The sequence below is a fragment of the Saccopteryx bilineata genome, chromosome 3, assembly GCF_036850765.1.
Source record: "Saccopteryx bilineata isolate mSacBil1 chromosome 3, mSacBil1_pri_phased_curated, whole genome shotgun sequence".
NCBI classification, from domain to species: Eukaryota; Metazoa; Chordata; class Mammalia; order Chiroptera; family Emballonuridae; genus Saccopteryx; species Saccopteryx bilineata.
Window position 1 is genome coordinate 230976519 of NC_089492.1, and position 123607 is coordinate 231100125.

Genomic DNA, 123607 nt, shown 5'->3' on the forward strand with positions numbered 1-123607 from the left:
GCTCGTATCTCAAGGTACCACTATAATGGTTATTAGGATGCTCAAGGATCTTACAGCAACAATGGACGATCCCAGTGAGGACTTAAACTAAGAGATAGTATGCATCAAAAATTATGACATTAAAATCATAAAAAAAGAACTAGTCAGAAGTGACAAATACAATATCACAAATGAAGACTGTGCTAGAAAGAATCAACAACAGGCTGGATGAAGCGGAGGATCAAATTAGCAATTTAGAGGACAAGATAAATATAAACACAGAATCAGAGCACCAAAAAGAAAAGGGGCTCAGAAAGACTAAGGAAACTAACTGTAAGAGATTTCTGAGACGAAATGAAGAGAAACAATATCTGTATCATAAGAGTTCCTGAAGAAGAGAATGAACAAGGGATAGAAAACCTGTTTGAAGAAATCATAGCTGAAAACTTTCCTAAATTGATGAAGGAAAAAGTCACACAAGTTCAAGAAGCACAGAGTCCCATTAAAGATGGACTCAAGGAGTTCTACACCAAGACATATCATAATTAAAATGCCAAAGTTAAGAGGCAAAGAAAGAATACTAAAAGCTGTAAGAGAAAGTAGTTAATCAGCCTTGGCCAGTTGGCTCAGTGGTAGACTGTCTGCCTGGCGTATGGAAGTGCCAGGTTTGATTCCTGGTCAGGGCACACAGGAGAAGTGATCATCTGCTTCTCCACCCCTCCCTTCTCTCTATTCTCTCTCTCTCTTCCTCTCCTGCACCCATGGCTCATTTGATCAAGTAGGCTCCAACGTCATTTAAAAAACTAAAATATTTTCATTGGTAGATCTCATTCATTAGTAATAGTTCTAATTCCTACTTTTTAAAAATGAATTATCAGTATATAGATACTGCAGTGAGAATCCTGCCCAAAATGTAAAATAAGGGAAATAAGCAGTTATTTGAAAGTTAAAATTAGAAATAGTTATATAGTGAATTTAAGTAGAGATGGGCAAAGTCATCAAGAAACATAATGGCTTCTTGGATTAGACTTGAAAATAATATAGATTGTTTTAATATATCTAAAAAAAAAGTAACAAGTAGATGCATATAAAATTGGGGACATAGGGGTGTTAACCATTTAGGAATGCAAAGAAAAGGAAGTCAGAGTGGCACAAGTTGGCACTGGCCATCCAAGCATGGCATGTTGGTGAAGGGTGGGAGCTGAAGCTCCTCAAGCCTTGTGAGTCTCCATCTGCCTCACAGACAGAAATTTTACTCCTGTGGAACAGGGCACACCAGGCTCTCAAAACACGATGCCATTAAACATTAGAATTAAAAAACTAACTGCCCTCATTCTGATTCAATGCTCACCAAGCAGCCTTCTGCTTATTTGGCTTTTATGCAGCTTGCCTGCAGGAAGGTGTGTGCTAATGACTAATTATAGTCCACTTGATCATTCATTTTTAGATTGCAATTCTGATATATTAGTCTTTTATCCTTGGCTATCTTAAATTCATTGTTGCCTGGAATATGGACTCACTCTCAAAGAGCTGACAGAATTAGATTTCTTTACTTGTCAGATTGAGGAAAAGCTTACAGTATATTCATTATAGTCAGCAACAGTATAGAAGGCTTTTGACTGTCTGCCAACATTCTCCAAACAGTAGCTGTTTTGCAGTTCCTGAGCCAAATGTTCATAACACTCAAGGAACAATGGTTTAGATTTCAGCAATAGGGGGTCTTCAATAATCATATGATCACTTGACTTATTTTTCTAATCTTGATATTGCCTCAAATTGACCCAGTTAGTACTGTATTGGAAACTACAAAAGTAGAATGTGGAGATAAGAATTGAGCTGGAATTAGAAAATTTGAGAACTCAAAATAAAGAGGGAACAGTTGCAGTAAAAATGGCATCCTCATGATAATCTGTTTCACATACTGCCTTTCTCTGTGCCAACTGCTCCAAACTCAACTGTTCCCCAATACCTTCTTTTTCTTCTATCAATGAGAATGAGGAAATGCTGAAAAGCAAAGATTCTACAAAGCATCTTAAAATCAGAAGTGAAGGAAGAGTACTGGTGGAATTAATAATGATATCCAGAAAACATAAACGGAAGAGAGAAAACCTAAAGAGTCAAAGCCATAAAGAAAGGTTGCACTGGTTTTACATATGGGATTAGAAACACTTAGTAAATCATCATCTTTAGTTGGCAGCACATGAACTTTAAGAGAAATGAAGGAAAAGAGCTGACTGAGAAAAAATATATATATAAGTAACAACACAATTTTTTATTAAATTCTATAAATATAAGTGGCATCAACATATAATACCTACCATTTAATAGACTAATGCCTACTATATTCACTAAATTTGAATTTACATTCATACACAGCATTTTTTGTTTTTTTATAAAAACATTATCACATTTCTGCTATCTTTAATTTATTTTAAATTTTTATTTTATTGATTTTAGAAAGAGGAAAGGAGAGAAAGACAGAGACAGGACATTGCTCTGTTCCTGTATGTTCCCTTACCGAGGATCTAACTGGCAATCTCTGCACTTCGGGACAAGTTTTTTTGTTTGTTTGTTTGTTTTTTAGTGAGGTGGGTGATGGACAGCGACAGACAGACAGGAAGGGAGAGAGATGAGAAGCATCAATTCTTCCTTGTGGTATCTCAATTGTTCACTGACTGCTCCCTCACACATGCCTTGACCAGGAGGCTCCAGCTGAGCCAGTGATCTCTTGATCAAGCACTGACCTTTTGGGCTCAAGCCTCTATGATCCCATGCACAAGCCAGGTAGCCCACACTCAAGCTGGCGACCTCAGGGTCTTGAACTTGGTTACTCAGCATCCCAGGCCAATGCTCCATCCACTGCACCACCACCTGATCAGGCTACACAGCAATTTTTATAAGCTTAACACATACGCCTAAGTGTGATTTGTATGATACAAGCTGAGAAGCACTTACAATGTGCTAATACTAACCAACAAAAGCAAGTCCTATTTAGGTGAATGATGATATTAAAACCAAACTTTACAACATGAATGACAGAAGAAAACTTTATTTTAGGTAATAATTTCTAATCTATACATTTGAGGAAGTAATATTTATGATTCCATCTAAATAATCATTATAAAACAAGGTTTACATTAAAGGTAGAATTATAGTCCCGGCTGGATAGCTTGGTTGGGTAGAGAATTATCCTAAAGTGCAGACTTTGCCAGTTAAATCCCTGATCTCTCTTTCTCTCCCCCTTCCTCTCTCTCTAAAATTAATTTAAATAATTTTTTTTCTTTTTAATTTTTTTTTTTTTTTTTACAAAGACAGAGAGAGAGTCAGAGAGAGGGATAAACAGGGACAGACAGACAGGAACAAAGAGAGATGAGAAGCATCAATCATTAGTTTTTCGTTGCACGTTGCGACACCTTAGTTGTTCATTGATTGCTTTCTCATATGTGCCTTGACCGTGGGCCTTCAGCAGACCGAGTAACCCCTTGCTCCAGCCAGCAACCTTGGGTCCAAGCTGGTGAGCTTTGCTCAAACCAGATGAGCCCACGCTCAACCTGGTGACCTCGTGGTCTTGAACCTGGGTCTTCCGCATCCCAGTCCAACGCTCTATCCACTGCGCCACCGCCTGGTCAGGCTAAATAATTTTTTAAAGTAGAATTATAGCATCCCTCAAGAATGTTAAATAAACCAGCCCAATATTAATTAATTTATTAATTCCTAGAATGAATATTTACTGAGGGTCCATTAGTTTCAGGCACCAGGCAGGGGCTATGGATATTAGGGTGAATATGTTATAATCTTTATACTTTTAGAGTTGATACTCTCATGGGAAAGATAGAGAAGTAATTCAGAAATAATACTAGTGTGCAAATAAATGGTAAGTAATGGTGAAGGAATTGAATGCTCTGGTTGTACATAGAAGTACCCTACCCAGACATAGATAAGATGTCAGAGAAGTTTTCCTGAGTATACCGACAAGTAATTTGAGACTCGATGACCAAAGGAAGGAGGGTAGAGGGGAGTTCTTGATAGAGGGAATAGTATGGACTAAGACAGGGGTCAGAAACCTATGGCTCGCGAGCCAGATGTGGCTCTTTTGATGGCTGCATCTGGCTCACAGACAAATCTTTAATAAAAAAATAATGACATTAAAAATATAAAGCATTCTCATGTGTTACAATGCATTCATTTCCTACCACTCATGTTCATGGTTGTAGGTGGCTGGTGCCAATCACAGCTGTCCTCTGGGACACCACCAAATTTTTATTGGATAATGCATAATGTACACGGGTCGTTGTATGGCTCTCACGGAATTACATTTTAAAATATGTGACGTTCATGGCTCTCTCAACGACAAAGGTTCCCGACCCCTGGACTAAGGCTTAGAGATCTTTTAGGGAAAATTGTTCAGCCTGATCAGACTGCTATGTACAAACTGGAATTGGTAAGAGAAGTCAACAGGATCAGTGAAACCATAAAAGGGTTTGTAATCCATGTTTGGTTCTTTGACCTTTATCTAGAACATGGGTCCCCAGACTTTTTACACAGGGGGCCAGTTCACTGTCCCTCAGACCGTTGGAGGGCCGGACTATAAAAAAAATCTATGAACAAATCCCTATGCACACTGCACATATCTTATTTTAAAGTAAAAAACAAAATGGGAACAAATACAATATTTAAAATAAAGAACAAGTAAATTTAAATCAACAAACTGACCAGTATTTCAATGGGAACTATGCTCCTCTCACTGACCAGCAATGAAAGAGGTGCCCCTTCCAGAAGTGCTGTGGGGCCGGATAAATGGCCTCAGGGGGCCGCATGTGGCCCGCGGGCTGTAGTTTGGGGACCCCTGATCTAGAAAGCTATAAAGATTTTTAAAATATTTATTATAAATATTTGACATACACAAGCACAGTATTGCTAGCAATCTGTATATGCCCCACTAAGCTTAAGAAATAAAACAGAAATATCCTTTAAAAAAAGGAAAAATCCAGCCCTGTCCGGTTGGCTCAGTGGTAGAGCATCGGTCTGGTGTGCAGGAGTCCTGGGTTCGATTCCCGGCCAGGGCACACAGGAGAAGCACCCATCTGCTTCTCCACCCCTCCCCCTTCTTCTTCTCTGTCTCTCTCTTCCCCTCCCGCAGCCAAGACTCCATTGGAACAAGGTTAACCCGGGCGCTGAGGATGGCTCTGTGGCCTCTGCCTCAGGCGCCAGAATGGCTCTGGTTGCAACAGAGCAATGCCCCAGATGGGCGGAGCATTGCCCCCTGGTGGTTATGCTGGGTGGATCCCAGTTGGACGCATGTGGGAGTCTGTCTGACTGCCTCCCTGTTTCCAGCTTCAGAAAATTTAAAAAAAAATTTAAAAAAAAGGAAAAATCCAAAAAGTAAAAATTAAGAATACATATTAAATGCAAATGCACATATGATAGAATTCTTTATGTATTCCTGTGTGTGTTATGTGCCATTGAGTTGGCTCTTAGTCTTAGGTACCCTGTGAATGAGTGATGTCCACAACTTCCAGTCCTGAAACAGCCCTACCCAGATACTGCAGACTCCTGCTTAGGGCTACTTTATAGAGTCAATCCATCTTATATTTCATCTTCCTCTTCTCTTGTTGCCTGCTATTTTTTTTCCAGCATTATTATATTTTTCAAAAAATTCTGTCATAGAATGGTGTGCTCTAAAGTAGAACAACTTCAGTTTCATCATTTTTATTTCCAGCTTTGCTTCAGGCTTAATTTGCTCTAGAACCCTCTTGTTCATCCTTCTTGTGGTCCAAGATAATCATCGCATTCTCCTCCAATATCTCTTTTCTTTTCTATTTAAAATTCAATTATATTTTGTATTGGTTTCAAGTGTAATGATTAGACAATCATGTACTTTACACAGTGTTCCCCTTAATATTGCCAGTACCCCCATTGGCACTACACATAAATAACACAATATTATTGACTGTTTCGTATGCTTTCTTACATCCTTGTGACTATTTTATAACTACCAATTTATACTTTTTAATCCCTTCACCTGCTTTACCCAGTCCCCCACTTCCTCACCTCTGGCAGCCACAAGTTCCCTCTCTGTGTCTATCTAGATCATAACATTTTTAGACCAAAAGCACGCATTGGATATCTAATCCTGTGCTTTAAAAAAAAGATGAGTGAATTTGGCTCAGAAGGGATAAAAAGTTTTCCCAGAGTCATATAGTTAGTCAGATTTAGAGCTATAACCCAGATGTACTTTATTATTATTTTTTAAATTTATTTATTGATTTTAGAGAGAGTAAAGGGGGAAGAGAGAGAGAGAGAGACAGACAGACAGAAACACCCATCTATTCCTGCATGTGCCCTGACCCAGGATAGAACTGGCAACCTCAGAATACTCTGAGGATGCTCTAATCAATTAAGCTATCTGGTCAGTGCCCCAGATATACTTAAAAAGGTTCAGTGATTTGTCTAGTAAATTAAAATATGTTTATTGTATTGAGTTAGGTTTTTATCAAGAGACCAAAGATTAAACAGACAAATGATTGTCTGAAACATTGTTTTAAAATGCTACTAAAGGAGTGACATCATGGAAATGGCGCCGTGAGCAGCGCATCCGACAGCTCTCCCCTAAATCACAACAAATTTATCAACTAGAAACAGAAAAATTTATCCTCGGAGCATTCCGGAGTTCCACACAAACTGATAGCGAAAGGACTGTTATCACTTGAATCTGATAGACGAGGGTGTGGAGGAATCTACCACAGGGACGTTCTTTCAAACCGCAAGGAAGTGCGCCTGTGGTGAGTCAGCCCATATACTTGGGAACCGCGAGCAGCCGCGAGCGGCCGACGCGAGCCGCCACCGCGAGCCGCCGCGAGCAGCCGCGAGCCGCCACGAGCAGCCGCGCGCGCCCGGTCCAGTTGAGCACCGCTGACGTTCCCAGCGGCCACCGATGCCCGGAGCGCCCCATTTGCGCGTGTGCCTTGGGCATTCCACGCGCCCAGGGCGCCCTGCTGGCCCGCACACCCAGGGGGCTCCATTATCCTGCGCCTGGTGCAGTCCAGCCGGCAGTGGCGGGGCGAGCGGGAGAGGCTTGGGAGATTCTCTCCGTGGGCGGGGCACCTCACCCAGCCATTTAAACTAACAATCAAGCGTTGGGGGAGGGGCACGCAGGCAGCCTAAAATACCTTCGGAAGCACAGCTGCGACCCAATCACTGAAATTAGCTTAACCCATGAAATCTGCGCACCCTCGGTTCTAATTGATAAGATCTCTCTCAGTTCAGCGATCCAAGACAAGAGGCGTGATATTTTTTAGTGCCTCTCGCTAAAGGGGCGGGGGCAACTTCTGATTGATAGAGCCTCCATATTCAGGGATAAACGCTAACAAGAAGGACTTGGCAGATAATAAGGTCTATACTACACTAGTCGTAAGCAGAGACTAGTGCCTCTTCTTCCCTGCAAAAACAGGCTACAAAGTGTGGAAAGCCTGGGTTGAGAGGTCCAACTAAATGATAGGCGCTGAACAGTCACCTTGACAACAATTGACTCCCACCCCCGCCTGATTACACTGGAGGCCCTGACTGTCAGAGCCTTTCCCAAAGCCCTGCACTGAGTGGGGATAGAGTGGGGATTTCCCAGCTCTTTGAGCCTCTTACTCCCCAGGCAGAAGCAGTTGCAGCCTTATAGCTGGATCACCAGGCTGCTAATTCAGAAAGGGGGGACTAGGAGAGAGAATCCAGGAAAGCAAACTCTCTCATCGTTGGACCCTGCAAACGCCAACAAGCCTTTACTTCCAGCAAGACTAAAGCCAATTATATGACATTGCCATAGAATCCCATCAATTGCAAATCCCTACCTAAGAGTGACACAGGGGCAGAGCCTGGGGTACAGAGTCACCGACCAGGAAGAGGGAGAGAAAAAAAAAAGGAAGAAGTTAACCTCTCAAAATCAAAAAAAACCCACAGACTTTACAACTTGATCCACTATTTTGTTGTTGTTGTTGTTGTTGTTGTTGTTTGTTTCTTCTATCTTTTTGCCTTTATTTCCTCCACCTCGGTCCTTCTATTCTCTGCCCATCTTATGCTTCCCCTTTCTTGAACTACACTACCCATGAGTGTTGCATTTTATTTTTCTTCTTCATCCTCACCCTCCTTTAAGGTTATACTCCAAAACACTTAACTCTCACTCTCTCCTCTTTTTTTTTTTTTTTTGTCTTGCTTTATTTTGTTTTTTTCTCTTCCTATTTTATTTCTTCCTTCGTTTTTCTCTTTTTCTTATTTTTTCCTTTCTATTCGTTTTTTCTTTTCTCATTTTACTTTCCTCCCATATAATCCTCAATCACGAGCAAATTAGTTAATTTGGGACTCAAGGCTTTTTTTTGGCTTTATTTCTCTTTTTTGCTTTTGTTTTTATTTTTTTTTTCTTGTTTGTTTATTTTTGTGGCATTTTGGGTCCTCCCAACCCAAGGTCTCCATTGTATTTAGTCTTCGCTCCACTTAATACAACAGATTTTTACTTATTATTTTTATTTTTTCTTCTTTATTATTCTTTTTTCTGGTTCCCTCTTATCCCTCTCATTATATCTCTTAGTTGACCATCACATACAAGCAAATCATCTTATGCTTGTCTAAGATTTTCTTCCTTTTTTTTTTTGCATTTAGTAGGTCCCTACTCCCTTTTTTTGCCCCTTGAACTCTTCACCCCAAATCAGGCCCTCCATTATAGGCACGATATTTCCCTGAGGAGGGGAGAGGAGGGAAAGAGAAGAGAGAAAAAAAGGGGGAAATAATAAATTATTACTGTTTTTTTTTGTGGGGTGTTTTACCTTTTTTTTTTTTTTTTTTTTTTTTTACTTTTTACTCTTTATTAATTCTAATTAGTGCTATCAATAAGACCACCCTCAGATGCCGATAAGAAAGAGGAAATCGAATATTATGGATACAAAAGAAAGAGAGGTAACACAAATAGATGTGGAAAAATCTATGGAGAAAAGACTTAACATATTGGAAGCCTTGGAGCTAAATGACAGAGAATTTAAAATAGAAATCTTAAAAATACTCAGAGATATACAAGAAAACACAGAAAGGCAATATAGGGAGATCAGAAAACAACTCAATGAACACAAAGAATATATTACCAAGGAAATTGAAACTATAAAAACAAATCAAACAGAAATGAAAAACTCAATTCACGAGCTGAAAAACGAGGTAACAAGCTTAGCTAACAGAACAGCCCAGATTGAAGATAGGATTAGTGAAATAGAAGACAAACAACTTGAGGCACAACAGAGAGAAGAAGAAAGAGACTCAAAAATAATAAAATACGAGAAAGCCCTACAGGAATTGTCTGACTCCATCAGAAAGAATAACATAAGAATAATAGGTATATCAGAGGGAGAAGAGAAAGAAAATGGAATGGAGAATATACTCAAACAAATAATAGACGAGAACTTCCCAAGCCTGTGGAAGGAACTAAAGCCTCAAATTCAAGAAGCAAACAGAACACCAAGTTTTCTTAACCCCAACAAACCCACTCCAAGGCACATCATAATAAAGATGACACAAACCAATGACAAAGAAAAAATTCTCAAGGCAGCCAGGGAAAAGAAGAGTACAACATATAAAGGAAGGCCTATTAGATTATCATCAGATTTCTCAGCAGAAACTCTACAAGCTAGAAGAGAGTGGACCCCAATATTTAAAGCCCTGAAAGAGAGGAACTTTCAGCCAAGAATACTATACCCATCAAAGCTATCCTTCAAGTGTGAAGGAGATATAAAAACATTCACAAATACAGAAAAGATGAGAGAATTTATCAACAGAAAGCCCCCACTCCAGGAAATACTAAAGGGGGTTTTCCAACCAGATTCAAAGAACAAAAGAAAACAACACCACAAGTAACAGCTCCACCAAGAACACAATAAAACCAAACTTAAACTGTGACAACAAAGGAAAAAAAGGGGGGAGAGGATGGAGATTAACAGTAGCAAAGGATGATGAAGTGCAGAAATACTTATAAGATAGGGTACTACAATGAATATGGTAGGTACCCTTTTCATTACTTAATGGTAACCACCCTTAAAAAAACCACCACAAAAACACTTGACTTAAAAAAGGTAGCAACAGAGGAAAGAAGTATGGAACACAAACAAACAAAAACATATGATAGAAAAACAAAAGAGAAGAATCAAACTAGATACAAAACTAACAGAAAGCAATTTATAAAATGGCAGTAGGGAACCCACAAGTGTCAATAATTACACTAAATGTAAATGGATTAAACTTACCAATAAAAAGACACAGAGTAGCAGAATGGATTAAAAAAGAAAATCCAACTATATGCTGCCTACAAGAAACACATCTAAGCAACAAGGATAAAAACAAATTCAAAGTGAAAGGCTGGAAAACAATACTCCAAGCAAACAACACCCAAAAAAAAGCAGGCGTAGCAATACTCATATCTAATAATGCTGACTACAAGACAGAAAAAGTACTCAGAGACAAAAATGGTCATTTCATAATGATTAAGGGGAAGTTGAATCAAGAAGACATAACAATCCTTAATATATATGCACCAAACCAAGGAGCACCAAAATATATAAGACAGCTACTTATTGACCTTAAAACAAAAACTAACAAAAATACAATCATACTTGGAGACCTCAATACACCGCTGATGGCTCTAGATCAGTCATCCAAACAGAGAATCAATAAAGATATAGTGGCCTTAAACGAAATACTAGAACACCTGGATATGATAGACATCTACAGGACACTTCATCCCAAAGCAACAGAGTATACATTTTTCTCTAATGTACATGGAACATTCTCAAGAATTGACCATATGTTGGGCCACAAAGACAATATCAGCAAATTTAGAAAAATTGAAATTGTACCAAGCATATTTTCTGATCATAAAGCCTTGAAACTAGAATTCAACTGCAAAAAAGAGGGGGAAAAACCCACAAAAATGTGGAAACTAAACAACATACTTCTAAAAAATGAATGGGTCAAAGAAGAAATAAGCGCAGAAATCAAAAGATATATACAGACAAATGAAAATGAAAATACGACATATCAGAATCTCTGGGATGCAGCAAAAGCAGTAATAAGAGGAAAGTTCATATCACTTCAGGCCTATATGAACAAACAAGAGAGAGCCGAAGTAAACCACTTAACTTCACACCTTAAGGAACTAGAAAAAGAAGAACAAAGACAACCCAAAACCAGCCGAAGAAAGGAGATAATAAAAATCAGAGCAGAAATAAATGAAATAGAGAACAGAAAAACTATAGAAAAAATCAATAAAACAAGGAGCTGGTTCTTTGAAAAGATCAACAAAATTGACAAACCCTTGGCAAGACTCACCAAGGAAAAAAGACACAGGATTCAAATAAATAAAATCCAAAATGAAAGAGGAGAGATCACCACAGACATCATAGATATACAAAGAATTATTGTAGAATACTATGAAAAATTATATGCCACCAAATACAACAATCTAGAAGAAATGGATAAATTCCTAGAACAATACAACCTTCCTAGACTGAGTCATGAAGAAGCAGAAAGCCTAAACAGACCAATCAGCAGGGAGGAAATAGAAAAAACTATTAAAAATCTCCCCAAAAATAAAAGTCCAGGCCCAGATGGTTATACTAGTGAATTCTATCAAACATTCAAAGAAGACTTGGTTCCTATTCTACTCAAAGTCTTCCAAAAAATTGAAGAAGAAGCAATACTTCCAAACACATTTTATGAGGCCAACATAACCCTCATACCAAAACCTGGCAAGGATGGCACAAAGAAAGAAAACTACAGACCAATATCTCTAATGAATACAGATGCTAAAATACTAAACAAAATACTGGCAAACCGAATACAACAACATATTAAAAAAATAATACATCATGATCAAGTGGGATTCATCCCAGAATCTCAAGGATGGTTCAACATACGCAAAACGGTTAACGTAATACACCATATCAACAAAACAAAGAACAAAAACCACATGATCTTATCAATAGATGCAGAAAAGGCTTTTGATAAAATACAACACAATTTTATGTTTAAGACTCTCAACAAAATGGGTATAAAAGGAAAATATCTCAACATGATAAAGGCCATATATGATAAACCATCAGCCAACATCTTATTAAACGGCATAAAACTGAGGACTTTCTACCTTAAATCAGGAACAAGACAGGGTTGTCCACTCTCTCCACTCTTATTCAACGTGGTGTTAGAAGTTCTGGCCAGAGCAATCAGACAAGACAAAGAAATAAAAGGCATCCATATCGGAAAAGAAGAAGTAAAGCTATCACTTTTTGCTGATGATATGATCCTATACATCGAAAACCCGAAGGACTCCACAAAAAGATTATTAGAAACAATAAACCAATACAGTAAGGTTGCAGGATACAAAATTAACATACAAAAGTCCATAGCCTTTCTATATGCCAACAATGAAATATTAGAAAACGAACTCAAAAAAATAATCCCCTTCACGATTGCAACAAAAAAAATAAAATACCTAGGAATAAACATAACAAAGAACATAAAGGACCTATATAATGAAAATTACAAAGCATTGTTAAGGGAAATCGAAAAAGATACAATGAGATGGAAAAATATTCCTTGTTCTTGGATAGGAAGAATAAATATAATCAAAATGGCCATATTACCCAAAGCAATATACAAATTTAATGCAATTCCCATCAAAATCCCTATGAGATTTTTTAAAGAAATGGAACAAAAAATCATCAGATTTATATGGAACTATAAAAAACCCCGAAGAGCCAAAACAATCCTAAGGAAAAAGAATGAAGCTGGGGGCATTACAATACCTGACTTTAAACTATATTATAGGGCCACGATAATCAAAACAGCATGGTATTGGCAAAAAAATAGACACTCAGACCAATGGAACAGAATAGAAAGCCCAGAAATAAAACCACATATATATGGTCAAATAATCTTTGATAAAGGGGCCAACAACACACAATGGAGAAAAGAAAGCCTCTTCAACAAATGGTGTTGGGAAAACTGGAAAGCCACATGCAAAAGAATGAAACTCGACTACAGCCTGTCCCCGTGTACTAAAATTAATTCAAAATGGATCAAAGACCTAAATATAAGACCTGAAACAATAAAGTACATAGAAGAAGACATAGGTACTAAAATCATGGACCTGGGTTTTAAAGAACATTTTATGAACTTGACTCCAATGGCAAGAGAAGTGAAGGCAAAGATAAATGAATGGGACTACATCAGAATTAAAAGTTTTTGCTCAGCAAGAGAAACTGATATCAAAATAAATAGACAGCCAACTATATGGGAACTGATATTTTCAAACGACAGCTCAGATAAGGGCCTAATATCCAAAATTTACAAAGAACTCATAAAACTCAACAACAAACAAACAAGCAATCCAATAAAAAAATGGGAAGAGGACATGAACAGACACTTCTCCCAGGAAGAGATACAAATGGCCAACAGATATATGAAAAGATGCTCAGCTTCATTAGTTATTAGAGAAATGCAAATCAAAACTACAATGAGATACCACCTCACTCCTGTTAGATTAGCTATTATCAACAAGACGGGTAATAGCAAATGTTGGAGAGGCTGTGGAGAAAAAGGAACCCTCATTCACTGTTGGTGGGACTGTAAAGTAGTACAACCATTATGGAGGAAAGTATGGTGGTTCCTCAAAAAACTGCAAATAGAACTACCTTATGACCCAGCAATCCCTCTACTGGGTATATACCCCAAAACCTCAGAAACATTGATACGTGAAGACACATGTAGCCCCATGTTCATTGCAGCACTGTTCACAGTGGCCAAGACATGGAAACAACCAAAAAGCCCTTCAATAGAAGACTGGATAAAGAAGATGTGGCACATATACACTATGGAATACTACTCAGCCATAAGAAATGATGACATCAGATCATTTACAGCAAAATGGTGGGATCTTGATAACATTATAAGGAGTGAAATAAGTAAATCAGAAAAAAACAAGAACTATATGATTCCATACATTGGTGGAACATAAAAATGAGACTAAGAGACATGGACAAGAGTGTGGTGGTTACCAAGGGTGGGGGGGGAGGGAGGACATGGGAGGGAGGGAGGGAGGGAGAGAGTTAGGGGGAGGGGGAGGGGCACAGAGAACTAGATAGAGGGTGACGGAGGACAATCTGACTTTGGACGAGGGGTTTGCAACATAATTTGATGACAAAATAACCTAGACATGTTTTCTTTGAATATATGTACCCTGATTTATTAATGTCATCCCATTACCATTAATAAAAATTTATTAAAAAAAATAAAATAAAATGCTACTAAATTAAAAAAAATGTTACTGAGAAAGTTTAATTTAAAAAATAATAAAAATTATTAAAATAATAAGCTCCTATTGATTTACCTTGAACAAGACAAAATATAATTTACTGAAAACCTTGTAATTTTTCTTCTTTATTTTTATGAATTTATTGGGAGGCATTATTAATAAGGTTATATAGGTTTCAGGTGTACAATTCTATATAATATGTCATTTGTATATTGTATTATGTGTTCACCAGCACACAACTCTATAATACATTATCTATAATTGAATTGCAGTATCAGTGGCAATAGTCAAGTTTTGGAAGCAGCTCAAGTGATCAATAGATGAGTGAATAAAAAAGCTTTGATACATTTACACAATGATATGCTACTTGGCCATAAAAAGAAAGCAATCTTAACCTTTTGTAACAACATGGATGCTAAGTGAAATAATCTAGAGAAAGATTAAATACCTTATGATTTCACTTATATGTGGAATCTAATAAATGAAATTCAACAAAGTTAAAACAGACTCATAGATACAGAAAACAGACTGCCATCTGTCAGAGGGTAGGGGGTTAGAGGGCTGGGTAAAAAAAGATAAAGGGATTAAGCAGAAAAACAAAACTTATAACCCTGACCAGTTAGCTTAGTTGGTTAGAGCTTCCTCCTAAAACACCAAGGTTGTGGGTTCAATACCTGGTCAGGGCAGATATACAAAGCAACCAATGAATGCATAAAAAAGTGGAAAAAACAAATGAATGTTTCCCTCTCTTTCTGTCATTCTCCCTTTCTCTCTCTCTCTAAAATCAATCAATAAAAAAATAAAAAATAAAACGAAACTCATAGCCAACAGTACGGTGGTTACCAGCTGGAAAGGGGCTAGAAGAGAGTAAAGGGAGAATAAGCAGTAACAGGAGGAGACTTGACTTGGGGATGTAAACACACCACCATCTTATAAATGAATTAATTTTTTTCGTTTAGCCTGTTTCACTGTTCAACTTTTCACATCTGTACGTAGTAAATAGGAGTGTGTGGTGTGCATAATTTTAGCCCTGCTCTCTAATGGCACATATTTGGTCTTTTTGACCTTTCCTAATTCTTTCATTGCTGCCTTTCTGAACCTCAGCTTTCTCTTGATTTTTTGGCTGCAGTCTCATTTGAAATGATGATTGAACCAAGGTAAGAAAAATCTTTAACAATTTTATTGTCATCATTATCTGTGTTAAACTTGTGAATTTCTGCTGTAGTCATGATTTTTGTCTTTTTGGTGTTCTTTGATCTTCTTGATGTATTCCTAACTGATGATGTTTCTCTCCTTTGTGTTGCATAGAAACACTATTCTAAATTTGGTGTTACTCTAAATAATACCACTATCCTGAATTTGGTGTTACTCTAAATAACCACTATCCTAAACTTAGTGTTAACTTTAAATAACTCAAACAAATGTGTTTTTTTATTATTAATTTTACTAGGGTGACATCAATAAATCAGGCTACATATGTTCAAAGAAAACATGTCCAGGTTATCTTGTCAATCAATTATGTTGCTTACCCATCACCCAAAGTCAGGTTATCCTCTGTCACCTTCTATCTAGTTTTCTTTGTGCCCCTCCCTTCCCCCTTCCCCTCTCCCTCTCCCCCCCCCCCCCGTAACCACCACACTCTTATCAATGTCTCTTAGTCTCGCTTTTATATCCCACTTACGTATGGAATAATGCAGTTCCTGGTTTTTTCTGATTTACTTATTTCACTTCGTATAATGTTATCAAGATCCCACCATTGGCCCTGGCCGGTTGGCTCAGCAGTAGAGCGTCAGCCTGGCGTGCGGGGGACCCGGGTTTGATTCCCGGCCAGGGCACATAGGAGAAGCGCCCATTTGCTTCTCCACCCCCACCCCCTCCTTCCTCTCTGTCTCTCTCTTCCCCTCCCGCAGCCAAGGCTCCATTGGAGCGGGGATGGCCCGGGCGCTGGGGATGGTTCCTTGGCCTCTGCCCCAGGCGCTAGAGTGGCTCTGGTCCGGCAGAGCGACGCCCCGGAGGGGCAGAGCATCGCCCCCTGGTGGGCAGAGCATCGCCCCTGGTGGGTGTGCCAGGTGGATCCCGGTCGGGCGCATGCGGGAGTCTGTCTGACTGTCTCTCCCCGTTTCCAGCTTCAGAAAAATACAAAAAAAAAAAAAAAAAAAAAAGATCCCACCATTTTGCTGTAAATGATCCAATCTCATCATTTCTTATGGCTGAGTAGTATTCCATAGTGTATATGTGCCACATCTCCTTTTTCCAGTCATCTATTGAAGGGCTTTTTGGTTGTCAAACAAATGGTTTGAAGGTGAATAAGGCTGCTAGATAAAACACAAGATGACCAATTAAATTTGAATTTCAGATAAAAAAATGCATTTTTTAAAATATATAGTATGTATGTCCCAAATATTGAATGAATATTTGGAATACGCACAATATTGTCTCATATAATATTTGAGACATACTTAAATTAAAAAGTGTTTAATCTGCTGAGGGTTGCCAGATGGGATGGCAGTTGGGGGCTAGATGAAAAAGGTGAAAGAATTAATTAAGAAGTACAAAATAGTTGTGGGGATGTAAAGTATAGCTTAAGGAATATAGTCAGTCAATAATATTGCAATAACAATGAATGGTGCCAGTAAGGTAGAAAAATTATTGGGGGATAACTTTGTAAGTTATATAGATGTCTAACTGCCATGCTGTACATCTGAAACTAATATAAAATAATATTGAATGTCAATTGTAATTGAAAAATAAAATTTAAAAATTGTTTAATCTAAAATTCAAATTTAACTGTCTTATACTTTTATTTGATAAGTCTGGCATTTCAAGGGGTGAGTGGATGGAACATGGATGGAACATGGAATACAGAGACACAGCAGTTTGAAGGCAGTTTCACGCGATAGTAGCCTGAGCTCAAGTATGGCCAGTGCAAAATCAAGAAATCAATTTTATAGCTATTTCAAAGTTATACAGGTCAAGATTTGGTGACTGGTTGAATGTGAGGCTAAAGGAGAGGGAAAAGTTAAGAATAATGAAAGTGTCCCGGGGAGTGAACACACAATACAACATACAGAAGAGGTGCTGCAGAATAATGCACCTGAAACTTGTATAATTATGTTAACCAGTGTCACCCCAATAAGTTCAATTTTTAAAAAAGAATAATGAAAATTATATATACAGGTTTGGTATATGCACGTTGTGCATATTGAGTACTGACCTTCATTCACCTATTCCATTTAATTTCTTACTTATCTACCTATTGTATTTTAACCTCTCTTTTCACTCAAAAACTCACTCATATCTGTGTTCTACCTTTGTTCCAAGCCTGTGCTGGTGACCTAAAAATAATTTCATTTGTAAGTGTTGCATTTTCCCTTTCACCTTATATTGTCTTGTACTCTCATTTCGTTCCTGGCATCCTTCCTCTTTCCTTCTCCCCCACCACAAGTCTGTGTGTTTTCTCTGTCTCTTAGGAACTTGCACAACTATTGGTTCTGGGTTTCCTAGGCAACCGCTGTCTCTCTGATTTTCTCTGCTTACTTACTAGAAATCTGACTAAATCACAAATAATCAGCGATCATAAATAGTAGAAGGAAAGAAAGTGACCTGCATTTTCTCTGAGAAAGGAAGTGCGCAGATTTAGAGAAAACAGAAAAACACTGAGACCTACGGAGATAGATGTGAAATGTGTGAAGAAGGTATTGATTTACACGGTTTGTCATTTTTACTTGTCAGTGCCCTGGTGCTGTCAGGAGATGTTCAAGATGATAATTTCACTAGTCAAGTGGCTGTATTATCTATTCAAGTACAATTCTCCTAGGCCTAGCTCAACCAAAATGGAGTGTAAGAAGAAATCATATTCTAGGCTATTGTGAAAATATTAAATACAAACCTTCAGAGATAGAATAAACTGATGGAAACTAAACTTGCTCTTAATATTTACATTAGAAATATATTAGTACACAACATAAGGAGGATAGAGTGTTTGTAACTACCAACATTACTTTTAGGTTCACTGACACATTTATAAAATATTACCAGCGAGATCTGATTACTTCGTACAGTACACTCTGTATTTCATAATGTGATACTATTACTTTTATTAAATGAAGACACCAGTATGAGGACTAGGTGCTTTGTCTAAAGCTAATACAGACACATACATTTTTGCTAAAATTCAGAAATATTCATTCTTAGAACCAGGATTAATTCTCTAGTTGTAGGGTGGTAGTGAATAGTAAAGTATTTAATAAAATTCACATTAGAAAGAGTTAAAGACACTTATTAAAAGGTACTTCTTTCAGCCATTCAAAGAAAATATATTATTATATTATTTGGATTCTTAGTCATACTAGGAGGGAAATTAGTAAGTGCAGTCTAGCCTGACCTGTGGTGGCGCAGTGGATAAAGCATCGACCTAGAATGTTGAGGTCACTGGTTTGAAACCCTGGCTTCTCTGGTCAAGGCACATATGGGAGTTGATGTTTCCTGCTCCTCTCCTTTCTCTCTTTCTCTTTCTAAAATGAATAAATAAAATCTTAAAAAAAAAAATAAGTGCAGTCTACAGGACCAGAAAGTTATCTAGTAAATTCAATAACTGAGTTACATAGTTGAGTTGTTAGATTGAATTCTAATTCATAACAATTGAATAAAAAGTAAATTTGTACTTTAACAGTGAAGTTATTTCCCCATTATATTAATATAATTGAAAATCATAACATATTTAATAATGTTAAGTCCCAGGCACTGTGAAAACATTTCTTTTTCCCCAAGTAAAATTTTATGTTAAGTCTCTTGGCTGCAGTACTTTTCCTGACCTCTCTCTCTCTCTCTCTCTTTTTTTTTTTTAAGATTTTTTTTTTTTTTTTTTTACAGGGACAGAGAGAGAGAGAGAGTCAAAGAGAGGGATAGCTAGGGAAAGACAGACAGGAACAGAGAGAGATGAGAAGCATCAATTATCAGTTTTTCGTGGTGACACCTTAGTTGTTCATTGATTGCTTTCTCATATGTGCCATGACTGCGGGCCTTCAGCAGACCGAGTAACCCCTTGCTCGAGCCAGCGACCTTGGGTCCAAGCTGGTGAGCTTTTTGCTTAAGCCAGATGAGCATGCACTCAAGCTGGCAACCTCGGGGTCTCGAACCTGGGTCCTTCCACATCCCAGTCCAATGCTCTATCCACTGCGCCACTGCCTGGTCAGGCTCTCTCTCTCTCTTTAAAAAAATTTATTTATTTATTTTACAGGGAGGTGAGAGAGGGTAGAGGGAGCCAGAGGTATAGTTACTTCACTTTAGTTGTCCATTATGGCAATATGTGCTTTGACGAGGAAAGCCCAGGGTTTTGAACTGGAGACCTCAGTGATTCAGGTCAAGGCTTTATCCACAGCACCACCAAAGGCCAGGCTTCTAATCTCCCTTGTGTTTGTTTCCCAGCATTCTTCTTACCTCATTCTCATTAGAAAATCATTTTGCTTGGCCTTGGCTGGTTTACTCATTGGTAGAGTGTCGGACAAGAATGTGAATGTCCTGGGGTTGATTCCCGGTCAGGGCACACAGAAGAAGTGCTCACCTGCTTTTCCACTCCTCCCCCTCTCTGTTTTCTCTCTCTCTCCCCCCTTCTGCCCACCTGCAGCCATAGCTCAATTAGAGCAAGTTGTCCCCAGGCGCTGAAGATGGCTCCATGGCCTCCACCTCAGGCACTAAAAATTGGTTCTGGTTGCAACAGAGCACAGCCCAGATGGACAGAGCATCGCCCCCTAGTGGGTTTTCTGGGTGGATCTAGGTTGGGCACATGCGAGAGTCTGTCTCTGCCTCCCTTCCCCTCACTAAATAAAAAAATAATAAATCAAAATTTTATATATATATAATATATAAATATATATATTTATAATATCTATAAAAGAAAATCATTTTGCCATTTGGAGGGTTTAGCCCTACACCCTAGGATCAGAGATGAGTGCTCACTGGGCAAAGCTGTTCAGGATAAACTGTGTTGGGGGTTTGTTTAGGCAACCTAAGCCGAAGCCAGTCAGCACTCTGCTGGACACAAGGTTTTGATAAGGACCTCTTAAAGATGTCAAGCACCAGACTTTTGTGGTCCCGCGTGCTCCTTCTGGAGCTGAAGTAGGATGTGCGTAGTCCTGGTTACTGCTGGCAGCCATCTGTCTCCTTGAGGGAAGCTGGCCCTCAGAAGATGCTCCAAACAGAGAGAGAGGCTCATTCACAGTCACTGGGAAACTGACATGTGGTTTGGAGGCAATCACTCTTGGAAGCATCTCTTCACCTTTCTGTTATGTAAGTCAATAAGTTCCCTTAATTTAGACCAGATTCAATAGAATTTACTGTTATTTGTAAACAAATGAAAAATCCAAAATGATATATGTCCTCTTGGGCTTCATATAAGCATCCAAGAGAGTAGTAGTCAACTTCAATGTAGTTGGATTGGGATTATTTAAATTTATTTAGTGTCTTGTCACTTAGTTTAGAGTTGTCTTGGTACAGTGTAGTTCAGGGGTCCCCAAACTTTTTATACAGGGGTCCAGTTCACTGTCCCTCAGACCGTTGGAGGGCCGGACTATAAAAAAAAACACTATGAACAAATCCCTATGCACACTGCACATATCTTATTTTAAAGTAGAAAAACAAAATGGGAACAAATATAATATTTAAAATAAAGAACAAGTAAATTTAAATCAACAAACTGACCAGTACTTCAATGGGAACTATGCTCCTCTCACTGACCACCAATGAAAGAGGTGCCCCTTCCAGAAGTGCTGTGGGGGCCGGATAAATGGCCTCAGGGGGCCGCATGTGGCCCCAAGGCCATAGTCTGGGGGCCCCTGGTGTAGATACTTTTGGTATTTATATGATAATATTTTATTGATTCTATAACTGTTCATTATTAATTTAAAGCACTCACTATTTCCTTTTGTTTAGCAAAGAGCTCCAAGGACTAATTAAAGAGGCAGACAAGAATATCAAAGAGGGATGCAAAGGTCAAAATTGGAAATCAGAAAGAAGGCAAAGGAGTGACACCTTACTTGGAATGATGGGCTGTGATAGGAGAAAAAGGGAGGGAAGGGCAGGTATCATTAAAGGCTCCTAAAAATGAGTTAGTAACTTTTGTTTGGACCTCTTTTGCAGTATGGTGAAGCCTAGGGACCCATTTTTAGAACAATGTTTTTAAATGCATACAACACTTTAAATTACAAAGGAAATATAGTGTATTAAAAAGCTACAATATAAGAAACATAGTATATTAAAAAGCTATTGAAATATTTTAAAAACAAATTTGTAATACAATATATGTACTTCTTTATTAATTCATTAAAGAACAAGATCCAGTGGAGAGCATAATAATTAACATAATTTGGAAGTAGTAATGAATGCAAACGATATTTTGAGTTATCTGCAGCAACTGTAATATGATGCAAAAATATCTGTGGTTTCTTTTGGTTGCAAAAGCATAGGTAGTGCTAATACACTATATGTGGTTTGTGACTTACATTCATAACAGGATGTGATGACTTTAATTTAGAGGTTTAGTTTTATGTGATTTCCTGGATCCCCAAATTCTATACCAAGTTAGAAAGAAACAAACAGGCCCTGGCCGGTTGGCTCAGCGGTAGAGCGTCGACCTGGCATGCGGGGTACCTGGGTTCGATTCCCGGCCAGGGCACATAGGAGAAGCGCCCATTTGCTTTTCCATTCCCCCCCCCCCCTTCCTCTCTGTCTCTCTCTTCCCCTCCTGCAGCCAAGACTCCATTGGAGCAAAGATGGCCTGGGCGCTGGGGATGGCTCCTTGGCCTCTGCCCCAGGCGCTAGAGTGGCTCTGGTCACGGCAGAGCAACGCCCCGGAGGGGCAGAGCATCGCCCCCTGGTGGGCGGAGCGTCGCGCTCATGCAGGAGTCTGTCTGACTGTCTCTCCCCATTTCCAGCTTCAGAAAAATACAAAAAAAAAAAAAAAAAAAAAAAAAAGAAGAAACAAACAAACCTGGTACTAAAAGGAGATAAAATTTGAACAAATTTTAGCCTGACTGGGCGGTGGCGCAGTGGATAGAGTGTTGGACTGGGATGCGGAGGACCCAGGTTTGAGACCCCGAGGTTGCCAACATGAGCACGGGGTCATCTGGTTTGAGCAAAAAGCTCACCAGCTTGGACCCAAGGTCGCTGGCTTGCAAGGGGTTACTCGGTCTGCTGAAGGCTCACGGTCAAGGCACATATGAGAAAGCAATCAATGAACAACTAAGGCATCGCAACGAAAAACTGATGATTGATGCTTCTCATCTCTCTCCGTTCCTGTCTGTCTGTTCCTATGTATCCCTCTCTCTGACTCTCTGTAAAAATAAATAAAATAAAAAATAAAATAAAATTATTAAAAAATTTGAACAAATTTTAGACAGACTGAAGGAGGTATCTAGGTGAATAAAATAGAAATAAGTTTGGGACATATGGAACAGTTTGTGCAAAGGCATGGAGGAGGCATGAGAGGAAATAAGGACTGTTAACAGATTGCTTTGGTTAAAATGAAGAATGAATTAGACATTGAGGTAGGAGATGAAACTGAAAAGACTGGCAAAATCTTATATCTTTAGAATATGGGTTGATGGTCCATTATGTGTTTAAAGGCAATCCTGTCTTTACTATGTTTAAAATCACTTGCAAACTCTCCCTCTGTTACCTAGTTTGGGTATCCAGAACGAGTCACCTCAAGATGTGTCACTATGGTATGCAGATTGTTGATTGTTTTGAGCTAAAGGCAACTTGAACCCCAGGTTAAAGGGAAACTTCTGTCCAATCCTCTTAACTATCTAGAGTGGTCTGGCAAACTAGGGCTAGCGAGCCACATGCAGCTCTTTGACCCCTAGGGTGTGGCTCTTCCACAAAATACCCCGTGCGAAGAATCTGAGTTAGAGGCCTTGCCCATAAGAGATTATTAGGGATAACTTCTTTTTACCTATCTACAGTATAGAGCAGGGATCGGGAACCTATGACTCGTGATCCAGATGTGGCTCTTTTGATGCCTGCATCTGGCTTGCGGACAAATCTTTCATAAAAAAAAAAAAAGTTAAAAATATAAAACATTCTCATGTATTACAATCCATTCATTTCCTACCGCTCATGTTCATGGTTGCAGGTTGCTGGAGCCAATCACAGCTGTCCTCTGTAACGTACACAGGTCATTGTATGGCTCTCACGGAATTACATTTTAAAATATGTGGCGTTCATGGCTCTTTCAGCCAAAAAGGTTCCCAATCCCTGTTATCAAGCAAGGCAAATTTCTATTTACTAAAGGTCTGTTCTTCTTATCATCCTGCATACCTTTGAAGCCCCCAATGCATCTTACCTCATCCTAGCTCAGGATGCCTTATTTACCTTAACTATCCTATTGCTGAATCTCTCATGCTTGCAGGGTCTCTAATTCGGGCATGCAAGGTTCCCAGATATAGGTATTAAATATGGTCATTTTTCTCTTGCTAGTGTCTCATGCTATTTGATTATTAGACCAGCCGGAAGAACCTTGAGAGGAGAAGAAAGTTTGTTCCTCCTGCACACAATATATACATTCATGTATATGAACTAGCATAATAGTTTGAGTTTCATACAGTTGTTCTCTGTAATCTAGCTCAGCATTTTTTTCTTTCTAGTTTCTTTTACCATTGTTTTTCCTGTCACCTACTATGCTCCAATGATTCTCAATTTCATGGTATATTAATACGTACTATTCTTTTTACCTCTACTCATCAGCTGAATGATCACTTCCGGGCCTCAGCTGCCTCAGCTGTAAAATGGGGACAGTAAGTGCCTCTTAGACTTGCGGGCATTAAATCAAATAGTTATTGAAACGCACTTGGCACAATGCCTGACATATGGTAAGCTCTCAATAAATGATAGATATTATTACCTATAATATCTTTGTTCCTTGCCCAATTGGCCAATTCCTACACATTATTGAAAACCTAGCACAGACATTACCTTCTCCAGAAAGATATCCTGATTACCTGACTTTCATTTTCTCCAGACATAGTTAATAATATATTCTTTTATATATCAGGATCTCATATAATTTTAATTCTTGTATATTTTCACAATGTATTTTAATCTTATATTTCTATATCATTTTCCTTATTATATTATGGAGCTCTTAAAAGAGCTGAGTATTATTTTTGATGTCTAAATATTTGAATTTGCCTGACCTGTGGTGGCGCAGTGGATAAAGCGTCAACCTGGAAATGCTGAGGTCGCCGGTTCAAAACCCTGGGCTCACCTGGTCAAGGCACATATGGGAGTTGATGCTTCCAGCTCCTCCCCCCCTTCTCTCTCTCTGTCTCTCCTCTCTCTCTGTCTCTCCCTCTCCTCTCTAAAATGAATAAATAAAAAAATAAAATAAAAAAAGAAATTAGAACCATGTTTAAAAAAAATAAAAAAAATAAATATTTGAATTTAATGGGAGGAAACTCACAAGTTTCCACATTTCTCCATGAGTGGCAGCCACTAATAAGCTACTTTTAAATTCCGGATCCAATGACACTTTACAGCTATAATGGTAGACTAACTTGGTTCATGCTTTCATAATCTCATTATATGAATCACTGCATACTTCTTTACAAATTAATTTATTACTTTTATGATTAATAAAATAGAATACTTTCTCTTTGTAGAAATACAAGCAATGCACGGAATATGCGATTTAACAATTCCATCTTCCACAGACGTTTACATTCAAATATTAACACATTATTTGATTTATGCATTTTTCTCTTAGTTTCCCTCTCTAGAGTAGCCCCCTTGTAATCTATCCCCATACATACTTTTCTTAAGTATGAGTGACTTTTTAAAAGGCAAATCTCATTATGCTATTCTATTGTTTAATATTCCTAAAAGGTTATCCATTTCTTTTTAGATAAATATAAACTTTTAAGATTACATACAACCCCCTACATGATATGACCCCTTTTTATTTCTCTAGCCCTGGAATGATACTTGACTATGTTGCATTCTAGTTTTGAGACATTGGACAAGTTTTTTCAACTGTCAAATGAAGATTAAAAATAATAATCATTACAAGGAAATAATATATAAATTACCAAGCATACTGCCTGGTGTAGAATTAACAATAAATGCTGGCTATTGCAGAAGAACAAAATGTTCTTGTATATGTAGATATGTGTGTGTGTTCAGTGTCTCTAGCTTTCAGAGTAGGATCCTTTGAGGTGCTGATGGGTAATGCTTGAACTACCTGGAACAACCCCCACTCCCACCAAAAAAGAAAGAAGGGAAGAAAGAGACTGGTTTGAAAGAAGATAGGCAGTGAATACGGGAGAGGCAGGGGAGGACTTACAGAGGTTAGTTCCAATAGAATCTTTTTTTGGGGGGGGGGATGGAGGTGGTAATAAAATTTAAAATAGACGAGACTTGAGAGAAGCAGCTGTCAGAGTAAATGGGCCTTTGGAGAGAGAAATGGATAGATAGAGCTTTTGGATATTTTGCTAACTTCTCTCCACTCCAGGTCTCCACAGCTTTACTTTGTCAAGGCTTTATGGATGTCAGATTCACCTTTTTAGAATTTTACACTGAGTCGAGATTAGCCATGTACTAGCCCAGTGATACCCCAGTTACACGATTATATTTGCCATCCTTCAGCGTCCACTACCCATACTCTAACTTTGACGCCTGCCCCAAATTGATTCATATATATATATATATATATATATATATATATATATTTGAGTGAAATCCTCTCTCCCCTTCTGCTGAATACCCTGCTTCCAAGGTCAGCCTCTAAACTCTTCTATGGTGACTTTCTCACACTCCAACTCTAAAATTTGCCTCTCCTTTTCTTGGTGCATCCTTGCTTCCTGCCATCTATTTCATTCCTCGTGCAGTAGAATTGAACCCAACTGTTTGACGATGTCTTCCTTTCCTGATCTCCTTCTAGACAGGAGTGGTGCTTTATAAATGTACTAGCTCAGTGTACGGCATGAAGGAGATGCTGAGGAAATGTTTACTGAATGAATGTCCTGCGCATCTCAGTGACATCACATCCCGCGTGCCCGGCGTCAGTCTACACCGCTCTGCGGGAGGCCTAGAGGCCGGAGTGTTTAAGTCCTTGTTTATAAGATGCATCGAATATCTCAACGCAGGGTAAGGTTTCAGAACGTCCACAGGCGCGAGAGAGACGCGTCTCGGTCTTCCAGCTTAGAAACTCCAGCTGCCTAAGGAAACGCGGTGCCTGGAAGACGCCCGCGCTCAGCCCCTCTCTGGGAATCGAGGGGCGGAGGCGGGAGCGCGCTGCTCACCTATCGCGGTGTTTCCTTTCTTCTCCCTCCCTGGGGAGCTCTCGCGAGAGAAGCCGGAGGAAGATGGCAGTGCCCTGTTTTTCAGGGTGAGGTGGTGGTGGCGATTGCGGCGGCGGGGACCGGGGTCGTGGTGTCGCTGGTAACTGAGCACTAGCTCCCTCCAGCGAGCGCGCTTCCTTTCGTACCGAGGCGAGAGCAGGCTCTTCTTCCTGCGGGAGATGCGTGTGTCCCGGGCTCGGGGACTCTCTGGGAGTTCATGCTGCGCCCGACGCGCCTGGCCACCGCTCTAATCGCCTTGTGCCGCCGCAGCGCCTACTCTGTCGCGGGCGGTGAGTCCCCGGGAGCCCCTTTCTGCTCCTGACGGCGATGACCGGAGAGAAGATCCGCTCACTGCGGCGGGACCACAAGCCCAGCAAAGAAGAGGGGGACCTGCTGGAGCCCGGGGATGAGGAAGCGGCGGCTGCCCTCGGCGGCACCTTTACTGGAGGCAGGATCGGCGCGGGCGGCGGCGGCAAGGGCGGCAGAGCCTGCCATAAGATCTTCAGTAACCATCACCACCGGCTCCAGCTGAAGACGGCGCCGGCCTCCTCCAATCCCCCGGGCGCGCCGGCCCTGCCGCTGCATAATTCCTCCGGAACCACCACCTCCCAGTCCCAGACTCTTCTAGGGGGTGCCAACCCCATTTCTGTCGCCGCAGATGGAGGCATTTGCCCCGCACACTACCCAGTGCACGAGTGCGTCTTCAAGGGGGATGTCAGGAGACTGTCCTCTCTCATCCGCACGCACAATATCGGGCAGAAAGATAATCACGGTGAGGAGTGCTCGCCCCTCTCCACTTCCCCTTTCCCGAGGCTAGGGTGCCCCTCCCCAGGCTTCTGGAATCCTAGGCTCATCTCCATTAGACCCTTTCCTTTGCTCATCATCCGGGTCAAATGCCGGTAAATCGTGACGGGCTCAATAATAGTATGCCAGTGGTCAGGGGTTTGGTTCTTGTGGGTGCAAAGGAATGTTGTTTTCTCCGTAGACACTAAAGTTTCCTATGAGAAGCTGTTTGGTTTTGTCTTTGAGACAGGCCTTCAGTTGTTGATTCTTGACTATAAGAAATTTTAGGTTGCTTCTCTTCCATCCTGGCTTCCTTCTTTCGTTTGTGGAACTATTTCTTTTCTTTCGCTCCCCATCTTCCACCTTGGGATCTTGAATTTGGACTTATATATATGCCCACCTACCTTCATCACCCAGGTACAGATCCTAACTTGGCTGCAACTATGTAACTGGTTGTGATTCTTAGCTGCCAGGTTGTCTCTTTTTTTGATTCCTGCTTTTAGAAAACTTAGTTTGATACAAAGTGTCTACACTCTGCATTTAGGATGAAATATAGAATGCTTTGATTTCTGAAAACCGTACAGTTAAATTTGTTGGCATGTGATACCTTAGAGCAAGTAAAGTGACTTCTGAGTAGGCAAAATCTTGGAGTAGTTTTGAGGTTTTTTTTCTTGTTTTACATAGGAAGTTGCTAATAGTAATACTTCATCTTTATGACTGTCTAAAATAGTACTGTGGTTTTCCATAGTAACTTCATGATTTATATGACAAAATACAGTATCATTTGTTACTTGAGGACTATATTTTCTACTTTCTGCTCTACCTTAACACATCAGCTGATTTTTTTTCTCTAGTTCTAAAAACAATGTGATTGAGTTGATTTTTAAGCAACAGTAAATTTATTAATGAAAACAAATGTAAACACGGATAATTTCAACATTCCATAGATAGGCCTTTAAATTGGGAAGTTGGCAAATGTTGATGGCTCTGTTTTTAACTGAACATGACTATTGCATGCATTCAGTTAGAACACACTGAACTCTGTGCTCAAAATAACACATTAATGAAAAACTTGCCTGTGGAATAAGCTGCCTTAATTCCACTGGACTCTAGGCTTCTTATCTAAAATTAGGACAAAAATTGAGGTAAAGTAAGATTTCTGTCGGTTGTATAATTTTGTAACAACTGAGCTTTTATTCTGAATTTAGTGATATTGAAATAATATCACTACCTGTCATTTATCATAAATCAAATCCTGGAAAAAGTTCCTGACAGCTGCGCCCAGTTTTTTATTTTTACATTTAACTTATTTAATTACTGTACTATTTTTGCAACAGGCATAATATTGTTTGTTGATGGTGATTACATTTTAACTCTTTGGCAAAGAGTTTTTAGTGGAAGATATGTTGTAGCTTCAGGTTATTAATCAGTTACTAAGTTTTTCAAATTCGGCCGTCATAGTAGCTATGTTTTATTTTATGGCCATTGCCTTTGAAAGAAATATCCCTGAAAACAGATAAAAGATTCCTTTTGAGAGTTAATTCCTTTTCAAATGAGATATGAATATGGCTAAGTATAGAACTATAGTATGTTAGAACTAATTGTCTTGATTAATCCAAATGGTATGGAATTGCAAGATTATTGGGATTCTATATCCTGTAGTGCAATATTTAGGAGTTGGCTTGTTAAAATACAGATTCTCTTTTTTTAAAGCGAAGAGTGTGGGAGAGGGAGGGACAGATATGGATGGACAGGAAGGAAGAGAGATGAGAAGCATCAACTCTTTGTGGCACTTTAGTTTATTGATTGCTTTCTCATATGTGCCTTGATGGGGAGGTTTCAGGGGGGGAACTCCAGCTGAACCAGTGACCCCTTACTCAAGCCAATGACCTTTGGGTTCAAGCCAGTAACCTTAGGCTTCAAAGCAGTGTCCATTGGCCTCAAGCCAGCAACCTCAGGGTTTGAATTTGTGTGCTGTGCTTCCCAAGTCGATGCTCCATCCACTGCACCACCGCCTGGTCAGACTGTTAAAATACAAATTCTGTTCAAAGTAATTGGAATCTTAAATACCCCTAAACTCTTGCCCTTAGCCCAGGGAAATTCACTTTTTAAATTGCCTTGATAGAGCAAATGTTGGCATTGTACTTGGTTACCTTTATATTGTTGGTATTTCTGATGAATGTAACTTATGGTTCACATACCTGTGGAAAGTGTAATTGTTTTTTTCCCCTACAATATACATTCCCATGTCTTAAAGTCTCCTAGGAAGAGTAGCTTATATTTCATGTGCTACTTCTAATCCCTTTTCCCCTGTAGCTGCATATTTTCACCATTATATTGCATTACTTTTACTCTTGATTTTTAGTAACTGGATACTTTTTTTAGGTTTTTAGAATATTTTTTCTTTCAAGTTAGAAAAGATAAATGCTTTATTAAGTCACCTCAACAGAAACAGGCGACATACTATATTTGGATTGTTATAACATGAAAAGTGCATAGTAGAATCATGCACTCATACTGGTGCATAGCAGAGCCGTATGATCATACCACATAGTTTTTTGTTCACTGTAAAGATTTCTTCCACAACATTATGATGATGATCATCATAGATACAATTTATTGAGTGTGTCTCAGTAGGCTAGGGACAAGAGTTTAGGGTTATTTAAGATTCCAGTTACTTTGAACAGAATTTGTGTTTTAACAAACCAATTCCTAAGTGTTGCAGTATAGAATATGGAAGCCGAATAATCCTGCAATTCAGTACCATTTGTGATCAAGCAAGAAAATCAGTCTAAGTGTTCACATATATTATCACACTCACCGTATTTCCTCATGTATAAGATGCACCTTAATTTTGGGGCCCGAAATTGGAAAAAAATGTATTACATAAAGTTACTGAACTCAAGTTTTATTCATCATAAAATTCATACAGCTCCTCATCACTGTCAAAACTCCCATCCATTAGCTTGTCTTCATCTGTGTCTGATGATAAATCACTGTCTAAACAATGAGTGCAAAAATAAGCGCGAAAAAATGGGAAATGCAAGTAAAATATCCACAACTACTGTATAAGACGCACCCAGTTTTTAGATCCCAAATTTTTTGGAAAAGATGCGTCTTATACATGGGAAATATGGTAATTCTCACAACCCTCAAACTAGATAGTTTAATTCTTATTTTAAAGGGAACTTTTCTAAAGTTATATACTTAGGATAAGTTAAAAGGTGGGAAGTGAACTAAGAACTTTAAAAGCCCATGATTGACCTCTCTGTAAATATTTCTGTTGATCAGGACCCACCACTATATTGCATTGCAAAGAGGTCAATTCAAGTGTGCATGTGGCAGTTGACAGTGAAGTTTTTTAATACATATTTTCCCATTTCAGCGTTGTAGTAGCCTTGTAGAGAGATTCTGCCATTGGAGAGCTCTCAGGAGTTTTTTTGCAGAGCCCAAATCTCTCACTCTTGTTCTGTGTCTTTTTTATTTAATGGGACAGATATGTGGGCTACCTTGTTCACGGGATAGCTCTTTAGGTATGCAATGAGCTATCGTGTTCTCCTTATCTTCAGGTAAATATTCCTAACTTCTGTATCCATTCTTCATATAACTTGATATATAAAGTGCTTAGAATGATCCCTGAAACATAGTACATACTATGTATGTGTTAATAAGTAAATGAAAATCTTAATCAGCTTCTTTTAGTGAAACTCTAAATTTTTAAATCTTTATTACTATTAAATTGAATAGGAGCAGGGATAGAGCTTTTTTCTTTTGTGGTAAAATGTTTGTTGAGTATGAATTGCTTTTTCTGAGCCATCAATTATTTTGAGATGTATTATATACATATTTGGATCCAGACATATCTCTTGGAATATGTTAAATACAGTAACAGTCATAACATCATATATATACTCTGTTCAATGCCAAGTAATTATCCGTCATTGCATATTTAGTAACAGCTTTTATTTGGTGGGTAAAAAGATCCATTACATTAAATATGCATCAATTTATTAAACTTGTTATCTTTGGTATGTCTTTAGTTATTTACCACTTTTCTTGTTAGCGTAGAATAACAGTTTAAGTCTAAGCCTTTTTTTCACTGAATCACTTTTAGCCATTGGTAGGTGAACAGTATCTTGATTTTTACTTCCTCACTTTTAAAATTGAGAATGTTTGTGAAGCATATGAAAGACTTACTTGATTTTCACTGCCATTTCTATTTGGTGAACATGTAATTTTGTTTTTTTTCTCTTGACTTAAATATCCTTAGACGGTAAGCACCTTTTCCCGGCCATTAGTCAGAAGCTTTTAAGTGCCAGAGTGATGAAAGTCATTGATAATATAAATTGCTTAAACCAGCCTTTTCTAGACGGCGAACCATTTCTGACCTGTTCTGAGAGATTTGGCAGTTTCTATTGCCTTTAATTACATTGTTTGGCATGTTACAAGCCATCTTCTCAAAACACAGTTAATTTTTATTTTTATTGAATTGTAGTGATCTCCATGAAACTATTTCACACAGTGATTATGGGTTTCAAATTTAAGTCAAAATTCAATTTTAGGAAAAAAATTCAATTTTAGAGTACTCCTGCTAATGCAGGTGGTTTACTGAAGTGATAAAGAAATGATTAACATGTAAATATCTCTGTCAGATAATACAAATTTCTTCAGACAGGGATTTTAAAACATTTCAATTTTTAAAGATTAAAAATCTGTGTTTGAGAATTGAGGCAATAGGATAATCTGGTGTTCACGTGGATTATTTATTCTGATTTATTTCCTATAAATCTTTAAATTCCCTTTTGCTGCCTGACCAGGCGGTGGCGCAGTGGATAGAGCATCAGACTGGGATGCGGAAGACCCAGGTTCGAGACCCTGAGGTTGCCAGTTTGAGCGCAGGCTCATCTGGCTTGAGCAAAAAGCTTGCCAGCTTGGATCCAAGGTCGCTGGCTCGAGCAAGGGGTTATTCGGTCTGCTGAAGGCCCACGGTCAAGGCACATATGAGAAAGCAATCAATGAGCAACTAAGGTGTCGCAATGCACAACGAAAAACTAATGACTGATGCTTCTCATCTCTCCGTTCCTGTCTGTCTGACCCTGTCTATCCCTCACTCTGACTCTTTCTCTGTCTCTGTAAAAAAATAAAAAAAAAAAAAAAAATTCCCTTTTGCTATTATTTTCTCTGTTTTTGTCACTAAAATCTTAATGACAGGTGATGCAAGAGAGTAATGCATAATATATCTGGTTAAGTGACTAAAAAGCTAAACTTTGCTTGCAAACGAAGTCTCGAACTAAGCCTCAAGTGAACCATTTTAGCCAGGAGGGTTATATAATTGTGGCACACCTTTAAAGGAACACTAGTAGTTGTACATGTGTTTTCCTCGTGTTTTGTAGTTTTTTCTGAATTTTGTTTTTGAAAGACCTGATTTTCCTCTAGAAAAAATGTGGTTTTTAGAGGCTCAAGATAATCCGTTAAAGTATTATACATCTTCACTGGGTACAAGGGTAATAATGGTGGTGAATCCTGTCACTCCTCTGATCTACTGGGTTGATTCAGTTGATCTTAATGATTATACAAATACAACCTTTTACCTTTCACCTCTTTCTCCATGTGCATCTCCAACAAAGTTGGACTATCCACGGGTTAAGTGGCTGTGTTTCCTCATGGCATCATCATTAAACACTATAGAATGTGACTTAACACTTAAAATAGTGGTATGAACACATATGCAGAGCTACTTCATAAGAGGGAGAGGGAAATCCTTTTCTCCCGTTTCCTGCACTGAGCTACAACAGGAGTAGGAATTCTCTGACTTGCCTCTCCAGGAGAAAAGGGAAGCAAAAATGAGCATTTAATGGCAGTGATGTGTCCTGGACATCATTGGTGAGGCAGAAGAACTCGAGAGTGCTCATTGGAGGACTGAGTGTGTTTGCCCCAACTTAATGTCACTCTTGAGTCATAGAAGTCTAATGCAGAGTAGAGTGTCATTGTCCAGATGCTTTGGGCTCTAGAAAATGAGTGTAATTTATTAGAAATTATAATTTTTAATAAACTACAGGGCTGGGCAGACAGACCCTGTGTTCCTGTTCATATGCTATTTATTTCAATGGAGGTGAAATGGAAGGCCAGTTTTAGAGCAAGACTAAAAGCATATGAAAGCAGGTTAGGAAAAAAGAGAACAGATTTTTTCTAAATGAAGATTATGAAGGGTGTTATCAGGATATATGAGGTCTAATTGTGTGATTTATTTTTGAGCCTATTACTCTTGTTGAAATCCTGAAGATTATCTGCACAACTAGAAGGCCATCTCTATATTTGGAATCAGATCTGAGTTTGAGACCATGCTTCTCAACATACTGATTTTTATGAAATTATGCTAAGTGGCTAAAATAAGTAGATATAATAATTAATATATTGGGATATTATTGTCTCAAATGGGAGACTGCATTTAAAAATATTTCCCTCTAAAGGTTCATATAATAATGATACCCATTAATAGCAGCATCTTGCTCTCACTTTTGGTGTTTAGTACCTATCAGCAGAAGACATTCTTGTTTTTTGTTTTGTTTTGTGTGTATGACAGAGACAGAGAGGGACAGATAGGGACAGACAGACAGGAAGGGAGAGAGATTAGAAGCATCAGTTCTTTGTTGTGTCTTCTTAGTCTCCTTAGTTGTTTATTGATTGCTTTTATATATGTGCTTTGATGGGGGGGAGCTACAGCAGAGGGAGTGACCCTTTGCTCAAGCCAGCGACCATGGAGGTATGTCTATGATCCCACACTCAAGCCAGTGACCCTGTGCTCAAGCCAGCAACCTCAGGGTTTCGAACCTGGGTCCTCTGTGTCCCAGTCCTTTGCTCTATCCACTGCGCCACCACCTGGTCAGGCAACATTTTTGTTTTTGATGTTTAGCTAGGACTTCACTTGAAGTTTTATTTGATACTTGAATTTATACTGCTTGTCAGTTTGCTACAAGATTAGTTTTGTTTTACTCTTTTATAAGTCATCTGTAGTTTGCTACTGGTGTAATTCAGTTCAGTGCATTTGGATTCTTGGCATGTTATCAGGCATGTTAATGCATACTCTCACTCAGCACAGTACTGAATTCTATAAAAGCACATGTGCAGTCTTGCACATCCTCTCATGAATATACTACAGCCTTTGGTTGGCTTTCATAGATAATCTTTTGGAGAACTGCTTTGTCCCGGGGTGAAATGGTTTTTTTGGAGAGTAGAACAGATTTTAACACTACTCTAATGTTTTTGTTTTTAATCATTTTTTCTTCCTTTTTGTTTTGTTCATTTATTCCTTCATATAACAGATAAAAACTGAGCTCCCATATGTGATAACCAGTGTGTTAGGTGCTGGGTTTATAGCAGTGAACAAAACAAAGTTCTTGCTCTTTTGGAACTTACATTTTAAAAGAGTGAAGGTAATATACCAATAAATATATGGTAATGATAAATATAGATAAAATGAAGCAGAATGAATAGAACAGAGAGGATAGAGTGGAGAGGGGAGGTGTAAATTTAAGTTGTTATCTAAAGAAAATTAGGGAGCACATGTGTAGCAGAACAGAGTTTCAGGCAGAGAATAGCAAATGCAGAGGTACCATATTTAAGGAATAGGAAGAAAGCCAGTGTGGCTGAAATGAGAGGTAGGAAATGGGAGAGGTGATGGGATGTAAGCATATAAAACTTTTGTAAAAGATTTTGACTTATCTGAGCAACAGAGGAAGCAATTTGAGGGTTTTGAGTAGAGAAGTAACTGATTTTCAAAGATTCACTCAAGGGTCAATTTAACATGCTATTTTAATAAGTGAGGAAAACTATAGAATAGTGAAAAGGTAGAGCTGATTAGGAGTTGAAGATGGATTGGGTGTAATATGTACATGTGTGAGTTTTAGTGTATAATATAGTACCATTTATGAGAGAACATACAAAAATTCTGTTATTGCTTGCTTGGATGGGACTTGAAGATGGCTGTAGAAGCTGGAACTATGTTGGTTTTAGTACTTGTGATTTTTCTGCTTTGCTCTCTAGTTAGGGGCACATCATGTCAAAACTATTTTTGTAGTAATGTATAGTCTTTGCTTGCCTTTCTCACTGTGCTGACATTTTTGGTGATGGTACAAAAGCAGTGGTGGATAAAATTATTGGAACCTTAGACTGAGTCAAGGTGCCAAACTGCTACTAAGCATTGTATCTTCATTGTCATGTTCTTGCAGTTTTTTTAAAAAAAAATTTTTAAAAAAAAATTTTTCTTAATGTCTTTGGTGAAGCCATAGAAGTGATTAATTTTACTGTCTTAATCTCAAGGGCATATCTTTTTGTTTTTTTTTTAAAAGAGAGAAGGGGGGAAGGATGGAAGGAGGGAGACAAGTAGGGAGAAAGATAAGAAGCATAGCGTTAGTTGTTCATTGGTTGCTTCTCATATGTGCCTTGACTGGGAGACTGTGCCAAGCCAGCAACCCCTTGCTCAAGCCAGCAACCTTGGGCTCGAGGCAGTGAGTGACCTTGGGCTTCAAGCCAGCAACTCTGGGATCATGTTGATGATCCCATGCTCAAGCCAGATGAGCCAGTGCTCAAGCCAGCGACCTCAAGGTTTTGAAAAAACACTCTGTCCACTGAGCCATTATAGGTCAGGCTCAGGTACCTGTACTTTTGGTATTCTTTGACATAATATGGATTACGCATGATGTTGTTCTGCATACTGAAGGGAAAACAGTTGTGCAATTATTTGAGTTGCAAGCCAAACCAGCTGCTTTTGTCATGGAACCTTATTTTAACTTGGGGAAAAAAAACATTGACAAACTATGGTTATTTCAATTTGGATATTTAGTACACATTTTCTGAAAAATGAATGAGGTGAGCCTGTGACTTCAGAGAAAACAGTGGACAGTATTTATAACCAGTGAAAAAATTCAAACTTTGAAACGAAAATTAGCATTTGGAAAATGTCTCTCTGAGCTTGACAATTTCCCAGTATTGACAGACTGTTCTGATCAGATTGGTGATATTACCAAATGTGATAAAAAAAAAATTTTGTATGGTGAACTGAGTTGACATTTGGAAGGGTCTGCATAATTTAATATTTATAAAAAAAAAACCCAGTACTTTTCAGATGATCAATGCATGATGTTACAAAATCATGTATCCGTAAAAGATCTACTCAGAGTACAAGAGAAACCAACTACTTATCTTCTGAATCTAGATTTCTTCATATACTACAAACCAAACTGACATTTATACCAATTGAATGTAGAAATAGTTATTAACATCTAGCTGTCTTCTATTAAGCCAGCTTATTAAGACATTTATTTTGTTTTTTAAATAAAGAATTTAAAGTAGCACTTTTGTGATTCTTTTTTTGTTTGTTTTGGAAAATACAATTTTTTTTCATAAAAATTTATATTAACATGTTTATTGTCATTTTTAAATTAATAAATAAAATTAAACTTTTAATTTTAATTTTTTATATGGTAAATATTGATAGAATTATCATTCTGAAAAATTTTTGGGATCTTCAATAATTCTTAGGTGGATCAGGAGTCTTGAGACCAAAATGTTTTAAAACCATTGGTAGAAAGAATAAGGATTTTAGAGTTGTAACTCCCACAATTTCTAGGTACGTAATTTTAAGGAATTACTTAACTACTATTAGCTTTATTTTTCTTACCTATGAAATAGGAGTAATATTTGTCTCATAGGGTACCGAGCAAATTAAATAAGATACAGTATATGCATAGTACTTGACAGATATTGGAGCATATGTCCTAGAAATGCTAAGCATTTGGTTGATATTGCCTACTTTCATGATATAATGGCCTTAATGTTACTGGAATATATTTTACTCATTTGACAAAACAGTTCAACCATTTTTTTTTTTTTTTTTTTTTTTGAGAGTATGTTTTATTAAAGCTGGGGCAGTGAAACAAGGAAGCCTGGGACAGGAGAAGCAACAGGATAGAGACTAGGTGGAGCTGCTTTGGTTCTCTAGAAATATGCGAAAAAAGAGTGCCAAGGTGGAGCTGCTGTCAGCTCCTAGCAAACAGGTGGCCCTGGGTACAGATTTTAGGGGTTAGCCCACTGCACATTGCTTCTCTGGTTGCAAGTCTTGTGGATCCCTAGAGGTTAGAAGATGCATGCCTGCGGGGGAAGAAGCGGGAGAAGGGAAAGGTGCACCCTTAGTGTGCTCCCAGGAAAGAGAGCATGGGTAGAGTTCAGTTTTGTTTACCAAGTTAGAACCAAGGCATGCAATTTCAGATTTAAAAATTGCATTATGAAAAGTGGCAGAGAAGTTTGTTTTAGTTTTTTTTTTTTTTTAATGTTTATTTTATTGATTTTAGAGAGAGCAGAAGAGAGACAGGAACATCTATCTGTTCTTGTCTGTGCCCTGACCAAGGAATTGAACCCACAATCTCTGTCCTTCAGGATGGTGCTCTAACCAACTGAGCTATCTGGCCAGGGCAAGTTTTTTATTTTCATTGTTTAACAAATTAGCTTAATCATCAGGTTGAGTTCTTAAAATACTGAGGGGGACCATAAATGAAGGTGACTAGAGTATTTTAACCCTTAGTTTCATGATATACTTGGTCAGTAAAGTAAATGTGGTATTGGCTAATGAAGATGTTGATGATTATTTTGCATTTAAAATATTTAAATCACAGCATGATGTTTGGCATCCTTGATTGTAGTATGTGTTTCTGATTTTGTTCTTAACTATAAAATGAGGGATTGAATTATTGAACTCAGTCATTTCTAGTTCATGTATATTTTGAAAATTGATTAATTTGATTTTTAATTGGAAGTTTCATTTGTAACTTTAGTAGTTACTGATGCTTTTACCTTTTCAACTATGTTTATGTTCTTGGGGTAGGGGTTAAAGTAACAGTAATTATCAAGGTGCATCTTTAGTTACTCAGTTACCCTTCTTGGAAATAACTAGTGTTATTTTCTTGTTTTTTTTTTCAGTTACTAATTAGAGCATGTTACTTTTTTCCCCCTCCTTACCGATAAAGAACTGAAGAAAGATAACTATTATGTACTGCCTTCTCTGCTATTAGGACAAAAATGGATATTGAGAAATTTATATGTTTGATTTTAAATGTCTTTTCTCTCCCTTTTTTTTTCTGTCAAATTTATATCTCCAGCCTAGACTTATTGGAGTTTCAGATATTGTAATCTCTCCACTTGATAATCTCAGATATGTACCAAAATATACATCCAAAGTGAAGTTACCATTTTTCACCTTATCCCCTCCCACCTGGCAACCCAGTTTTTTAGTAAATCACATCATTAACTTAAGTTGCTTAAACTTTAGTCATTGGAATTATTCTTTTTCTTAATCCCTTCTCCTACCCATACACATCAGTGAACAAGTTATTTTAAATCAGTATACTTTCTGTCTCCATTGCCATCACTTTGAGACTAACCAATTTTACTATCTTTTTCTTTGGAATACTGCACCAGACATATAACTAGTCTTCCCATCCTCTCCTCTGTTGTAACAAGTGTGCTTCTAAAATGTATCTGTATCATGTCATATCCCTGCTAAAGATCTTTTAATGCCTTCTCTACTTAAAAGCAAGTTCATATTTCTTTCAATATTTATAGAACCCTGCATAATTTGGCCCTTGCCTACTTCTCTGATATAATCTTGTACAAACTCCTCCTTTTTTCTATGTTCTTATTTTACTTATATTCTTTCAGTCCCTTGAATATGTCAGGTTGTTTCTGGGCTCTGTCTGGAATGCTTTTCTTCTCATTCTTTGAGTTCTTAATTCCTACTTATCTTTTAGATCTCATTTTAAATACTATCTTTTTAGAGAGATTTTTTCTAACTGAAGTATGAAAAAGCATGTCTCCCTTTATTATTTTCAATCTTACAGTCTTTTGTTACTTTCTCTTAACACCTATCACAATCTATTTTGTTTTATTTTATATTTTTCTTGTTTTCTGTTATGAATATAAGCTCCACAAATGTGGGAATTATTTTCAGCTTTTTAATGATTGAAACAATGTTTAGCATTATGCCTACCACATATTTACTGAATGAAAATGGATTTTATTTCTGGGTAAAATATTGGAGAAATAATAGAACCTATGAACTCTTCTAACTCATTAAAATATAATGATGCTACAGAATCAAGTAAACTAGATCATGAGAGAAATTGTTAACAACAGGCATCAAATGTGATTATAGAAATTACAAATTACATTGATTACTGATAGGTATTCTATCCTGGAAGTAATACAATGTTACATGAAACCCTTACTGATTAGAACAGAGGTCTACAAACATTAAAAGAACAAGATAGTATAGTATTATAGGCATGTAGGCCATACCATCTGTTGCATAAAAGTAGCCATAAACAGTTCATAAACAATCAGCTCATGGCTCTGTTCCAATAAAGCTTTATTTATGCAACATCTCTCGATTAGAGGATGAGAAGTTTTCCAATATGGTGAACAGATGGCAAGAGCAATTTTGTGCCCTACAGCAAGCCTATCCCTTCCTTTTTTGTATTCATTTATTGCTTTCATTAGCATTCATAGCAGTAGAAAAATACCAAGCTATTTCTAGTATTTTATTTTCAATAGTTATTCACACCAAAGAAGCAAGTGTCAAAGACACTTGTTTTAGGTCAGGACTAATGACTGCAACTAACATCGGTGATGGCTATAAGGCAAAATAAGAAGTCTACTAAAAAGGCTTTTGTAAGGAAGACTTTTGCTTTTAAAACTGTTAGGAGTATGAATAAATTGTTACTGTGATCCTGACTACTTTACTTGTTCCCCACTTTTATTTATAGGTATTTTAAAACAGCTTTATTTAGATGTAATTCATATGGTACAGTTGAATCATTTAAAGTGTACAATGAAATGATTTTAGGTGTATTCATAGTTGTACAACCATGACTGTAGTTAACTTGAAAACAATCATCACCCTACAAAGAAACCTTATACCCTTTATCTTTCACTCCCTGAAACCCCTCATTTTCCCTAGCCCTAAACAACCACTTACCTACTTGTGTCTCCATAGATTTGATTGTTCTAGACATATCATATAAATGCAATTGCACAATATGTGGTCTTGTGGTTTGCTTTTTTCACTTAGCACATTATTTTCAAGGTCCATCCATGTTGTAGCATGTATCAGTATACTTCATGCCTTTTTATTGCCAAATAATATTCCATTGCATAGATGTATTTTATTATAGTGATACATTCATTAATCAATGGACATTTGAGTTGTTTCTGCTTTTTGCCTGTTATGACTAATGCTCCTGTGAATACTTGTATATAAGTTTTTGTGTGTACTGTACATGTTTTCATTTTCTTAGGTATGTACCTCTTGGTGACTCATATGTAACTGTTTACTATTTTGGAAAACTGCCAAACGATTTTCCAAAAGTGCCTGCACTATTTTATTTTCCTGACAACAGTGCTTGAGGATTCCAGTTTCTCTTCCTTGTCAACACTTGCTGTTATCTCTCTTTTTAAATAGTCATCCTGTTAATTACAAAGTGTCATCTCATTGTAATTTTGATTTGTATTTCTTTAATATCCAATGATATTTGAGCATCATTTCATAGGCTCATTGGCCATTTATATATCTTCAGAGAGATAGATGTTCAGATTTTTTTTTTTTTTTTCATTTTTCTGAAGCTGGAAACGGGGAGAGACAGTCAGACAGACTCCCGCATGCGCCCGACCGGGATCCACCCAGCACGCCCACCAGGGGCGACGCTCTGCCCACCAGGGGGCGATGTTCTGCCCCCTCTGGGGCGTCGCCATGTTGCGACCAGAGCCACTCTAGCGCCTGAGGCAGAGGCCACAGAGCCAACCCCACTCCCGGGCCATCTTTGCTCCAATGGAGCCTTGGCTGCGGGAGGGGAAGAGAGAGACAGAGAGGAAAGCGCGGCGAAGGGGTGGAGAAGCAAATGGGCGCTTCTCCTGTGTGCCCTGGCCGGGAATTGAACCCGGGTCCTCCGCACGCTAGGCCGACGCTCTACCGCTGAGCCAACCGGCCAGGGCCAGATTTTTTCCCATTAAAATTTTCATTATTATTATTTAGTTGGAAGAGTTTTTATAATAATATATGGGTACAAATACCTGGTTTGCAAAGTATTTTCTTCCTCTCTGGGTTGTCTTTTTACCTTCTTGATGACATACTCTGCAATACAGAACATTTTAATTTTGATGGCGTTCAATTTATTTATTTATTTTTGTTGCTTTGTTTTTGGTGTATCTGAGAAACCATTACTAATCCAAGGTTACAAGGATATACTCCTTTGTTTTGTTTTGTAAGAATTTTATAGCTTTAGTTCTTACATTTAGGTCTACAATCTATTTTGAATCTATTGATGTATATACCTATTTTTATGCAAATATGTAATGTGTTAATTACTGTGGTTTTGAAATTGGGAAGTGTGAATCCTTCAACTTTGTTGTTCTTTTTAAGTTTGTTATGGCTATTCTGGATCCTTCGAATTTTTATACAAATTTTAGGATTATCTGTGTGAATTTATGAAAAAAGCTGGGATTCAGCTATATGCCTGAAAAATGAAAGTCTTTGGAGGATTTGTTTCTTGTGTTTCAACATTTTTTATATAAAGAGTTAATTAAATATCATGTCCAGTGTATAATGAAAGGTGATAAGCCTAATAAAAAAAGTGAACATTGAATGAAAAGGGAGAAACAATAAGACAAACAGACTCCTCAGAGCCTCTTTTATTATAATTATTATTATTATTTAGTGAGAGAGACAGACAGACAGGAAGGGAATGAGATAATGAGAAGCATCAACTCATAGTTGCATCACTTTAATTGTTCATTGATTGCTTCTAAGCATGCCTTGATAGGGCGTGGTGGTGGGTTTCAAGCCAAGCACATGATCCCTTGCTCAAGCCAGTGACTTTGGGCTTCAAGCCAGAGTGACCTTTGGGCTCAAGCCAGTGACCATAGGAGCATATTGATGATCCCACACTCAATCCAATGACCCTGCACTCAAGCTGGATGAGCCTGCACTAAAGCCAAAGACCTTGTGGTTTTGAACCTGGGACCTCATTATCCCAGGTTGATGCTCTACCCACTGCACTACCACTGGTCAGGCTATTGTAATTATTATTAGGCAGAAATTTTAAGTAACAATAGTTATTCTGTTCTTGGGAGATGAAACAAATTTGAGTATTTTATTGGAGAACTGGAAACTATAAGAATTTAAATCACTTATCATATTTTGAAAAGAACCAAATAGAAATTCTCAAATGGAAAAACTGAATAGTTTCAGTGTAATAACTGAAATCACAGTTTAGATCCTGAAGAAGACAAAAAGAGAAAGAAAGTAAAAGAAAAATGTAAGAGAAATTCTGTATTAAGTGAACCACAGGGGAGAAGAGAGAGATGGGGCTAAAGCTTTACTTAGGGAGATATTGAATAATTGCTGTATATTTTCTAAACTTTATGAAAGACACCAATTTAGAGCTTCAGAAAGTCCAACTGAAGCAAGCTTAAAAAATGGAATCCATATTGGACCAAAATGACTGAATATTAAAGAAAATAAAGAGGTCTTAAATGCAGCCAGAAAAATAAAAAAAGGAAACCATAAGACCAAATAGAATGCTGCAGAAAATAATAGCCCATCAAGAATTACATACCCAATACTATATACTTCAGGTTTGAAGTTGAATAGACATTCACAAACAAAAACCTAAAAATTCACTTATCAGACCATCACTGAAAGAGATACTGAAGGATGTATTTCAGAAAGAAGAAAAATGATTCTGCTGAGAAATTAGAAATAGGAAGGAATGAAATGTACCAAAAAATGGCAATTAAACAAATGAATATAAGGTAAAAAAAACTTAAGGGATTAAATAATAGCACTAAGTCTGGATAAAGGTAATGAAGTTAGTGTTCTATGTTAATTGCATGACTCTGAAGAGGGGTAATGTATTATTTAACATTAGACTGATAAATCAAGGATGTATATTGTAAACTTTAGAGCTGTGCTAAGAAATACAATGCAAACTACATATTTAACTAAATTTTCTAAAAGCCACATAAAGAAAATAAAAAGTAGATAAAATTAATTTTAATAATATAGTTAATCCAGTATAACCAAAACATTTCAACATGATGATTAATATAAAACATTATTGAGATATAGTCTTGTGTTTCATACTACATCTTCAAAATCTCACTATGGCATATGTTAATTTAGACTAGCCACATTTAAATGCTCATGAACCATATATAACTATGGTATAAGACAGTGGATCTTTAGGATAACTATGAAAAGAATAGTAGGCTAGGCCCTGGCTGGTTGGCTTAGCAGTAGAGCATCGGCCCGGTTTGTGGATTTCCCAGGTTTGATTCTTGGCCAGGGCACACAGGAGAAGTGCCCATCTGCTTCTCCACCCTTCCCCCTCTCCTTTCTCTCTGTCTCTCTCTTCCCCTCCCGCAGCCAAGGCTCCATTGGAGCACAGTTGGCCCGGGTGCTGAGGATGGCTCTATGGCCTCCCCCTCAGGCACTAGAATGGCTTCTATTGCAGCGGAGCAACGCCTCAGATGGGCTGAGCATCGCCCCCTAGTGGGCATGCCAGGTGGATCCCTGTCGGGCGCATGTGGGAGTCTGTCTGCCACCCCGTCCCCCAGTCTCCCCCCTCCTGCCCCCACTGCTTGTCACTTTGGAAAAATACAAAAAAAAAAAAAAAAAAAAGAATAGTAGGCTGGCTGGTGGCTCAGTGGATAGAATGTTGGCCTGGCATATGGACATCCTGGGTTCAATTTCCAGTCAGGGCACACAGGAGAAGTGACCGCCTGCTTCCCCACCCTTCTCTCCCGTTTTTCCCTCCAGCATCCAGTGGCTTGATTGGTTTAATTGTGGCCTGGGTGCCGAGGATAGCTTTGTTGGAACATGTCAGCCTCAAGTGCTAAAAATAGCTCAGTGCTTTAGCATTGGCCCTAGATAGAGTTGCCAGGTGGATCCCAGTTGGGGCGCATGTGGGAGTCTGCTTCACTATCTCCACTCCTCTCACCCAAAAAACAAAACAAAAATAGAAAAGAATTGTAAAATAAAAGTATTTATTTTTCATCTCACAGATTAAAAAACAAAATGGAATAATGAAAATAATTAAGAAGAAAGCAATAGAGATGAGAGAAAGGAACATAGAACCAGCAAGACAAATAGAAGACAAAAAACAAGGTGGTAGATTTAAGCCCCAGTGTTAGTAAGTATTCTATATGAAAGTGGATTAAATGCTGCAGTTAAAAGATAAATATTGTACTGTATGAAAAGACTCCTCACTACATGCAGTTGGATACATATCTGAAATACAGTTTTTCTTTTTTCTTTTTGCTAGAGGCAGGCAGGCAGGAGGGGAGAGAAATGAGAAGCATCAGCTTATAGTTGTGACACATTAGTTGTAGTTCCAGTTCTACAAATTAATGATTCAATATTTATATATATTGTGAAATGACCACCATAGTAACATCCATCACCATACATTGTTGCAAGATTATCTTTCTTGTGTTAACTTTTAAGATCTATTCTGTTAGCAACGTTCAGATATTCACTAGAGCATTATTTTTCTCATCCCACCCAAACCCCATCCTTAACTCTGGCAACCATCAATCTGTTCTCTGTATTTATGAGCTTGTGTGTGTATGTGTGTGTTTTAGATTTTTCATTAAGTAAGATTGTATGGTATTTGTTTTTCTCTGTCTTCTTTTATTTAACATAATGCCCTCATGGTCCATGCACTTTATTGCAGATGTCAGGGTTTTATTCTTTTTTATGGATGAATAATAGTCCATTCTATATAATAATCCATTATAAATTCCAGTATAGACTACATTTTCTTTATCCATGCATCTGCTGATGGATACTGAGATTATTTCTGTATTTTGGCTGTTATAAACAATGCTGCAGTGAATATGGGGGTATATCTTTTGAGTTAGTGTTTCTGTTTTCTTTGGATAAATACTCAGAAGCAGAATGGCTAGATCAGATGGTAGTTCTATTTTTAATTTTTTTGCAGAACTTCTGTACTGTTTTCTATAGTGGCTGTACCAATTTACATTTCCACCAACAGTGTACAGGGGTTTACTTTTCTTCATATTCTCACTGGCATTTTTAATTTTTTTGATAATAGCCATTCTAACAGATATGAGGTGATTTTTCATTGTAATTTAGATTTTCCTGCTGATTAGTGACCTTGAGCGTGTGCCTGTTGCCATCTGAGTATATTCTATGGAAAAATTCAGAACCTCTGCCCATTTTTTAAAAAATAATTTTATTTTTTTAATGGGGTGACATCAATAAATCAGGATACATATATTCAAAGATAACATGTCCAGGTTATCTTGTCGTTCCAATTATGTTGCATACCCATCACCCAAAGTCAGATTGTCCTCTGTCACCTTCTATCTAGTTTTCTTTGTGCCCCTCCCCCTCCCCCTTTCCTTCTCCCTCTCCCCCCTCCCCCCGTAACCACCACACTCTTATCAATGTCTCTTAGTCTCACTTTTATGTCCCATCTACGTATGGAATAATGCAGTTCCTGGTTTTTTCTGATTTACTTATTTCACTCCGTATAATGTTATCAAGATCCCACCATTTTGCTGTAAATGATCTGATGTCATCATTTCTTATGGCCGAGTAGTATTCCATAGTGTATATGTGCCACATCTTCTTTATCCAGTCTTCTATTGATGGGCTTTTTGGTTGTTTCCATGTCTTGGCCACTGTGAACAATGCTGCAATGAACATGGGGCTGCATGTGTCTTTACGTATCAATGTTTCTGAGTTTTTGGGGTATATACCCAGTAGAGGGATTGCTGGGTCATAAGGTAATTCTATTTTCAGTTTTTTGAGGAACCACCATACTTTCTTCCATAATGGTTGTACTACTTTACATTCCCACCAACCGTGTATGAGGGTTCCTTTTTCTCCACAGCCTCTCCAACATTTGCTGTTACCTGTCTTGTTTGCCCATTTTTTTAAAAAAAGATTTTATTTATTGATTTTACAGAGAGAGAGGAGAGAGATGTGGAGAGAATGAGAATTATAGTTGCTTCACTTTAGTTGTTCATTGGTTGCTTGTCGTATATGCCTTGAACAGGATTTTGAACTGGCTACCTCGAAAGTGTTCCAGGTCAACGCTCTATTCACTGTGCCACTACAGGCCAAGCCCTCTGCCCATTTTAAATCAAGATATTTTCACTATTGAGTTCTGTGAATTTCTTATATATTTTGAATATTAACCTTTTATCAGATACATGACTTGCAAGTATTTTCTCCCATTCTTTATATTGCCTTTTCATTTTTATTCCTGTGCAGAAGCTTTTTAGTTTGATGTAGTCCCATAGTTTATTTTTGCTTCTGTTGCCTTTGCTTTTGGTTTCAAATTAAAATAATCATAGTCAAGATTTGTGTCAAGCAGTTTACTGCCCATGTTTTCTTCTGTGACTTTTATTATGGTTTCAGGTCTCACATTCAAGTATTTCTTTTTTTTTTTTTTTTAAAGATGTTATTTATTGATTTTTAGAGAGAGAGGAGAGAGAGAAAGAAAGAAAGGGTGCTGGGAAGGAGCAGGAAGCATCAACTCAGTAGTTTCTTCCCATATGTGCCTTGACAGGGCAAGCCCAGGGTCTCAAACCAGTGACCTCAGCATTCCCATTGAGCTGCCGCAGGTCAGGCACATTCAAGTCTTTAATCAGTTTGGAGTTAATTTTTGTGTATTGTATAAAATGGTGAACCAGTTTAATTTGCATGTGGCTGTTCATTACCATTTATTGAAGAGGCTGTCCTTTCCCCATTGTATGTGCTTGGCTTCTTTGTCATAAATTATTGACTATGTGTTTCTAGGCTCTCTATTCTGTTCCACTGATCTGTGTATCTGTTTTTATGCCAGTACCATACTGTTTTGATTACTATAGCACGTAATAGAGTTTGAAATCAGGGAACATGATGCTTCCAGCTTTGTTTTTTCTCAATTTTGATTTGGGTATTCAGGTTTTTATACATGTGATTTCTTTTACCTTGTTTTATGCTGAAGACTTTGAAGGGACTAAGTAGATGGTTCCAAATCTGATATAGCTACATTTAAAATTATTCCTAAGCATTTTTATTTTGTGTTTGAATTGAACATGTTAGTCAGTAGTAGAAAAAATTGTGCATTATTGAGCATTCCTGTTAAAGAAAAATCAATTGAAAGTTCCTAACCTTACAAGTATTTATTTATTTATTTGCAGGTGAGGGGAATAGAAAATAACTGACATAGTTCTGTTTTTCTAGAGTTTTTCTTTAGTGTCTTTATGAGATAGTCATATGGTTTCAACATGGAAAGAGAGAGAAATCAGTTTTTATTCTTTATATTTTTTAGTGAGAGAGGGAGAGGCGAAGGGAGAGAGATGTAGTTGCTGCACTTTAGATTTTCATTAATTGCTTCTCATATGTGCCTTGAACGAAGGCCTTCAGCCAGGCTAGTGACCCCTTGTTCAAGCCAGTATCCTTTGGGCTTCAAGCTAGCAACCTTTGCCTTTAAGCCAGCGACCTTTGGGCTCAAGCCAGGACCATGGGATCATGTTGATGATCCCGTGCTTAAGCCACAGACCCTAACTCAAGCTGGTGAGCCTGCACTCAAGCCGGCCACCTCTGGGTGTTTAACATGGAATCTCAGTGGCCCAGGTTGATGCTTTGTCCGCTTCATCACCGCTAGTCAAGTGAGAAATCAGTTTCAATAACTTCATATATAAAAATATCCACAGTGAAAAATGCTTTTCTTCAATGCATATTACATATTGAATTATTAAACATAAACAATGCTGTTCTAAAACCAGAATTCTTTTTCATTGGACTTTTCGTTTTTATTCTTAACCATGTAAATTTTTCTAACATTATAGCATAGCATTTTGGGAAGATAGCTACCTTACTCTAAAGGGTTTTGAAGTTTCGGGGAATCAAAGTTTGTCTTTTTGGAAAACAGCTCATACCCGTGACTTTTAGTAATCATGTTTTTTCTGAGTTATGCTTCAATGTATGATTATTAACAATTGTATCATAGTTTCTGTATCTCAACTAGGTTGAGTTCTAAGGTGTGAAAATTGTAGAGTATATTGCCTAGTCACTAGCTGTAATTTGTACTTTAAATTTTTATTTCTGAAAACCATAATGTGAGTAATATCTCAAAGTCTGCCATTTATTTGTTCCTGAAGTATAAGATGAAGATATTTACTGTAATTCAGTTTGTTTTTTTCTAGTTACAATTTAAATTTAGTCAATTTATTTGTGTTGTATATTTTACATAAAAGACTATCTTGCTGTCTTTGCTAATTAACAATTACCACTCTCTTCTGGTTTTATTGAGCTAAAGAGGTGTGTGTATTTGTTTTAACCATCTTGACTGGTTTGGTCCATCTATGAGATTGGGGTAGATCATATACAGATTTCTTAGATAAAGTAATCAAGTCTTGTTCTATTTTATATGTGATTTTGTGATATGTATGTTGCTCATTTTATTAGCAAAAATTGCTCATGTAAGACTTCTGTAAAAATGCTAATATCTGAACATTAATATACACACATTTTAAATACTAACTTTATTTTAAAAAATATTACTATTACAGGTTGTAAGAGTGACTTGGGGTATCGTTTTAGAATTAGATTAATTGTTCTGTAACATCAACTATAGGATATGGTCCAAACTCGATAGCATAGCCTACAGTTTCTATTGGTTTGCCTCCTTCTAATCTTTCCAGTTTCCATTATTTGCTGTTCTCCTACAAGCTCTTTACTCTCATTAATTGTAAATTTTTTTTTGTGTATTTCCCCAAAATAAAAATGTTCTTGCAATTGAATGTAATCAGGGGTTTTTTGTTTGTTTTTTAACATGGAAGGCTAGTCACTGTTGCTTCTAACTCATTTTTTTAGACTCTTTTCAGAGAGTTTATCTTCAATATTTAGGTCTCTCTGTATAGGCAAGATTAGGTGCTCTGCCCTGGGTTCCATCGCTGTTCTACACTCTTTTCTACTTCAGTAAATAAAACAACAATAATTTATTTTCATATCAGTCTCTAACTGAAGACTTGACAATTTGAGTATGAGATTGGGTTTTACTGGTATTTATTCCCCAAAATGAGTTTATAGTAGGTATTTAAATTGTTTGCTGAATGAGCAAAGAATGATATGATAATTAGCAAAAAACACATGAAATCTGTTTGGACAAGAAATCCCAAAAGCACAGTGGGTATCTTTGGGGAGTGGGTGAAGGGATTGGGGGTGGTTTGGCATAGGAAAGAGGAAGTGGATGCATTATGCTTAGAAACCATGACATCCTCTGACTTCGAACTTGCCATATAAGCAGGATCATTTTGTAGCCACATTTTCTTTGCTTAATATCTGCCAGTGAAATTTCTGAAGGAGCTGAAACCACTTTTAAATCCATACTTTTCTATGTTTTTACACTAATTTAATTTTTTTATTTTAGGAAACACTCCTTTACATCTTGCTGTGATGTTAGGAAATAAAGGTTAGTAAATATTTTCTTTTTTTATGTTTAACTTCACTTATGTATAGTCAGTTTTAAAATTTTTATGTGAATTTTGTCCTTTGAGTTTTTAAAAATTAACCTATTTTACTTGCTAACTGAGCTTAGAATTCAGTATATTTAAAAGTAACAGATATTCATGGTGATGGAAGGGAATGACTTGGGGTGGTGAACACACACTACAAAGACGATGTGTTCAGAGAAGTTTCACATCTCTGAAACATATAATTTATTAACCAGTGTCATCACAATAAATTCAGTAAGAAATAACAAATATTTTCTTATTTTCTACAGCCATTTTTTTAGAGATTGGAAATCTTATACTAACCTTTATGCCTTTTGAAACTATTTTTCTTTGTGGTTTTGTCAAGCAAGTATTTATAATATCAGGAGTTTGAAAATATATTAAGGTTTATTAATTATTGTAGTACTCTTAATATTGTAATACTTTATAACTTTCTTTAACATGGACTATTTTGTATATCAAAACTAAGTCTAGCCTTTTGTATGGTAGGTGATTGTAAATCTAATACTTGTTATTCTTTAATTTAAAAAAATCAACTCATAGATAGGTGATTTAAAAGATCTATTTTGTAAGCTATTCCTAGATGCAATAAAATCTTAGTTATCTGTATTCCGAGTAATCCTGAAAAGTGAGGACTCCAGATAGCTGATTGGCTACGTTTTGAGTGCTAGAGTTTAAAATTTTAGATGTGTTTGCTAAAAATTTAAAAAAAAAAAAAAAAAGTGCTCTTGAATTTTAAAACGGGCTTATTAATTTTTAAGGCTTATCTTTCTGATGATCCAGATGTATCATTATGAACATGTTATTGTTATATATTGTAATATAATTGTTATAAACATTTGATCTCAATATATGCTGATCTCAGGGGTATTGCTAGAACTTTCTTTGTTGAAAAAAATAATTCTTTTGCAAGTTTGGTTTTTAAGTTCATATGCTTAAGTGAAGCATATCATTTGCAAGGTTATTTAATTTTGATTTTAATTCTTTATAAATTGGTGACTTGAATCTTTATTTTTTTGATTTAGTTATGATATTTTTTTTCTTCCTATAAGGAACAGACTCACTTGAGTAACTTCTAAGTAAAGAGATTCATGAAGATGATACATATTTTAGAAACTCAAGATATGAGGACTAGCTACATCTTAAGAAAAGCATAACTAAGACAATTTGAGGGATCAGCCATTCTTCATCCTTTCTATTTTTCTTCCTTCCTTTCTCCATCCCTCCTTTCTTTCCTCTCTTCCATTCTTCATCCATTTATCTATCTGTCTGTGATAGGTCTATCTTTAATGTTGTGTATGCTGGTTTTATGTTTTTGGTTTTTTTTAGTTTGTCTATAATAATCTCCCTTTTTGTGTTTTATTTTTCAGTGTTTATGGAAATTGAACATGACCCAAAATTAACTATTCTAGAATCCCGAATCTTCATGACTTTCTGGTTTCATTTTTTACCACCAACTAGTTTTGTTTGAGTTCCTGAATTTCTGAGCAAAGTGTTTGATTTCTTTAGTTTATCTCAAGCCAAGCCACAGTGATGAATGACTAACAATCTCATGAATTATTTTTGGGATATGTATTTACTTCTGTGAAATTAACTCTAACTAGACTGGCTTGAGTTGAGAGAGGTAATCAGGAATACAGAAGAAAAGTGTTTAGATACTTATCTCTAGTGTAGCTACATTGCTGAACATATATCACATGTAGTTGGCTCAATTTGACTAATAAAAACTTACGCTTTTCTCCCAAGCCATTTAAACAGAACTTTAGAAAATAACTGAAATATAGCCATCGTTTACAATATGCTAGATGCTTCTTTTAGTGCTTTATACATATTTACTCATTTAACATAACCATGTGAGGAAGATACTATTATCCTCACTGTATAGATAAACAAAACTTAGCTCTGAGAAGTTAAGCAACTTTTCAAGAATAAGGTAGCAGAATTTTGACTTGAACTTGGGAGTATCAGGCTATAGAGCTTGGAGTCCTATTATGCTGAACGGCCTTGTCCTCTTTTCACTGAATACTATTCAAAAAAGATAGGTCTAAGTTAGCTAACAACATGCTTTCCTCTGGTTTTCATAGCAGACTTAGTTAATTAGATGCCAAGACTGATTGCTCTTCTAAATTTTGGACTTGAATAGTAAGTGTGAATTTCCCAGGATTTGCAAGTGAAATGAAGCATCCCTAGTCTAAGTGTTCTGTATTAGGTAGAGGTATTGTTATGCTTCATCGTAGGTTTCTATCAGCCTGTACAAAATATTTTTCACAGAATATGAGTTTTGTTGGATATTAGTAATAAGTATTTCAAGGAAAATAGTGTTTCCAGGTCTCACCTATTTGGAAAATAGTGGGTTAATAAGTATTAAGCAGTTTTCTTTATTATAGACCTTAGAACCTTTATATGCTAGTATGCATTGTGACCCTCTGAATTGTTGGGACAAGTGTTGGATAGGAGTTATTCTTCCCTACAATTATTTGATGTTTGCTCTTTTTCACAAGTATCTTGAGACACTAGAATTCTGTGGAACGTATTTTGGGAAACAATTAGATGAATTATGATCTGCAAATAATGTTGGTGTTTGCTCTTTTCGTGTCCTTTTTATAATAGAGTAGATTCAGTTACTAATGCTGACCCATTTACATTTATCCATTTTTATTTTTCCACTTTTTCTTTTTTTCATTATGATCTTTTAATATTTTTTGGTATTTGGTTGCACAAGAGTGAAATGCAAATGTATAGTAGAAAGTAAAATATCTATACATTAGATATGTATAGATATTACATATCTGGCACTTAATTCTATACATTAGTTTTATATTATGCCATTGTTCAAGCTGTGCTACTCTGTTCTCTTTTATCTCCTCCTTAAGAGATATATTATACCTTTTGTGATTTCATTGTTGAGGGGCATGTTTTGCTTTTTGTTTATATACTTGTTTGTAAGCACAGTATAAATTCCTGGGCATTCTAATAGCATTTATTGGTTGAGTTAAAAAGAGAACTGTCATAGGACTTTTCAAAAAAAATTATATATATATAATTTTATATATATATATATATATATGGTCTACCGGAAAGTTCTGTCCGTTTTTGGAATAAAACAAAATACAAATTTTTCTTACTGTCAATAAACTTTATACAATAATATAATTGCCATTATTATTAATGATTTCTTGCCAGTGTGAGGGCAATTTGTATATCCCATTTTTGAAAAATGTTTTATCTTTTTTTTTTTTTTTTTTTTTTGTATTCTTCCGAAGCTGGAAACTGAGAGAGACAGTCAGACAGACTCCCGCATGCGCCCGACCGGGATCCACCCGGCACGCCCACCAGGGGGCGATGCTCTGCCCCTCCGGGGCGTCGCTCTGCCGCGACCAGAGCCACTCCAGCGCCTGGGGCAGAGGCCAAGGAGCCATCCCCAGCGCCTGGGCCATCCTTGCTCCAATGGAGCCTTGGCTGCGGGAGAGGAAGAGAGAGACAGAGAGGAAGGAGGGGGTGGGGGTGGAGAAGCAAATGGGCGCTTCTCCTATGTGCTCTGGCTGGGAATCGAACCCCGGTCCCCCGCACTCCAGGCCACCGCTCTACCGCTGAGCCAACCGGCCAGGGCCGAAAAATGTTTTATCTTTTAATGCGAAAAATTGAACCAGTGCTTGTTTGGTATCTTCTTCATTTTTGAATTTTTTGCCCTTCAAAATATTTTGTAAGGACAAAAACAAGTGATAGTCGGAGGGTGCTAAGTCCAGAGAATATGGTGGATGCGACAGACATGCTTCTGTAGCATTTCTTCCTTGTTGAAATTCATAAAAATTACAGTGGCGTAAATGAACTTTATCAGTAGCCATGGGTACACTATCGCTTCACACATAAGACTAACATGAATCAACTTTGTTTTAGTTAATTTGCTACGTCAGTATGTATACATTAAGTGATAAAAATAGAGAGGCACACATGCCCCAAATAAACATGTGTTTACGTGTCGAAACTTGTGATAGAAACGGACAGAACTTTCCGGTAGACCTTTTATGTGTGTGTGTGTGTGTGTGTGTATGTGTGTGTGTGTGTATATATATATGTACATATGAGAGAGATGTGATCAATATGTTGTTCCACTTATTTATCCATTTATTGATTGATTCTTGTATGTGCCCTGACCAGACCAGACCAAGAACCAAACTCACAACCTTGGCATATCAGGAGGATGCTCTAACCAGCTGAGCTACCTGGCCAGGGCTCTTGTAGAACTTTTACGCTTGTGTTTACTTCTCTTCTTTTCTCTCACACATCTTAACCAACTGAATAACTTTTTCACCTTTGAAGTCTGATTTTTCTGAATTTCTAGGTCCATTGATTATGTTGGCTATGCTTACAGGAAAGTTTTTACTTATTTATTTTTTATTGATTTTAGGGAGAGGGAGAGAGCAGAAAAGAGACAGGAACATCTGTTACTCTGTGTACCCTGGGTAGGGATTGAAATGGCAACCTTTGCTTTTTGGGATGGAATCTTTAGGAGATGAAAAAAAACCCTAACTTTTAATTTTACTTTTGGTTGGGCATCAGAGATACATTCTTCAGGCCAGTTGCTGTGACTTTTAATTCATTCAGTCTTTTTTAGATAAGCAATTTAAAAAAATTTTTCTGAAATCACTCTAGGATGATTCTAACTCTTATAAAGGTCTCTATGGCTGTTCTTTTTGATTTCCAACTATCCTGTTTATTCCATGTATTTTCTTTATATTTTATCACCTTTATAGCTTCTACTTATTTATATGTGATTTGTGTTCTGATGAGTGCCACATTTTCATGCATTCTTTAAGCCATATTGCCTGGTCGTTAACTACCTTGTTCCCTCCCTCCCTCCCTCCCTCCCTCCCTCCCTCCCTTTCTCTCTCTCTCTCTCTCTCTCTCTTTCTTTCTTTCTTTCTTTCTTTCTTTCTTTCTTTCTTTCTCTTTCTTCTCTTTCTCTCTTTCTCTCTTTCTCTCTTTCTCTTTCTTTCTCTCTTTCTTTCTTTCTTTCTTTTTCTTTCTTTTTTAAACTACCTTGTTTTTTTATTATTCATTTTTACAATTACAGAGAGAGCATTTGATTGATCCAGTTTTTTTTAAATGTATGAGAATATGCCATAGATCATTGGCATATCTATGATTATCTGACTTTTTCTTAATTGCTCATTTCTGTGTCATTTAACTTCTGAATGGTGAATGAAGGGTACCAGTTTAACTGGGTCTGTGGTGTATCAGAAAATATAGTTGACATGTCTAGCATATATATATATATATAAATCATACTAATTATATAGTTTATACAGTTGAGATATTGCTTTAGATTCTACTGTGCATCTTGCTTATTAATATATTTTTTTTCTTTTTACGTGAGAGGTGGGGAGATAGAGAAACAGACTACTGCATATGCCCTGACCGGGATCCACCTGGCCTCCTCAGTCTGGGGTTGATGCTTGAATCAACTGAGCTATTCTCAGCTCCTTAGGCTGATGCTTGGCCCAGCCAAGCTATCTTCACTGCCTGGGGCTGACGGTTGAACTAGTCGAGCCACTGGCTGCAAGAGAGGAAGAGAGGAAGAAGGGGAAGAGGGGGCAGGAGGAGAGAAGCAGATGGTCGCTTCCCTTGGGTGCTCTGATCAGGAATTGAACTGGGAACGTCCATACACTGGGCCAACTCTCTATCCACTGAACCAACTGTCTAGGGGCGCTTATTGATACTTTTAAATTAAAACAAATTTAAATGATTTTTAAGTTATTAATACATGCTTGTTGAAATAATACAGAACAAAGATAGCCTGATTTGTGGTGGTGCAGTGGATAGAGTATCAACCTGGAAGGCTGAGGTTGCCAGAATGAAACCCAGGCTTGCCGGTCAAGGCACATGTAGGAAATAAATCATTAAACAACTAAAGTGAAGTGACTATGAGTTGATGCTTCTCACTGCCCTCTTCTCTCCATCCTTCTTTCTCTATAAAAATCAGTAAATAAAATCTTAAAAAATACATACAGGGTTGGGCAAAGAAGGTCTATAATAGGGAGTATATAAAACACAGAATTTATAAAGCTATTTGTAATAATTTTCTCCATGCTTACTATTAAGTACAAACATATGTGTACATATCTAAACACATAATAATAAAGGTAGTTTTTTTAGTTATTCCTTTAAAAAAAGGGATCATGCTGAATTTCTGCATTATTAGTTAGCAGTACAATGTGGTCATTCCTTTATGACTGTTAGGATAGCTTAAGTGCATTCCTTTAAAAATTTTTTTAACATTTTTAAAACATTTTACTATGAAAAATTCAAAATATACAGAAAAACTGAAAGGTTATCACAATGAATAGTTAACTACTCTCTACCTAGTTTCAGTAATTGATAATATTTTATCATATTTACATTATCTTTATCTCAGCATGTTATATATATTTTTGTTGCTGTACTATTTGAAAATTAGATGTTACCTGACCTGTGGTGGTGCAGTGGACAGAGTGTCAACCTGGAATGCTGAGGTTGCCAGTTTGAAACAGTTTGTCCGGTCAAGGCACATACAAATGTTTTTTGCTCCTGCTCGCTCTCTCCCCACCTTCCTCTAAAATCAATAAATAAAAACATTAAAAAAAAAATAAGAAAATTATTAGATTGTAAACATAGTGACATTTTTCCAAATATTTCTGCATGCCTCTCTAAGAATATTCTCCTACATAACCATGATAGCATTATCATACCTAAGAAAATTAATAATATTGTTATAAAATATGATATCTAATTCACATTTGATTTTTTCAGTTTCAAAAATGACTTTTAAAGATGATTTATATCAAACCAAGATATAATTGAGGTTCACTCATTGCATTTGGTTGACATGTTCCTATTTTAACCTAGAGAAGTTCACCCGGCTCTTTTCTTCCTCCTTTGTACATATTGGAAGAGTCTTGCCAAGTTAATTTGTTGAATGTCCCCCATCTCAGATTTACAGGATTATTTTATCATGATGTTATTTAACTTTTTCCTTATTTTCTGTCATTTATGTAAATTGAAAATGAACTATAGAGGCTGAATTAGATTCAGGTTAAACATTTCTGGAAAAAATACTGCATAGGCAGTGTTATGAACTTTGTTATGTTACCTCACATCAGGAAGCATATAGTGTCCAGTATCTTACTATTAAAGCCACTAAGTTTGTTCAGTTGTTTCAGATGTGATCTTCAGATATCTCCACTATAAAGGAACATTTTTCTTTTAATAATTTGTAAATAATCTTAGAGTGATATTTTGGTATTATGTGACTATCTTTTTTTCTAGCACATAGCCTTTTACCTACTGGCTTTAGCATTCATTAAGGATCTTTAGCTAATTAAGTTATCACATTGGGGTTATAATATGCTGATTTATAATTTTTTATTATTATCTTTTAGCTTTAATTATTTTAAAATGTATTTTTAAATTACACTTGATGTGAAGTATTATATATTTCAGGTGTACAATGTAGTAATGAGACATTTATGAACCTTATGAAGTGCTTACCCCAGTAAGTCTAGTACTTCTCTGGGACAATGCATAGTTGTTATAATATTATGGCTGTTCCCTATGCTGTACTTTACATCCCTGTGACTAATTTTATAACTGGCAATTTGTACTTCTTAATCTTTTTCTGTTGTTCCCCCAAACCCCCCCCAATCTAGTGACCATCAGTTTGTTCTTTGTATCTATGAGTTTGTTTCTGTTTCATTAGTTCATTTATTTTGTGTTTTTAAGCACAATCATATGGTATTTGTCTTTCTTTGCTGACTTATTTCACTTAGTATAAGGCCCTCTAGGTCCATCTGTGTTGTTTCAATGGTGAAATTCCATTCTTTTTCATAGCTGATTAATTAATATTCCATTGTATATATGTACCACATTGTCTTTATCCATTCATCTATCAGTGGGCATTCATATCTTGGCTGTTGTAAATAAATACTGGTGTGAACATAGGGGTACATGTATCTTTTCAGATAAATACCCAGAAGTAGGATTGCTGAGTCATGGTACTTCTATTTTAAAATTTTGTACTTTCTTTTATTTTTTGATGTCATTTGGGCATATTAATTGTTTTTTGCTTAATGTGTTATATATAGTCATTATTTTGGTACTTAGTTCCCTAAATTTGGTCGGTGGCTAACCGTTCAACTGGCTCCTTTGTCCATTTGATATGACTCTCTTCTTTAGAAATGGCTGCATATTACTTTAATAATGTAGATGCATCATTAGTCAGTCATTCACCCATGATAGATATTCACCTAGTTTCCAGTATATTTGTCATAATAAACAAAGCTAAATAAACATTCTTGTACATGTTTTATATACTAATAGCAGACTTTCCAACCTTCTGTGTGAAATTTCTGTATGTATTTTACTTTATTCTAAATAGATGTCCTGTCAGTATAGGAATTCCTTCTATTACTAGGAGTAGTGCCATTCTTCTGAGCTCATGCACATTACAATGACATAACATCCTTATTTTCTTCAGAGAACTTACTATCTGATTTTTTTTTTGGCTTATTAGTTTACTTATTGGCTTCAGATATAGGGTATAAACTCTGATATCAAGAGCTTACCTTTTTGTTGCTTGAATCCAGGTCCTGGTACTTAGAAATAGCATTTAAAAGCACGTGGTAAATGTTTGCTGAATGGCTGATTGAACAAATGTCATTTATTTTGGAAATTTAGGTTTGCTAGCCATTCTAAATTTCCCTTAGTCTAGTTTTGAGTGTTTTTGACTGTTAATATACTTTTCATATTTAATTTTTACAGAAGTTTTCTTATCCTATAGAAGGGTTTATATCTTAGACTTAGTTTGATTACTAGAAAGACTTTTCAGATTTGTCCTTGTAATCATAAATATATTATTGTTCTTATCTTCTAAACTGAAAGAATTACAAAATTTGAAAAATAAGGATTTATAGAAACCTTACTGATTTTTTTTGAAAAGACATTTTCCTGAAATAGATAATAAGCTTTTTATTTGATATTACAGACTATCACATCCTTTTTGTTTGGTGTAAATTACTCTTGAGGTTCTTGGGTTATCTTTTAGAGTAGAAAACATTCTTAAAATACTCTCTCTCTTTTTTTTTTATGACAGTCAGAGAGAGGGACTGACAAACAGGAAAGGAGAGAGATGAGAAGCTTCAGTTCTTCGTTGCGGCACCTTAGTTGTTCATTGATTGCTTTCTCATATGTGCCTTGATGGGGGGGGGCTACAGCAGAGCAAGTGGCCCCTTGCTCAAGCCAGCAACCTTGAACTCAAGCCAGCGACCTTTGGGCTCAAGTTAGCGACCATGGAGTCATGTCTATGATCCCACGCTCAAGCCAGCGATTGCGTGCTCAAGCTGGTGAGCCTGTGCTCAAGCTGGATGAGCCCATGCTCAAGCCTGCAACCTTCAGGTTTTGAACCTGGGTCCTCCGTCTCCCAGCCCGACACCACTACCCGGTCAAGCTCTTAAAATACTCTTGGGAACAATTACTAGGGGACACAACCCTTTCTTTGCTGAAAGATTCAATTTATTTTTAGAATGGATACTTCTTGAGTCTGAGGATCTGAAATAACCTGGTTTAGATAAATAGGAATTTAATAAATATTGAATTGGGCCCTGGATGGGTGGCTTGTTGCTTGGAGTGTCCTGCTGATAGGTCAAGGTTGGGGGTTCAGTCCCGTCAGGGAATATATAGGAGGCAACCAATGAATGCATAGATAAGTGGAACAACAAGTCAGTGTTTCTTTCTCTCTTTCATTTCCCTCTCCACAATCTTTTTTTTTTTTTTAAGATTTTATTTGTTGATTTTTAGGGAGAAGGGTGTGGGGGGAGAATTAGACAGAGGGGGGAGAAGCAGGAAACATCTACTTGTAGAAATTGCTTCCTGTATGTGTCTTGACGTGGCGAGGCAGGGGTTTGATCCGGCAAGCTCAGGGTTCTAGGTCCTTGCTTTATCCGCTGCGCCGTCACAGGTCAGGGCCCTCTCTAAAGTCAGTAAGTAAACAATTAAAAAAAATTAATTCTGCATAGTACAGTATTTTTTTATAGATCTATTTATATTCATTTGTTTCTTGAGTTTTTACATAATTTTATATTGAGATTCTAAAAACTGCATGACGTTTGATACTACTGCCACTCTCTGTTCCAGAATGTGCCCATTTACTCTTGGCTCACAATGCTCCAGTAAAGGTGAAAAATGCTCAGGGATGGAGCCCGCTGGCAGAAGCCATCAGCTATGGAGACAGACAGATGAGTAAGCAATAAAAATTACTTGTTATATACTCTAAAAATATGAAGTGATGGATTTGAAATATTTTTTATTTAGTGTAACTTTCTATACTCTATAAAGTTTGTAGTTATTTATAAACTTGTATATGAATTTTTAGGAACTTAACCATTGGGACAAAGAGAATTGAGGAATTATGTTTAAAAGTATGTTTATTTTTTGTTTTCTCTTTTTACAGCATTCTGCCCTACTAGTATTTTTGATTTTTTAAAAAATTAATTTAGAATGAAGATCTTTTTAAAAGCATTGAAATGGACTGTCCTTTCTGGCAAGTGCTTAATTTTTTGGAAGATGAATTAGAACTGAAAATAATCAGTGTGCTAATAATGGTTATCTATCTGCTTTAATTGCTAGAAGAGAAACAAGTCTGTTTGTTTTAGTCTTTAGAGAATTTCCAAAAAATGTCACATACATACATTTTCCACAAAATATAGAGTATTCAGTTATTCCCCTCTCCCTCCTCCTACACCTATATTTCCCTCAACTTTATTTATAGGTCTTACTTCTGTCAAACACATCTCAGTAGTTGAAAATTTTATAAAATTTAAATCTGGATGAATGGGAATTGTTATCATTCTGGTAATACTATCTACTTATACTTCAAAGCTGAAAATAATCACCTTCAGTCTAGTTTTGTAGAAGGAAACTATACAAAATTTTGGGCCCTGGCCAATTAGCTCCTTCGGTTAAGAGCATCCTAGAATGACAAGACTGTGGTTTGATTCCTGGTCAGGGCACACATGGGAAGCAACCAGTGACTGCATGACTGAGTAGAACAACAAATTAAGGCTTTCCTTCCTCCTCCCCTCTCTCTCTTCCTCTCTCTGTCTCTCTAAAAGTCAGTCAATCAATAAAAGAAATTGAGCCCTGACTGGACAGCTCGGTTGGTTGGAGTGTCATTCCAGAGTGCGGAGGTCGCAGGTTTGATTCCCCTGTCAGGGCACATACCGGGCAGCTCGATGGTCCTCTCTCCCTCAGCCTCTCTCAGAAATTTTCTTTATTTTTGGCAGTTTTATTTTATAAAAAGCATAACATTGAACACTCCCAGAATGTTACATAGATTTTGTTTTATTTTTGATGCTAAGTTTTGGGTCCTTATGGGCTTTTTCTTGTGTTTTAGTTTAGCTTTATATGTAATCCACATATTATATCTTTGTGAAGTTTCTGAACACCTTGGACAACTTTTAATGGTGAAGTTAGATTTGGGCTTAAGATTTAAGGTGAGATAAAATAGTGATATTTTAACAACTATATGAGTATATATATATATATATATATATATACATTTTGTTACTCATTGAGAGTTGTTCTTTTAGGACAAACATTAGGAGACTTTTTTTTTTAATTTTATTTATTCATTTTAGAGAGGAGAGAGAGAGGGAGAAAGAGAGAGAGAGAGAGCAGAGAGAGATGGAGGGAGGAGCTGGAAGCATCAACTCCCATATGTGCCTTGACCAGGCAAACCCAGGGTTTCGAACCGGCGACCTCAGCATTTCCAGGTCGACGCTTTATCCGTTGCGCCACCACAGGTCAGGCCATCAAGAGACTTTTTTGAAAGCAAGAAATTGTGATCTTGGAATTATTTCAGGGAAAAGATAAAAATACACAGCTCTAAGAAACAGGGTGAATTCAGAGTTGCAGCAGTTGTTCTGAAGGAACTTTCTTTGATATTTCTAAAGGATTAGCAGAGTGGGGAGGAAACCAAATGGGCCCCTGGATTTCTGACCCACCCAGAGACTTACATGACTTTCAAGGATTCTCTTACTCAGCATTACTTAATATTTAGTCTTGACTATAAAGCGTATGCATATAGTAGATGTAGAGAATGAAGACATGGTTTCTGCTCTTTAGTAATTCATAGTCTATGGGGAAGGCCAAAAACAGGTTTTCCTAGGAAAACCAGTGACTGGGTATATAGTACACATTTTAATGTAAACATTGAAGAACATAGTAGTGAAGGCCTGTTTTTAAAAGTGACTTCTATAGAGTGATATTTTAGATACACATTCTGAATAATATTCCATTGACAATTATTTAAGTAATTGTATGTCTATAATTATTTAGTGCTTATATTTTTATTACTTCCCATCAGATGAAAGGGAAATATTTATCTACTAAGTTATAGGACAGTTAATTCAACAACCCTTATGGTACATATTTAGAAATATTAATGTGAATGTATTTATAATGCTATTAAACATGTCTATACTTTGAAACTTTTTAATTTCTATGATTTAAATTTTGTTTGTTTTGTTTTGTTTTTCTTTGTTTTTTTCTGAAGTGAGAAGTGGGGAGGCAGAGAGACAGATTCCTGAATGTGCCACCCGGCAAGCCCACTAGGGGGTGATGCTCTGCCCATCTGGGGCATTGCTCCATTGCAACCGGAGCCATTCTAGTTCCTGAGGTAGAGGCCATGGAGCCATCCTCAGTGCCCAGACCTACTTTGCTCCAGTGGAGCCTTGGTTGCAGGAGAGGAAGAGAGAGACAGAGAAAAAAGAGACGTGGCGGTGGGAGGAGAAGCGGATTGGCTCTTCACCTGTGTGCCCTCACTGGGAATTGAATCTCGGACTTCCACACACAGGGCTGAATTCTACCACTGAGCCAGCTGGCTAGGGCTTATGATTTAAGTTTTTGATTATTTAACTTATGTTACATTAAAACTCTCTAGGCATAGAAAATTACAATGATACATATAATCTAATATTTATGAAAACTTTGTGACCTGTTTGTCTTTTTGGTTTGATTTCTGCTAATATTTTTGTGCTATAGAACAGTAAGCTAATACTAAATTGTCAGAGACTTTAGAATTGTTTCCTTTAAATTAATAAAAATTTAAGATTATGTTGCTTTTCTGCCTTATAGTGGTTACCTGGTGAACACAGATCAGCCCAGACCAGTATCAGGGAGAGATATGGATACAATATAAAAGTTTTTTCCCAATTTATCCCTTACCAATAGTTTCCAGCTTTCCTCTGATCTAGACTGCTCCTTTCTTTGTTTTTCTTTCTTTCTTTCTTTTCTTTGTTTCTTTCTCTCTCCCCTCCCTCCCTCCCTCCCTCCATCCCTTCCTCCCTCTCTCCCTTTCTCCTCTCCTTTTCCCTCCCTTTTTTCCTCCCTCCCTCCCTCCCTCCCTTCCTTCCTTCCTTCCTTCCTCTTCTGTCTTTCTTTTTCTTTCTGCCCTCCCTCCCTCCCTCTATCCCCCTTCCTTCTTCCCTCCTTCCCTCCTTTCCTCCCTCTTTCTTTCTCTCTCTCTCTCTCTCTCTCTTTCTTTCTCTCTCTCTCTCTCTCCATCTCTTTCTTTTGTTCTTACATTTTAGTTTTTGATTTTAGAGAGAGGAGAGAGAGAAAGAAGGGGGATGGGAGGACCAGGAAACATCAGCTCCTAGTAGTTGCATCTTGTATGTGCCTTGACGGGCAAGCCCAGGGTTTCAAACTGGCAACCTCAGTATTCCAGGTCGATGCTTTATCCAGTGTGCCACCACAGGTCAGGTAGACGGCTCATTTCTTATTCGCAGAGACCTCCCTCTCTTTCCAGGAAGTGCTTGTAGTATATACAGATCTACATTAGTATAGATATGTTATGGTAGTTTTAGGAATTTTGTTAGCCTCTGTCTTATTTTTATAGCACATTAAAGGTTAGTTTGGAGGGAAAGAGACAGCAGTCTTGTCTAGAACTGGCAGTCTTCTTCATTTGGGTTTAACTTCATATTTCTTCCTTGGAGAAGTATTTCCTCAACTCCTGAAGTAGATTAACTTCTCCTTTTCATACATTTTGAAGTGGTCCACTCTTCCTTTGCAGTACTCCAGCACACTTCTAATTTACTGTTCAGTATCTGTTCCCTACCCTATATCCTAATGATACAAGCTTTGTGAAGACTCATGTCATCTATAAATTATCTTATTCATCCTTTTATCTCTGGCTTCCAAAACAGTGCTTGGCACAATATTTGTTCAGTGAATTAATGAAGAAATGAATAAAAACTGCGAAGAAAATTTGAGACTACTTACCAGGAATGAAAATTTTTCTGTAAAGTATTAGGATTTTTGTTTAATATAACTCTTTTGAGTTGTTCAAAACTTTATAGTATTTTTTCTTATAAGAAAGTAATTATATATATTATAGTAAATTAGGAAAATTATAGAGAAAAAAGAAGTAAATAATTTTATCCAGAGATAACCACTGTTAATGTTTTATTATATATATATTTAGTTTCTTTTTCTCTTCTACTTAAAACCCTTTAAACATATCTATATTTAGAATGAAGATCAGAATCTCTAACTTGGTTTATAAGATCCAGAATTATAAAGTCACTTTTCATCATCCTTATCTTCTTCTTTTTTTCTTTTCTTATTATAGTGAGAGGAGGGAAGGCAGAGACATACTCCTGGATGCATCCGACCGGGATCCACCTGGCAATCCCACTAGGGGGCGCTGCTCTGCCCATCTGGGGCCCTTGCTCCTTTGCAACAGGAGACATTTTTTAGCGCTTGAAGTGGAGGCCATGGAGCCATCCTCAGTGCCTAGCTCGCTCTAATCGAGCCATGGCTATAGGATTGGAAAAGGAGAGAGAGAATGGGAGAGAGAGAGAGAGAGAAGTGTAGGCGGAAGGGTTGAAAAACAATGGGTGCTTCTCCTGTGTGCCCTGACTGGAAATCGAACCAGGGATATCCACACGCCAGACTGACACTCTACCACTGAGCCTACTGGCCAGGGCCATCTTATTCTTTCTATGTGCTTTTTGTATGTCAGCACCACTAGGCTTTTAGTTTCTCATCTTCACTCATCTTTCACCTTCTGCCCCCACATCTTAAAATTCTTCAGATCTCAGCTCAAGTACAAGGGAACCTTCTCTGCTCATACAGTACATCAGAACTCTACCTGTCTTTCCCATTAGATTAAACTTCATTAAATTAGTAAGCTTCATTAGAACAGGGCTTGTCTTCTGAGAATCTACCAGATGTATCTGAAGAATAGTTAGAAATGTGCCATTAGCTTTGACATAGAGAAACTCATTGTGGTTTGGGGAGAGAGAGCAGTCAATATTCTGTAGCATTCTGAAGTATAAACAAAACTACTAGAGTGAAATACTTGAGGGAGAAAGTAATTCTGGTTATTGCAAAGTATTGGTTATTTGAGTAGACTGTCAACAGATTTTAAGATTTATTACAAGCCCTGGTCAGCTGGTTCAGCAGTAGAGCGTTGGCCTGGCGTGTGAAAGTCTCAGGTTCGATTCCTGGTCAGGGCACACAGGAGAAGCCCCCATCTGCTTCTCCACCCTTCCCCTTCTCCTTTCTCTCTATCTCTCTCTTCCCCTCCGACAGTCAAGGCTCCATTGGAGCAAAGTTGGCCCTGGGCTCTGAGGACGGCTCCATGGCCTCTGCCTCAGGTGATAGAATGGCTCTGGCTTAAAAGGAGCAACGCCCCAGATGGACAGAGCATCACCCTGTGGTGGGCATGCTGGGTGGATCCCGGTTGGGCGCATGCGCGAGTCTGTCTGTCTGCCTCCCTGCTTCTAACTTAGGAAAAATACAAAAAAAATTTTATTACAGTGAGCAAAGACATTCTAGTCTATGGGAGCAGAATGAATAGAAAGCCTGAAAATGTGAAAAACAACAAAACATTTTAAGAACTGTATTTCAGTGTGGCATACTAAATGAAGCTGCAAAGCTACTGTGGGTGAAGAGATGAGTAGTTTTGGGAGATGAAGTTTTAATGGTAAAGGGGACACACTGAGATCTGCTTTATATGCCATTCAAGATTGTAATCTCAAGATTGTAATCTCAGTCACTGTAAACCCCCAAAACTTCAAAGCAAGGATTGAGATTATTGGATTAAACCCAAGACTTTTTAATTGAGTGGAAAAAAAAAATCTTTAGATTAAATGTAATCTTGTCTTAAAAAGAGATACTATGTTTAGAGAAGTAAGGGATAGATTAGAAAGATTATTAAATAGAAGAATTGACAGTGGTTGATGATCTCCTGGGTAGAGATAGAAGGATTATGAGTAACTGCAAGATCTCTGTCATGGCCTGACCTGTGGTGGCGCAGTGGATAAAGCGTCGACCTGGAACGCTGAGGTCACCGGTTCGAAACCCTGGGCTCGCCCGGTCAAGGCACATATGGGAGTTGATGCTTCCTGCTTCTCCTCCCCTTATTTCTCTGTCTCTTTCTCTCCTCTCTCTAAAATGAATAAAAAAATAAAAAAAAGATCTCTGTCATGGATTAATGGTGATCTCACTAATTAATGTATAAAATATAGAAGGAAGAACAATATGGGATTTAATTAATTGTGTTAAGCTTTGCGAGTTTGAGTTATCTGTGGTACATCTAGGTAAAACTATTCAATAATTAGAATGGAGTGTAAAGGATGTGGAAAGCAGGAGATACAGATTGAAGCAGTACATACTTGGGAGTAGTGGGGCGTAGTTCCACAGCTTTAGGAACAATACACTGAAAACTCTAAAAATACTTTATATGGGAGAAGAGAAAGTTCAATTAATTGTGGTTTACTAGAGTTAACCACATTTGAGTCTTTGTGGGAATTCTATCTAATACTGTCCAAATCCTCTAAAGCTAATTTTATCTTCATTATCAATCAATGTTAGATTTTACAATATGGGAGCACAAATACTGAGACCCCAAAAACATACTAGTATTTTTGTATAATTGCATCTCAAATGTTTGTTTTTGTTTCCATAAGAAAGTTTGAGTTGATATAATTTTTAAAAAAATACGAAGTTTCATAGAACAAGAATTTCTTTTCCATATATTACTGTTATATATTGTTGTTACTACGTTTTTAATAATGTTCAGTCATTTTATATCATTTTGTATTATTTACTGAATGCCTTTCTTTAGTCAGTTACAGCATATTTAGTTGATGAAAGAATAAGCTGCTGCTTTTCATTAGAATACCGTTCAGCCTGACCAGTGCTGGCGCAGTGGATAGAGCATCAGCCTAATATGTGTAAAATATACCTAAATATCAAATATTGGCTGTTTCTTTGCTTTCTGAATTTTGTGGGAATTAGTGATTGATGAGCTTTAACCTCCTTAAATCTAATTATAGTATAATTGTGGAACTATGCACAGTTTAAGGTGGTGATACTGACCAAAGTTCTTGAAAAGTTGGTTAAATGCTATGTTCCTGTAGATGAGAACAAATTTTTGAATGTGTCCTATTTATTTTTTTATTATAAACTGACTACTTCTCAATCATCTTTGAAATCACTTATAATAAGTTAAGGACTTGAATAATGTTTTAGAGAGAAAGATAAGCAGAATTACTGGCAGCATAGGCTAAAACTTTGCTGCAATTGATCACAAAATAGCTGTAGACTTTCTGGAGGTTAAGAGGGGAAAAAAGAAAAGAAAACATTGTATCTGAGAGATCTCTTATTCATTAAAGAAAATGTGTTCATTCATCAAGAAAAACAAGTTTCTCCTGACCAGGCGGTGGCACATAGATAGAGCATCAGACTGGGATGCGGAGGACCCGGGTTCGAGACCCCGAGGTCGCCAGCTTGAGCACCGGCTCATCTGGTTTGAGCAAAGCTCACCAGCTTGGACCCAAGGTTGCTGGCTCAAGCAAGGGGTTACTTGGTCTGCTGAAGGCCCATGGTTAAGGCCCATATGAGAAAGCAATCAATGAAACAAGTAAGGTGTTGCAACGAAAAACTGATGATTGATGCTTCTCATCTCTCTCCGTTCCTGTCTGTCAGTCCCTATCTATCCCTCTCTCTGACTCTCTCTCTGTCTCTGTAAAAAAAAAAAAAAAGTTTCTAGTACTAAATTATATGAAAATATATGATTATTATAAATTATATGAAATAATACATATTTTACATTAATTTTATAAAGGTTTACTATGCAGTTTGCTTGCATCTGTTTTATTTTTAATTTTAGTTGGAAACTTAAAGACATTTTGAAATCAGAAAGAATAGAAAGAATAATTCTTGGATGAGATAGATTGTAATTTATAAAAAAGTACACTCCATCCTCATTCCAAGTTTTTTACATTTTGCTGCATATCTCTGGAAACGAATAATTGTACACTGAAATGTAGAATTGGTATTGGGAGCTATTAACCTAAATTACAGAGCTTGTTTATGAGATTAGGTCTCATGTTCTCTGACTTCTAGGTCTCTGCCTCTTCTACTGTTGTGAAAGACCTTTGGTAATTTAAACATTGTTCTTTGATTTTTGGCTTTTTAAAATATGTTGGGTCAAGTGTCGACCTGGAATGCTGAAGTTGCCAGTTCAAAACCCTGGGCTTGCCTGGTCAAGGCGCATATGGGAGTTGACGCTTCCTGCTTCTCCCCCCCTTTTCTCTCTCTCTCTCTTTCTCTCTTCTTTAAAATGAATAAATAAATAAAAATAATTTGCCTGACCTGCAGTGGCACAGTGGGTAAAAAGCATTGACCTGGAACACTGAGGTTGCCGGTTTGAAACCTCAGGCTTGCCTGGTCAAGGCACATATGGGAGTTGATGCTTTCTGCTCCTCCCCTCTACTCTCTCTGTCTCTGTCTCTCTCTCTCTGTCTCCTCTTTCTCAAAAATGAATTTAAAAAATCTAAAATAAAATATATTGGAATCAATGTTAGACCTGTGGTAAAAAGTAAGAATTAATTTTACTGTTCTTCAGAATTCTTCCTTGGCCTTTTCCTAATTTGGCCTACTTAAGACGAAACAAATGTCCCATCTTCCTTCCCTCCCTCCCTTCCTTCCTTCCCTCCCTCCCTCCCTCCCTCCCTCCCTCCCTCCCTCCCTCCCTTCCTTCCTTCCTTCCTTCCTTCCTTCCTTCCTTCCTTCCTTCCTTCCTTCCTTCCTTCCCCCCCCCCTCCCTCCCTCCCTCCCTCCCTCCCTCCCTTCCTCAGTAGTAAGCAATTTATATTAAGGCTTTATAGTAACTTTATATAGTAGATTTAACTTTATTCTTATTTGACAAGTGAAAAAAAGAAAAAAGTTTGGGAAAATTTAGTAACTTGTCCTTGTTTACACACATTTAATAAGTAGTAAAGCTGGGGTTTGCACTTAACATAGTGTTTAAATCTCAATCTTTTAACTATTGAGAAAACACTAAGGGTGTCTTCAGGCTTTATTAGATTCAGGAGTATTTTTACAGATAGAATAGATTTAATTTTTGAGTTTTTTCCCCCCTGTATTAGTAGTATGTGAAAATACAACCTCTAGTGGAAAAGAAAAACAACAGATACACCTGGTGACAATTGCAGATAATTATGTTTTTAAAAAAGTGGTATCCAATAGGATTTTTTAGACCTGCTATCTCTGAGATCTTTTAGATTAGTGTTAAAACAGGATATTGCATCATCTGAGATTGGTAAGTCTTAACTCAGGCAGGTAAATTTGTACTGATAATCAAAAACTAGGAAAATTAGTTTGAATGAATATAAACTGATGTTGAAGTACCTTGTCTCAATTTTCCTTGGGGATAGTAAACTTATTTGCTAACATATTCACATTATCTATAATCTCTCAGTATAGCTATATAAAAGTCAGTGGTGTATTCTTGCATGGTAAAATCTATTTTGAATTAATTTTTTCAATTTATATTTTAGTTACAGCTCTTTTAAGGAAGCTTAAGCAGCAATCCAGGGAAAGTGTTGAAGAAAAACGACCTCGATTACTAAGAGCCCTGAAAGAGGTAGGCTATATTTCTTCACTAGTTTTGTGCCTGCCCCTCCCCCCGCCAAATTGCAGTTTTAAACATTTTTTATATGCTGTGTAATTTCTCACTAATTATTAAGCATCAAGAAATGGTAAAAATCTCACTTAAATTAAGCTATAACATAACAAAATACTCATTATGATATATAAATGTACTCTTATGGGAAACTCCATTTACTTTGAACTAGGAAGGTAGATAAAGAATTATTGCTTTTAATATATTAGATGAGAGTTCTAAGAAAAAAAGAGATAGGTCATAATCAATGGCAGTCATTTTTCTTTGTCCTTTGAATTAGAATATTCTCTAAGAGTTGAAGCCACTGCTCCTAGCAGGAGCAGTTTGCATTTTCCTTATGTAACAAAATTCTTTTTGTATCCTATCTCCTGATGGTAAGAGCTGAGGGTACTGGCACAGAAAGAGACAGATTTATTTTCTAGTATTTTCTTCTGTATTTGTGATGTCTAAAAGAATTGGGGGAGAAAGATAGACCTATGATGATGACTATGTATTTTCTTAGGTATGCTTTTTCTTTTTGAAATCCTAAGAGATAATTTTTTTAGAATATTTGATTGTAATAGTTTCCTTACCAGTTACAGTCTTTAGCGTTTAGCTTCTAATTTGTGAAATAAAAATTTTCTCTCTACTTCTCATATGATGACATAACACTTCAGATTTTGTATTATCACTTTACAGAAATAAAATTTCTATTGTAATGGGTCATTTTGTAGACCATTATGGGGCTATGCAAATAATCATTTGGAAATGACTTTTTATAACTTCTTAAGTTATCAACTATTTATACAATAATACTGTTATTTTATGCTGAGAAATGGAATATTTATTAAGGCAAATTTAAATGCCTATAAGTTTCAGGTTAATGTTCCTATGTCATTAAAATGTTATAAAATCTATATTGGTACATATTTTCCTTTGAGGATAAAAGTGGTAATGTGTGCTATTGTAATGTTTTCTTTTAAGTAATAAGTATTTTTTTCCTTTTACTCCAACTCTAAACATTGAAATTTTTCTCTTCTTGTCTATAGACCTTTAATGATATCCAATTTTTTAAAAAACACAATGTTAAGTAGATACAAATACTGTTAACTAAGGTACATTCAATAATTATTCATATTTCATTTCTCAGCTAGGTGACTTTTATCTAGAACTTCACTGGGATTTTCAAAGCTGGGGTAAGAGTGTGTTATGTTTTACTATAAAATATGTACACATGCAGCATTGCAAGTGTAAAAATATCTGCTATATGGAAATACTGACATAATATAATATATTATAATATAAGGTCTACCGGAAAGTTCTGTCCGTTTCTATCACAAGTTTCGACACGTAAGCACGTTTATTTGGCGCATGTGTGCCTCTCTATTTTTATCACTTAATGTATACATACTGACGTAGCAAATTAACTAAAACAAAGTTGATTCACGTTAGTCTTATGTGTGAAGCGATAGTGTACCCATGGCTACTGATAAAGTTGATTTACGCCACTGTAATTTTTACGAATTTCAACAAGGAAGAAATGCTACAGAAGCATGTCTGTTGCATCCACCATATTCCCCAGACTTAGCACCCTCCGACTATCACTTGTTTTTGTCCTTACAAAATTTTTTGAAGGGCAAAAAATTCAAAAATGAAGAAGATATCAAACAAGCACTGGTTCAATTTTTCGCATTAAAAAATAAAACATTTTTCAAAAATGGGATATACAAATTGCCCTCACGCTGGCAAGAAATTATTAATAATAATGGCAATTATATTATTTAATAAAGTTTATTGACAGAAAGAAAAATTTGTATTTTTTATTCTAAAAACGGACAGAACTTTCCGGTAGACCTTATATATTTGATACTTGTCATAAGGAAAATTAATATTTCCCATCACATTGAATGTAATGGTTGTAAAGCACTGTAGTATTTAACTCAGTTTGGTTAGTAACTTTTATAATTCTTATTTTTAAGATTAAAAATGTCTTGCACTTTAAAAAAGTGCAGGTTTAAATATAATAATTTAAGGAATTTTTAGAGGGAAGAGAAGAATTATTATGAGTTTAATAGATTACTGAATTTAAGGAAGTTTGAAATATAGTTCTTGGGTCCCTAAATGTGCACAACTTGTTTAACATTTGATTTTGCATATTTTATCAACTTTCCATTATTTTTTCTACTCTTACTATATAGTGATTTTGTTTTTTAAATTACAGTTTATAGCTGCTGTCTTAATGTACTATTTGTTTGCATACTGATTCAATTATTCATGAAAGACCTTAATTCCTAGATATTTTGCAGTAATTTATTTTACCTTTGTAAATTTTTCTTTTCTTTATTTTCTAAATAGGAAGTTTGATCCCAGTGATGTTTATAGTAACTAAACAACTAAATTTTAAATTTTTTTAAAGAATGTAATCTATATATAAGTTGGGATATAAGGAGCTTACCTGTGTTCTTTAAAGCATCCGAATTGATTTTTATGATATAAAGATATTTGAATGCTCAGTGATAGTTATTTCCAAATAATTGTAAAAGTACATTATGAAATAATTTTAAAATTAAAGTAGATATTGACAACATTTGAATCCACTGTTAATGTTTCATGCTAATACTTAATTTTATTTGTGTGTGTGTGTGAGAGAGGAGGGTAGATAGTGAGGCAGACTCCCACATGCGCCCCACTGGATCCACCCAGAAACCCCACCTGGGGCCGATGCGCAAGTAACTGAGCTATTCTCAGCTTCTGAAGCTGATGCTTTCCAACAGAGCTATTCTCAGTGCCTGGGGACACACAGGAACCAGTCGAGCCACTGGCTGCGGAAGGGGAAGAGTGAGAGAAAGGGAAAAGGGAGGGAGGGAGAAGCAGATGGTCATTTTTCCTGTGTGCTGTGACTGGTAATCAAACCCAGATGTCCATACACTGGGCCAGTGCTCTGCCCACTGAACCACTGGCCAGGGCCCATGCTAATACTTTCAAAGCCTTTCTAATGTTAACAAATGTGTGTATGTGCATGCACAAATATACCTATATATTCTCTAAGAGCATATATATGTAAATGTATCATATATATGTCAATACTGAGCATTGATTTTTCTTATGGAACCATACTATTATATCATTATGCAATTTGTCTCTTTTACTTAATATATCACAGAAAATCTTATATTAGCTCATGAGGAAGTACTTCTTTTATTTTAACAGCTACATAATACTATACAGCATGGGTGGTTAAGGTTTTCCTAGAGTGTTTAATCTCTAAATGTAATTTTTTAATCCCTATTAAAATCAGTTTTTTCCAAAATTGTTGCAACTCTAGCTCATCAGGTTTGCTTTGGCTCCATCAAAATCAAACATGAGTTTGTTACTCTGATAGGCCTACTATATGTCTTTATGCGGATTTATCATTTATTTAGAAGTCCTGGTGTGGCCCTGGCTGGATGGCTCAGTTGGTTGGAGCATCATCCTGAAGCGCAGAGGTTGCCTGTTCAATCCCTGGTCAGGGCACATGCAGGGACAGATTGATATTTTTGTCTCTCTCTCTCTCCCCCTTCCTATCTCTAAAATCAATAAAATAAACATTTAAATTTAAAAAAAAAAGAAGTCCTGGTATACTATGAGAAAAAATGAGGTTTGTATAATTAAAGAGCTCCAAGTCAAATTGGTCTAAAGCCTGAATACATTTTTTCTATCATCTATAAAGGACCCCCCCCCCCCAATCTTTCTTGGTGATCTTAAACTAAGGTTGTTCTTTCTGTATATTGGTTTTTTAACTGATTCTCTTAGTAATATTAGTGGTTTGAATTCTGAAATAGTCCATTTCACATGCTGAGCAAAATGTTTTAAAATATTTTAAAAGTAACATTTCAGTTATATGAAAAATAGAAATGGATATAATCACTCCTGAAATTGTACATATATCTGTAGTTATAAATGCATCATAAATGTTTTATAATCAGATCATGATATAACCACGGAAGTACTTATTGAAAGTATTGCTTCTTTGAGAATTTGGCTTTGACACAAATATGTCAACACATCTGTTTCATTGCTAATAAAGGATTTTCTGATTTCATGTTAAAACTAGTACCTGATGGTTAGATGTCATATTGTAAATTTTTTGTGTGTGAGATAGACAGAGACAGGAAGGGAGAGAGATGAGAAGCATCATGTAGTTGGAGCACTTTTAAGTTGCTTTGTTGTTCATGATTGCTTTTCATATGTGCCTTGATCAGGGGTGGGTGGGTTCTAGCCAAGCCAGTGACTTTTCGACTCAAATCAACAACCATGAGATCATGTCGATGATTCCGTGCTCAAGCTGGGGCAACCTGTCACTCAAGCTGGTGAGCCTGCACTCAAACCAGCAACCTTAGGGTTTCAAACTAGGGACGCTGTTGATGCTCTATCCATTGCACCACCAACAGTCAGGCATGTAATGATAAAAACTGGAAGTCATTGGCTAGAATTAGCTTTGGATTAAAAAATACTGGGTAATTTCTATTAGTAGATTCAGTTACCAAGCTTTATTCTGTAGTTTAGGCATGTTTTTTCTTCTTGTCGAAACCCCTAATATTAAAAAAAAAAATCAACCCAGAAATAAAGGGAAGCTAAGAAATATTGAGATCCTAGAGTTAAGTTAACTTTAGAAGTAGTAGAGCACACACACACTACTCTTTCTCATACTGTTGTATTCAGAGTTTGGCCAAATATAGCCTCAGACTTAGTTAAAGTGGGGGTAATAGTAGCCCTGTTTGCAGATTTTTGTTTTGATGTGGATGAAATGAAACCATGTTTCTGAAGGCAGTTCTATATATATTGTAAAGTGTTAAATTATTTGTAGTATCATAATCACTACTTCAAATTTAGGATTATGCATATAGCACGTTTCAGCTGAAAAGCTGATAGTTTTTAAAAAAAATTTCTTTGTCTCATAATTTCCAGAATTTTCATTCTATATGTTTGGGATTATTTGAATTTGTATAGAATACATTAGGCTTAGAGCCCTGGCCAGGTAGCTCAGTCGGTTAGAATGTCATCCTGATATACTAAAGGTTGCAAGCTTGATCCCCAGTCAGGGCACATATACAACAATCAACCAATAAATGCATAAGTAAGTGGAACAACAAATTGATGTTTCTCTTTTTCTCTCTGTCTCCTTTGCATTCCCTTTAAAAAAAAAATCAATAAAAAAAATACGAGGCTTCGAAATGCTAATTAAAATCAGGGAGTAAGTGACAGCAAAACCAAAATTTAGTTTATAGACTCTATATTTTTCAGTTCATCGAATTATGCTACCTTTGGAACACTGTTAGTTTCTGAGAAAATTTAAAATATAGAGAGCTTAATTTTTCAATTTATATACAACAAAGGAAAATATCACAATTCAGAAAACATTTATTTTTAGAATGCATTAATAGCAGAAATGTTATTTTGCTTAATGCTATTCTTTCTTTCCTTTTTTTCTTAGCTCTTTCTTCTCAATCCCCCCAATACTCAAGCTTCTTTTTTAATATTCTTGTTTATTTTAATTTTACATAAACATATTTAACATCTTTAATGTTCTTCAAAAATATTATTTTCAATCACTGCAACTATATTCCATCATTCTCCTTGTTTTATTTTTAAGTACTTTTATTTGCTGCATTAGATTATTTACTTGAGATATATTTATGAAATAATTTTTGAAATTGCATAAACTCTCTTTATTGCTGATCATTTTGTATTAAATAACCTCTCACGATTTTAAAAAGGCATTGCAATATTACATGTACCTTTAGTGTTAAGTAGAAAATACTGATGTTACTGAAAAAGTTAAAAAACGTTTTCTGAAGTTTTTGTTTCTCACCCAGTTTGTTTTATCGCTCATTTTAAAAACTGAATTTTTAAAAAATACACCTGTAAAATGTCTAACACACCACTGACATACCACTTTCATACATATCTGATATGATCTTAATTTCTGGAATTTTATTTTAAGATTTTATTTATTGATTTTAGAGAGAAGAGAGGGGGAAATGAAGGGAGGAGAAAGAAGCATCAATTCCTAGTTGTTGCTTCTCACATGTGCTTTGATGGGGCAAGCCCAGGGTATTGAGCTGTTGACCTCACATTCCAGGTTGACGCTCTATTCACTGCTCAAAATTTCAGGAATTTTGAGCTTCATATTTTTTCTTCTTTTTTTGATATACGGTAGTTTATTATAGCCAGTTAAGCAGATTTACTCACCCATAAAATAACACTTTTTTTTTCTTCTTTTCCAAGTGAGAGGAGGAGAGATAGAGAGACAGATACTGTATGCACCCCGACTGGGATACACCTGGCAACCCCCTTCTGGGGCCCATGCTTTGTCCATCTGGGGCCATGCTCACAACTGAGCTATTTTTAGCACCTGAGGCAAAGGCTCTATGGAGCCATCCTCAGCACCCAGGGCCAGTGTGCTTGGATCAATTGAGCCATGGCTGTGGGAGGGGAACAGAGAGAAAGAGGAAGGAAGGGGAGGAGTGGAGAAGCAGATGGTTGCTTCTCCTGTGTTCCCTGACTGGGAATCAAACCTGGGACATCCACATGTTGGGCCTATGCTCTACCACTGAGCCAATTAGCCAGGGCCCATAGAATAATTCTTATTTTCCCCAAATATAGCAGATAATAAGTAATAAAAAATACTATCAAAATATAACTGTGAGGGGGGAGGGAAGGAGGGAGAGGGGGAGGGGGAGGGGTACAGGGGAAGCTAGATGGAGGGTGACGGAGTACAATCTCTCTGGGTGATGGGTATGCAACAGAATTGAATGACAAGATAACCTGGACACGTTTTCTTTGAATATATGTACCCTGATTTATTGATGTCACCCCATTAAAATAAAAATTTATTTATAAATATATATATTTTTATATATTTTTATATATATATATATAACTGTGAGCCTGACCAGGTGGAGGCACAGTGGATAGGACATCAGACTGGGGTACAGAAGACCCAGGTTCGAAACCCCAAGGTTGCTGGCTTGAGCGCGGCCTCACCAGTTACAGTGTGAGGTCACTGGCTTGAGTGTGGGATCATAGACATGACCCCATGGTCACTAGCTTGAGACGAAAGGTCGCTGGCTTGAAGCCCAAGGTTGCTGGCTTGAACAAGGGGTCACTTGGTCTGCTATAGCCCCCCAGTCAAGGCACATATGAGAAAGCAATCAATGAACAACTAAGGTGCTGCAATGAAGAATTGATGCTTCTCATATCTCTCTCTTCCTGTCTGTCTGTCCCTATCTGTCCCTCTCTGACTCTGTCTCTGTTAAAAAATTAAAAAAATATATATATAGCTATGATATGAATGTGAGCAACACTGGAAAGTAGAAATCTAGAGGTGTAAATAGTATGATTCCATTTTATTGATTTTTGACACAGGTATGCTGTGCTTAAGTAACAAAGATCACACATTCAGGATGCAAATTCAAATTATTTAGCTTTAAAATTTTCTCTTTCTGTTATACACATTACTTTTTCTACTATTTAATCACATTATATTGAAAGGATCAGATAGGATTTAAACCCATTCAGGAAAACTTAGTTACCATAGGGCATTGTCTTCTCATTTATAATAATATTCTGTAATATGTACCCATGAGTAACATTACATCAACTCTGCTCTACTTATTGGTGGGTGGGCAGAAGTGGAGGTGGGAAATGTGGTAAACTATCAGTATATACAATTATATAATAGATACTTGAAGTTGTTCAAATTTGCTTTATATATTATTTTAAGTGGGAAAATGTTATTTTAAAGGAAATTATTACTATTTTGGTGAATTCTTAAAATATTCACATTAATTTTCTAATTAAAAAATTTGTAATGTTTCAAAATCTTAGGTGGTTTATTTTTACCTTTTCTTTTTAAAACATACAGTGCCTTTACTTTCCCGAATTCTGCCTTCTGATGCATGTAAAATATACAAACAAGGTATCAATATCAGGTAAGGTAATTTGATTTTTTTTCTGAGTAACAGAAAATTGAGATTTAGAGGAAACTTTTTTTCCTATAGTTATAAATTACACTTGGATGTAGTATTTTATAATTTAAACATGCTATAATATACTCAATATTTAATCCATTTAACACATATTACAGATAACTAAAGGCATAAAATCTTGACTAAAATAGGTATTATTCAACTACAGAGTCTCTAGAAGGCAAACAGTTAACATGATGTAATATAGAAAAGATTTAAGATGGTCATGTCCCTGATCCTGGCTTTTTAAAGAATAGGGACGCATAAGGAAGACCTAACTCTTGTCCTTTTTTCTCCATTTCTTTTATACCAGTGGTAGTCAACCTGGTCCTTACCACCCACTAGTGGGTTCATGGTGGGCGGTAGTGGAGCAACCAAAGTATAAATAAAAAGATAGATTTAACTATAGTAAGTTGTTTTATAAAGATTTATATTCTGCCAAACAGTGAAAATCTGACATAGAGTACTTGGTAAGTAATTATTATTATATGCTTTAACTTGCTGTAACTCTGCTTTATAAATTTTATAAAGTAAAGTTACTTCCCTACTTTATAAATCACCATTACTGTGGAACCAGTGGGTGGTTAGAAAGTTTTACCACTAATAGAGATACAAAAGTGGGCAGTAGGTATAAAAAGGTTGACTACCCCTGTCTTACACCCTTCTCTCCCATATCTACCCATCCATGAATGTATTCATTCATTCATCCAATCAATCATTTATTCTAGAATATGAACACTGTAAGGCTAATTTTAATTTTCTTCTGTTTCCTTTACAACTAAGATTAATGATTAGATCTAATGGGAAATCTATCTATTGTACTCAGTTCAGAATTTTACTTTTTATCACTGCTTATATCTTTAGCTTTGAATTATAGGTATATTTATAAATTAAGTATATTCAAGCTATATAGAATGCTAGTGAATATGCCAAATTATATATGTATATTAGTATATTTATAAATTATATATAAAATATATATGTGTGTGTGTGTGTGTGTGTGTGTGTGTATGCACATTTCCAGAATATTAATTAGGCTATATAAGAGGCTAGATCTTGAAATGTTTTGAAATATTTCCTATAACCTGTTTGTTTTATAGATGAGAAAATTTGAAAGGTGAAGTAATTTTTACAGAATTATATTGCAAATTAATAGTTGAGCCAGTACCTCTCACTTCCTGTAATTCTCACCATGTCACAAGACAGAAATGTTTAAAAATCAGTTCTTTATAAAATTCATTATTTTATATGTTAAATTCTAGTGAAGAGATAAACTTTAGTTGAAAGTAAGTAGAATTTGGTTAAAATAGAAGTTTCTGGGTGTTCATTTTTAAAAAATAACCTTAGATGTTTCTAATTATGAAAGTGCTCATGTACATTAAGTTCATGGTAATTATAGAAACTTTGAGAAATACAGAAAAGCATAGTGTAGAAACTAGGAAAGGATTTTAGGATGATTTAGGTTTAATTTATTTATTCATTTTTATTAGAGAGAGAGGAGAGAGAGAGAGGAAAGTGATAGAACAGAGGGAGGAGCAGGAAGCATCAACTCCCATATGTGCCTTGACCAGGCAAACCTGGGGTTTCAAACCAGCAACCTCAGCATTCCAGGTCAATGCTTTACCCAGTGTGCCATCACAGGTCAGGCGATGTAGGTTTAATTTAACAGCCCATTGTTAGCAATATAATATGGGTTCATCAAAAAATTATTTAACAATTTAAAAATGTTTAATATAGGTGCTTGCCAAAGGTAGATAATTTGGGAGAATAATATTTTCTTCCATGTGCCACTTTAAAAAGTTAGCTTTAGTTTTGTTTGATTTTTACAAATAGGAAAAAAGGAGCAAAATTTTAAAAACATTGTTTTACATTTATATATGATTTTTAGAAGTAAATTTTATGATGAATATTATATAATAAATATAGGTTATAAATAAAACCACAAAATAACTAAAATAGAGACATAAGAAAAAGAGCCTGAGGGAGAACCATTGTGCTGTAGAATATAGGTTAAGGGGAAGGAATGTAATATAGCAGGACACTCAAACCTAGGGCTTCCTATCAGCTAAGGATGAAGGAGACGTGTGATAGATTCTGAAGCTCTCTCTGCCAAACAGTTTACCACATTAATGGAGAGGCTGGATTTTTGGATGTTTGGTAAAGGTTTTTTGCATAGATAACCTTTTGCAAGAATTGACTTAAAAAATCTGTTAACATTAAATAAAATCTTTCAAATATAAATGTCATCAATTAGTTTTATTAAAACATTTCAAATGAAGCTGAATTTTAAATGATGTTCAAAGAAATCTTTAAAGTTTATTTGTATATCAAGATTATATAAAGCATCTTCTCTGTTAAGAGATTAGTGCTTTAGTAGAAATAGGAAAGTATGACCAACTTTGTTGTTGGGAATACAAAATAAATGTTTTCACTATAAATATTAATAATTTTAGGTGCTCTGTACCTACTGACTGAAATGATCATTGCAAACTTGACCTCATTTTAGGCTTTTCCTGTCTTAAGAGAAAGCTCTGTGTTTCTTTTTCAGTGTTATTTGGCATTTTTCAAGTTTTTATCTCAAAAAAAATTTTCTATTTGAAGTTTTACACTTTTATAAAGAATTTTTTGTTTTTCATAGCCATTACATGGCAAAAATTAAAAATATTTAGGTTATAAGCCTAAAGCCAAGGTCTAGTTAATATATACATTAAAATAGCATCATGATAAATTTTATCATTATTAGGCATGTGTAATATTTACCAGACAATTTAATATGTTTGGGATGTTGCAGAAGCAGTATAAGTTTTATTTCAATTGCAAATTATAAAAACGCAGATGAACTAGAAATCGACTATGACTGATTTTAGGTGTGGCTACATCCAAGAGCTTAGATATCACCATGTCAGTCTTTCTTTGTCTCTGTCTCCCTTTGTATCTCTTTTCTCACTATTTTAACCCTTACACCCTGAAGCTTACTACCATTCTCATCAGGATGGGCAGGAATGGAAGGGCAGCAGAATACTGGCCCCCGCCTTTTTTTTTTAAAATGTGGAGTATAATGTTCCGTGGTAGCTGATGCTTTGATTTCAAATAGGGCACTTACATAAGATGATCTCTTTCTTTTTGATACTGTCGGTAGCCTACATCTTATGTAAGTAGAGGAGGAGCCCCTGTTACTGGCATTCTGTTCTGTCATGCCACATGTACAAATAACAGGACATGACTAGTAGCACAGGCACTGGTAATACAGTAGAAGGCCACTGCAAGTAGATCAGGAGCTGGAATGCAGCTATAAAGCAGCAGAGAGGGTTCACTTCTATAGGAGCTTGTGACATGCTGTTTTAGTGCTTCTTGATCTTATTCTGAGGGATGTTTATATTTATATGGCTCAGAAGAGAGCCCCTTACACATAGGGTAATCAGATTTTCCCCATTTGCTCTGTTTCATCCCTGTTGTCCTAGTAAAAATATTAATATTACTTCCACTTTTAAAAGTTCCTAGTTTTGGTGGTGTAGCTCTAGTTATTTTGATGTAGCAAGTGAGATATGTTCCATTTCTCAGCTTTTTCTGTGTTGGAAAATCAAGAATGCCCAGTCACTGTGCCTTGTCTAGAGTGAATACTGAACAACTTACAAAGTAATGAATTTCTATAATTGCATTAGAGACTCTGTAGCCAGGCTGGATCTCTCACAAAGACTTGAAGATGTTTCCCTGGGCATGATCAGCATCTCGTGACAGATGTGTCAACTCATTACTTAGATTTAAGGGCTGTTTTGATCAGCCAGTCAAAGATTGAAGGACTCCAGGGTACTTGAAACATTTCCATTCCGGTATTCTCCCTGATTTCAGCAAGTAATGGTTTGTAGTATTTATTTGAGAACAACTCATTGGGGTAAACCATATGAGGTATTGGTTACCAAAGAGCACAATAAACACACAAGGATATGAATCTATGTGATATTTTGTTTTTTGTTTTTTAAAGGTAATAGTGAGGCAGACTCCTGCATGTACCCTGACTGGGATCCACCTGGGGCTGATGCTTGAGTACCTAACTATTCTCAGCGCCTGAGGCTGATGGACTTACATCAGTGAAGTTATCCTTAGTGCCTGGGACCACACTCGGACCAATCGAGCCACTGGCTGTAGTAGGGGAAGTGGGAGAGGGGAAGAAGCAGATGGTTGCTTCTGTGACTGGGAAAATTGAATCTAGGACATCCATACGCCAGCATGACGCTCTATCCACTGAGCCACCAGCCTGGGCCCTTTATTTTATTTTTTTAGCGAGAGAGAGACAGAGAGAGGGACAGATAAGGACAACAGGGACAGACAGGACCTTTTTTTTATATATAGGTTTTATTCATAGGTTTTTGAGGGGGGGGAGAGAGAGAGAAAGAGAGAGAGAGGGAGGTAGAGAGAGAGAGAGAGAGAGAGAGAAGTGGAGGAGGAATGGGAAGCATCAGTTAGGAGTAGTTGCTTTTCGTATGTGCCTTGACCAAGCAAGCCTGGGGTTTGGAGCCAGTGACCTCAGCATTCCAGGTTGACGCTTTATTCATTACACCACCACAGATCAGGCTGAATCTATGAGGTTTTATTTTTCCCTTCTTTCCAAGTGAGAGGAGGGGAGATAGTGAGACAGACTCCCACATGTGCCTGACCAGGATCCACCTAGCAACCCTCATCTGAGTCCCATGCTTTTCCCATCTGGGGCCATGTTTGCAACTGAGCTATTTTTAGCATCTGAGATGGAACATCCTCAGCGTCTGGGGCTAATGTGCTCAAATCAGTCAAGCCATGGCTGCAGAAAGGGAAGAGGGAAAGAGAGAAGGGGGAGGGGTGGAGAATCAGATGGTCACTTCTACTGTGTGCCCTGACTGGGTATTGAACCTGGAACATCTACACGCTGGCTAACGCTCTACCACTGAGCAAACCGGCTAAGGCTGAATCTATGAGGTTTTGACCCAGGAGCAATTTTAAGGCAGTGGAAGTGTTGGAAAACAATGCTAATTGAATCTAGGAAATCAAACAGAAAATTCAAGAATTTAGAGTAAGTGAAATGGGCTATCTAGTGGAAAGATGAAGCAAGTTTTGGTATCTGATAGATAGGCATAAGGCATAGATACAGAGCAAAAGGCCAAGACTGGAAACAGTTCTTAATTGAAGAATGTGGTACATTCATTGCTTTACCCCTCTTAAATGCTCCACTGAGCCAGTAACATGGTCTTAAAGGGATATAAGAAAGTTAGGTCTGCTTTGTTTTTCTCCCTTCCTAGCTGTAACCTTGATAGAGTAGCTACAGTAAGGGATTTGGTAGGGAACAAGAATACATTTAGGGAAATACTTAAACAATGGGGAAACAATCTTTTTCTTGCTGGATTAATGAAGCATATTTTTAGAAAAATAAATATAGGTAAAATGCAATATATTTAAATATTCTTTTGGTATTTTTAAAAAATATGCTGTTTTAAATTTAGCTTTTATCTCTGTATTTGACTTTGAAATGTGGTATTAGCATCTTGGTTTGAGTTTAAAGGAACAAAGCTTGTTTAATTATTATGAAGTTTTATTGAAATTTATTGGTCAGAATTTCTCATCTACCTCTCTTTCACAGGCTTGACACTACTCTCATAGACTTTACTGACATGAAGTGCCAACGAGGGGATTTGAGCTTCATTTTCAATGGGGATGCAGCGCCCTCTGAATCTTTTGTAGTGTTAGACAATGAACAAAAAGTTTACCAGCGAATACACCATGAGGTGAGCATGTTGTCTTACAAATATCCCTCTAAACGGTTTTTTAAAAATGTCTTTGTATGCAACTAATCTTCAGTGAAATTGAAAAGGCTTATAAAGTATAATTGAGATAGTTCAATCCTAAAACTTTCATTTTCTTACTATCTTTTTGAAAAAAATTTTATATGGGTTTTCATCTTGACTAATCCATTGAGTCTGCTTGCTCATAATTCACTGATGATCTGCTAGTTAAATGAACTCCATTTTCTCTTGAGTTCTCATGTGATGAACCATGCTGGCCCTTTCACCATTGATTATTTTGCTACCCTTAGCTTCTTGTGAAATACGGCTGACTATCTCTGTCTCCTTAATATGCACACCTTTGATTCTCTGTACTCTTACTTTTCCTAACTTTTTGGCTTTATCTTTTCCTTCTTAGAGTACAAAATTATTTCCCTTTTCTCTCATCATAAGTCCATGTTAGTATTGTCTCTACAACATCACTGAAAACCACATGCAGCATGAGCCTCATCCTCTGTTTCTGGGAGGCCCCTTTCCCTGCTTTTAGAGATACCAGATAGGCAGAGCTTTTCTGGTATTTCTGTATCATTGATAACCTTACAAATTTTTTTTGGTCAACATTTTGTTTTTTCACTGTTGCTTTAAAATTTTTTATTTTTATTTTTCACCACTTTATTTCCCCATATTGTCATTCACCACATCTTATGGTTCCTTCCTCAACATTTCTTAGATTAGACCTTCCTACTACCATAACTATTGATGAGACCTTAGTTACCTTGTACGTGTACTATTGAAAAGTAGTTTCCTAACTGGCACTGAGCAATGAAGATTTAGATTGGAAGAGGAGAAAGTATTCCTTGTGAAGCACACAGGGTGAGTAAAGTCATAGAAGTGGGAATAAGAATGGCCTTTTGGGGAAACAGAAAGGAGATGGATTATCTTTTTTTTTTTTTGTATTTTTCTGAAGCTGGAAACGGGGAGGCAGTTAGATAGACTCCCGCATGCACCCAACCAGGATCCACCCAGCACGCCCACCAGGGGGTGATGCTCTGCCCATCCGGGGCGTTGCTCTGTCGCGACCAGAGCCATTCTAGCGCCTGAGGCAGAGGCCACAGAGCCACCCCTAGTGCCCGGGCCATCTTTGCTCCAATGGAACCCTGGCTGTGGGAGGGGAAGAGACAGAGAGGAAGGAGGGGGGAGGGGTGGAGAAGCAGATGGGCGCCTCTCCTGTGTGCCCTGACCGGGAATTGAACCCGGGACTTCTGCATACCAGGCCGACGCCCTACCACTGAGCCAACCGGCCAGGGCCGAGATGGATTATCTGACTGCTGCAAAGGTTTCTCTTAATGAGTATTGGAACATTGTTTATGGAAGACCTTAAAAGCCAGATAACATAACTTAGGATCTGCTGATAATAGAGTCATAGGTTCTTAAACAAGGTATTGATAAGATCCAAAAGTAATTTAAGTGAATTCATCTTATGTATTTATTTCACTTACCTTCATTCCCTCTCTTCCTTTCTTAAACATTTATTAAGGATCCAATGAATGCTAGACTGCCAGGTACTATAGATAGTGATGCTGCATATCAATTACTATTATATATTAGTATTATATTAAGCATTAATGGCCAGCATATTGGAACTATTATTCAAGTACTTTAATTAAAAAGTGCTTTTCATTTAATTCTTAGAATAACCTGTCAAAGTAAATACTTTTTTTTTTCTTACACATCAGAAAATTAAGGCTTATAGACGTTAAATGATATCTCCAAAATCGCACAACTAGTGTGCAAGATGGTTTGGAAAAGGAAGAGATTGGAGGCAGGGTAATTATGTAAGAAGTTCTTACAGTTATACTGTGGAGAAGTGTTGAAGATCTTGACTAGGATGGTGTAGTGATTAAGAAAGAAATTATGACTTACGTTTGCAGGAATGAAATAATAGGACTTGCTAATAGATTGAATGAATTAAGAATTAGGGTGAGTGTAGTGATTCTATCTTTAAGAGTGGAATGATGGTGGTTCTACTGATAGAATTGGGGCATTTGGGAAGGAAATAGGCTTGGGGTTTCAGGTGATGCTCATTTTGAGTCTGTTGTTAAAATCTGCAGTTATTTCAACCCTCTCTTTATTAGGCTTCTCTGAAGTATTTACTATTATTGATAACTCAGTTTTTTAAATATTCATTTTCTTTTTTTTTTTTTTTTAAGATTTTATGTATTGAGTTTACAGAGAGAGGAGGGGGGAGTGAGAAGTATCAACTCATAGTTACTTCGCTTTTAGTTTTTCGTTGATTGCTTGTTGTATGTGCCATGACCCAGCAGGCCCAGGGTTTTGAACTGCTGACCTCAGCATTCCAGGTTGACACTTTATCCACTGCACCAGGCTCCTTGTGTTTTGACTTTGGTCAGTTCTTTTCCCCTCTCTCCATCTTACTCTCCTTTACCTGTTCCTTTTTCTGTACTCACCTCCTGAATTTTGATTTGTCTTTGACGTACTTCTCATTTTTACAAACTGGCATAATAACCTCTTCTGTTCCCACAGCTCTAACTACTTCCCTATAGGTTGATGATTTACAAAGTATATATTTGTATCCCAGATAGATCTTCTGGGTGGAGGAGATCTATCTATTAAATGCTTAGTGTCACTTTCTTCCCTGCCAGGTGACCATTGTTTTCTTTATGTGTTTACTGAATCTGGTACCTTAGATCCTATTCTGCTGTATTTGTTTATTTGGCTTTCTTTCTCTATTGGATTGAACTCCTCAAGGTCATGGGGTTTGTTTTGTTGTATTCTCTAGTACCTAATACACCATCAACACATTCTAGGCCAAAGTTTGGCAAACTCTGTAAAGGTAGAATAATAAATATTTTAGATATTTAGATATATTTGCATGCCATATGGTCTCTGTCATATCTACTCAACTCTGCTGTTAGTAGCATAAAAGCAGCTGTAGACAATATATTAATGAACAATTATAGCTATATTCTAATAAAACTTTATGAAAACAGGTAGTGGACTGGATTTTACCTGCTGGCCAGAGTTTGCTGACCTTTATTCTAGACTCAGATATTTATTAAATATTTTACCTCTTACATATTAAATGAGAACAGCATAGCTAAGGAGGCATTGATAAGTCTGAAATATGGCACTGGAAAGGAAGCCAGAGAGTAAGGCAAGTCGTACTTGTTTTAGTACTGATGAGACCACCAGAGGACAGGTATTTGGGTATTTATATGTATATTATTTATACCTAAAAAATTATAGAAAAGCTGGATCTTGAACAATAAGCCTTAAGGCAGGAAATATTTATTTTAATATGCATATATAAGTAACAACTGTTCAATAAATGTTTGTTGAGTGGATATAATTAACAGATTCTTATATTTAACTTTTACCCTCACCCCAGGAATCAGAGATGGAAACAGAAGAAGAAGTTGACATTTTAATGAGTAGTGATATTTACTCTGCAACTCTATCAACCAAATCAATTTCTTTCACACGTGCCCAAACAGGATGGCTTTTTCGGGAAGATAAAACAGTATGTACAATCTAGATTTTTAAACTTAAAAAATTGTTTAGTATTTAATGTTGCCCAAATAATGTGAGGGAAATCCAGGAAGAAGTAGCTTACTGAATTGTCTTCAAGTAGTTTATTCTCTTCTCCCTGAATCAACCTAGGGAATATAATGAGTGGTTACAGAGTTGGAAAATATTCTTATGAGAAACCAAGAGAGAAAGTTTAGCTCATTTGAATTCTACTTTGGGAAAGATTCTTGTTGTCAGCTGTCTTGTTATACAAGGAATGGTATCCTCACATGGTTCTATTACATTTCTAATGCTTTATTCCTTAGGAAGAGTTCAAAGAGGGATATACTTTTTTTTGAAGAGTGATACATTTTTTAATATATTTCCATGGAGCTTTTTTCTTTCTACTTTTAGACTTCTAAACTATTTAGTTACTCAGTTTCTGTTTCTCAGTATCCCTTCTATAGAACTAAAATTAAATATGGTTACATTTCTACAACACTGTCATTAATTAAACCTCAGTGGAGGTTTCCACTTAGCGAATTATAAATTATTTCCCCATAATTACCATTTCATCTCTCAGCAAGAGATTATATAAGAATGTTCAAAGCATACTAAAATTTTTTTAAATTGGACACATGAAAAAGCATTTTATAAAATTTTAAAGTCAAGAGGAAGTAACCAGATCAGGTAAGAACCAGGACTTACAGCGTTTAAAAATTATTTTTATCCTGTATTACACACAGTAGAAATGAATATATTGTTATTGGAAAGACAGAAACAGCCTGTATTGGTAGTCATGGTTTTCTGAGAAACAAAAACAGTAGGAGAGCTATTTCTCTCTCTTTGAATATCTTCCTATATAGATATAGATATATAGATATATAGATATAGATATGAGTATACTTACATATATAGAGATCTTTTCAACTCTTTTTCCCCCTATCACTCTTTGGTATGTCTTGGGAGCTTTTTCTTTTTTTATTAACTTTAAAATTGTTTTTATTTTGAAATTAAATTTAATGGGATGACATTGATCAATAAGAGTACATAGGCTTGACCAGGTGATGGCACAGTGGCTAGAGCATTGACCTGGGATGCTGAGAACCCAGGTTCAAATCCCCAAGGTTGCTGGGTTGAGTGCGGGCTCATCCAGCTTGAGCGAGGGCTCACCAGCCTGAGCATGGGGTTGCTGACTTGAACATGGCATCATAGATATCCCATGGTTGCTGGCTTGAGCCCAGAGGTCACTGGCTTGAAGCCCAAGGTCACTGGCTTGAGCAGTGGGTCACTGGCTTGTCTGGAGCCCCCAGTCAAGGCATGTATGAGAAAGCAATCAATGAACAACTAAGATGCTGTGACTATGCTTCTTATCTCTCTCTCTCTCTCACTTAAAAAAAAAAAAAAAAAAAAAAAAGAGTTACACAGGTTTCCAATGAACATCTCTGTAGTATTTAAACTGTTGATTGCAGGCCCTGGCCGGTTGGCTCAGTGGTAGAGCGTCGGCCTGGCGTGTGGGGGACCTGGGTTCGATTCCCGGCCAGGGCACATAGGAGAAGCGCCCATTTGCTTCTCTACCCCCTCCCCCTCCTTCCTCTCTGTCTCTCTCTTCCCCTCCCACCGCCAAGGCTCCATTGGAGCAAAGATGGCCCGGGTGCTGGGGATGGCTCCTTGGCCTCTGCCCCAGGCGCTAGAGTGGCTCTGGTCGCAGCAGAGCAACGCCCCGGATGGGCAGAGCATCGCCCCCTGGTGGGCAGAATGTCGCCCCCTGGTGGGCAGAGCGTCGCCCCTGGTGGGCGTGCTGGGTGGATCCCGGTCGGGCGCATGTGGGAGTCTGTCTGACTGTCTCTCCCCGTTTCCAGCTTCAGAAAAATACAAAAAAATAAAATGAAATAAAAAAATAAACTGTTGATTACAATGTGTGCCCATCACGTCTTAGGAGCTTTTTTTTTATTAGTGCTACTTCATTCTTTTTAACAACTACATAGTATTCCATAGTATGAGTATATTGTAATTTATTTATTCAGTCTCTTATTTTTGGCATTTAGTTGAATGGATACACATTTGTGTCCAGTTTTCTGCCATTATGAATGCTGTTACATTTAACATTCTTTTGCATTCCTTGGCAATGGTTGTTATAGACAGCAAAAAATTAAATGGCAGAATTATGGGGATTATACACTTAAGATTTTTATTGTTATGATGTTTTATTTTTTAAAAAAAATTTATTTATGATTTCAATTTGTGTTTACATAGATTCAAGTGTCCCACCGAATATATCTCCCTCCACCCCCTTATTCCCCTCAGGCCCCCTTCCCCCCAATGCTTTCCCCCCTTTGCTCCAGGATTTGCTGTCCTGTTCTTTATAACGCTGTGTTATGTATATAGAATTTCATTAATCTCTTTCCCTTCTCTGATCCCATCTTCTCTTCTACTTTACCTCTGCTTTCTCTCTGGGATGGTTTACTTTTTTTTTTTAATTGATTTTAATTTATTGTGTTTACATAGATTCTAGTGTTGCCCCAAATGCATCCCCCCTCCCTCGTGTTCCCCTTAACATCTCCCTTGCCCCGTGGGATGGTTTACTTTTAATAAATACTATTTCATTATATGATTTCAAAAACTGATAATCACCTGAGTATTTCACAACCAGAGAAAAATCCTCACTTTGAGATGTAGGCTCATCAACTTTCTTTTCTAAGCCTATTTGGCAACAAATAGCATTATAGGATTCTCAGTTATGAGATCCTACACTGCAGTCCATTTGTTGGCATGAAGTCTTATTTGTACTCTGTTCTTCTGGACAGCATTAGAGGGATCACTTCAAAAGAAGATAAAAATTGAAGTTGCTGTTCATCTAGTGCTACTGCTAAGCAGCTCAAAGCTCTTGAACAGCGTCTAGGTGATCTTCTTAAATCTTTGACAGGTAAGGAGGGAGTCAGTAATGCTTATGGTTCCCATTTTGTAGGTAGAAACAGGTGAAGAATGCTTTGCTTTCTGGTGACTGGTAAAGAGGCCACCAAAAGCAAGGTGGACATGGAAACAACTCTATACACATAGTTTTGGAATGCCAGAAACCAAGTAGTATGATGGAGACCAAGTGATTTGCATGCAGGTGGAAATGAGAAATTGTTTTCCATTATGTCTTTTGAAGGAAGGCATTTTAAACTCTGACCACTTGTTGAGTCTATTAAAGGGTAAAGGTTGATATAGAAGGAGGACTTCATTGAAAGGAAATAACTGTCTTCTAGATATCCCTTGTACTTACTTGAGTTTTCCTATCTCCAATTCCTAATGTCAACAATTGGTTGGTGAGCTGGACTACTCTGTTGTTCTCTCTGTTGAAAGCAGATTTAATCCTGTTAGAGAATAGAGTATTGGAACAGGTAATTAACTCTAGTTGTACTAGAGATTTCTATATGATTTAGATTATTTTTTTATTCCATTTTCTTTTCTATCTATAAAATGGGAACAGTAATTATCCCTGACCCCTCCTTGTTACTCATGATGTTTGGTGCTCAACTAAGTAAAGTTTTCTGATGGCTGTGTGGTACTTGGGAGTAGATTCTAAAGGAATACTGTGTGGTAGTTTATTTAGATTTAATTTATTTGCAGGTTAACAGCAAAGTATCTTTGTGTTTAAAATTTTTCTTTACAAATTTGAAATGTGTAAATGTATATATTTTAAACCTAATAGAATGCATAAGATAATTAGATAATTTCAAGTCCCAAAGGAATATTTATTTATACCCTAGTGTTACATGCATATGGGAAAACGTGTGTGTGTGTGTGTGTATTACTTAGAAACTTTCTAATCTAAGGCAAAATTAATGTTTTAATTCTTTTTACATATTTGATTTTATTTTAGGAAAGAGTAGGAAACTTTTTGGCAGACTTTTATCTGGTGAACGGGCTTGTTTTAGAATCAAGAAAAAGAAGAGAACATCTCAGTGAAGAAGATATCCTTCGAAATAAGGCCATAATGGAGAGTTTGAGTAAAGGTGGAAACATAATGGAACAGAATTTTGAGGTATAATTTTCACTTCTAATTTATAATGGTCTAAGGAGAGGGAGTAGACTTCATTCCTGGCATTTAGTGAGTTTATGTAAGTACACTTGTAGGTTTTATTTATTATATACACCTTTTAAAAAATACTTTTTCACTGATTTGAGAGAGGGTGACAGCGAGAGGGGAGTGGAGACTGAGAGAATCATCAGCTCGCTGTTCTACTTAGTTCCAGTCAGTTGTGCACTTATTGATTGCTGTTTGTTTGTACCTTGACCAGGGATCAAACCTGTGACCTTGGTGTGCTGGTTCGACACTTTATCCAATGAACCACCCAGCCAAGGCATTCTTTTTTTTTTTTTTTTATGGTCTGTGTGTATGTGTGAATCTGTTTTTGGTCTGAGGCATCACTAAAGATAGATTAAATCATTTTATAAGCATGAAACCTAGTGTTACTTTTTAATACATGTCCTTTTGAATATATTTTTCTTGTTTCACCAAGTGAACTCATCAACTACTTTGAAGGCTCAAGTTAAGGTCCACTTACTTTATGAAACCATTTCTAGCCTATAACTTTCCATAAATTTTATTCAGCATGGGTTTGTTAAAAGCATGCTGTATGCAAATAATTGTATGACAGTAGGGGAAGGGGAGGGGAAATTAGGAATTATAAACGTATATGAGACACGCGAATTGCCTCTACAATCTTTTATTTTATTTATTTAATTTTTTCAAAAAGAGGCAGTGAGAGTGAGACGGGAGCATCTAGCTGCTCCTGTATGTGCCCTGAACGGGGAGTCCAACCAGCAACCTTCATGTTCTGGGATGATGTTCCAACCAACCTAGCTATCTGGCCAGGGCTTAATCTTTTTTATTTATTTATTGATTTTTAGAGAGATAGAGAAAGGGTGAGTGGGGGAGGGAAAAGGGAAGCATTCATTTGTTGTCCCACTCAGTTGTGCATTCATTGGTTGCTTCGCATGTGTGCCCTGATGGGATCAAACCTGCAACCTTTTACTTTCGGGATAACACTTAACTGACTGAGTTAACCGTCTAGGGCGGCCTCTGCAATCTTATTCTCTAATGAGATGACTGATAGATTCTTAATTTTGTTTTTTATCGTGACAGTTTAGACTTACAAAAAAAGTACTAATTCAAAGAATTTTTAGATATCCTTCATCAAGATTCCTTAAACGTTAACATTTTATTAAATTTTAAAGCAGTGTTTTTCAAATTGTAGAATAGGGACCTCTTAGTAGAGGATATAATCAATTTTAGTGGATTGTGACCACCTTTTTTTTTTTTTTTAATTTAAGTCTAATTAAAGATAATAGAGAAAAACCAGAGCACATCACACACAGATAGGTTATTAATACTTTATGAAACAATAGTTTCAGGGTGTATGTGTTACATAAATATGCATATATGTGGGTGCTGGGTTATGGTATAAAATGTGAGTCACATTTGTAATAGCTGCTATGAGGAGGCTTGAATTCCTTGAATGTTTAGTCTCTCCCCCTTGGTATTATGCCAGATTATGTTTTAGAGACAGACTTTTCAAAATAGTATGATAAGTTCCAACTGATTCTTGGTAATACTTTGTGTGTGCTCCAGAAAAATATTTTAATGTTTAGAATGTTCATATATTGAATGAAACAACCATAGCTCAGTTAAATAAGTATAAGATGTAAAGTATTTAAGAATCCCTATTAAATGTTAAAATGATGATCATACTACTTTAGTGTGATCCTGTTCCCTTCCCACTAGATCTTCTTATACTCCTCAGTGTTCTTTTATCTTTGGGATAGAGCTTCACCAGACTTCATTTTTCAGAAGTCACCTGATATTTACTGATATGTTGATCACTAGGAAATATATGACACGATATGCTCAGGAAATAGAAATGAATTGAGAGAGGAAATGCTGAACTCAGGTTTTTTTTTTTTTTTTACAGAGACAGAGTCAGAGAGAGGGATAGACAGGGACAGACAGACAGGAACAGAGAGATGAGAAGCATCAATCATTAGTTTTTCGTTGCACATTGAGACACCTTAGTTGTTCGTTGATTGCTTTCTCACATGTGCCTTGACCGCGGGCCTTCAGCAGACCGAGTAACCCCTTGCTTGAGCCAGTGCCTTTGGGTCCAAGCTGGTGAGCTTTTGCTCAAACCAGATGAGCCCGTGCTCAAGCTGGCAACCTCGAGGTCTCGAACCTGGGTTCTCGGCATCCCAGTCCGATGCTCTATCCACTGCGCCACTTCCTGATGAGGCTGAACTCAGTTTTTGACAAAACTACCTCACTTCATCCATTGTTGACCAGATAAAAAGGCCATTTCTTTGCTCTTTCATTGTGATTTAAATTTTATTGAGTCGTTTTTAATAAATGATTTTGTTATGGTGGTGATTATTGCTACCTTTGTTTAATTTTGGCAGCAAACAATTTTGGAATGAATGCATGGGAAACAACTTTATAGAATAGCATTTCATGGACTATTTGATTGTTTCCAATAATTTGATTTATCTATATTTAAACGAACAGCATACAACTTAATTTTCTTTAGGGCAGATATTGTAACTTAATGCTGTTCAATTTTTAAAGGGGTCTTTAAGTGGCATTTTAATAAATGACAGTTTTGCACATTGAAATTAAGACATACTTAGCCTGACCAGGTGGTGGCACAGTGGATAGAGCATCAGACTGGGATGCGGACGACCCAGGTTAGAGACCCTGAGTTTGCCAGATTGAGCATGGGCTCATCTGGTTTGAGCAAGGCTCACCAGCTTGAGCCCAAGATTGCTGGCTAGAGCAAGGGGTCACTCAGTCTGCTGTAGCCCCCTGGTCAAGGCACATAAGAGAAATCAATCAACAAACAACTAAGGTGCTGCAACGAAGAATTGATGTTTCTCATCTCTTTCCCTTCCTGTCTGTCCCTATCTGTCCCTCTTTCTCTCTCTGTCTCTGCCACCAAAAAAAAGAAAAAAAAGTAATTAAGACATACTTTAATTTTAGATAGCTATATAATAGAACAAAGTAATATAAATTAGATTAAATAATTAAGATTTTGCCATAAATGAAACTAAAGAAATCCCAGAAAAGGAATTAAATGAAATGGAAACAATCAAAGTACCAGACACAGAGTTTAAAACGATGGTTATAAGGATGCTTAAGGACCTTGGGGTAAGAATGGATGATCTCAGTGAGAACTTAAACAAAGAAATAGTAAGCATTAGGCCTGACCTGTGGTGGCGCAGTGGATAAAGCGTCGACCTGGAAATGCTGAGGTCACTGGTTCAAAACCCTGGGCTTGCCTGGTCAAGGCACATATGGGAGTTGATGCTTCCAGTTCCAGTTCCTCCCCCCCTTCTCTCTCTCTGTCTCTCCTCTCTGTCTCTCCCTCTCCTCTCTAAAAAAAAAAAAAAAAAAAAAAATAGTAAGCATTAAAAAGGACATAGAAACCATATAAAAGAACCAATCAGAAATGATGAATACAATATGTGAAGTGAAGACTACACTAGAAGGAATCAACAGCAAGCTTGTGGATAAGATAACAGTAAGCACCCAAGCAATTCAGTGAAAATAAAAGAGAATTAAGAAAGCTGTGGGCCTGACCTGTGGTGGCACAGTGGATAAAGCGTCGACCTGGAAATGCTGAGGTCGCCGGTTCGAAACCCTGGGCTTGCCTGATCAAGGCACAATCCTCCCCTTCTCTCTCTCTGTCTCTCTCTCTCTTCTCTCTCCCTCTCTGTCTCTCTCTCTCCCTCTCTCCCTCCTCTCTAAAAATGAATAAATAAAATAAAATTAAAAATAAAAAAAGCTGTGGAAAGTCTAAGAGACCTCTAGAACAACATCAAACAAATCAGCATCCACATCTTAGGGGTACCTGAGGGAAAAAAGAACAAACAAGGGATAGAGAACCTGTTTGAAGAAATAATTGCTGAAAACTTCCCCAACCTGGTGAAGGAAAAAATCACACTGGTTTAGGAAGCACAGAGAGTTCCAATCTTGATGAACCCAAAGAAGCCCACAACAAGACACATCATAATTAAAATGTCAAAGATTAAAGACAAAGGTAGAATCCTAAAAACTACAAGAGAAAAGCAATTATTACCTGCCAAAGAGACCCCATAAAGCTGTCAGCTGATTTCTTAACAGAAACACTTCAGGCCAGAAGGGTTTGGCAGGATATATTCAAAGTGATCAAAAACAAGGACCTACAACCAAGACTACTCTATTCAGCAAGGCTATCATTTAAAATTGAAGGAAAAATAAAGAGCTTCCTGGAAAAAAAAAAGTTAAATGAGTTAATTATCACCAAACCAGTATTGCAAGAAATGTTAAATGGGTCTACAATAAGAAAAGGAAAGGAAAAAAGAGAGAAAGAAGATTAAAGGGTTAAAGGATAAATGGCAATTAATAAGTACATATCAGTAATAATCTTAAATGTAAATAGATTAAATGCTTTAATCAAAAGACATAGGGTAGCCGAATGGATAAGAAAACATGACCCACATATATGTTGTCTACAAGAGAACCACCTCAGAACAAAAGATACACACAGACTATATGTGAAGGGATGGAAAAAAAATTCCCTGCAAATAGAAATAACAAAAAAAAGCTAGGGTAGCAGTACTTGCATCTGACAAAATAGTCTTTAAAACAAAGGACATTATATGATGGTAAAGAGAGCAATCCAACAAGAGGATATAATCATTGTAAAACATTTAGGCACCTAGTGGAAGATCACCTAAATAAGGGGGAGATCAACAGCAATATAGTCATAGTAGGGGATTTTAACATCCACTAACATTAATGGATAGATCCTCCGGACAGCAAATCAACAAGGAAATGGTGGCCTTACCTAATCGAGATTAACTCGATTTAATTGATATATTCAGGGCATTTTATGCCAAAGCAGCAGAATATACATTCTCTTCAGTTGCACATGGTATGTTTTCTAGTATGCATCTATGCTCTTGGAGTACTGTATGTGGCAGCACCGCAAAGCGCAGTGTCGCTAATGTACAGTACTACTTCCGGTGACACAGGACGCATGCGTCATGGCTCCAGAAGTGCGTCATATCACTTGTTATGGCTAGCAGTGACGAATATGGAACTGGACATTGACCATCTCATTAGCCAAAAGCAGGCCCATAGTTCCCATTGAAATACTGGTCAGTTTGTTGATTTAAATTTACTTGTTCTTTATTTTAAATATTGTATTTGTTCCCGTTTTGTTTTTTTACTTTAAAATAAGATATGTGCAGTATGCATAGGGATTTGTTCATAGTTTTTTTATAGTCCAGTTCTCCAACGATCTGAGGGACAGTGAACTGGCTCCCTGTGTAAAAAGTTTGGGGACCCCTGATTAGAAGCTTAAAAGCATATTATTAAAACAAGTGGGCTCACAATGAGATAAAGAAATAAGGCCCTGGCCTGTTGGCTCAGCAGTAGAGCGTTGGCCTGGGGTGCAGGGGACCCGGGTTCAATTCCTGGCCAGGGCACATAGGAGAAGCGCCCATTTGCTTCTTCACCCCCCCTCCTTCCTCTCTGTCTCTCTCTTCCCCTCCCGCAGCCAAGGCTCCATTGGAGCAAAGATAGCCTGGGTGCTGGGGATGGCTCCTTGGCCTCTGCCCCAGGTGCTAGAGTGGCTCTGGTTGCAGCAGAGCGACGCCCCGGAGGGGCAGAGCATCGCCCCCTGGTGGGCAGAGCTTCCGCCCCTGGTGGGCGTGCCGGGTGGATCCCGGTTGGGCGCATGCGGGAGTCTGTCTGACTGTCTCTCCCTGTTTCCAGCTTCAGAAAAATACAAAAAAAGAAAAAGAAATAAAAAATTTTCTTGAAACTAATCAAAATAAATATACAACCCCCCAAATCTATGGGACACAGCAAAAGCAGTCCTGAGAGGGAAGTTTATAGTATTACAGACATAACTCAAGGAGCAAAGTAAACAATTTAATTTTGCACCTAAAAGAACTTGAAAAAGAACAAGAAACAAAGTCCAGAGAAAGTAGAAGGAAGGAAATAATAAATATCAGAACAGAAATAAATGACAAAGACTAAAAAAACAATACAAAAGATCAATGAGACTAACCAGACTCATTAAAAAAAATGAGAGGACCTAAATAAAAACAATTGGAAATGAAAGAGGAGAAATAACAACTGACATCACAGAAATATAAAGGATTCTAAGAAAATACTACGAAGAACTATATGCCAACAAATTGGACAACCTGGGAGAAATGGATAAATTCTTAGAAACACAATTTTCAAAACAATCTGGAAGAATTAAAATTTAAGCAGACCAATTACAAGTGAAATTGAAACAGTTATCAAAAAACTCTCAGCAACAAAAGTCCAGGACCAGATAGCTTCACAAGTGAGTTTTACCAAACATTCAAAGAAGCATTGACACCTATCCTCCTCAAGCTATTCCAGAAAATTCATGATGAGGGAGGACTTCCAAGGTTATTTTATGAGGCAAGCATTATCCTAATTCTAAAACCAGATAAAGACACTACACAGGAAGAAAACTATAGGCCAAATCCCTTATGAATATAGATGCTAAAATTATGAACAAAAGATTAGCAAATTGGATCCATTAGTACATTTTTTTTTTTTTTTTGTATTTTTCTGAAGCTGGAAACGGGGAGAGACAGACAGACTCCCGCATTCGCCCTACCTGGATCCACCCGGCACGCCCACCAGGGGCGATGCTCTGCACACCAGGGGGCGACGCTCCGCCCCTCCAGGGCATCGCTCTGCCGCGACCAGAGCCACTCTAGCGCCTGGGGCAGAGGCCAAGGAGCCATCCCCAGCACCCGGGCTATCTTTGCTCCAATGGAGCCTTGGCTGCAGGAGGGGAAGAGAGAGACAGAGAGGAAAGAGGGGAGGGGGGTGGAGAAGCAAAATGGGTGCTTCTCCTATGTGCCCTGGCCAGGAATCGAACCCGGGTCCCCTGCACGCCAGACTGAGGCTCTACCGCTGAGCCAACCGGCCAGGGCCTCCATTAGTACATTAAAAAGATCATATACCACCTGACCAGGTGGTGGCGCAGTGGATAGAGCGTTGGACTGGGATGTGGAAGGACCCAGGTTCAAGACCCCGAGGTCGCCAGCTTGAGCGCAAGCTCATCTGGCTTGAGCCAAAAGCTCACCAGCTTGGACCCAGGGTCGCTGGCTTCAGCAAGGGGTTACTCAGTCTGCTGAAGGCCCGCGGTCAAGGCACATATGAGAAAGCAATCAATGAACAACTAAGAAGTCGTAACACACAACGAAAAACTAATGATTGATGCTTCTCATCTGTCTCCATTTCTGTCTGTCTGTCCCTGTCTATCCCTCTGACTCTCTCTCTGTCTCTGTAAAAAAAAAAAAAAAAAAAAAAAAAAAGATCATATACCATGATCAAGTGGAATTTATTCCAGGGATGCAAGGCTTGTTCAATATTCACAAATCAATAAACATGACACATCACATAAACAAAATGAAGAATTTAAGTAATGTGATCATATCAATAGATGCAGAAAAAGCACTTGATAAACTCCAGCATCCATTTATCATAAAAACTTTCAGCAAAGTGGGAATAGAGGGACCATATCTCAACATAATAAAGGCCACATATGACAAGCCTACAGCCAATATCATACTCAATGGGAAAAAACTAAAAGCAGTCCCATTAAGATCAGGAACAAGACAAGGGTGTCCCCTTTCACCACTCTTATTCAACATAGTACTAGAAATCCTAGCTATGGCAATTAAACAAGAAGAAATAAAAGGCATCCAAATTGGAAAAGAAGTAAAATTGTCATTATTTGCTGATGACATGATACTGTACACAGAAAACCCAAAAGTCTCCACCAAAAAACTATTACAACTAATAAATGAATTTGGCAGAGTAGCAGAATACAAAGTTAATATTCAGAAATCAGTGGCATTTTTGTACACCACAGTGAACTGTTAGGAAGAAAAATTAAGGAAACAATGTACTATTGCAACAACATTAAGAAAATAAAGTACCTAGGAATAAATTTAACCGAAAAGGTAAAAGACTTGTACTTGGAACCTGACCAGTGGTGATGCAGTGGATAAAGTGTAAACCTGGGACACTGAAGCCCCAGGTTCAGAATCACAAGGTCACTTGCTTGAACATAAACCCATCTAGCTTGAGCACAGGCTCGCCAGTTTGAGTGCATTTTGCCGGCTTGAACATGTGATTATCAACATGATCCCATGGTCACTTGCTTGTCCAGGGGTCACTGACTCATCAAGGGGTCAATGACTCAGCTTGTGTTCTCCAGTCAAGGCACGTATGAGAAGCCATCAGTGAACAACTAATGTGACGCAGCTATGAGTTGATGCTTATCTCTCTCTTAAAAAAAAAGACTTGGAAAATGATAAGACATTGAAAAAGAAATTGAGGAAGATACAAACAAGTAGAAACATACACCATGTACATGGATTGGATGAATTAACATTATTAAAATGTCCATACTATCCAAAGCAATCTATAGATGCAACACAATTCCTATTAAAATACTACTAGTATACTTTATAGATATAGGACAAATATTCCAAATATTTATATGGGACCAAAAAGGAATCTAAATAGCCTCAGTAGTCTTGAGAATGAAGAACATAGGGCAAGGTATCACACCACCTGATGTCAAGCTATACTACAAGGCCATTGTAATCAAAACAGCCTGGTACTGGCATAAAAACTGGCATACAGATCAATGAAACAGAACAGAGAACCCAGAAATAAACCCATAGCTTTATGGAGAATTGATATTTGACAAAGGAGGTAAGAGTATACAATGGAGAAAAGAGAGTCTTTTCAATAAATGATGTTGGGAAAATTGAACAAGTACAGGCAAAAAAATGAAACTAGACTACCAACTTAATACATTAATTACATAAGAATAAACTCAAAATGAATAAAAGACTTAAATGTTAGTCATGAAACCATAAAAATCCTAGAAGAAAACAAACATATGCAGCAGAATCTCAGACATCTACTGTAGTACTATTTTTGCCAATGTATTTTCTCAGAAAAATGAAAGTAAAAGATAAACAAGTGCAACTATATCAAACTATAAGGCTTTGCACAGCAAAAGAAACATCAACAATATGAAAAAGCACTCACTGTATGGGAGAACATATTTTGCCGATACATCTGATTAGTGCTTAATAATAAAAATTTATAAAGAACTTATAAAAATCAACACCAGGAAGACAAACATTCCAATTTAAAAATGGGCAAAGGACCTGAATAGACATTTTGCCAAAGAGGAGCATCCAGATGGCTAATAGACATGTGAAAAAATGTTCAACGTCTGTAATTGTCAGAGAAATGCAAATTAAAATCATAATGAGATACCACCTCACACCTGTCAGAATGGCTATTATTAACAAACCAACAAACAAACGTTGGAGAAGATGTAGAGAAAAGGGAACCCTCATGTGCTGTTAGTGGGAAAGCAGGCTGGTGCAGCCACTATGGTAAACAGGATGGAGTTTCCTGAAAAAATTAAAAATGAAACTGCCTTTTGACCCAGCTATCCCGCTTCTGGGAATATATCCTAAGAATTCTGAAACACTAATCAAAAGAAGATATGCACCCCCATGTTTATTGCAGTGTTATTTATAATAGCCAAGATCTGAAACAGCCCAAATGTTCTTCAGTGGATGAGTGGATAAAAAAGCTGTGATTCATATTCAGAGTATGACTACATAGCCATAAAAAAGAAGGAAATCTTAACTTTGGCGACAGCATGGATGGACCTGGAGTATTATGTCAAGTGAAATAAGCCAGGCAGAGAAAGACAAATATCATATGATCTCACTTATATATGGAATCTTGTGAACATAATAAACCGATGAATGAAATAGAAACAGAGGCATAGACACATGGAACAGATGGACAGGTGTCAGAGAGGTTAAGGGATTAGCTAAAAAAAAAATGTGTATATATTGTAGATCATATACATATATGTATGTGTATATATAAATATGTGTGTGTGTGTGTGTGTGTGTATTACACATAGATAGAGAAAACAAGGTGGCAGTAGCCAGAGAGAAAGGGGAGGTCAAAGTAGTGGGGAAAAGGGAAAGGGGGTGGAAAATGGGGGCAGAAAGAGACTGCATGGGGTTGGGTGTACACTATGCAGTATGTAGATAGTATTATATTGAGTTGTACACTTGAAACCTGTATGGTTTGGTGAACCATGTCATCCCAATAAATTATAAAAAAGATTTTGACTTCTAATCAGAAGTCAAAACAGTTCGTATGTGAATCATAACCCCTTGAACTTTACAGTTTTAGATGAATATTTAAATCAACTTGTTTATTTCTATGAAAGGTAAAACAGTGGGATTTTAATTAAGATAGTGTTGAATGTATAGATCAATCAATTTCTTCATTAAAGCTTGCTTGATTATTATTTATTCAGCTTTTTATTTTGAGATGATTGTAGGTTCACATACGTAGAAAATCAGAAATTCCATGTATGATTCACCTAGCTTCCTCCAGTTGACATCTTGTAAAAATGTGGTCTCATATCAACATCAACCAGGATGTTGGCACTTAGAATCAAGATACAGAGCATTCCCATCACCACACGAACCCTCCTGTTTCTCTTTTATAAGCACATCTACTGCCCTTTTGCCCCTCTCTGTCCCTTACCCATGGCAACCACTAATCTGTTCTTCCATTTTAAAAATTTTGTTATTTCAAGGATATTGTATATTAATGTTTTCAGATTTTTTTTTTTATTCACTCAGGTTAATTCCCTGGTAATTTATTCTAGTTGTGTATACCAGTAATTTGTTCCTTTTATTGCTAAGGTGCATTCTGTGGTATGAATGTACCATAGTTTCCTTCATCATTTACTTGTTCAAAGACATTTGGGTTGTTTTCAGTTTTGGGGCATTATGAATAAAGCTGCCATAACATTCACATACAGATTTTTGTGTGAACATAGGTCTTCATTTCTCTGGGATAAATGGTATCTTTGGAAATACATAAAACCGGGTGCTTGAGTGTGTGCTCTAGATGTATATGGTCAGGGGACCCTTGGGGCTACTGCAGTGTGTACCCCACTGCACTGATGGCTAGGCAGGGACAGTCCATGCCCCTTCGGTTTACGGTCCATATAGGTCTCTCGAATGTCCACCCCAAATCCTGTCCTTGTTCTGGTCCTTTTAGAGCTTCCTCCCTAATAGAGTTCACATCCTCAAAAAAAAAAAAAAAAAAAAAAAAAAGTGCTGCACTCAATCTGGTCTGAGTGCAACTAAGAGTGCAGTTTCTGGGTTTCCTGGTAGCTGAAAGTTTAGTTTTGTAAGAAACTGCCAAAATATTTTTCATTTTATATTCCCAACAATCCTCAGTGTCTGAGGATTGGTTTTCTGCATCCTTGCGGCACTTGGTATTGTCACAATTCTTTATTTTACCCATTCTGATAGTGTCTTAGTCCCCTTGGAATGCCATAAAAAGATACCACTGACTGGGTGATTTCAACAGTAGGAATTTATTTCTCACAGTTCTGGAGGCTGGGAAACTCATGGTCACGGTGCTGTCATATGGGCTTCCCATCTGAGGGCTTTCTTATAAGCTTGAAATTGGCTGCCTTCTTGCTCTGTCCTCACATGGGGTAGAGTGCTCTGGTCTCTGTTCTCTTGCTTATCTTATAATGACACTAATCCCATCATGAGGCCCCACTCTATAACCTCATATAAGCCTAATTACTGCCCAGAGTACCTATCTCCAAACATCATCAAATTGGGTGTTTGACCTTCAGTGTGTGAATTTTGGAGGAACACAGATATTCAGTCATAAAAGGTAGTGTATAGTGTTAGCTCATGTGGTTTTATTGTATTTTCCTAATGACTAATGATGTTGAATGGTCATCTTTGCATGTGCTTATTTGCCATCAGTATATCCTGTTTGATGATATGTCTATTCATACCATTTGCCCATTTTTAGTTTGGATTTTTTTATTGTTGAGTTTTCAAAGTGTTTTTATTTTTTTAAAACTTGTCAGATATGTACTTTGCAAATATTTTTCTCCCACCCTGTAGCTTATCTTTTCATCCTATTAAACAGATGTTTACAGAAAAAGTTTTAATTTTGATGAGGAACAATTTATTAATTTTTTTATGTCTTGTGCCAAGTCTAAGAACTCTATGCCTATGTCCATTACCCATAAATTTTACCCTCTTTTTTCCTAATAATCTCTTTGCTTTTTTATTTTATGTTCAGTACACGAAACTCTTTTTTATAAATGTGCTGTTTAAGTCAGGCTTATATTTTTGCCTTGGTTATCCTGTTAACCTAGCACATTGAATTGCCTCTTAGAATTTTTATCAGGATGCTGTTGAATCCCTAGATTGATGTGGGAAAAATTGATATCTTAAAAATAGTTAATCTTTTGTTTCGTGAACATGGTACATATCTCCATTTATTTACATCTTAAATAGTTTTCTCAGAAGTGTTCTGTAGTTTTTTTGTATATAAGTTTTACAGTTCTTACTAAATTTACCTCAGAAGTATTTTTTGTGTGACAGAGACAGAGAGACAGATAGGGAGAGATAGACAGGAAGGTAGAAAAATGAGAAGCATCAATTCTTTGTTGCGGCACCTTAGTTGTTCCCTGACTGCTTTCTCATATGTGCCTTGACCGGGGGACCACAGCAGACTGAATGACCCCTTGCTCAAGCTAGAGATCTTTGTCTCAAGCTGGTGAGCCTTGCTCAGTCCAGATGAGCCTGCATTCAAGCGAGGGTTTCGAACCTGGGTCCTCCATGTCCCAGTCCAAAGCTCTATCCACTGCACCACCGCCTGGCCAGGCAGTATTAAATGCCATCATAAATGATAATGTTTTTAAAAATTATAGAATATTTTTTTTCCAATTATAGAAAATTTTGTATTTCTGATTAACTGTTTATTTCTATATGTTTTCTTTAAATTGTAAACAATTTAAACAATTTCTTTAAATTGTAAACTCTTTGAAGTTAGGTTAGTTTTTGTACTTCTTTGTAGTTCCCATGTTCACGATCTACCATAATGCCAGGAACATTTTAAATGATTAAAGCTTTGGATGAATAGATTTTATTACTTTGATAACTTATCCTCTTATTTGAGATTTAGAGAAAAATTGATAAAAAATATTACTGATAGACCTTAAATCACCATGGAACTATCTCAGAAGTAAAGTCTTAAAGCATTATATTGAAGAGATTCAACACATTAGTAGTTTATTATATATTTTTATTTTGTATTTTTAAGATTAAGTAATATTTCCTTCCTTTCTGTCTCTCACTCTGTCTCTTACCCTATGATTCTGTATCTCTTCCTGTCCCTCTTATTTCCTTTTCCTTTTTGGCAGCCTGTTCGAAGACAGTCCCTTACCCCTCCTCCTCAGAACACTATTACATGGGAAGAATATATATCTGCAGAAAATGGAAAGTAAGTGTGCTTTAGTTATATTTGGTTTGTTTTGTATTCTGTTTTCAAAAAGAATGATGCAAAAAAAAAAAAAAAAGAATGATGTGTAAAAACATGAATATTTAGGTATAAAATTGTTTTAGAGAGAATTATTAGTATACATAGTTTTGTCTGAAGCAATTCTTTTACCTTTAAAAATATGAATTAGGCATGACGGTGTAATGTCCCCAATTTTGTGCACTCTTTGACTAAGTTATAGAGCTTTCTTTTTACATCCCTGCTGCTAGTGTACATGCACAAAAAAAACCTATCGGGCATCATTCTAAGTAAATGTAATATGAGTAATTGCCCTGTGCCATTGCTTATTTGAGTTCACTATATGGTGAACTTTGATAATTCTGTTTTTATCCTGAGTCTTTTGCGTAGTGTGTAAGGCTATGCACTATTTATCTACTTTTTATTTTTCCAAGCTCATCTCCTGTCATCATACCTGTGTTTCATCCTATGTTAGACGACTACTCAGCATCCTTACATAAGATATTTGCTTAATGTTTTATTACTAGTACTCAGTGGAGTAGCTAGCACATAGTTTGTATTCAACAAATATTTATGACTAAAAGAATGATAAATGATAAACATTTTGAATGAATCAATAAGTTATTTTACCAACCATGTGAAATAAAGTATAGTTCTTTATAGAAAATATTATTTCCTTTTGGTAGAGAGTAAAATATTACCTACCCCCATGCTTAGAGAGAAGTTGTAATGATTATTATTTTTTGTATTGAAAGATTTATTATAGTTTTCTAACTTCTCCAAAATCTTAGTGTTCTATAGTCAATATGGAATTCTTTATTCTTCACATCATTTCTTATTTATCAGTATTGAGAACTGGAATCAGAAAAAGAGATTGAATTGAATAAATGGTTTTAAAGATACACAGTGATATTATAAAGTCTTTTTATATGTTTTGCTTTGTTCCTTAATGGGGTTATGGAAATTATATTCAATGTGAAATATATTGTTTTGATTTTCTTCTGAATTTTTACACTTTGTTACCCTTGTCTTATTTCTTATATGTATCTCATTTTTTAAGCATAATTTTAAATTCTTTCTATGCCCAGCACAAGAAAATTTGAAATATTAAGTGTCATTGGAAGAGGATGGATTCTTCTTAGGAAGATGATAACACATGGAGAAAGTTGACTAATATATATTTTTTCTGTATTAGAGCTCCTCATCTTGGTAGAGAACTGGTGTGCAAAGAGAGTAAGAAAACATTTAAAGCCACGATAGCCATGAGCCAAGAATTTCCCTTGGGAATTCAGTCGTAAGTTTGTTATTAACTATACAAGTTTATGAAAGAAGCTATTAAACCCCAAAGACTGTAATAATATTTGCATCTGAGTGGTTCAGTTGAGGCCTTTGAAATGCAAAGGCAAATAGTCATTGCTTTGATAGTGTGTGCACTCTTCTAGAAATTTTCTAGTTCACAAATATTAACATTTTTATTATTTTAACCAGATAAATGTTTGAATAGTTTTTAATTATAAAAATAATATATAAATACATACATTTTATTAAAAAACTCAACAGCACAAAGGTTTATAGAGTAAAAATGACAGTTTACTTTCACCTCACCAATAGTCAATAGGTGAATAACATATATTTTTCTAGGTTTATCTATGTTTTTGCATTTTATAAAAATGGCATAGTCTGCTTTTTGTTCTATGAGTATTTTTTTATAAGTGTATCTTGCAATTTTTGAAATTATTTTTAATACATCTTTTCTTTCCTTGGTATTTTACAGTATTGATATATTGTTATTTATTTTATCATTCCTTTACTGATAAACATTTTGACTGTAGTTTGTCACTCTTATAAATAGAACTGCAGTGGATATATCTCAAACCTGTGTTAATCAGATGCTCATTAAAAGAAAATCAATTTGGAGCACCCTTTAAGGTGCTAGGGGGAATACTGCTTGTATGGTCAGGAGCCGCCATCATGGCCATTCACATGCAGGTTCCCATTGGATTCGGACAGACAGTAATGAAACAACAGAGCCAAGAACTAGTGGGCCATTATCTTAAATCCTAGCTTGTACCCGGCGGGCAAGTAAAAACACACACTGGGCTCCAAAACCCACTCATTCAGTGCTCACAAAGTTACTGACTTATCCGAGTTTCCAAGAATCAAAGGTTTCTAGCTCACCAGACTTATTCACCTTTGTTCCCCATCTCCTTCTCTCTGCACAAACTCTGCACAAACTGGCTTCTCCCTCAGCACTCCGCCATTTTGGCTGCTTCTCCTGACCTCCTCCACGTGGCCTTTCTCTGTTCTTTGCTCTCTAATGCTAATCTCAGGAACTGAGAGAGAGCAAGCTCCGGGTCTGCCCCACTTTATAGTGTAGAAATCAAAACCTTTAGTCCAATATACAAACAAGGAAGTCTCTGATACAAAGTTACTTATCTGAGGCATAATGGGATTCCTCATGAGAGTGCACTACCCCACATCATGCAGTCAGTCAAGGGTGTGGGGAAAATATTAGTCTTAATTTATTCATTTTAGAGAGGAGAGGGAGAGACAGAGAGAGAGAGAGAAAGAGAGAGAGGGAGAGAGGAGATACAGAGAGAGAGAAGGGGGGAGGAGCTGGAAGCATCAACTCCCATATGTGCCTTGACCAGGCAAGCCCAGGGTTTCGAACCAGCGACCTCAGCATTTCCAGGTCGACGCTTCATCCACTGCACCACCACGGGTCAGGCCGAAAAGCTTAGTCTTAAAACTAAGCCTTAGGCTATAATGACCCGGCCTGCTTACAGCCTGTCCCCCACACCCAATGCAAACTATAAGCGAGCAAACATATATCATATTTACAAACTTGTTTGACCAACACTGCTCTAGTCATGAATTAAAACCTATAAGATCTTTAAACAAAAATTCAATTTGGATGCCCTGGCTAGATAGCCCAGTTGGTTTGAAAATTGTCCTGAAGTGCAGAGGTTGCCGGTTCTATCCCTGGTCTGGGCACACAGGAACAGATCGATGTTCTTGTTTCATCTCTCTCTAACTCCCTTCCTCTCTCACTAAAATCAATAAATAAAAATGAAAAAAGAAATGTCAATTTGGAGAGATGGTAGAATGAAAAAAAGGTAGGTAGCTAGAATTCACTATGACTGATCTGTAACTTCAGGCTTCTCACTAAAGTAGGGGATAAATTGAAGCCCCAAGCTATTTTCTCTTCATAGTTCCTCCCACTACCAGTCTCGCCTAATACAGTGTGTCCGTCAAGTCATGGTGCACTTTTGACTGGTCACAGGAAAGCAACAAAAGACAATAGAAATGTGAAATCTGCACCAAATAAAAGGAAAACTCTCCCAGTTTCATACCTATTCGGTGCAGTTCAATGTGGGCTCACGCACAGATTTTTTAGGGCTCCTTAGGTAGCTATCCCGTATAGCCTCTACAGACTCGTCACTGACTGATGGCCTACCAGAACAGGATTTCTCCACCAAACTGCCGGTTTCCTTCACTGCTTATCCCACCGAGTAATGTTATTCCTATGTGTTGGCGCTTCATTATAAACGTGCCGATATTCACGTTGCACTTTGGTCACGGATTTGAATTTAGCGAGCCACAGAACACACTGAACTTTCCTCTGTACCGTCCACATCTCGACTGGCATGACTGTGGGCTGCTCCACTGTATACACAGTGTTACGTCATCATCTGCACATGTGCACATGCTGCCACATCATCCTACAGAAACTGGGAGGGTTTTCCTTTTATTTGGTGCAGATTTCACATTTCTATCATCTTTTGTTGCTTTCCTGTGACCGGTCAAAAGTGCACCATGACTTTATGGACACACTGTACATTGAAACTATCATAGGCAACTTCTTATCTCTCTCCCTTCCTGTCTGTCTATCCCTATTTTTCTCTCTCTGTCTCTTTCTCTGTCTCCCTAAAAACAAAACAACAACAACAAAAAACTATCATAGGAAAGAGCATAACTTACATTTTTCTACAATATCTATATAAGTCTTATATTCCCCAGTAGCCAAACTTGGAAAAGTAGGTAGAATGTGCTATACAGCCCTCAAACTATATATATATATCAGAAGTGGAAATATAAAGATAGTTCCCAGAAGATACGGGAAGGGAGTTATTTATACATATCTGCATTATTATCATATCTTGGACCCAGTTGACTCAAAAAGTGCACCAGTTTTGTATTTTAATGAAGAAAAATATGGTTAATTTTAGGATGCTTTCAATTTTAGAAGTAATCTCAATTTCAGAAATGTTAGTATGGGGAAAAAATGGGTATATTAGAACTTATAAATGTGGCATTTTGTAAGGTCAGTGGCCGCCGCCATGCCCATGCAGATTCACATTGGATTCAGGCAGACAATAAAGAAACTATAGAGCCAGAATATGGTGGGCCATTCCTTTAATAATGTCTCGTAATGGCGGACAAGCATACAGGCTGGGAAGACAGTTTCCCTCTACTCAGGGCTCCCAAGCCGACTCATGCTCAGGCTTTACGGCTTTACTCAGTCGTAGGCCTCCACAAGCCTCAGCAGGGCTCCCAAGCCTCTCATCACTCTGTCTCTTCCTCTCTAGCCAAACAATAGCAAACAATTACCCCTTTCCACTGGAGGCAGTAGTCCACAATTTTTTATTCTGCTGCCCTGAGGGCCTTACATAGACTATACACACATTGCGCTGCCCCAATATTAGCAAGCAAACCTAAAAAAACTATTTGTTTACCCAACACATTTATACACATTTCCTTGAAGAAAAGTAAAATAATATTTATAGGGGACAGAGATGGTTCAACATAGGGATCCTTGATGTTCCACTTGTACAGAAACCCTCTGCAATGTAACCAAAATCGTTTTTTTGTTTGTTTGTTTTTGCTTTTTTTATAGAGACAGAGAGTCAGAGGGATAGACAGACAGGAACGAAGAGAGATGAGAAGCATCAATCATTAGTTTTTCCTTGCAACACCTTAGTTGTTCATTGATTGCGTTCTCATATGTGCCTTGACTGTGGGCCTTCAGCAGACTGAGTAACCCCTTGCTCAAGCCAGTGACCTTGGGTCCAAGCTGGTGAGCTTTTCTCAAACCAGATGAGCCTGCGCTCAAGCTGGCGACCTCGGTGTCTTGAACCTGAGTCCTCTGCATCCCAGTCCGATGCTCTACCCACTGTGCCACCGCCTAGTCAGGCAGTATTTTAAATATAAAAGAAAATTTCTCTGTAAGGAAAACTGAATCTGTAGTGTAATATTAGGCTCCAAGAAAAATTGATGAGAGTCACTAGTAACAGTAATTATCTTGATGAAACTATTTGACTTACAGTTTAATAAATCAGTCTAATGACATTCAGACAGAAGAGGGTTAAAATATAGTCTGTCCTTGTATTCCTACCCTTACATTTTTACACATCTTTACATTTCTGAGGCAGAGAAAGTATATCTAGCTAAAATGTCATTTACATATATTTTAAGGTAATTAAAAAAGAATAATTCAAGAAATATAGCAGCCAAGAGCCTTTCTGAAAGAAAAGTAATACTACATGAAAATGAGATCCATCAAACAAAAGATGAAAGGAAAAGCTACCATGTAATGACTAGTGCAATACTAAATGCTAGGAGACATTATGAGATTGTAGTTCAGAGGAAAGTATAAACTGTAATTTATGCCAGCCAAGTTTCTTTTTGAGGATGCAAAAAAGAAACACTCATTTATCAAATCAGCAAGCAGTCAAGAAATACTAAGCATATAAAAGTTCTTCACACACAGAAAATTGACAGTGAAATTTAGACACTTAAATATGGGAGCAAATGAAAAAACTCAGGAATATATAAACTTCAGGGAGAAGATTTGTGTAAGTAAACCTTGAATCTGTTTAAATAGGGACCTAAAATCAAACAAGTATGGAAAGTATGGCTACACAATAAAATGTAGAAGTTGAAAACTTTGATGTGATAAAAATAATAAGAACCAAAAATTCAAGTGGGAGATGATATCATTTTCTCATCCTTAATATCTAGAAGTTAGTAATAATATCTAAGTTTGAAGCTCATGGTTATAAAGCAACATAAGGGCACAAAGGAATCCATTTGAAAAATGAAAACATTTTATTTTCTTCTGTTTTTCAGAATATTGAATGTTTTGGAAGTAATAGCTCCATTCAAGCACTTTAACAAGCTTAGAGAATTTGTTCAAATGAAGCTTCCTCCAGGCTTTCCTGTAAAACTAGGTAAGAAAAAAATTGCTTGTAATTTCCATGTCTGTTAGAAATATGGAATTATTTACTAACATTTAATAAGAAATATGATTTAAGGAAAATGGATTTACTAGTTTAAAATTTTAAGTTTTTCTGTAATTACATGCTTTGATATTTATCTTTTGTCAAATATATAAAGTGGCCCTGGCCGGTTGGCTCAACGGTAGAGCGTCGGCCTGGCGTGCAGGGGACCCGGGTTCGATTCCCGGCCAGGGCACATAGGAGAAGCACCCATTTTGCTTCTCCACCCCCCCTCCTTCCTCTCTGTCTCTCTCTTCCCCTCCCGCAGCCAAGGCTCCATTGGAGCAAAGATGGCCCGGGCGCTGGGGATGGCTCCTTGGCCTCTGCCCCAGGCGCTAGAGTGGCTCTGGTCGCGGCATAGCGACGCCCCGGAGGGGCAGAGCATTGCCCCCTGGTGGGCAGAGTGTCGCCCCTGGTAGGCGTGCCGGGTGAATCCAGGTCAGGCGCGTGCGGGAGTCTGTCTGTCTCTCCCCGTTTCCAGCTTCAGAAAAATACACACACACACACACACACAATATATAGATAGATAGATAGATAGATAGATAGATAGATAGATAGATAGATAGATAGATATAGAGATATAGATATATAGATATATAGATATATAGATATATAGATAGATATAGATATATAGATATATAAAGTGTTTGATGAGGGTTCTAATTCTACTTGATTTAAATTAAATGTATGGGAAAAGCAAAGACTTCATACAGGATGGTATGGACGAACTTATGATGCACTGTGTAATTTTTTCTTTTTTTTAAGAGAGAGATAGAAAGAGGGACAGCCAGGGACAGATAGATAGGAAGGGAGAGAGATGAGGATCCTCAACACATAGTTGCAGCACTTCAGTTGTCAATTGATTGTTTTCTCATGTGTACCTTGATGGGGGGTGGGGTGGGGTGGGATGGGGGTCCAGCTGAGTCAGTGACCCCTTGCTCAAGCCAGCGACCTTTGGGCTCAAGCCAATGACCCTGGGATCATGTCTATGATCCCACACTCAAGCCAGTGACCTCGGGGTTTTGAACTTGTGTCCTTAGCCTTCCAGCCTGACACTATCCACTATGCTATCACCTGGTCAGCCACTGATACAATGTTTTTAATGTGAAGTAGGAAGAGTGGATGTTAGCCCAAATTTTAGCAGACTTAGAGTTTCTGAACAATGGGAATACTTATGGAGTAAACACAACAGTTAATATTTGTAGGTAAAGTAATACTGATACATTTCATTTTCAAATATTTAAACTTAATTTTATCTTAAGCAGTGATCTTTAGAAACAGTAAACTCTCGTTTTGTATATATTTATCTTCTTAACTGTATTGGAAAATTGGCAAGAAGAGTGTTAAAAGGTTCTTTAGGAGTTTAGACTTAGACTCAGCATTAATTTAAGCTTCAGGAGAGCCTTTAATACCGTCTTTTGATCCCACCATCAAATATTTAATCAGTGCTTGCTGTGTGCCAGATGCTTTTCTAGGGATTAGAGACAGTAAAAGTCCCTGCCCTTTTGGTGTTCACATTCTAGTGGGGGAGAAAAATAAACATAGTAAATATAACCCTTATATAATACTTCAGATACATTTTATCTTCATTGTTACTGAAACCACATCTCATAATAATTAGGGCAAAATACTTTACTCCCAGAAATTATACTTTTATTGCTAAAAATTAAACCTGATCCCCCTTTACCAAACCTGGAAAGCATTTTGTGGATTAAAATAGATTTTAAAGTATGTTTTCAAAAAGTCACCCTAGATTCCCTTAAGAAGAAGCACTTGGGAACCCAATGTCTACTTGAAGAAATGGTTAGAAAACTAAAGCAATCAAGAATTATGTATTTGAGCAGTAGATAGGGATTGTTATGTCAGCATTTCAGGAGAAGCTTAAAATCCAACTGTAATATTCTTTCTCTCTCTCTTTCCTTCTCTCTCTCTCCCCCCCTCTCCCCCCGCTCTCTCTTCCTTCCTTCCTTCTTCCTTCCCAACGTACCTACCTACCTCCTTCCCTTCCTGCCTCCCTCCTTTCCTCATTCCCTCCCCCCTCCTCTCCTCTCCCCTCCTTCCCCCCTTCCTCCTCCTTTCTGATTTTTTTTATTGATTTTTTAGAGACAGGAGAGAAAGAGAGAAAGAGATTGGGGGGGGGGGGGGAGCAGGAATCATCATCTCCTAGCAGTTACTTCTCATCATGTGCCTTGACTGGGCAAGCCCAGAGTTTCGAACTGGGAACCTCAGCATTCCAGGCAGACGGTTTATCCACTGTGCCACCACAAGTCAGGCCCAGAATAATTTTCTATAGCCATAAAATAGTTCAAGCATTGGACTCCTTATTAGGTACATTAACAGACACAGTGACAAACTAGAATAGAGGGCAGCAATTGAACATATGAGAATTCCAAACTTTTCTTGTATTCATTCATGTCTGTTTAAGTCCCAAAATCTGATCCCACACTCACTATAGATTTTTATGCAAAAGAAATATTTTGATTATATGGAAAGGAATAAAATCCTGCAGTACTTCTTTGCAGGCATTTCTCTGATGGAGCACCATATTCTTTTTTTTTTTTTTTTTTTTTTTTTTTGACACAGAGAGAGGGACAGATAGGGACAGACAGACAGGAAGGGAGAGAGATGAGAAGCATCAATTCTTTGTTGCTGCTCCTTAGTCTCCTTAGTTGTTCATTGATTGCTTTCTCATATGTGCCTTGATGGGGGCGGGGGGGTAGGGATGGGGGGCGGCTACAACAGAGCTAGTGAATTCTTGCTCAAGCCAGTGACCTTGGCCTTAAGCCAGCGACCTTGGGCTCAAGCCAGCAACCCTGCACTGAAGCTGGTGAGCCTATGCTGAAGCCGGCGACTTTGGGGTTTCAAACCTGGCTCTTTGGTGTCCCAGTCTGACACTCTATCCACTGCACCACCACCTGGTCAGGCAAACACCACGTTCTTAACAAGAAATTGATAATCTTTTGCTTGTTTACTTACAGATATCAGGAATTTGGTTACCTATCTCTCTCTTTTTTTTTTTTTTTTTTTTTTTCTATTTTTCCGAAGCTGGAAATGGGGAGGCAGTCAGACAGACTCCCGCATGCTCCTGACCAGGATCCACCCAGCATGCCCACCAGGGGGCGATGCTCTGCCCATCTTGGAGTCTCGCTCTGCCGCAATCAGAGCCATTCTAGTGCCTGAGGCAGAGGCCACAGAGCCATCCTCAGCGCCCGGGCAAACTTTGCTCCAATGGAGCCTTGGCTGCAGGAGGGAAAGAGAGAGACAGAGAGGAGAGGGGGAGGGGTGGAGAAGCAGATGGGTGCTTCTCCTGTGTGCCCTGGCTGGGAATCGAACCTGGGACTCCTGCACGCCAGGCCGACGCTCTACCACCGAGCCAACCGGCCAGGGCCTCTTTTTTTTTTGTCTCTTCATCCTTCCTTTGGACTAATCTTGTAAAACTCCAGTCCCAGATCAGTTTAATCTTTCACCATTTCATTGTTTGTATTGAGGCTAAAATATACAATTAAGGGGTTGATTATAAAAATTTGGAAGCTGTTCTTTAGACAATTACACGTTTTCAAAATCAGCCAGAACTTTTACATGCTGATTATGAATGATCTTTTCTGTGATTTACTCCTCCTTCCATATTGCTCAAAGGCCAAACTTGAACCTCTTTTACCCATTCCATCCTTTCCTGTATTTGCTCCCATAATCTAAGCAGATGATTTTTACTTCCTTAGTTGCAAAAAAAAAAAGACTATCAGAAACAATTCTCTCCTCATTACTTCCCAGTGGATGATAAGTTTTCTTCACATTTCCTCTGATGACTTTGATAGCGTTCTCCCTTGATTTTCTTCTTGTGTCTCTGGCTGCTGCCCTTTTACTCTTGTCGTGCTACATTACATCCTGCTAAAACTTCAGCCAGACAGATTACTCAGCCAGACATACTACTACTCTGCTCACAGCCATCTGCCGTGAACGAGCGCAATTTGTAAATTGTCCAGGTCCAGAGTGAGAATGGTGCCGAATGAAGAAATGAACTAAAAAAAAAAAAGAAGTATGGGATCGGGAGGTCTCTGCAAACTGATGGCAAGCCAGAGCAGAGCAAAGTCCCTGGTCTGCTTTATTATATAGTGCAGAGCCATATGCAAAATAATCTCTGATACAAAGTCACACACCTGAGGCAGAAAAAGGAATCCCCCCACCATGCATAACTGAAATCAACCAACATCAGAACAAAGGGTGAGAGGAAGGGTATGTAAATTGCTTCTAGCAACTTAAGCAAGCAAGTGAGGTGGGGGATGGGACGAGTACAAATACCCAGCTTCATAGCCAATATGGAGGTGTGGGGGAGAGCTTAGCCTTTAGCTTAAGCCTTAAACTGCAAGGATTTTGTCAGCCTGCAGTCTCCCACAGCCATCCACTGCCTTCCATTTCATCCAGACCAAAAGCCAAATATTTTTCCTAGACCTTAACCCCACTTGATCTGGCTGCCTGTTTTTCCTCTGATCTTATCTTCTGCTAATCTTCTGCTCACTCACTTGGCTGCAGCTACACTGGTTTCCTCCCTGTTTCCAGAGCAAACCATATTCTTTTCAGGGTTTTGTGCTTAATCCTAGAGTTTTCTTCTTGTAGGCAACAGTATGGTTTGTTTTTATCTTTGGTCTTTGCTGGAAGATCAGTTTTTCTTTTGATCAGGCTTTCTTTTGACCACCCTATTCAAAAACTCTTTACCCTAAACACTGGTTCACAATTGCTGTTTGCTTATTTATTATCTCTTCTCCCAACCAGAACGTAATGTCTGTAAATGCATGATATTTTTTTATCTACAGTTGTATATCTAACAACTAAAACTTTTTCTAAAAGATAGTAAATATTTAAGCTTTGTGGGCCATATGGTTTCTGTCACTCTTGTTGGAGAACAAAGCAGCTGTTGACAGTAGGTAAATGAGTGTCATCCTGTGTTCCAATAAAACTTGACTTATGGACACTGAAATTTAAATTTCATGTCATGTTATTGGCACAAATTGTTATTGTTTCCTGTTTTTTTAACCATGTAAGAATGTAAAATCTTTTCTTAGCTCATAAGTCTTACAGAAACAGGCTAGGCATGGGCTTTGCTGCTGTCTGAATTAGAACAGCGTCTGCTGGTGCTGGCTGGTTGGCTCAGAGGTAGAGCGTTGGCCCGGTGTGTGGATGCCCTGGGTTCCATACCCAGTCAGGACACACAGGAGAAATGCTCTTCTGCTTCTTTACCCCTCCCCCTCTTACCCCCTCCCCCTCTCTCTCTCTCTCTCTTTCTCCCCTCCTGTAGCCATGTCTCTATTAGAGCAAGTTGGTCCCAGGTGCAGAGAATGACTTAATGGCCTTCTGCCTCAGGCACTGAAAAATGGCTCCAGTTGCAATGCAACAACAGCCCCAGATGGGCAGAACACCGCCCCCTAGTGGGCTTTCCAGGTGGATCCTGGTCGGGGTGCATGTAGGAGTATATCTCTGCCTCCCCTCTCACTAAATAAAAATTTAAAAAAGATAAAAAGGAAAAGAACAGCATCGGCACTTATGCACAAATGAATGATTTTTTTCTGTAGAAATAACAGGAAACTCATTTTTATGTGATTTCTTTATGTAATCTTTATGTTAATTTTGTGTTTTTTAAATCATAAGAATACTACTTTCTGCAATTGTATACTAGGTTTGTAGCAGTCAGACTTAATTTACTGTATGCTTTTATTCTAGACACACTTAGCTTTCATAAAATCATTCAGTTTTAAGGAAGATTTAGTTTATTGTTTAGATGAAATCAGAACCCAGATTTTTATGATTTCTGTTCTTTCTAATGATTCATATTAGAAATAAAATTAAGCAGAGTGATTAAAGTATTTCGCCGTTTTTAATGTAAGATTTAACTTATAATTTTAGCCAGAAATGTATTTTACTTAGAAGAATATTGAGCTGTGGTGCATATTAATCTAATTCTGAGGAGACTATTTTTTATCCCATGTAGTTACATGATGAAGAATTGTTTTTAGTGTTTTAAAACAAAAAGGGTTCATGTGTTTTGTGTTACAATGAAAATAAATTAGCCTGACCAGGCAGTGGCATAGTGGGTAGAGCGCCGGACTGGGATGTGGAGGACCCAGGTTCAAGACCCCAAGGTCACCAGCTTGAGCGCAGACTCATCTGTATTGAGCAAGGCTCACCAGCTTGAGCACAAGGTCGCTGGCTCGAGCAAGGAGTCCCTCGGTCTGCTGTAGCCCCTGGGTCAAGGCACATATGAGACAGCAATCAATGAACAACTAAGGAACCGCAACAAAGAATTGATGTTTTTCATCTGTCTCCCTTCCTGTCTGTCTGTCTCTAACTGTCCTTCTCTCTGTGCCACAAAAAAAAAAAAAAGAAAAAGAAAATAAATTAGCTCAAAGTCAGATTAATGTATATACTATAATCTGAAGAAAAGATGTCAGTATGCAAAAAGTGCAAGTGCAACTAGCTGTCCCTTTGCCCCCCCAAAAATGAAAAAGACTGGTGAAATCTGGCCTATTAGTTTTAGTATTGGGAAGCAATGAGAACTTGAGATTTTGATGTAATTCTTGATGCTTCAGTGTCTTTCTTCACCATTAACCAAATCCTTCTGCAAAACACACACACTTCATAATAAACATACTTTAGGATTGTGGTGCTTGACTAATGGCTTTTGTTTTTACCCTTAAGGAGAATGGATGTCTCTGGTAGTATTTTATAGTCTATAAATACATTACCATTTCATTTGACAATGTTATCATTATCTTCTCTAGATATACCCGTGTTTCCTACGATCACGGCCACTGTGACTTTCCAGGAGTTTCGATATGATGAATTTGATGGCTCCATCTTTACTATACCTGATGACTACAAGGAAGACCCAAGCCGTTTTCCTGATCTTTAACTGACGCAGGAGATGATGCCATCTAACTAAGGAAAGCAGAGAATGCCGAGATCCCACAAGTGCATCACAATAGACGGGACAAAAGCTTTCAGTGAAGAAAAGGGAATTACATTGAACTGACACATCAGTAATATGATAGAATGAAGTGGGCCTCGAATAAGAAATTTAGCAAGTTTTCTGGTGTGCCATTTTCAGTCTTTTTAAAAATATACATATTATAGTGTAAAAGTTTGACACCTTAATGACCCTAAGTACTTCTTATGTAAAACAGCTATGAGTGCTGTGATTTGTTTTTAAAAATTTTTACACTTCTTGTTGAAATATATATGCATATAAATATATCTATATCTATAGTTATATCTAAAACACTCCTGGACCATTAACATAAATTAAATGTCTTAAGAGATATGAAGCCCTTTTACATTTGTCATCTTATATTCAAGGTGGCATTTATAAATATTCCTTCAAACTTTGTTTTCATAAAATGTAAACTATGTAACTTTATGTATAGTTCAGTAATTTGAATGTTTGTTCAATATAATGAACTAGAAAGGAATGCAGTTTTCTGTAGATGAATGAACCAAATTGTAACCATTAAACAATTGCGTTTGTATGTTGCAATATATTTCAGAAGGAGCGTTCACTCTGCAGGGAATAAGGTACCTCCTTTAGCACCTTAGTGCAATTCATTGTGGTGCTGTTTGTTTTTACCTGAATTCTTTCTTCAATGGAAAATGTTTGTTACTAATATTCTTTTCATAGAACCTCTATTTTTTTTCCCTAAACTTGAGTTTTAAAGTCTTTTTTTTGGTGTGTGTTCATAATAGGGTACGGTTAGCATGCTTAAAGATACCCTCTTCCAAATTTCAGCACTTTAAAAAAATTCCAAAATTTTAAACTTGCTTCCCATTAAGTGAACATCATTCCGATTATTTTGTTTGTTTTTAGTGGAATAGGGATGCACTCATGTCAGTTTGAAAAAACAGACCACATTTTGGACGTCCTTACATATATAATGTTTTCAAAGTAAAGTATAAACGTTTTATATGTTAACAGAATATATTTGCTATAACTTGAATTCCAGAAATGTACACAAAATTGCTAATTCCTATTGTTTATTTTTTTAAGTCATGAGAAAATATTTATTGGTTTTAATTACCTTCAAAATGTTCAAGTCATGCATTACTCATTTATGCACTTACAATTTTTCATGTTTATTCCAGGATGGTTTGATGGTCCAAGAATGAAAATAAATTAGGGAGAATAATGTATAACAGTCATAATATGTTATGTTGTATTAAAGAGGTTAGCTCGAGATGTTTTTAAAATGTATCCTGATAAATATGTCAGAATGCATCTGTCAGGTATTTTTAGAGTGACCGGTAGTTTTAAACTTTTTTCAGGATTTTAAATAATTTGAATGAGTTTAGAAACCTTTATTGAAGAGATGATTCATAAATCCAAAGCATCAATCATAAGATTTTTATAATAAACATCTTTAAAGCTGCATCTTCCATACTGATAACATATTACCTTACATATGTTGAGATTTTATTAAATACATTTTATAACGAAGAAAAATAATCATAGCTAAAAATTTAAAGACCAGTTTCTACCTGATGTGGGTCTGTTGAATTTGTGTAAAGAGTTGGTAAACCCAGATGAGGTGTTTTGCATATAAATTGATCCCAGTTATTTTGGGAATGCTTACAGTTAAAAGTGACTCAGAGACTAAATGATCCTGTCAGTGATTATGTGAGATTTGAGACACTGAATGGCTTTATCACTGTTGGCTTTTAGGCTCCCTTATTTTGTGGAAATATAATATACCTTCAGGAATATACTATAGATTTCAGGAATATGCTATAGTTGTGCGGACAACTTAGTGGGGGGAAAACATGGTAAATTGCAACTTGGAAATTATCAATTTTCTAAAAGCTGTAAATATTTTGCTGGGGTACACTGGAGGTTGGAAGACTACTGAAAACTTTTGTACTTGGATTTGTTTTAACTCTTACTTTTTTCTTTCATAAAGAATAGTAGAAAGAGCCTGACCTGTAGTGGCTTAGTGGATAAAGTGTTGACCTGGAACGCTGAGGTTGCCAGTTCAAAACCCTGGGCTTGCCTGGTCAAGGCACATATGGGAGTTGATGCTTCCTGCTCCCCCCCCCCATTCTCTCTCTCTTTAAAATAAATAAAGTTAAAAAAATTAAAGGATAGTAGAAAGAGATGATTCATTCAAAATATCTTTCATTTGATCACAAAGGATAAGGAAATGTCAGTATCTCTTATCATGGTGAAAACAAGGAGTTATTAGTGCAAATAAACTTTCCACATTAGACTTTTCAAAATGTGCCTTTTAGTCTAGTCAGTGAATGAAGATATATGCTGTATTTCAAGTAAATCAAACACTTTATAATTTAATAATCTCACACGAAAATTTAATTTTGTAAAGTAGGTCCATAAAATTCTATATGCCTTCTATATGTGATTGAGGAAACAGTTCAAACTTGGGGGACTATGAATCGTCACATTAAATGGCTATTTTAAATTGCTCCGGTTTTGGCTGGTTGGCTCAGCAATACAGCATCGGCCTGGCATGTGGACTTTCTGGGTTCGATTCCTGGTCAGGGCACACAGGAAAAGCACCATTGACTTCTCCACTCCTCCCCCTTCTCTCTCTCTCTCTCTCTCTCTCTCTTTCTCTTTCTCTCCATCTCCCTTCCCTCCCCTCCCGCAGCCACAGTGCAAATTGTTCAAGCAACTTGGTCCTGGGTGCTGAGGATGGCCCCATGGCCTTGCCTTAGGTGCTGAAATAGCTACATTGGAGCAACAGAGCAAACAGCCCCAGATGGGCAGAACATTGCCCCCTAGTGGGCCTGCCAAGTGGATCCCAGTTGGGGTACTTGCGGGAGTTTATCTCTCTGCCTCCCTGCCTCTCAATAAAAAACAAATGCTCAATATTCCTGCCACTAGTGTGGTATCAAAAGAAGATACAATTCTTGTCTTAAATAATTTCCTAGAGACAATTTGCTTCTATCTCTAGATATTCATAGGTAATTGTCAGACTTTGTAAAAAGGAAGCATAAAGCATACTCTGATTATTTTGAATCTATAAACATACAATGGTCTGGAAATTAACATTTCAGAGAAGTTTATAGCTGATAAGCTGAAAACAGTTTAGTTTCCACTGAAAACTGACTGGTATTGATCATTCAAACTAATAGAAATGGGTTTGTATGGTGTTATGTTCAGTTTATAATTCACACTGTGGGAAATGTGAATAATGATTATTAGTGACCCCTTCTCCCTATTTTTTTTTACTAAGTCTATAGCAGTGATCCTGTTTCGAGGATACAAAAAAGGGCTGGAATATTTTCAGACTGAATTAAGGGATTTTTTTTTTTTTGCTCATTTCTGTTACTTTTATTTGTAGGCTGCATGATTGGAAAAGTTGCAGTAGAAAAAAAACTAGATAAGACCCTGGCCAGTTTGCTCAGTGGTAGAGTGTCAGCCTGGCATGTGGAAGTCTCAGGTTTGATTTCTAGTCATGGCACAGAAGCAGTGCCCATTTGCTTCTCCACCCCTCCCCCTCTTGCTCCCCCCCCCCCCTTTCCTGCAGCCATGGCTCAATTGGAACAAATTGGCCCCAGGTGCTAAGAAGAGCTCAGTTTCTAAGCAATGGGGCAATGCCTCAAATGAGCAGAGCATTGTTCCCTAGTGGGCTTGCTGGGTGGATCTTGGTCAGGATGCATGCAGGAGTCTGTCTGTTTCTCCTCCTCTCTGGGAAAGAAAAAAAAGTGTAGGCAAATTTGAAATCCTGCCTTTAAAATTGAGAATTATTGCTGAATATGGGACTCAGTATACCTCTGCTGTTAATTCCAGCAAAATATATCTGAATGATGTTTTCTAAATAAAATGTATCCTTACCTATGTTGAGTGTTTGGCAACTGGAAACTTTAAGACAGTGAAACTTGCCCCATAGATAGATGAACAGAGGTAGTATTACACCACTGGCACAGCTAAACTAAAGTAGGTAAAAGCCCATCATTTGTATATGAGTTAGCAAAAAATACTTTTGTAAATCATTTTATGTCAGAAATCTGGGGAATAGTATCTTAGGTCACCATCCAAAGATGTCATCTCAATCACTGCATTTTTTTTTTGTTGGTTTGTTTTTGTTATGTGACCCTCTATGGTAATACGTAGTGATGAACTTCTAAAATTATAAACTAGCATTTTTAGTTTATAATGGAACCTATGGTACAGTTACAATTTCACTTTCGCTACAGCACCTGTAAATACCTCCTAAACAAATTCTCCTAAGGGTTTTCTTTCTTTTTTTAAGTGAGAGGAGGAGACTCCTGTATGCGCCCTACCAGGATCCACTAGCAACCCATCTGGGGCCAATGCTTGAGTACCAAGCTATTTTAGCACCTGAGGCTGACACCCTCAGTCCAACCATCCCAGCTATCCTTAGTGCCTGGGGCTGACACTTGAACCAATCGAGCCATTGGCTGTGGGAGAAGAAGGGGGAGAGAAGCAGATGGTTGCTTCTCTTTTGTGCTCTGACTGGGGATCGAACCTGAGATTTCCATACACTGGGTTGATGCTCTATCCACTAAGCCACTGGTCCACTGGTTAGGGCCTCTTAAGGGTTTTTTTTTTTTTTTTTTTTAGAGAGAAAGAGAGGGAGAGGGAGAGAGAGGAGGAGGAAAGCGCAGGAAGCACAAACTCCCATGTGTCTTGACCGGACAAGCCCAGGGCCCGAAACCGGTGACCTCAGTGTTCTAGGTCGAGGCTTTATCCACTGTACCACCACAGGACAGGCCCCTCTTAAGGGTTTTAAAGAAAGGTAGTTAGACACTCACTCCTGAATTTCATCGTTTTGCAGGTGAAAATGACTAAACTTAAATATAAAATCTTTGTAATAAGAAACAAAGAAATGTCCACCACTAACCTGTAGCTCCCATTGCATCCTTGATCCCCAAAGGTGGCTCACAGTGACTTGGCTGGGATGCTTTAATGGATGGTGTAGGAGTTTTGGAGAGTTAGTGAAGCAGCAATTTTGTAGCTTATATACTCATTGTGGTTTATCTGCTGGCCCCTTTGAGATGTGGCAGAAGCCGGGACTGCAGGTACTTCCCTTCCTCCTTTCAGTTTCTTACAGGCCAGGTATGTGTGAGCTTCTGTCCATGCCATCCAGGTCGGAAGCAACAAGACCGGACCTGAGTTTCAAACCGTACGTGTAGGTTCCCAGCTTGTGCTTATGGTTCCACCTTATTCTTACCCCTCCAACTATCCATCCTCCCTTCCCAACTGCCTGCAAGACTTCACTCACTCTCCAGTATCAGGCCGAGACTGTAAACAGCAGACTACTTAACCAGTTACAATAATTAAAGTCAAATCCCTGTAACAGGTCGTTTTGTTCTGCTCCTTTGATTGAATGCTGGTTAAGAAAAATGTTCTTAATATACATGCTTGTCTTCCAAAACTTGATATTATGGAAGCAAATTTTAACATTTTTTGATGACCCTAGACAGTCTAGACCAGGGATCCCCAAACTACGGCCCGCGGGTCTCATGCGGCCCCCTGAGGCCATTTATCCGGCCCCGCTGCACTTCCGGAAGGGGCACCTCTTTCATTGGTGCTAAGTGAGAGAGGATGC

At 37.3% G+C, this 123607-nt stretch overlaps 1 protein-coding gene across 2 annotated transcripts; it reads left to right on the plus strand.

The window, feature by feature from the left end:
- Nucleotides 1–26362: 26362 nt before the first annotated feature.
- On the plus strand, nucleotides 26363–120493 carry ANKRD13C (ankyrin repeat domain 13C). Of its 2 annotated transcripts, XM_066268890.1 has the most exons (13): nucleotides 26364–27415; nucleotides 49923–49964; nucleotides 60175–60279; nucleotides 69891–69976; nucleotides 71145–71190; nucleotides 77901–77967; nucleotides 83612–83756; nucleotides 87163–87294; nucleotides 91150–91311; nucleotides 104663–104742; nucleotides 105953–106051; nucleotides 110887–110987; nucleotides 117809–120493. In XM_066268890.1, exons 1-13 carry the CDS (start codon nucleotides 26971–26973, stop codon nucleotides 117937–117939), a joined length of 1641 nt encoding a protein of 546 aa, XP_066124987.1. In that variant the 5' UTR covers nucleotides 26364–26970; the 3' UTR covers nucleotides 117940–120493. The 2 variants fall into 2 exon arrangements, with proteins under 2 accessions (XP_066124988.1, XP_066124987.1); XM_066268891.1 differs by lacking the exon at nucleotides 49923–49964 and having other exon boundaries at nucleotides 26363–27415.
- The last annotated feature ends 3114 nt before the right edge of the window (nucleotides 120494–123607 follow it).

What these genes read in the sequence shown, in the direction of transcription:
- ANKRD13C (XM_066268890.1), top strand. Translation starts at nt 26,971, where the DNA reads ATGACCGGAGAGAAGATCCGCTCACTGCGGCGGGACCACAAGCCCAGC. An exon ending in CTATGGAGACAGACAGATGA is followed by an intron (nt 60,280 to 69,890) that starts GTAAGCAATAAA and finishes TTTATATTTTAG; the next exon opens with TTACAGCTCTTTTAAGGAAG. An exon ending in TACTAAGAGCCCTGAAAGAG is followed by an intron (nt 69,977 to 71,144) that starts GTAGGCTATATT and finishes TTCATTTCTCAG; the next exon opens with CTAGGTGACTTTTATCTAGA.